The sequence below is a fragment of the Manis javanica genome, chromosome 7 (genome assembly GCF_040802235.1).
Source record: "Manis javanica isolate MJ-LG chromosome 7, MJ_LKY, whole genome shotgun sequence".
In the NCBI taxonomy this organism is placed as follows: Eukaryota; Metazoa; Chordata; class Mammalia; order Pholidota; family Manidae; genus Manis; species Manis javanica.
In genome coordinates this window covers 50,981-177,124 of record NC_133162.1, presented here as the reverse complement: position 1 = coordinate 177,124, position 126,144 = coordinate 50,981, and the positions used below count along the sequence as shown (strand labels likewise).

The 126,144-nt window shown below is 46.4% G+C and overlaps 3 protein-coding genes, 1 long non-coding RNA gene and 1 pseudogene across 8 annotated transcripts; 4 read left to right on the top strand and 1 right to left on the bottom strand.

The window, feature by feature from the left end:
* Positions 1-5,416: 5,416 nt before the first annotated feature.
* LOC140850538 (olfactory receptor 13A1-like) lies at positions 5,417-7,425 on the top strand. The gene has a single exon (XM_073241668.1). It carries the CDS (start codon positions 5,481-5,483, stop codon positions 6,144-6,146), a length of 666 nt encoding a protein of 221 aa, XP_073097769.1. The 5' UTR covers positions 5,417-5,480; the 3' UTR covers positions 6,147-7,425.
* A 5,153-nt stretch (positions 7,426-12,578) lies between these two features.
* Positions 12,579-17,187, top strand: LOC140850319 (olfactory receptor 13A1-like). 5 transcript variants are annotated; one of them, XM_073240064.1, is made up of 2 exons: positions 12,579-12,693; positions 15,318-17,187. In XM_073240064.1, the coding sequence occupies exon 2, from the start codon at positions 15,396-15,398 to the stop codon at positions 16,323-16,325; it is 930 nt and encodes a 309-aa protein (XP_073096165.1). In that variant the 5' UTR covers positions 12,579-12,693; positions 15,318-15,395; the 3' UTR covers positions 16,326-17,187. The 5 variants fall into 5 exon arrangements, with proteins under 5 accessions (XP_073096165.1, XP_073096167.1, XP_073096166.1 ...); XM_073240066.1 differs by lacking the exon at positions 12,579-12,693 and adding an exon at positions 13,158-13,840 and having other exon boundaries at positions 15,357-17,187; XM_073240065.1 differs by lacking the exon at positions 12,579-12,693 and adding an exon at positions 13,158-13,840 and having other exon boundaries at positions 15,326-17,187.
* Positions 17,188-29,600: 12,413 nt separating this feature from the next.
* Positions 29,601-36,778, top strand: LOC140850318 (uncharacterized). The gene is made up of 3 exons (XR_012132941.1): positions 29,601-29,733; positions 31,184-31,227; positions 36,659-36,778. It is a non-coding gene; the product is annotated as an uncharacterized lncRNA (long non-coding RNA).
* Positions 36,779-38,191: 1,413 nt separating this feature from the next.
* Positions 38,192-107,368, top strand: LOC140850534 (uncharacterized; annotated as a pseudogene).
* On the bottom strand, positions 46,364-58,407 carry SYCE1 (synaptonemal complex central element protein 1). Its single transcript, XM_017668484.3, has 13 exons — positions 56,028-58,407; positions 51,293-51,355; positions 50,647-50,706; positions 50,260-50,334; positions 49,563-49,610; positions 49,259-49,313; positions 48,514-48,603; positions 48,196-48,259; positions 47,334-47,400; positions 47,133-47,256; positions 46,960-47,070; positions 46,729-46,816; positions 46,364-46,520 (listed from the first exon to the last, which is right to left on the bottom strand). The coding sequence occupies exons 1-13, from the start codon at positions 56,095-56,097 to the stop codon at positions 46,443-46,445; spliced, it is 993 nt and encodes a 330-aa protein (XP_017523973.1). The 5' UTR covers positions 56,098-58,407; the 3' UTR covers positions 46,364-46,442.
* Positions 107,369-126,144: the final 18,776 nt, after the last annotated feature.

Below are 126,144 nucleotides of genomic sequence, written 5' to 3'. Positions count from 1 at the left end.
CTGTGAGACATTACTCATTGTGTTCAGGACAGTTAAAACCTTCGGAGCGAACACATTCTTCATGTAGATTGGGATAACAGACCCAAAATGGGCAGGGAATGGGGACTGGAGGTGGAGAGGTGTGAGCACCCAGGTAGCCGGAGAGCACATGTGCTGGGAATGAGGCGCCACTCTCTGGACCATGTATCGCGTGTGTTAAAGCATAAGACTTTCTCCTAATAATGTACTGGCTGACCCTTCCTGCCTTTTGACAAGGTGGAGGTAAAACAGACAGCTGCACTTGACAAGAATAGAGATCATGAGAGTGTCTCCAGTGTGAGGACACACCGCATTCCCCAGGATGTGGCTGAAGATCGATCACATGCCTGTGGGACTGCACCCCCGATGCAGTCAGCTGCCTCTGTGGGTCGCACTGAGTCTAGAATGCCACCAAGGAAGGAATCGCTGTCATGCTGGGCCACATGCTCCCCAGCCCTCCATCACACCTGCCACATGCCAGGTTTGAATGTTCTGAAGTTGTTACGTGTATGATTCAATTGTAAGCGTCCCATTTATCAGCAGGCAGCCATGCAGATCAGCCACCGCGGGTCACACTGTGTCAGTGGGGCGTCTCAGATATCTCACCCAGCAGACGCCCACACAGCACCTGCTGTTCCTCAGTCAGTGGACTGACCCTGAGCCCTGACCCCGTGGACACCCACTTGTGAACTGGCCTGCCATCATTGCCCTCAGCCTGTGGTGTCCCTGTGAGAGGCCGGGGGCACTTGCCACCCCAGAGGACCCCTGGTTTAACCTGGTTTAAAACTGGCCTGATGGGAGGCTAACAGGCTAGTCTCTGCCTGCCTTCCCTGCAATGGGGGCCTGGCTCCAGTTTTGGTGTTTCCTACTTATAAGCCTAACTGAGCCCCCTCCATCTGCCCCACACTTGGACAAGCTGATAAGAAGTCCTGGAGGCTCCCACCACGGCACCCATGGCAGAGTCAAGCCCCACAAGCCCCTGCCTGCATGGAGGAACCCTCATCTGCCCCATAACCTGGCACAGTGGCCCCGAGCCATGCCCCTTCCTGGCTCTCACCAGACCACCAGACATGGAGTCCGTGGTGCCTCAGTTTCAGGCATCCCTCCTCCAAGGCCGTGGCGAGTAAACGTCTGTTGTTGATAAGCCCCCAGTCTGTGGTGTTCTGTTTAGCAACCCGAATGTATTAAGGCAACATCTGAACCAAACATTGTGTGCGGGGTCCTCCTTTGCAGGGCGAGCACACTCTGTGACCATTGTAAACTGAACATGTGTTTCAGAATCAAGGGCCTCAGCCAAGACCGGCCCTGACAAGGCCTCCAGGAGGCGAGAGTGCCTCCCTGCTTGCAGCACTCCCCTCCTGCCAGAGAGTGGGGCACAGCCTGGATGAATGGGCTTGGGCAACCCCACAAGGCTCGCAGGACAGAGAGCTGCCCGCCTCCCCTCTGTTTGCACCAAGACACCCTCCATCCCACGGAGGCTTCAGTGAGCTCTGCCTGCGAGGGAAGTGTCAGCTTCTAGGAGAGCCAAGGAGGAGCCAGAATGGGTCCCGCACCAGGCGCCTTCTGCCTCTTGTTTCAGGTGGTAGAAATGGGAGTGAGAGGCAGACACGGGTGCCAGGCTCCTACCAGCCCCATGATGGATGCCAACCAGCTGGGCACAGCTGACCCCAGTTAACTTCTGGGAAAAAGAAAAAGAGATGCAGGGCAAGCCTGAGCCATGAGCACTGAACCTTCAGTCCACAAGGAAGCATGACCCAATGTGGGTCTGTAAGGGACAGGATGTCAAGCATGGAACAGAAGACAAACCTGACTCAGGAGAAGCCCAGGGAGGCTGGATGGTCATGCACTGAACGTGCTGGTATGACTGACAGGGAGTCAGGGGAGCCAGTGGAATCAACACAGCCAGGATCCGCTGTGCCAACAGGAAGCTGGCGGAGAGAAGGGCAGAGAGGGGCAATCCCCTCCCTTCCACAGACCAGCACTGGGCACATCGTAAAATCGCAGCTGCCTTTGCTTGACTTGGAGCTAACTTGCACAATGCTGGGGTTTTTTTGTCCTTTTTTTTTTGCTTTCATTAATGTACAATTACATAAACAATATTATGGTTACTAGACTCCCCCCCATTATCGAGTCCCCACTACACACCCCATTACAGTCACTGTCCATCAATGTAGTAACATGCTATAGAGTCACCACTTCTCTTCTCTGTATATACTGCCCTCCCCGTGTCCACCCCTGACATTATGTGTGCTAATCATAATGCCCCTTTTTCCCCCTTATCCCTCCCTTCCCACCCATCCTCCCCAGTCCCTTTCCCTTTGGTAACTGTTAGTCCATTCTTGGGTTCTGTGATTCTGCTGCTGTTTTGCTCCTTCAGTGTTTCATTTGTTCTTATACTCCACAGATGAGTGAAATCATTTGATACTTGTCTTTCTCCTCCTGGCTTATTTCACTGAGCATAATACCCTCTAGCTCCATCCATGTTGTTGCAAATGGTAGGATTTGTTTTCTTCTTATGGCTGAGTAGTATTCCATTGTGTATATGTACCACATCTTTATCCATTCATCTACTGATGGACACTTAGGTTGCTTCCATTTCTTGGCTATTGTAAATAGTGCTGCGGTAAACATAGGGGTGCAAATGTCTTTTTCAAACTGGGCGGCTGCATTCCTAGGGTAAATTCCTAGAAGTGGGATTCCTGGGTCAAATGGTATTTCTATTTTGAGTTTTTTGAGGAACCTCCATACTGCTTTCCAAAATGGTTGAACTAATTTACATTCCCACCAGCAGTGTAGGAGGGTTCCCCTTCCTCCACATCCTCGTCAACATTTGTTGTTGTTTGTCTTTTGGATGTTGGCCATCCTAATTGGTGTGAGGTGATATCTCATTGTGGTTTTAATTTGTATTTCTCTGATGATCAGAGATGTGGAGCATCTTTTCATGTGCCTGTTGGCCATCTGAATTTCTTATTTGGAGAAGTGTCTGTTCATCTTCTCTGCCCATTTTTTAATTTGATTTTTTGCTTTTTGTTTGTTGAGGTGCATGAGCTCTTTATATAATTTGTATGTCAACCCTTTATCGGATCTGTCATTTATGAATATATTCTCCCATACTGTAGGATGCCTTTTTGTTCTACTGATGGTGTCCTTTGATGTACAGAAGCTTTTCAGCTTGATATAGTCCCACTTGTTCATTTTTGCTTTTGTTTCCCTTGCGTGGGGAGGTATGTTCATGAAGAAGTCGCTCATGTTTATGTCCAAGAGATTTTTGCGTGTTTGTTTCTAAGAGTTTTATGGTTTCATGATTTACATTCAAATCTTTGATAGATTTCGAGTTTACTTTGGTGTTTGGGTTTAGACAATAATCCAGTTTCATGCTCTTACATGTAGCTGTCCAGTTTTGCCAACACCATCTGTTGAGGAGGCTGTCATTTCCACATTGTATATACCCATGGCTCCTTCATCATATATTAATTGACCATATACACTTGAGTTTATATCTGGGCTCTCTATTCTGTTCCACTGGTCTGTGGATCTGTTCTTGTGCCAGTATCAATTGTCTTGATTACTGTGGCTTTGTAGTAGAGCTTGAAATTAGCAACCAAGATACCCCCTGCTTTATTCTTCCTTCTCAGGATTGCTTTGGCTTCTTGGGTCTTTTGTGGCTCCATATGAATTTTAGAACTATTTGTTCCAGTTCATTGATGAACGCCATTGATATTTTGATAGGGATTGTGTTGAATTTGTAGATTGCTTTAGGTAGGATGGCCACTTTGACAGTATTAATTCTTCCTAGCCAAGAGCATGGGATGAGTTTCCATTTATTAGTGTCCTCTTTAATTTCTCTTAAGAGTGTCTTGTAGTTTTCAGGGTATAGGTCTTTCACTTCCTTGGTTAGGTTTATTCCTAGGTATTTTATTCTTTTTGATGCAATTGTGAATGGAATTGTTTTCCTGATTTCTCTTTCTGCTAGTTCATTGTTAGTGTATAGGAAAGCAACAGATTTCTGTGCATTAATTTTGTATCCTGCAACTTTGCTGAATTCAGATATTAGTTCTAGTAGTTTTGAAGTGGAGTCTTTAGGGTTTTTTATGTACAATATCATGTCATCTGCAAATAGTGAGTTTGACTTCTTCTTTACCAATCTGGATGCCTTGTATTTCTTTGTTTTGTCTGATTGCCATGGCTAGGACCTCCAGCACTATGTTAAATAACAGTGGGGAGAGTGGGCATCCCTGTCTTGTTCCCGATCTTTGAGAAAAGCTTTCAGCTTCTCGCTGTTAAGTATGATGTTGAGCCACTTGTCATTTACAAGCTCATTCTTGAGATGTTTCTTTGTGTTTATGTTCATGACAACAAACATGATTAAGAAATATGAAATACATCATATTTCATGCGGATATTACATATGAAATTGTGCTCACGCCTGAAGTGCCACACAGACTCAGCTGGGATAAGGGTCATGGGGAAGTTCACGCCTCTAGACTGATTTGGGAGTCCCAGGCAGGCTCCCTGATGGACCAGGCATCTCCCGGAGTGGGAACTGGTGGGGCAGAAAGAGGAGCACCGACCGCTGGGAGACCCCTGTGCTCTGCTCCCTTCCTGAGCGGCGGCCCTGGGCCTCAGCCTGTGGGTGCCTCCCTGCTTCCAGGACCTCCTGGATTGCCTCTGCTGGGTGTCATCACACCCTCCTATTCTGGTTCTGACTGCATCTCCCAGCCTGGTCCTCAGGTCTGTGTGCCTGCAGTGACTCAGCTCTCCCTCCTGCTGCCAGGCTCATCTACCTTGAACACTGGCCTCCTGCCCCCACAGGAACAGTCCCCAGGCCGCTAAGCAGATCACCCTCCTTGAATCTGAGGTTGCGATCCATTTCAGGGTCTGAGACCCATTGAGGAAGAAGCTAACGTGTGGGGCAGCAACCTAGGGGATGCAGAGGGGTTAGAGGAAGAGTCTGTTCCATGCAGAGGGAAAAGGATGGTAGGTCTGGGGGCAGAGGAGCAGGGGGTGAGGCTGGACATCCAGGCCAGGACGGAACATGTGGCTACTTTGAGGCCTCACTCTAGACACTAGACTTCATCTTACTGAAGAGCTGCAGCAGGGATGTGGCACACATCACATGTTGGAGATCATTACCCCTTGTGAGGAGGGGTGAGGTGGACACCATGCTGTGATGGGTCTGAGGGTGTCCATGGGGACGTGGCCCTGGGCCAGGCAGCAGGATGGAGAGGCTGTAAGCGCTCCTGCCTACTTCTCTGTGGGGAGCCTTTGAGTTGGTGACGCCTGAGTCTAGTGAAGTAAGAAACTATTTAAATTCTGGGAGATTCTGACATATGAAAGCATCCTGACCTACCTATACTGACCATTAACCTCAAACTCTTTTGCAGATCAGCTGCTGAGGAAGAGAGACTCTGAATAGACTAGTCAATGGCCGTGAGAAACCAGCTGTGGTGGCAGAGTTCACCATGCGCAGTTTCTCAGCAGCACCACAGCTCCGGGCTCTCTTCTTCATCCTCTTTCTCTCCCTGTACACCATGGCGCTCTCTGGAAATTCCCTCTCTATGGCAGCCACCACCTTTACCTCCAGGCTCCACATCCCCATGTACTTGTTCTTGGTCAGTTTGGCTGTTTTTGATGTCATCTGTGCCAGCACTGTGGTGCCCAAGCTGCTTGAGATGCTGGTGGCAGAGAAGAGAGGCATCTCTTACTGGGGCTGCGTGGTCCAGGTGTACTTCCTGACGTGGTCTCTAGCAGCAGAATTACTGCTCCTTCACGCCGTGGCTTATGACCGCTACCTGGCCATCTGCCATTCTCTGCACTACGGATCCATCATTAGCCCCAGGGTGTGTGTGGTGCTGGCTGGGGCTTTGTGGGGCATCAGCGTGCTTGGTGCTGGAGTCAATGCCTGCCTGATTTTATGGTTGACCTTCTGTGGGTCCAACGTGATCGATCACTTCTTCTGTGAGATCCCCCCTCTGCTGCTGCTGTCCTGTTCCTGCACGTATGTGAATGATATCATGGCAATTATGGCTGACATCTTTGCCATGCTGTATTTCCTACTTACCACGGTGTCCTGTGGCTTCATCATCTCCACCATGCTGAAGATGCGTACAGCCAAGGGGAAGAGGTGAGCCTTATCCACCTGCTCCTCCCACCTCATTGCTGTCACCATGTACTACTCCACCATCATCTACATGTACCAGAGCCCCAGATCCAGCTACTCCCCCGGGATGCGCAAGGTGGTGGCTGTGCTTTATTCCACTGTGAGCCCCACTCTGAACCTTCTCATGGACACTCTGAGGAACAAGGATGTCAAGGCAGCTCTCAAGAAAGTTTTTACACTTTTAGCAGAAAAACTGTAATTATTTTGTTTACAGGTAAGGGCTGGCTCAGGGAAGCTGAAAGTTCCAAGTCCTCACAAGCAGAGTGTGTTCATTAGGTACCATCCTGTATTGGGAACCCAATCTAGATTGACACGCAGTGTCTCCTGTTACAAATATGGGCTCTAGACATTCTTGAACCTACGCCAATACAGATAGGGGCCCTGGAAGTCTGCTTGATATCTAACAAGTGTAGAGCTTAAGTAAATGGATGTTTTCAGGAACTACTGGCAGTAAGATATGCACTTTGAGTCAAAGAGGAAAACATGGCACAAACATGATCCGACTGTGGGGACAGTCTCCCGAATCCCCAGCACCATCAAAGCCTCTGCACACAGCACTTTGCTGTAACACTTTCCCAGATGCCCCTGGCAGTCTGTGAGGCTCTTGGGAGACAGTGGCCATGTCCAGAAGTTCATGGATGCAGGTTGAGGTGAACGGAAACATGGAGGATGGAGGGGCCATGGTGATCATCAGGGGAGGGCAGAGAAGGGGCTGGGCATTAGAAATGGGGGCAGATGCAGCTGTGGGTTGCGGGTGACACAGGGAACTAGCTGTGTCCCCAACTAAGGGGCCCAGCCAAAGCTCCTGCCCAGAGGAGAACAGTGGTGACCTAAAGGACCACCAGGGGTTTTAATGTGCCCTGCAGGATGAGCAGCCCTGTATAGATGCCTTCCACAGGAATTGTTTCCACCAAAAGTCAGAGCAGCCCCTGGCCTCTCCCTGCTCCATAGCATGGTGCACATAAGGCAGCCACTCACAGTGCAGGTGTCCCCTCTGCAGGGGATGGAGCAGAGGGGCCTGGGCAAGGTGCCAGGCCACATGTGGCAGCTGCGGAGCATGGCCTCTTTCCTTGTGGTCCTGCAGGAAACACCGTGAGGAGTTGCTGCAAGGGGAGGCCAGTGAGGGGCAGGGGACAAACAGCACCACACGGGAGTGGAAGGACTCCCCCTTGGCCAGAGGTCTTGCCCAGTTGTTTACAGAAAAGAAATTACTGTCAGTTCCATGGTGGGAATTCTCAGTGCTTGTCAGTGTGTCTGTGTGTGCATGTGTGCAGCACATTTGGGGTCACTCAGAGTTCAGTGACTCTAAATTCACTTTATGTTCACCGTTCATCATGTGGATAATCACAAGTCAATATTTGGTGGGTATAGTGACATTCCAAATTAAAAATCCCTTGCTGATATAGTTAAGTTTAACTTTCCTGAAGCAAGGAACTCACCCCGATGCGTATTGTAGACACTTGACAGATGGATGGGTGGATGGATGGATGGGTGGATGGATGGATGGATGGATGGATGGAAGGATGGAGGGATAGATGGATGGATGGATGGAGAGATGATTGGATGGATGGAGCGATGGACATATGAATGGATGGATGCAGGGAAGGATGGATGGGTGGGTGGATGGACAGATGGACAGACAGACGGATGGATGGATGGGTGGATGGAGGGATGGATGAATGGAAGGATGTGGGAATGGATGGATGGATGGATGTTATGATGGATGGATGGACGGATGAACAGACAGATGGACAGATGGACGGGTGGATGGATGGATGGGTAGGTAGATGTAGACATATAGAGGGATGGATGGATGGGTGGGTGGGTGGGTAAATGGATGAGGGGTGAATGAATGGAAGGGAACAGAAAAGTATGTGGGAGGGCTCGTGGACGGTGGGTGGGCTAAGAGAATGTGGTAGGACAGATGGAGGCATTCACAGAGTGGATGAAAACTAGAGTGTGTACCTCTTCCCAGAACACAAACCACTCTCTCAAAGAGAAGATGCCCATCACATTGCCAGGTCTTGCCACAATGAACCATATGTCATGGGCTGGAAGTTGAGCACAGAAGCAATTGTCAATTGTCAGTATGGTGTTCACAGAAGCTTAAGCATGTTCTTGCAGGTTCTGATGAAATTTTGAAGATGGACTTCCTGTGGCCATGTAGAAGAACCATGGTCAGCTGCCTGTTTCTGAGGTGCTGCCAGCATGGCATTGGCTGTGAGTTCAGAGATAGGGCAGACTCTTGACCTGTGTGTCCTGAGCTTTCCTCTCCCATGTTTTGTCCAAAGGTTGTGAGGATCCCGCTCACCAGCCCTTAACTCCACAACACGTACATGCGCTCAGACCTCCAGGCCGCATCAGACTCACACGAATCACCTCTTGTCAAGAGCCCCGGAGCACTGATAGAATCTAAAGCAGAGGAGAAGGACTAGAAAGAGATATCGGAGGACTGGAGGCATCCAGGCAGCCACGTGGCCCGAATCCCCACAATGTACTTTTGCAGGTGGTGTTGTAGCGCCCACCTGGAGGCCCCTGAGTGGCACCTCTGGTCGGCATGATGGCTTTTCTCTGGTCCGCGGTCCTTCTTCCTTTGGATTCACTCCCAATAGTCTCCACGCGCCCTCATCCACCTGATGTTTCAAAGAGAACTAGGTACTAGACTTACAGTGTGCAGCATTGGTCAGTGGGGAGGAAAACAGCAAAGAAGGGGGCAAGGAGAGAGGAGACCTGCTCCTGGACAGACAGGAGCCTCCACACCTGGCCATGTACCCCCGTCCTGGCTGTGGCCTCCAGCCCTGGGCACCCACGCCTCCTCCCTCCTGCCCTGGTCTCAGCCTCTTCCACCACCAGCACATGCAGCAAGGACACAAGTGTGCCAGCACCTGAGTGTGCCCAACTCCATAAGGGAGTAAGCACTCATTCACACCAGGAGGCCCACACCCTGAAACAGCCATGGGCCATCACTGGGACCCCACTTCTCCAAAGCACAGGAAGGGCCCTAACAGCCACATTTTAGACAAGGAGAGGAGCAGGTTCATGGGATGGCACTTCTCACTGTTCTCTGAGATTCTGAGGGCTTCCACCCATCAGCCTGTGGCTTCCCATGGCCCAACATTCCCATCAAAGCACAGAAGCAAGGGCCTCCATGCCACAGAAGCAAGGTGTCATCAGCATGACTGTGTGTGACACTTGTGCATGAACTGCTGTGCAGATGCCAGTCCCCCGCAAACAAACACTCATGTCCTTCATTCATCCTGTAGATGTCTCTTCAGTGACACTGTGCAGCCAGTCCTGTGCCGAGGGCTCCAGAAGACACGGCCCCAGCATTTGGCACAGTGCCCGTTGCAGCTTAGCTAACAACTGACCAATGGGGTGAGGGAAAAGGAGCCTTCAGTTCCACAGGCTCACACTTGGTTTCAGATGTGACCCGAGCCTAAAACATTCAGACACGGCCTGCTGCGTTCCCAGTGGGTTAACAGAAGCACCTGCTGTGCCAGGGGGACCAAGGCTGGGTGACCTAGGAAGGTGACTTGGGCGACTCATCAGCCTAGCTTATGATTCCTAACAATGGGCAAAACCAAGTTTCTATCCTGGATATTTCAAGGAACTGCAATTCATTGCCTGCTGTAGGTTCTATGTTTCCACTTCAGAAATTCCTTAGCACTTACACAGCTAATTGGTCATTTATAAGTGAATAACATATTTATCTCTCTACTAATTAATTTTAAGTATCCAAATAGGGGATGATGAAGTATAGGTTTCCAGCAAAATACTTAGCAGTTACTCGGGTTCGTGGATGCTCTCTGAGGAGGGTGGAGGTCGGGAGGCCCTGGGGGTGACACAGTGACAGGGTGTCTCAGGTCTCCCACGCCCACTGACAGGATCCAGGCTCAGGGCTCCTTGGGGAGTGCCTGACCCCAGGGCTGGGCAGGGAAATGCCGATGAGCCTGGAGCACCTCGTATGCCAGAACACAAGCTCGGAGGAAGAAGGGAAGGATGAGTCAAGGTTAGAGAAGCCGGCCTGAAAGAGTTTCTGACTGAGAAAACAGGAACGTTTTGAGCAAAGAATAAGTAATGATTATGTTGAATCGTATCCCAAAGAATAAAACAAACATCGTGAATCCACGCTGATGTAGAGGCACAAATAAGTGGGCGAGGAGGCAGCACATCCCCACAGAAGAATTCCAATCGGTGCAGGAGGAATGAGGGAAACAGAACATCGCCACTAGAGAGTGACGGCCACGTGAGACCCACCAGTGGTGCCGAGATTTGTGAGAGGCAGTTGAAGGATGCACGGCATGTGGGCACAGTCTCTCTGTCTCTCCCAGAACACTTCGTGATTTCAAAGCTAAAATATTAGCTTCCTGGTGGGGAATCTGCAGCCGTGGTCAATGCCAAGATCATCGGAGGAGACACATGGACGTCGTGCCCCATCACAAAGCACGGAGAAGGGCACGTGGCCTGGGGAGCCCTTCCCAGTGACGCAGGACCTCCACCCAAGCACAAGAAGGCATCAGGCAAACCAGCCAGAGTCATTCTGCAAAATAAGTCATCAGTAAATGTCTCAAGCTCATGAACGTAAAGGAAGGGCAGGGAGCCCAAGGACGCGCGTCGGCAGGTGGGAAGAGGGGTCCTGGACTGCAAAGGGGCATTTATAGGAAACAGACGAGGCTCAGATAAGTTCTGTGACATAGTTAGATAATGTCGTAGCGAGGTTAGTATCCTAATGCTGACACATCCAGATGTTGCTAGGTAATGTGAGAGCTTAGCAAAACAGGAAGCTAGCAGAAGGTAACTGCTGTTTTTTCACCTCTTCTGTAAATCTGAAATCATCTCAAAATTAAAAATGATCCTTCCCAGTCCCATGATGCCACTCTCACTATTTTGTTTCCACTCCCAAAAGTTTTGCGTTGCTAACAGCATTTGCACAACCTGAAATCTTTGTCTTGGGGGAGGAATTATGAGACCAGAACTTGCTGGATGCGTCAAGTCCGCTCTAGAAAACATGATGTGTCAGTTTCCTGGGGCCCCTGTGGTCTGGCCTTGGGAAAGGTAGCCTAGACTACTACCACCAGGACCCCAGAGCCCTGAGGGTGGTCCTGGCACAAAGCACAGAAGCCTGAGTCCAGGGCCCCCTGGCCGGGCTCTCCCGCCTGCAGGGTCTGGAGAGGAGCAATCTCAGCTCCTTCACCAGGCACAACACCTCAGGTAGCCTGTTCCCTTGCCGTCAGAATTTTGCCACCAAGCATGGCTATCCTTCCTTTGAAAGGACACGAGGCTGGAGGAAGTTGGATCTGTTCCCCCTGAACGGCACCAGAAAGAGCGCCCTTGCCCCAACCCTGCACTGGGCGCATCTCCAGTGGAACCTGTGTGCTGAGAAGGGTCAGGCCTGGGTTCCTGGCTGCCAGCATGTGCGGCCACTGGACAAGTCACTCTGGGCTTTCCACGCTGCCATGGAGCGAAGCCCACCCACCGCGCTCCGACAAGGGCCCTAAGGAACTGCTCGCAGAGGATGTTTGGGGACATTATCTTTGGCAACCAGTCACAGCCAAGTGCTGACGCCATGTCAGCCAAGGGACTTGAAGCTGGACTCCCAAGGGACAGCAGCTTTCTTCAGTTACATCATACAGTTTAGGCTGTCCCCATTTAAACTGGGGCTACTGATGTCAGCAGCCACCTCTGGACGCTGAGCAGCAACACCGTGGCCACGCTGGAGCCTGCATGGTGTGATGAGATTCCCAGGAAGCCTCTGCCCCCTGCTAATGGCTGGATGCTTGGGCACCACTCAGGCAACTGCCATCCGGGTGTCAGAGTCCATCTGTTTAGGGACCTACCTGGAATGTTTCAGTAGTTAAAAAAAAGGCCTTTGAAAATGTTACCCACTTTTAAAATGATGGTGAACCTTTGTTTCTACCTTTTCAATTGTTAAAGCAGACACTCATTTCCTGGAGTCTGTGGGAGTCCTGAGACCCTGGGATCCTCCTGTGTTGGAAGGACGTTGGTGAATGTCTGGGAGCACTTCTGAGGTTGGGGAGGGGCTTACTTGTCTCTCACCATGTGTGCACCCCACGCATGAGGGAGGCTTGGTCCTTCTGTCCAGCAGGGTCTGCAGCTCAGGCCTGGCTAGTGGGGGAAAGGGCCACAGGCTCCATCTCTCTGTGTCAGGTTCCTCCCCAGGATCTCTGCAGGAAGCCAGCCTGCAGTGCCTAGGGAGGCACACGTAGGGGCATGGTGTTTACATTGCTTGTTCTAATCTTTTAGCAAATGGGCATTTTGTTTGTAACAAGAGTGAGTGTAAAGTCTTTCTCACAATTGCACAGAAACGGCAGTGACAGATTGCAGAAGTCATTCCCATTCCAGCCACGTAATCTGGAGCAGAGTAAGGGAGGGATCACCTTCCAGCTGCTTTTTGGAGGCTGACTCCCCCCCCACGACCTGGCGCCTGACCAAACTCTCCGGCCCTCTTACTGAGTCACCTGTGCCTGCATCCGCCTCTGCCCTGTGGATGGCATGTGAGTCTGGGAAGGAAGACCCTGCATGTCCCTGCTGACCTTGGGGGAGGCACCCACTTTCTGCTCACAGCTGCTGCCCCCGTAAGACCCTAGGCTGCTGCTTTGGGGGTGTGAGGCGCACCTGTGCCCCAGGGCACCCTGTCTGGGTCCCTGCAGGTGGGTGCTGGTAGCCAGGGCACTGGGTGTGAGCCTGGGCTCTAGTCGGGACATGGGTCTCAAGTCGGCCTCCGGGGGAGGGTCTCCGCCCCACACTGAACCTCTGAGCTAGGCATTCCTCCGGTTGCTACTGGCCCTGGTCGAGTCTGGGCTAGGGCTGCCAGAGGAAATATGGGTGCCCAGTTAAATCTGAATTTTGGATCAATAAGTACCGTTCACTATAAGAATTTCCCACGCAGTACTTCAGTCATGCACTAATAATTAACTCACTGTTTGCTTAAAATTCAAATTTAACTGAGTGCTCAGTATTTTTGCTGCTACTTGGCTACGCTGATCTGGGCACACATGGGGCTCAGGGGGTGCAAATAAATGACTCGGCCTCTGACCAGTAACCTAGCTGAGATCTGTGTGGAGACCAATTGGCTGTTTGTTGCGGGCAGTCTGCACGGCCTCTGTGGGAGCAGGAGGCAACTGGCCTGCGGCCCCTGTGGGCTTGGCAGGTGGAAAACAACTGAATGAAGGAGCCATTCCTGGAAGAGGCCCTGGTGTGGGCTGGACCTGGCTGCTTGTTTCTTCTGACACACTTTGTTTTTTGCTCTGACATGAGAGAGGAGAGCTGCAGAATGGCACGCTGAGGTTACAGTTGCACAATTATTTATTCGCAGCTCTTATGGAGAGGGAGCAACAGAGAAGGTTGAAGTGGCGTCTGAAGTCTGTTTATTTTGGGGGCATTTCTTGTTCCACATGCACCGACCCAGGATGTTCCCGGTTTGAGGGGGTGAATGTGGGAAGGCTGCTGGGAGCTCATGCGTATGTTCCAAATGCCCCCTGGCCCAGGGCAGTGAACCGTCTGCCACTCTCTGGCATCTGGGAGCAACCCTGCAGGAAGCAACCAGTGACTGCTCTCTCTGCACGGCCACTGCTGTCATTGCTCCCCATGGTGACTGAATTCACATTCACCAACTTCTGTTGCGCACCCCCCGTGTGACAGGTGAGGACCTCGTTGCTCTCACACTGAGGGTGGGCGTCACCCACCTGGCCCCTAGTACTAAGTCAGAGGACTTCCCAGCAGGCGTGCACACCCGCTTGGCTGCAGCTGCAATCCCGAGGCAGGCTGCCGGGACTCACCTGTCTATTTAAGTGGCCTGTGCTAAATGCATTCATTCTGGGAGGAGGCTCCCTGAGGCTGGGCCCTGCAGGACAGGGCGCTCAGCAAGCCAGGGATCCTCTCCCAGCATGCAGAGCTGTATGCCCTGGAGGCACTGTGGACAGTGCCTGGCATTCTGGTCGGGATGTTTGCCTGCATGCCCTGGGCCAGCTCCTGAGAAGGGCTTGTCCTTGGTGGGGTTGAGAATGGTGAGTGCAGAGCCCCTGGTAGCTCATATGGCTCTGGGGTCTGTGCCAGCTCCGTGTCCCAACAGCCCAAGGAGACCCCAGTCTGCAAATGAGCTCAGCACCTCTTACCTTCAGGATGGAAATTCCTCCTAAACCCCTGCTGGCCCTGGAAGTGGGTCTGGCCATGTCTTTCTAGGGCCTGGGCCTGACTCTCCTTTGAGCTCATCTTGCCACCATGGTCCCATCTCTCTTAGTGTCCCCTTCAGGCTGTGCCCATTGCAGGACAATCTTCCCGACATGAATGAGCCGGGCATCACCTTTCTCTGCCCCTTGTGTAGGGTGGGTGGAGGCTCCCGACCTGGGCCTGTTCACCTTGGGGCCTGGACTTACCTGGACACCCTGCTGGTCCAGAGCCTGTAACCTGGGGTTAAAATCAAATACCTTACAGGGCTCAGGAGTGTGAACCCCTCAATAGCAGCTCGTCACCCTCGTGCCCTTTTCTTGTGTTTTTTTGGGGGGGTTCTTAGAAACATCAATATTATCAGTGACCTAAGATGCTTCCCTGTATACCTGTGGGCAGGCTGTGATTCCTTTCACTGAAGCCTCTGCACAGGAACAGACACCATAACCAAAATATAAAGGCAGCCTGTGGGAGGGGAGAATAATTGGAAAACATATATCTGACAAGGGGATAATATATAAAATATATAAAGAACTCACACAACACAACAGCAAAACCTCCCAAATGTTCCAATTTAAAAATGGGCAAAGGACCTGAAAATACATTTTCTCAGAGAAGTCCTACAGGTGGCCATGATGCAAAGTGCTCCACATCACTAGTCATCAGGGAAATGCAGATCAAAGCCACAAGGAAATACCGCCTCACGCCTGTTAGAACAGCCGTCATCAAAAGGACAAGAGGTCATACGTGTTGGTGTGCATGTGGAGGATATGGGGCCCTCGTGCGCTGCTGGTGGGCATGTAAAGTGGTGAAGCCAGTTTGGTAAACAGTCTGGAGGTTGCTGTTTCTTTAAGTCAATGATCCAAGTACATTTTACTATAAATCAAAACATTAATGTCATTGTTTTCCTTTCCAGAGTGAATGCTCATTAAATGTAATCAATTATTTTTAGTTTTTCAGTTATAAATAAAATCCACTCATTCCTTACAAGGAAGAAGGGGGTCCCTGCAGACGCAATCCGCTGTTCCCCATGGCGTCTGGGAACCAGACCGCTGTGACCCTCTTCACCCTGCAGAGCTTCACCGACGACCCCTGGCTCCGGGCTGCCCTCTTCTGTCTCTTCTTGGCCCTGTTTGCCGTGGCCCTAGCTGGCAATGGGCTGATTATTGCCGCCATCCGCTGCAGCCCCAACCTCCACACCCCCATGTACTTCTTCCTGGTCAACCTGGCCATGCTGGACATGATCTGCACCCTGTCCATCCTCCCCAAGGTCCTGCAGAGCCTGGTCGGTGAGAGCACCATCACCTTCTGGGGCTGCCTCAGCCAGATGTTCTTCTTCACCTGGTCGCTGAGCTCGGAGCTGCTTCTCTTCACCGCCATGGCCTACGACCGCTACCTGGCCATCTGCCGCCCTCTGCATTATGGCGCCCTGATGAGCGGGAGGGTCTGCCTCTCCCTGGCCATCTTCGTGTGGACCACAGGGACACTCACTGCCTTAGTGCTCACGGGCCTGGTGCTGCGTCTGTCCTTCTGCGGCCCCCATATAATTGCACACTTCTTCTGTGAGATCCCACCGGTGCTGCTGCTCTCCTGCAGCCCGACTTTCATTAACAATGTGACGACCATGGTCGCTGACATATTCTGCTCTGGGATGAACTTCCTGCTCACCATGACTTCCTACGGCTTCATCATCGCCAGCATCCTGCGTATCCGCTCAGCAGAGGGCAAGCGGAGGGCCTTCTCCACCTGCTCCTCCCACCTCGTGGTGGTCTCCGTGTACTACTCCACCGTCCTCTACACCTACATCCGCCCGGGCCTGGGGTCTGCTGGGCTCCTGGACAAGGCTATTGCCGTTCTGTATACCATTGTGACTCCCAGTCTCAACCCCCTTATTTACACCCTGAGAAACAAGGAATTCAAAGCATCCCTTAGAAAACTCTTGCTGTTCTTCACCAAGTGACTCATGAAGAGGATGCAAAAGGCCTGAACTTCAGAAGCAATGGGACCGCAGCCTGAGAAATCCCCCTCATGGTTGTCCAAAGGGCTCCATATGTCAAAAGTGGTCACTCTTTGTACTTTATTTAAAAGTGATTCATCAACCTTAAACGTTTGCTAAGCCTTGAAGCAATGCTTGCACAGTAATAGAATAACCATTCGCACATTCATTTCTCTTCACTATTAAAATATTTCTTAGACTCATTTTATCAAATCCCACTGTTTGCTAAAGCACAAATACAGGTGCATTTAAATGTGTATGTTTAAGTGTCTCAGGCCACAGAAGCAATAAAACATGGGCAAATTGTCACAGTGATGACACACATGCTGCATCATACTTGAACCTGCTGTAAGATTCTTGGTTTCATAGGTATGGTTGCCTTTTCATCTTTTCCATTTTATTTCATATTTATCAGGGGCTTCATTCATTGAGTAGTCTTGAAAAGGAAAACTACCCTTAGCAACCAGAAGTGTCGCCATTCTGAGCTACCCACCGTCTGATTTTTCGGACCTGGGTCTGATGGCAATGCCCAGGACGTTCAGGCCCACGCACCCAGCCTATTCCTTGGGGAGCTTCTTGCCAGGGGCTCACTGTCTTCCTGGCCCTGGCAGGTGGTTTTGTGCTCCATGACTGCCCTGTGTGACAAGCTACATGTGATATGTGATGTCAGCACAACTCCTGCCCCCATCAGGTCTGGACGTCTTGGCCTCACTGCAGACACATAGACATAGTGTGGGTCACATTAGCTTTCCAGGTCTCTGTTTGGCACATCTGGCTGTGGAAAACTCTTGTATATCTAAATCCCTATGAAATAAAGCTACCTTAAAAGTCACACTTGTCTCGTTTCAGCCACCCTTTTATACTATAACTATCTTTTGCTTGCCGAATACAACATTTTGCTTCTTGAGTCTCATTATGAATATGAAAGGATTTCCGTAGACTGCATTTGTCCCAACACATTAAAGTTGAGATTCTTTCTGATATTCAAATGGTCACGGTCTGGCCAGCAAATCCAGCACTATAGTGGGAACTGCCACGTGAGTTTTAGAATCACTTGTCAGTTTCGCCCAAATAGCTTCCCAGGCATTTAGCCAGAGAGACCATAGGGCTCATGTCTTATTCTCTGCCGGAACTCAGGTTCACTGTCTCAAAATGTAAGAAAAAATACAGAATCAATATGAAAATATACTAGTGTGCTCAGTGCCTCACAAAACTGCTATTAGGCATTCAATCATTCACTTTTTCTGTGTTGATAAAGAAGGCATGCTGGTTTCTAGTTAAAATGGAGTAGTAGGAAATAGATTTACTCCACAGCCTTAAATAACAACACAAAGACAATATACATGAAAAAAACATGATTTCAAGATCTACTGAGGACGTCAAATGCACCATGAAGAGAAGACCGTGAGAGGCTCCTAGTGGCAAGGAGCAGCTCAGACACAGGCGTTGCCTTAACACCCCCGTCCCGCCCCAGTCATGTCCAAGTTGCTGGTCCTGGCGTCTATGTAGGTGTCTGAGGAGAGCTGTTCTGGAGGGGGCTGCACCCAGTGAGGCTGAGGTGCGGGTGGGCACCACATTCTGGGCTAGAACAGGCTTTTCCATCGAACCTTGTGAGGTACATGCCCACAAAGCTGAAGGCTGGGACCTCTTTCTTCTGTCCGTTCTTCCTCTCCTCTTCTAGTTTCCCATTGTGCACACCTTGATATGTTTAATGCTGTTGGTTCCATATATCTCTGGCGATCTGTTCATTTTTTGTCATTCTTTTCCTCTCTGTTCTACAGATTGCTTAATTTCTATCAGTCTGTGTGCAAGTTCACTAGTTGTTTCTCCTCTGGTTCATTTATATGGTTCAGTCCTTCTAGTGCCTTTCACATTTCAATTATTATATTTCTAATTACAACATTTCCATTTAGTTCTTTTAAAAATAATTTCTGTCTTTGATCTTCTGTATCTAATGTGACCTTGTCATGCCTTCCTTAATTCTTCCTACATGGTTTCCTTTTATTCTCTGAACATATTTATGCAGCTTCTTTGAAGTGTTTGTCTGCTAAGCCCAACAGCAGGACCTGCACAGTTTCTATTGTGTGCTTTTTTTTCCTGTGCATGGGTCACATTTTCCTGATCAGGGGAGAATTGACAAGAAGCTGCTTTAGTAATGTCATGGTAATTAGTGGTCTTTGCCCAAACAGGTCCAGTGGAGGGAAGGTGCAAGGCAGACCACAGTTGACTGAGGAAGACATGTAAGTGTGGAAACTGACAGAGCCCAGCTGGACTCCTCCTTCCCCAGGTCTTGGGAATAAAGCAAAAGGAAGCACTGGGGAATACATTTAACTGTCAAATACGACACAATCAGTATAGCAGCTACCTACTCTTTGTATATATGTGCATATAAAGAGAGAGGGGTCTCACTGACATGTGTCCTGAGAACACTCACCACCTCCACCAACACGTAAACAATGTAGTAAAGGAAAGAAAGTGCAACCCTTTTCTGTTGCACTTCACTGTATTGCACTTTCTGGATACTTCACTTTTTACAAATTGAAGGTTTTTCACAATGGTAGGTGGAGCAAATCTATTAGTGCCCCTTTTCCAAGAGCATTTGCTCACTTCATGTCTCTGTGTCACATTTTGGTAATTCTCACAATATTTCAAACTTTTTCATTGTTACAGTACTTTTCATGGTGATCTGTGATCATGCAATCCTTGATCTTACTATTGTAATTGTTTGGGGTGCCATGAACCTTGCCATATAAACAAGCAAACTTAATCAATAAATATTGGGTTTGTTCTGACTGCTCCACTGACTATCCATTTCCTCTCTCTCTTCTTCTCCTCAGGCATCTCTGAGACACAACAATACTGAAATCAGGCCACTTAATAGCACTGCAACAGCCTCTATGTGTCCACAGGAAAAGAAGAATCCCATTTCTCTCACTTTAAATCAAAAGCTAGAAATGCCTAGGCTTATCAAGGAAGGCTGAAAGCCAAGATAGGCCAAAAGCCAGGCCTTTTGCACTAAAGTTAGCCAAGTTGTGGATACAAAGGAGAAGCTCCTGATGGAAATTAAAAAGTGCTCCTCCAGTGAACACATGAATGATAAGAAAGTGAAACAACCTCGTGGCTGATAAGGAGAAAGTTTCGGTGGTCTGGGTAGAAGATCAAGCCAGCCCTACATTCCCTTGAACCACAGTCTCATCCAGAGCAAGGCCCTGATTCTCTTCAGTTCCCTGAAGGCCGAGAGAGGTGACAAGGCTGCAGAAGAAAAGTTGGAAGCTAGCAGAGGCTGGTTCATGAGGTTTAAGGAAATAAGCCATTTTATACAACACCAAAGTGCAGGGTGACTAGTAAGCACTGATGTAGAAGCCACAGCAAGTTATCCAGATGATCTGAGATCATTAATGAAGGTGGCTACACTAAACAACAGACATTTTTTATTTTGTTGTCATTAATCTACAATTACATGAAGAACTTATGTTTACTAGGGTCCCCCCTTCACCAAGTCCCCTGCACAAACCCCATTACAGTCACTGTCCATCAGCGTAGTAAGATGTTGTAGAATCACTACTTGTCTTCTCTGTGTTGCACAGCCCTCCCCGTGCCCCCCTACATTATACATGCTAATCGTAAGGCCCCCTTTCTTCTTCCCCACCCTTATCCCGCCCTTCCCACCCATCCTCCCCAGTCCCTTTCCCTTTGGTAACTGTTAGTCCATTCTTGGGTTCTGTGATTCTGCTGCTGTTTTGTTCCTTCAGTTTATTCTTTGTTCTTATACTCCACAGATGAGTGAAATCATTTGGTACTTGTCTTTCTCCACCTGGCTTATTTCACTGAGCACAATACCCTCTAGCTCCATCCATGTTGTTGCAAATGGTAGGGTTTGTTTTCTTCTTATGGCTGAATAATATTCCATTGTGTATATATATCACATCTTCTTTATCCATTCATCTACTGACAGACACTTAGGATGCTTCCATGTCTTGGCTATTGTAAATTGTGGCTTTTGGATTTATAGTTCTGTAAATGTCTATTAGGTCCACCTGTTCTAGTGTGTTGTTCAGTGCCTCTGTGTCCTTACTTATTTTCTGTCTGGTGGATCTATCCTTTGGAGTGAGTGGTGTGTTGAAGTCTCCTAAAATGAATGCATTGCATTCCATTTCCTCCTTTAGTTCTGTTAGTATTTGTTTCACATATGTCGGTGCTCCTGTGTTGGGTGCATATATATGTATAATGGTTATATCCTCTTGTTGGACTGAGCCCTTTATCATTATGTAATGTCCTTCTTTATCCCTTGTTACTTTCTTTGTTTTGAAGTCTATGTTGTCTGATACTAGTACTGCAACACCTGCTTTTCTCTCCCTGTTGTTTGCATGAAATATCTTTTTCCATCCCTTGACTTTTAGTCTATGGATGTCTTTGAGTTTGAGGTGAGTCTCTTGTAAGCAGCATATAGGTGGGTCTTGCTTTTTTATCCAGTCTGTTTCTCTGTGTCTTTTGATTGGTGGATTCAGTCCATTTACATTGAAAGATATGTACTTATTGCCATTGAAGGCTTTAGATTTGTGGTTACCAAAGGTTCAAGGTTATCTTCTTTAGTATCTTACTGTCTAACTTAACTCACTTATTGAGCTATTATAAACACTGTCTGGTGATTCTTTATTTCTCTCCCTTCTTATTCCTCCTTCTCTATTCTTTATACGTTGGTTGTTTTATTCTGTGCTCTTTTGTGTTTCCTTTAACTGCTTTTGTGGGTAGTTGATTATATTTTTTTGCCTTTAGTTAGTATTTTGTTGGTCTGCTTTCTTTGCTGTGATTTTATTTTCTCTGGTGACATTTATTTAGTCTTAGGAGTGCTCCCATCTAGAGCAGTCCCTCTAAAATACCCTGTAGGGGTGGTTTGTGGGAGGCAAATTCTCTCAACTTTTGCTTGTCTGGGAATTGTTTAATCCCTCCTTCATATTTAAATGATAATCATGCTGGATACAGTATTCTTGGTTCAAGGCCCTTCTGTTTCATTGCATTAAATATATCATGCCATTTCTCTTCTGGCTTTTAAGGTTTCTGTTGAGAAGTCTGATGACAGCCTGATGGGTTTTCCTTTGTAGGTGACCTTTTCCTCTCTCTAGCTGCCTTTGAAACTCTGTCCTTGTCCTTGATCTTTGCCATTTTAATTACTATGTGTCTTGGTGTTGTCCTCCTTGGGTCCCTTCTGTTGGGAGTTCTGTGTACTTCTGTGGTCTGATTGATTATTTTTTCCCCCAGTTTGGGGAAATTTATTTGAAGAAATAATTGCTGTACACTTTCTATCCCTTTTTCTCTCTCTTCTTCTTCTGGTATCCCTATAATGCAGATATTGTTCCTTTAGGATTGGTCACACAGTTCTAATATTCTTTTATTCCTGGAGATCCTTTTATCTCTCTCTCTGTGTCAGCTTCTATGCATTCCTGTTCTCTGGTTTCTATTCCATCAATGGCCTTTTGCATCTTATCCATTCTGCTTATAAGTCCTTCCAGAGATTGTTTCATTTCTGTAATCTCCTTCCGGACATCATCCCTTAGCTCTTGCATATTTCTCTGCAGTTCTATCAGCATGGTTATGACCTTTATTTTTAATTCTTTTTTAGGGAGATTGGTTAGGTCTATCTCCCCAGATTCCTTCTCAGGGGAGGATATCTGGGTTAGTCTGGTTTGTATTAAATTCTTCTGCCTTTTCATGATGATACAGGTAGTTGTGGGGAGCTGGCATATGTGTCGGCTGGGAGAATGTCCCTTCGTGCTGGTTTGTGGCCTTTCTCTCCTAGGAGAACAGCGACTCCTAGTGGCTTGTGCTGGGCAGCTGGGCACAGATGGGGTTTCTGATTCTTGCCCGGCCGCTGTGGAGCTCCGCAGTTGCTGTGGGCATGGCCAGCCTCAGGCTGCTGCTCCACTATGGTGGAGCCACATTGGAGGGGAAATGGGCAGGAGGCTGTTTATTGCCATGAGGAGCCTCCGAGCTACGCTGCTGCCCAGGGGGTTAGGGCACCCAGAGTTCCGTGGGATTCCAACTGCTGGGCTTACTGTCCCGTGATGCTTCTGTCCAGCTGTGGGGTCCCTGTCCCTTTAAGACTTTCAAAAAAGCACTTGCTTTTCTTTGTCCCAGGGGTGCCGGCTGCGGGGACCTGCTCACAGGTCTTAGTGTCCTGTTTCCCTAGTATCCAACACACCACACACTGTGTGTCTGCGCTCTGGTGCGGTGTGGATGGCTAGGGCTGGTTGTTTAGCAGTCTGGGCTCCCTCTCCCTTCCCCACTCTGACTCCTCTCCCACCAGGAGCTGGGGTGAGGGGTGCTGGGGTCCCGCTGGGCCGCATCTTGTATCTTACCCCCTTGGCAAGGCTGCTGGGTACTCACAAGTGTAGATGTAGTCTGGCTGTTGTCCTGAATCTTCTGGTCTCTCTTTTAGGGATAGCTGTATTTGTTGTATTTTCAAAAATATTTATGGTTTTGGGGGGAGATTTCTGCTGCTCTACTCACGCCGCCATCTTGGCTCCTCTCCTAAAAAACAGATTTTTAATGTAGATGAAACAGCCTTTTATTGGAAGAAGATGCCATCTAGGACTTTCATAACTACAGAGGGGAAGTCAGTTCTGGCTTCACGGCTTCAAAGGATGAGCCAACTCTCTTGTCAGGGCAAATGCAGCTGTTGAATTTCAGTTGAAGGCAATGGTCACTGACCATTCTGGAAATCCTAGGGCCCTTCAGAGTTGTGCTAAATGTACTCTGCCTGTGCTCTATAAATGGAACCACAAAGCCGGGATGACAGCACATCCATTCATAACTTGTTTTACTAGATATTTTAAGCCCACTGTTAAGACCTGTTCAGAAAAAATGTTCCTTTGGAAATATTACTGCTCATTGACAAGGCACCTGGTCACCCAGGAGCTCTGATGGAGATGTGTAATGAAATGAATGTTGTGTTCACACGTAACTTAATATCCACTCAACAGCCCATGGATCAAGAAGTCACTTTGACTTTAAAGTCTTACTATTTAGGAAATACCTTTAGTAAGGCTGTAGCTGCCATAGATGGTGGTTCCTCTGGTCTGGGAAAAGGAAACTGAAAACCTCCTGGAAAGAATTCACCATTCTGCATGCCATGAAGAACATTCATGATTCATGGGAAGAGGTCAAAATATCGACATGAACAAGCATTTAGAAGAAATTGATTCCAAACTTTGAAATTGATTCCAATTGACTTTGATGGTTCAAGACTTCAGAGGGGGGACATGACCACAGATGTGGTGGAAAGAGCAAGAGAACTAGATTTATAAGTGGAGCCTGAAGATGGGGCTGAATGGCTGCATCTCACGGTAAAACAGATAAGCAGCTGCCTCTTACGGATGAGCAAAGAAAGCGGTTTCTTGAAATAGAGTCTGTTCTTGGTGAAGATGCTGTGAGGATTGTTGAAAATACCACAAAGGATTTAGAATTTTCATAAACTTAGTTGATAAAGCAGTGGCAGGGTCTGAGAGGACTGCCTCTAATTTTGAAAGAAGTTCTACTGTGGGTAAAATGCTGTCAAATTGCATCACATGCTACAGAGAAATTATTTATGAAAGGAAGAGCCAATCTGTGCAGCAAACTTTAAGGTTGTCTTATTTTAAGGATTGTCACAGCCACCCCAATATTCAGTGCCCACCACTATGATCAGTCAGCAGCTATCAATTTCAAGGGCTAGATGCTCAATCAGCAAAAAGATTATGATTCATTGAAAGCTCAGTTTATGGTTAATATTTTTTAGCAATAAAAGACTTTAAAATTAAGGTATGTACATTGTTTTTTAGACATGCTATAGCACACTTAATAGACTACACATAATGTTAATGTAACTTTTATATGCACTTGGGAAACAAAAACTGTCATTTGACTCACTCTATGTGGCATTCACTTTATTGCAGTGGTCTGAAACCAAACTGGCAATGTCTCCAAGGTGTGCCTTTATGTAGATCACCTCCCATATTTCAGTAGCAATAGGTACACATCTTCTATATTCACAGCTTTGTATAGTATACATTCTTATTTCCAATTCAGAAATGGGAAACATGAAATCCCAAGAGCAGCTTTCTCCCCTGAGAACTTTTCATCTTTTGTGAAGACACTGGTCAGTGAGCAAGTATTGTATAAGAGGTGAAATACAAATACCTAATAAATGCTGAGAAGAAATGATCTCTCCAGCCAATATTAATTAACCATTAGTAGCCAATAAATGAGGGACAACAGAGAATCGCCTCCTAGGGCCTCAGAAATGTCTGCTCTCAGCACCAAATTTACAAATGGATCAAATTTGTTTATAGTGGAAGACTCACTCCCAGGGCTGTGTGATTAAACTGCCACAGAATTCAAGGCATCTGCTTTGAAAACAAAGTGAGACTTACTTATATGGGGATACATCTCAGAGGAAAATGTCACACTGCAAATCCCAATATATTCAAGAGTGGGGAAAGGCATGGTCCAACGACTCCTCAGTCCAGCACTTTGGGAGGCAGAGGTTGGGGATGCAGTGAAATACTTTGTTCCTCTAACACATTGTTTCTGAAATTGTGGCAGCATGGATTCTGAGGAGCATTCTGAGGATGAAGTGATGGTTTTAATTGAAATAGGATAGGAGAGAAAAGAAAATACCAGAGCATTATTACAATTAGTAAAGATAAGTGTTGCTTTGTGAAATTTTTGTTTCAATTGTTTGAGGATATATAAATGTTCACTGAGTTGGAATACAAAATGTATTTCTTACTATGGGTTGAACTGAAAAAAGTCTGAAAACCACGAGTTACTCATCTTGCCCCGAAAGTGTTCACAAAGTTGCCTCTTGTGTATAGTTTAGCTACCATACCCATCTGTGTACTTGAAGGAAAGGTGGTTCTAATTTGTCTCATTAAGTGGCTATGTGTATGTGTCTTGACAGTGTCTTGTGTATCATGTAATACAATTGCCCACCACTCCATGATCCCAGGACTGGAGTAAAGCACTCTGTCCACCTGCACCTGCACACAATCTTCAAGCAGAAATTGAGGAGTGAGGTTTCCATGAGTAAATTTTGACAATGAGGTGAAGGCAAGTAGAGCCTCAGGTGCCTGGGAGTGCAGGGGCCACTAGGACCAATTCAGATATCCCACAAAAACACTAGCTTCACCTTTTCAGCACTTTCTAGTCTCTCCTTTCCAGAACTTTCTCCTACCACCCTCACCCCAACTCCCCACAAAACCTAAACCCTTCTTCACTCTTTGTCTTGTCTTCGTGCATGTGTTTTAAATGAATTGAGGTTCCAGGAATTCCAGGCTATGATAGAAGCCCCTTCAAAGGCTTCCCTTGCCCCATTGCTGTCTCTTCCCCCTCTCTCTTGGTTCTTGTACCCTCTCCTCCCTGTCTCGGCCACAGATCAGCTACTCCAACTCCTCTTCATGACGCTCAGGCTGGTGCATGGAGAAAGGACTCAAAATCATCGACAGCAGAGTAGAGGGGTTACCAACCGGTTAGAAAGAAATGGTGATAAAGAAGAGCCTGGAATTGCCCCTTTTTCAAGTTTGGAGCAGGCATTTTTCTGGAAGAGCGTGCATGTATGTCTAAGAAAAGTGCTTTGCCGTCACTTTGAAAACATAGTATTTATACATTTTCTCCCATGGGTCTTCCTTTGTTTAGTAAAATGGACTGTTCGCTTGCTTTGGGAATACAGACGTGTCCTCTGTGGCCGTGTCCATCCTAAGTGTCCACTGGCCCCCACATGTTCTACTTCACTATCGTCAGGAAGGGCCAGCAGGCTAGTTTCCGCCAACGCGTCTCCCCAAGACCTGCACAGAAGCCTCGGCGTCGCTCCCGGAACGCGGTGCAGGGGCGCTCCACCCTCGCCTGGGCCGCGCTGGGCATGGGCGGGCGGGAAACAGGCTTCGCCGGCGGGTCGCTGAGGGAAGAAAGCACAACCCCCAGCTCGGCTGGGCCTACAGGTCGCCAGTCTTCTGGGCCAGGAAGGGGTTGTGCGGACGCGCAGTGGCCAGTGTTCCGAGGGGGAGGCGCGGGCGCGGCGGAGGCGGGGCGGACGGTACAGAGGCTTAGAGAGGAGACGCAGGGACGGTCCGGACGCCACCACGGCCGGGCCATCGCGACAGCGAAGCACGCTGCCTCCGCCTGCCTGCCTCCCAGCGCGGCGCGCGGGCCACACTAGGCGCTCTCAGTCCCTCCGCCCCTCCCCGCCTGCACTCGGCCGTCTCCGCCAGCACTCGGCTCGCTCTGCCTGCACTCGGCTGTTTCCGCGGAGCTCCCGCAGGGCTTCGCGACCATGTCCTCTGGAGTTCCCAAGGAGGAAAGTGGGGGCGCTCTCCTGTCTTCTCAGCCTCTCGGCTCTTCTCTGACACCTGCTCCAGTCTGCATCCCCGTGTTCCCTTCTCGTTCATTTTTTTTATTGGAGGCTTCTCAGTGTTTCTGTGTGTAGAGCTGTCTTTTCCCAAATCCTGGCAAACACTTCAGGTGAGAGAACCTCGCTGAGGGTGTCCAGGCTCAAACCCTGTCGGGGTGAAGGGGCTTCCTGCCGGGGATCCCACATCCTTTGTGGTTTGTCTGCCTTCTTATTTGTTGGGGCTCCGTTAACACACAGAAAACATGACCATGTGACCGTAGGGCAGGGCCTAATGTGGCCACAAGCCAACGAGTGCCGGCAGCACCTGATTCTGAAGAGGGCAAGAAATGGATTTTCCCTAGAGCCCCTGGAGGGAGCACACTGGCCGGTCTTTGATTTCAGCCCAGTGACACTGATCTTGAATCGCTCGCTGACCACCAGAAGTATGAGAAATTTTTTTTGTTGTTTTGGGACATTATTATTGTGGCAATTTCTTACAATAGCAGCAGGAAAACAAACTCCCTTGCAGTTTAGATCCTGTATGTGACTCAGATTTTATCAAGCAAATGTACCCAGCATTAACTGGTAGCTTTCAGTGAAGCAATCGGATCTCCTGAAAAACACAATAGAAGTACTACTGACTGCTGGTGGTAATACTGATTCTGCTGGGTGATTGGGCTGGGATTGCTGGTTTGAGAACCTGTCCACTCCTTAATGCTGGGGGCCAGGGCATCAGTTTTTTTTTTTAATGGAGCTCCTATATTTTCTTTGACTTGGTCAGAGTATGGGTTGTTGTTTTGTATTCCCCCAAAAGAGAACTGAGACATGAACTTGTGTAAGCAGTTTATTTGGGAAGTGATCACAGAAAACAATGAGGGAGTGTAGAAAATGAGACAGGAGAGGAGGAAAAACCTAGTTAAGGGTGTACTGAGCTGGTGACCACTGTGGACAAGCTGACATCTGTCCTGTTGTGGGCTGTGTAAGGAGCTGGATCACCGAGGCATGGGAAGCTGAGAACATTATCTGTGGCTTGACGGTTAGCTACTAACTCCCTGAACGCAAGAATGAGGTGAGTGAACTCCCTTAGCTTTGGAAAATTTCCGTTATTAGTTTATCTCCTTGTTCTCAGCGATTTTATTTTCTTCTTAATGGAATATAACCATGAGACCTATTTATACAGGGCACAATTGTTTCCATGGCCAGAGTCGGAAGTACCTAGGCATTATGCATGAATCTCCTCTCCCTGGGTCTGAGGATTTTAGATTCATTGTTGGAGGAAAGAGGTTGCATTCTTGGCTTGCCTATTATTAGAGACAGGCTAACAAATCCAAATTTGTGTTACTTTCTCTGTTTTTATGGATGATGCTAGAGAGACAAAATGACATTCCATATCCTAGAGGGATGAGTGTCAGCATTGATTTTTCTCCTCACATCCCTGCCAATCATTCTGGATTTAAAGTATTTCCAAATGGGTAAGAGAGGAGTGGGTAAAAAGTAAGTGGGGTAAGAGAAAAAAATTTTCTCTTATACTTCTGGTGGTCAGGCCAGGGGACTGAGCAAGGGAGATAGTCCACAGTCTCAAAGAAGAAGTGAATGGGAGGGTAAAGGCTGAAGTCCCTAGATCTGCATAATGCAGCCACTGAGGGGCAATTGCAGGATCAGAAAAGATACATGCATTTCAATATAGGAGGTCATACTTTAGGAAAAGGAAAAACCAGAGATAGGTCAGATAAGTCATGAGACAGATAGTCAATCCCCACCCCTCCCACTGAAGCCCGTGTCACAAAGCCTGTTCTACCACTGTTTGTAGAGTGCAACAGTGGCAGTGGGAACGTTTGAGAAAGCCGTGTGGTGAACTTATTTCATGTGCGACAGAAACCAAAGAAGGGGAGCCTATGAGTTCAAGTCCATCTATCAGAAAAATAACTAAGTAAAGATTTTCATAAGGAAATTTGTGAATGTAATGATCTTTGGAGTTTATGGGCAAGAAAGTACCATATACAGGAAGTGTAAATTTGTATGATTTTGGAGTGCACCCACCCTATGACCTATTTTTTTCCTGTATATACACTAGAGTAGGTTTTCCAACAATGGAATATCATCCATTCAAGATGAAACCTCTGACATGGCATCAGGAGGCCTGCAGGAGGAACTCTCATGCCTAACACTCCTCAACTGCAGATCCCACCAGAAAAGGGACACCTGTTTTATTTACTTTCCAACCCAGCAGAAGGACGGAAGATTTCCTCCTTTCCCAGCAGCAGCGCAGCGGTGAGAAGCTACACAGTGGAACTCCCAGTTTACTTCAGTGGACTTTTTTGGGGGAACAGATCGATCTGTAGTTTTGCCATAGCTTGTTTGTCCCCGGTTGTAATTTTCTGCTGTTTTAGAATAAAATCATTTTTGCTGGTAAAACAACTGAGTTTATTTTTAAGGTTAACAATGGTTTAGAAATTACTTTACTGGATGAGAACTAGCAACTTTTTAATGGGTTTGAAGAGAGCTGCTATCCAGAATTTGGATAAATTACTCTGCTTCTGCTCCTGCGTCTATTCTGCGCGGCCAAGGGACCCCCGGACACCCTCGCAAATAAACACAAGCGCAAACGCCGGGCGCCCTGCGTGACGCGTTCCCACTGGATTCTGGGACGTTTTCCGGGTTACTTCTGCGCACGAGTGGCTCTGCCCCTTCCGCCGGAAGTGCCGGGCTCTGCGGGCCGCCTGCTGCTCTTGCGCGAGAGCTCGGGCACCTGCAGGCTGGTTCTGCGCCCTTGGGGGTTGGCGCGGCGGCGGGGCGCGGGATGTCGCTCCACTTGCTGCGAGCGGAAAGGGCGGTGGTTGTCCGTCTGCGGGACCCGCCTTGCGGGGGCAAGCCGCGGACCTGGGCCGAGCGGGAGGCGGTCGTAGCCTCGGGCCGCTCGGGTCCGGGCTGGGAAGGGCCGGCTTTGGCTGCGCCTTCAGGGGTCACTTCGTCAGAAGCAGGCGCTGCGGAAGGCCGGGCGAACCGAAGGTAACAGCGAGGCCGGGGGTGGGTGGTGGACAGCTGGGGTCTGAGCTCGGCGTGCAGTTCCCAGCTCTACCACGGGAGCCTCCTGAGCGGTGTTATTAAGCCTTGTGACATTCAGTTTTTCATCGGTAACATGAGCGTATGCGTGACTAGTGAAATGTCCCTGTTCCGGGAGAAATCACCGTGGAGTGTATGCGGACCGAGTCTCCCCGGGTAGCAGTTGTATTTGTGGTGTATCTTGGAGTCTCTTCAGCAGTTGAAATGTCAGGTCCCCTTCTGCACTGTGTAGCTTGCCCACCACTCCTCGTTTGCTTTTACAGTTTATACAAGACCTAGTTTCCAGGGACTCTGAGTTGTGGGAGGGATGTTCGGGTTGTGGATGACGGTCTCGTTTTCATTGGAACAAGGTAGCGGTCTGGAAGCACGAAGGGAGGCGATAGGAATTCCACCTGAATTGATGGTAAATTCAAGAAAGACAACCCCTGTGACCTGAACCCTTTAGCGCTTCAGAGCAGAGACGAGTCACAGAAAGGAGATAATAGCTTTGCGGGGCCAAGCAGCTATTGCTTCTGCCAAGAGTGAAAAAGATAAGAGTGGTACCTCGTCCTCCAGAAGTTATCAAATACTGGAAGGTTTGGATAGACTTTGAGAAGGATTGGAGCAGGTGAAGGCCTAGGAAATGTTTATTGGTGCGATCTTGGGGGTGTGGTCTGAGGGGGAGGAATAATCTGTCACAGCCGAGAGCACCTGTCTATAGTGCTTCTTGAACACCCGCATTCCTTCACTCTCCCCTCGTTTCTGTTGTCTGAACTCTCCCAAACCTGTTGTTTGGAGATACAGTGATGTTCTTTCTGTCTTGTTCTTCCTGGTAGTTCAGGAACAGTTCAGGGTATCTCTGCCTTACAAGAAAGATGGGGAGAACATGGATTTGAGGACGTAAGTGATTTTCTAAGCTCTAATGACTTGTATGCATCAGGTACGCTGATTTTTGGCTAGTGTCTTCAACTTTGCTGCAGTGAAGCCAAAACATGTTTGTTTTGACGGCACTTTTGGGAAACTTAGTGTTTTCAACTTAATGTCAGTAATCTGTTCTTGAAAATAATAAATTCTGCAACACAATAATAGGAGCCTGTTTTCCGTTGAAAGTTTTATATTATAGTGGAGACATTAATCTATATATTGCTAAATCGGTAGGAAACAAACATTTTCAGTAACCTAATGATAAATTTTATTTTTAGTCTCTACCAATTATGGGTTTTGTGTGTTTCTTTACCCTGGCTTTCCTGCCCCTTCTAAAGCTGTAAAATACTGTTCTCATACAGGAAGGCTTTTTTTACCCTGGTCTTTTCTGGATAATGTGTAGAGAGTTTGGGGCTGGAAAATACAGTAGCAAGCCTCACCATTCCCTTCATGACTCAAGTCTAGTACCCTGTTTTCCCTGTTATCCTTCCAGAGTCTTCTGCGCATTTCCAACAACAGAAAATTAATGAATGTGTGGTGAGTCTTTTATTTATTTATTCCTCAGTTTTTTTTGCATTGTATTTTATGAGGTTTATGAGGGTTCATGAATTAAAACGGAGAAGTAGAAATAAGTAAAATTCAGCTTCAGGGAAATACACCTAAACAAGATAAAGGTGGCATGTAAACATTGTCCAGTTATATGACCTGAGAGTCATCCAGGGTGAGTGCAGATTGGTCCCTGGTCTTTGTGAGGCTATGTAAAAGAGACAGACACATTTGTTACCTGATCAGAATAGGCTCTTAGGAGGAAGTGTGCTGCATTCTCATGGGACAGGGAAACCCAAAGGCACAGAAGTCGGAAACAGTGTCCTCACTGGCCCACAGACAATGTAGTGGACAGTGTTTTACTACCAACCTGGAAATAAACTTTCATCATTTCATGGTGGCGATGGTCACCTAGGGCTAAAGCACAACTTATGTAAAAAGGTTTTTCTGGAGTTGCTAAAGTAGTGTGGTCCCAGACAGCCTTTGGAGGGCCCTGCCTGGTGCACGGATAAACAGGGGATGTCTGAAGGACTGAGTCGACTGCAGATCCTTTAAGCAACTCTCAGCTAGTCTGCATGCGGGGTGCCCATCAGACTGTTGAAAGTTGTATTTTCTGTAAATAGTTCAAGAGCTTCTCTGCACTTTAACCTATTCCATATGTCTTAACTCGCATCTTCTAAAGTGATAGCCTAAATTATAGTTAGATTTAATGACTATGCTGTAGTCTTTGCCTTACTTGATTCTTCTGCCATATTGGAACTACTGTCCAGGTTCTGCTCATTCCTGTCTGTTAGCTTCTGTCATGGCCTCTTTGAAGATTTCTTGTCTGTTTCCATGAATTCTTCTGCTTCTGAGCATAGCTTGCCCAGGTGTTCCGGTCCAGGTCCCATTCTTCACACTCTGCAGTTGACCTTGACCTGTTTGGCCCTCTGTGGTTTGGCAGTCTTAATGGTTCTCTCCAGCTTGGGCCTCTTCCCCAGAATTTAGATCGTAGGTTCAGTTACCTTTCGGAGGCCTCTTTGTAGCTATCCAGAAAGCACCTGAAGCTTTAACAAATGCAGAATGGAAACCACGTCCTTTCTTCCCTTTTATATAATATTACTTCCATCTACCTAGTGACTCAAACCACCAAAAGGAGATTTATTCTGGACTCCTTCCTTTCTCTCACATTTAATCTTATCTGGTATCAAGACCTGCTTCTTTTTTTCTTCCTTCCCTTGATTTTATTCTCATCCTTCTAAACCCTGTTAAAGACTAATTCTTCTGTTTTATCTAATCACTTAAAAACGAGTAGGGAAAACATCAGTGCATCAACCGTAAGTATAATTTTGGACTACAATTTGGTGAAAAGCTCATTATGTTTTTTACTACTTTGATAAAATATACATGATCTGAAAGTTGCTCTTTTAGCAATTTTCAAGAGTACAGGTTAATGGCATTAGTTATATTCCCATTGTTGTGTGACCGTGAGTATCATCCATCTCCAGGAACATTTCATCTTCCCCAAGTGAAACTCTGTGCTCATCAAACACTAGCTCCCTATTGCCTTCTAACTCAGTCCCTGCCAAACACTAATTTATTTTCTCTGTCCATGAATTTGACTACTCCAGAGCCTCATGTAAGTGGAATCATGCAGTATTCATACTTTTCTGATTGACTTAATTTACTTAGCATATTATCTTAACCGTTGAATCATGTTATAGCATATCACTGTCCTAACTTATATTTGTCACTTCCATGAAGTTGAGTTTAATTACTCTTGACTGAAAGCATTTCTCATGTCCTTTTTTCATAAAAACTGGAAGATGCAGTGTTTTCAGACTTAACAATAAAAGATAAGATGAGAAATGCTTTGAGAGTTGTACAAGACCCCAGTATCTTTTATCCTTGCTTGCAAACTGGATCTTTTTTTTTCTTCCTGAGATCATAACTTTCCTATAGTGGTTTACTAAAGGCAGTGAGTAGAAGCTGAGATTTATTACTAACATTGTTTTCCTGCCTCTTTTCCTAAAGCTTTAAACCCACGAGGTAAACACTGTTTGACTCAGTATCACTCACGTTACTTAAGTAACAGTGAGTATGTAAGTGCCCATCATCCCAAGTAACACAGTGATTGATTTTAGTCCGTGGGTAACAGATCATCATCCTGTTTTCTTTGCACTGTGGTGTTGCTCTTTGTATCTGTTTGATTATTGTGCCAGTTTGTCCTGACCTGCAGGACTATCAACGGGGGTCGACGACCTAGAGGAGAGAATGAAGGGGCAAGAGCCACAAAGAAGGCACAGCAAGACAGGATGTCTGATCAAGCTGACACAGTTTATTGTTTGCAGGCTCTATTTATACAGGTAGCAAGGAAGGGGTGGGTCAGAAGGTGATTGGGCCTTGGCTGGCGCCGGCGGGAGCGGAGAACCCGGAAGAGAAGCAGGGAGTTCGCCATCTTGTGGAGGGAGGTTTCAAGGGTGGGGCTTTCCCCTGGGGCAGAGGGTGTTTCTTGATTTATAAGATGTTGGCAATATTAATAGGCCAGTGGAAAGAACAGAAAAGCAGAGGTTGCTAGGTAACTTAACCACTAGTTCTGGCTTAGGAGTTTGCTAAATGCGTTTCTTGGTAATAGGGGAAAACTTGTTTCTAACGCGTGGATGGATTCATTGTTTCCGATTTTACAGGAGAGACTTTACTCAAAGGTTGCTGTTGTTTTAAGGCTTTCGTAACCGAGCCTGCCTAAAGGCCCACAGGTTTGCTCCCAACACCAGTTCATTGACTAGTTAGGTCCACAGCAAAGGTTTCTTTATCATTTTACTTCTGTAACTTGTTGGTCCTTGTGGCAGAGGGAGAACATGGTGATCTGTGTGTGGCTCCTACAGCTTGTACTAAAAAGTGACACATGTCACTTCCATTCACATGTTACTGGTCAAAGCAAAGCACATGGAGGATTACGTACCTGCTATGTAAGTGAGTTCCACTGCAAGGGGCTATATAATTCTGCAGAGAAGGGCACCACAGGGAGTGCTATGGATAGAATTGTATCACCTAAGAATTTATATGTTGAAGCCAACCCTAAGTGCTAATACAACTGTATTTGAAGATAGAGCTTTTAGAAGGTGATTATGCTTCAATGAGGCCCTAGTGGTGGGGTCCTAATCTGATAGGATTGGTGGCCTTGTGAGAGGAGGATGAAGAGAGATCTTCATCTCTCCACCATGAGAAGACCCAGCGAGAAGGTGGTCATCTGCAAGCCAGCAAGATGGTCTTCAGCTGGAACAGATTTGGCCCACACCTTGATCTCGAACTCCCAGCCTTCAGAACTCTGAGAAAAGAAGTTTCTGTTTTTTAAGCCATTCAGTTTGTGGTATTTTTATGACAGCCAGAGCTGACTAATATAGGGAGGGACACTAAATTTCACTGAAAAGAAATATAACCTACCTCTGTCAATTATAGCCTGATTTTTTACATGAACTTTTGAATGAGCTTGTCTGTATCTAAGAATGTGTTGCTTATTAGGATAATGTTATATTTATTTTCTGACTTAGGGAGATTTGGTATCTTTAGGATATGGATGCTTCCTTTGCTTGAATATGGTATGTTTTTTCATTTGTTTTGCTCTTTTTGTATCCTTCCTATTTCTCCCCTCACATACTCTTGTACATTTTTGTTCAGTGTACCAGTAGGTATTCTGCTTTCCATTGTAGTTGTTACAGTGAAAGTGTCTTTGTATACGTAAGGACTTTCATATGTTATTTTTATAGTCTGCCAGTTTATAGAATTTCCTTGTGTGGAATAGTTTTCACATGACTCTCTTGGGTTTTCTAGGTATGAATTATATGCAAGTCATCATTTTTACTACCATTTATCTCTTTCAATTGCATTCAGTATTACCATTTAAAAATTGTTTAATGACTATGGTGAGGGAGTATCCTTATCCAGTGTTTCCTTAGGAATTGTGATGCTGGCTTTTGGGGTAAGACTTAAACATTTTGTCATTTTAAAGAAGAATCCCCTAAATTCCCTTTTGTTGAAAGTTTTTATTACAAATGGGAGGATAGTTTGTAGATACCTTCTCAGTATCTGTGGGTGATCACAGGGCATTTCTCCTCAGAAATATGAATATGATGAAATATATTAATACATTTCTTAATATTTAGGATTTCTGTTCCTAGAATAATCTTTAAAAATTCCTTCATTGCCATGGTTCATTTCTTTCTCTGTCAGTAAATATGTTTCCAAAACCACTGTACTTGTTCCTTTTCTCCTTTCAATTTTTTGGGTTCTCCTTAACCCATTTCATTCTCTTTGATGGCTTCTGCTGCCACTAAAATTCTTCTGCTTTGCAGATGTTCATCTTCAGCTTTAGATCTCTCTCCTGAGCTCTGGATCATATATCCATTGCCAGTTGGACATCCCAGAAACTTACAACATATACTGTGTCCAAGGGCTGTGTCTCTTCTGCCTATCATATTCTTTGTCCTTTTATCCAATTTCAGTATACGACATCAGCATCTTCCTAGCTGGTCATGTTGACTGCCTGGTGGTAAAACTCCCCCTTTACCCTTCTCAGAGCAAATCAGTACCAAATTTTGTTCTTGCTTTTTCTTTTTCTCTGTTTTAGGATAGTTCCCTGTTCTGTATTTGTACTGTTCTGTGACCTCAGTGTTGTTGATATCTCTCCCTTGGTTTCTTCTCTGAGTCTCCCTAACCCTTCCCCATTGTCCTTCTAGGGCACGAATGTTACAAAGTGCAAATCTGGTTATGTGATAACATTTATTGGCCCTTCATTATTTATACCCTGTGGTTCAGAAAGCAGGTGTTCACTCTAGGTGGACATAAGCAATATTTTAAGTAATGGGAATGAAATACTAGGGTGTTTGTTACTTTTAAAAAAATGTGGTGAGCATGTAAGATATTTTTATTGATGGGTAGGTAGTACATTTAAATGTAGAATAACTTCATAATGAGTTCCTAGAATACGTTTATCATCTTTACCTCTCATTGCAACCCAGGAGTACTCAGCTGGGTATAGCATTAATGTGGCATCTGTTCTTTATGCCCTCTGAACTTGACTTCTCCTATTGCCTCATGTTAATGAGAACTTGTGGTTTATGTGGAAGAGCTAAAATCTTTGGCTTTTCAGAGAAGTGCAAGTTGATAGTACAAAGACAGCTCTCTTTCTTTTTTTTTTTAACCACAGACCACATTAAGCATGTCTAACCTAGTTCATCTAGCACTTTATTTCAGGTTTGGTATGTGTTTTTACTTAAGCCTCCAGATCATGTACTCCTTTGAGGAACAGAATTTTATTCATCCTTTTATCCCTAGTAGTAAGGGTAGTTCCAGATTTATAAGGGAAACTATGATAGTATTTCTAGGAAATAATCGAATTAATGCAGAAGCAGGATTTCTCCTGTGATTTCTCTTTATCCCACAGTTTAGAGTACACAGCATGGTGTATCTTATACAAGATAAAACACACACAAAAGAATGGACTCCCAAACTTCTTGTTCTGATCCTCCTTGGTGCCTTGATTTGAGGAGAAATGTGCCATTATAGGGGTTGGTGCCATCTGAGGGTGTGGCTGTGAACTTCACATGTGAGGAGTGGCAGGCCCTGGATGATGCCCAGAGGACCCTTCTCAGGGCTGTGGTGCTGGAGACCTACAGGAGCCTGGTGTCACTGGGTGAGTGAGACTCTCCTAGTAACTGCCAAGTGCAGGCGCTATTTTTATTCACTGGGAAATGTACAACTGTTTATAAAAGTAAATGCTACTTAGGTTAAGATTCCAGTCCAAGAAGAATCTGTGTTTGCATTGGCCCTTCAATGCACATGCCCTTGAAGCTATATACAATTGTCCTTCAAGGCTGTGGAACAGTTTGACAGAATCATACCTTTTTTCACATCAACAGGGCACTGCATTACCAAACCTGAGTTGATAGTCCAGTTGGAGCAAGGAGCAGAGCCATAACTGTAGAACTCCCAAAGCCGAGCCTCCCAGGTCAGTCACTGGGCACGTAGGCTGGAAGAGGTAAGCACACCAGATGCTGAGCTGCCTCTCCCCAGTGGTTCCCCCAGGTCCAGACCTTATAACAGTCTGGATGTATGAGACTCACCATCCTCAGAGCTGAGTGATCAGAAAAGGAACAGTTCATGTTAACCATGCTTACCATAAGGAAAAAGTAGAGAAAAAGAACAGGGGAAACAAATGGTAGATGGAAGGCTTTTAGATAAAATTACATCTAGAGAGTAGGTGAATATTTGACCACATATTTCCTCATGAACTAGAAAAGGAGAAAAACTTAAAAGAAAAACCCACTGTGATTTGACAGCAGAAAATCCATTAATGTGATTTGTTACATAAATTCATTAGGGAGGAAAATCACAAGCTTATAAAATTAATACCAAATACTGAGTTTTTTCAAGATCTTATCCCACTAGGATAGAAAAAAACTTCTTTACCTTTGTATGAGCATTACATAAAAAATGCTTAGATGTAGTCGTAGATACAGTTATTTTCTGTCTCATTTTAGATGTCCAGACTGTGGATGACCTGATTGAGATAGTCAGGAAAATCAGGATAGGCATTTGTGGCAAGTTATAGTCAACAATGAAACATCAACAGAAGAGAAAACTAACCTAAGAAAAATACTACATTTCAGCTCAAACCATATTTCAAAACTAATTATAAATAGTGGAAACTATAAAGGAATGAAACCAGAGGAGTTTCATGCATGTAAGAACACATTTCTCCCTAGTGAGGCTGATGAGATGTGTTCTGGAGAGGATCCTGAGGGCCATAATGTAACTGGGAAAGTCCTCAAATATGCTGAGCATCCTGGTCATTGTCATCAGAATCAAACTTTGCAGCAGGTTTTTGAATTTAGTGGACAACAGAAAGACTTCAGTAAGGAGGCAGTAGTCTTTACACATAGGAGGGCTCCTGTGGGAGGGACTGCCTATAAATGCCATGGACATTGGGAAGGCTGTGATAATTCAGCCCTCACTGCCCAGAGAGAACTCACATAGAGGAGACTGACTCTGGATGTAATCAGTGTGGTGAAACCTTTTCTGAGAAACCAACACAGCTGAATCTTCAGAGAGTTCATTTTTCAGAGCAACACTAGAAATGTAATCAAAGTGGGAATAATTTTAGCAAGAAATTACACTGCACCTGCCTTCAGAGAACTCAAATAGGAGAGAAAACTTTTGAATATAGTGTGTGTGGTAAAACATTCTATAAAAAGTCCAGTCTTGCTAAACATCAGAAAATACATACAGGAGAGAAGTCCTATAAATGTAGTGAATGTGAGAAAACCCTTGTTAGCAAAACAATCCTTAGAATACATAATAGAACTCATCTAAAGGAGAAACCTTATGCATATGATGAATGTGAGAAATCCTTCTTTTGAAAGTCATACCTAAGTGTTCATCAGAGAATCCACACAGGGGAAAAGCCTTATGATTGTCATGAGTGTGGAAAATCCTATCAGAAGTCAGCCCTTACTGTACGTCAGAGAGTTCATAATAGGGAGACACCTTATGAATGTAATAGTTGTGGTAAAACCTTCCATAAGAAGTCAGTTCTCGCTGCACATCGGAGAACTCACACAGGAGAGAGACGTTATGAATGTAAAGAATGTGGGAAATCTTTTGGCCATCGGCCAGCCCTTACTGTACATCAGAGAACTCACCTGAGGGACAAACCTTATAAATGTAATGAATGTGGAAAATCATTCTGTGTGAAGCCAAAACTTACTGTTCATCTGAGACTTCACACAGATGAGAGACTATGAATGTAAACAATGTGGGAAAACTTTCTATCAGAAGTCAAAACTTACTGTACACCAGAGAATTCACCCTGGTGAGAAACTACATAAATGTAATGAGTGTTGGAAAACATTTTGTGAGAAGTCAGCTTTGAAAAGACATCAGAGAACTCACACAGGAGAGAGACCCTATTAATGTAAAGAAAGTAGGAAAACATTTTATCAGAAGTCAGCCCTCACTATACATCAGAGAACTCACACAGGAGAGAAACCCTATGAATGTAATGAATGTGGGAAAACCTTTTATCAGAAATCACACCTCAGCAAACATCTAAGAACTCACACAGGAAAGCATGTATGGCACAGACCAGCTGTATGTACACTGAAACCCACTTTCTTTTTCTATTGAGCACACAGCCTGCATATCTCAGCTCCCTTTAATATAGGTGGGACCACATAACAGCTCTGGCCAGGAGAATGAATAGGGGTGAACATTACTTCCAAGCCACAAGAAGACTTCCATGCATTCCTTTCTGTTTTTCATGTCTGTGTCCTGAAGTGAGGATTACCCCCAGGTTTGCGTTCGGAGCTATAGGATGAAGATGGCAACCGAGACTTAAGACAGAAGGGACTGATGGGGGAAGGTAACTTCACCTACAGCTCTACCTAAAAATTGGCCATTTGTACTTTATCTGAGTGAGAAATGAATGTTCACTTCGGGGCCCTTCCATGTGTGGTGTATTTACAACATTGCCAGTCTGTTGTAGCTGGGTCGCTTTATGAATTTGGGAAAGACATCTATGAGAAGCTGCAAGTCCTTGTGTAGAAAATTCACTCAGGTGTGAACCTATGTTATTTTTCATTCCCAAGTCAAATGATAGAAAAATCAAATCATAGGAAGAAACAATACAACAAATGTAGGCATGAGATTTGTTCATTGGATGCTAAGAATAAAGTAAAACTTTATAAACATCTCATTTGTCAAAGCTTTCAACAAAACTTCAACCTACATGTGTATTAGAATGTTTAATGAAGAGAGAACTACCAGTGTAGGTAATGTGGGTGATCATTTTCAGATGGAAATTACCAATATTGTATTGAAAGAAAAATTTTAAGTCCTGAAACAGTGGTTCTCTACTGGGGGTGATTTTGCCTCCAAGGGGACATTTGTCAGTGCTGCCTCTGGTACTAGAACACTGTCACTTCTGCCTTTTTCTATTCAGAGTGGTTGTAGAGCTCATAAAGATTCTAAGGGTTGGAGAAATAGACTGCTTCTTGTTGGAAATATTGCAAGGCCGCATTGCAGAAGAGTATGTGGGATGGGACATATTAGTGTCACTGTTTTTGGAAGATAGAGTATGACACTGTCCACTTTGTAGCTACAGAGTTCATATTGCTTCCCCATACAAACTATGTTCACATGCTACCAAGCATCCCAAAGATCTCATTTTATAAAGCTGTTGGCTCAAAATCTAGGATCTTGTCATCTGTGTCAGCTCCTTGTGTGTGGTTGCTTTTCTGAGGGCATGTGACCTGATGTGACCAGTAACCTGCCCTGCACAAACTTAACCTACGGTGGTAGAACAGAGATGGGATACTAACAGTCCGTTCAAAGGGGAGGGAGATTAGGAGGCACTCAGCCATCACTGGTCTGTAGAATTTCTGAAATTTAGCAGGGCACACCATCAGTTCTTTTATTAGGGTGCAGTGGTTCTGGGATTGATTTCCAGTGCTCCCGATTCTGTGCTCTGAGTCATCCTCCCTTTCCTGAGAGACAGCTTGATTTTGTAATTAGTTTTCTTCAGTCCTGCTTCCTGCCCAGAGGGCTCTTCTCATTTGAACAGTTACTAAACCTTTTAATTCAAATCGGTTAAATTCCTATAAAAGCTTTTTGGAATTATGGTATATTTAATTTTAATCCACTAAGATAAATGAAAGTTACCCCCACATTTCTTCTGGAACAGGATCCACTCCCCCTTGAACTGAGGGGGATGTGGGGATAACGCCCTTGAGATTTGCAGAAGCCCTAGTTATCACTTGAGGATTTACAGGGCACACTCTGGAGCCTCAAGAAAGGGTCTTCCAGCAACTCCTTGGTCTGAGATTTACTCTGAGGCTACATTTTACTGGTAGCATCCTGAATTTGATCATTAACCTGAAGTCATTTCATACTTGGAGAATCTTCTGACTGGAGATGCTGGGAAGGAGGAACAATTTTATTTTCAAAACTAGCTCATCCTGACCCTTGGCATTTTGTTTAGATTGTTCTTTGATTTCTCTTTTATGGCTCATCTCCCTCTGCACAACTTATGGCATGTGACTGCCAGTCGTGAATGTTTTTCTCAGCTGGAAACCCACCCTTAGTTACTCTACTTTGTTACGCTGGGGCTTTAGTTCTCCTTTTCTAGGTGACAGAATTAGTGGGGTAGAAGCCACTTGCTGCAGTTGCTGCCCCTAGACACCTCAGAATTTTCATTTACTCCTTTTCATAGTATCCTCTCCTAGTTCTTTCATTCTTTTAAAATTCCCCAGTTTAAATTACTGATGTGGTTTCTGTACCTTGAGTGCACCCTCACAAAAGAAACATTTGGTACTTTGAAACCCTGGAAAACTTTGTCCCAAGCCCTAACCCTAGATGAGACATATCCCCCTTGGAAATACTGGAAAGGTGTTCAGAACTGGTGTTAAGTGTGAGTTATCCAAGGGGACTTAAGAGAGATTAAGATCTGGTGCAAGATACCCATTTACAGGTCCATTTGCTGGACTGTATTTTGAAAAACAGTTGAGACTCATGTCTTTCAGTTAAACTGGCTATGGGGACTTATCAAGGAGGTAAAAGTGCTATTAGATGCCTTTTTTAGATAAACTGTGTATTTTGAGAAGTGAAATGTGTGCCTTGGTTAACATCAGTAATGACTGCACCTTTAGATAGGGTAGGATAGGGGTAAGTGTGGGTATGGATTTGTCTACGCTGCACACAATGCTTTTGCAAAATCTGCCATCTGTGGACTTAACAGAAAGCCTGTATACCCCCAAGGCACTCAGACAGCATTGCTTCAGATCCAGGAATCCTCTCAACGAAAGTACTGCAGTGAGCCCACGCTTATGGAATTCTCTGGTCTTACCATGCTCCGACCATATTGAAGATGCTTGCTGGATAGAAGATTGAGTTACAATGCCAGCTAGGTGTCAATACCTTGCACAGCTGGGGAAAGGTTCTCCAGATATGCGCTGAGTCAGCATCCAATTAAGTGGTGTTATCTCCCATAGCCAGAATTAAAGGGCCTGAAAATCAAGGGATGGGAATGGGAGTAACAGTGCTCACTACTGCCCAGAGGGACCTGTTGGCAATATTTTTGCTTCCTGTTCCTGAAACCTGATGCTCCCCTGGCCTAGAGTTTCAGTCTCAGAAGGAGGAATGCTTCCACTAGGAGACACAATAATGATCCCACTGACTTGGAAGTTAAGACTGCCCCCCAGCCACCTTGAGCTCCTCATATCTCTGTATCAGCAGGGAAAGAACACAGTTACTGTGCTGGCTGGTGTGACTGATCCTGACTACCATGTGAAACTTGGACTATACCCCACCACAGAGGTCAGGAAAGTATGTCTGTGATACAGGAGATCCCTTAGGGCTTCTTTTATTAATAGTTTCCTGTGATTAAGATCAATGAAAAACTGCAACAGCCCAATCCAGGCAAGACTGCTAATGGCCCAGACACTTCAGGAATGAAAATCTGGGTCATTCTACCAGGTGAAAAAGCACAACTACTGAATTGCTTGCTGGGGGCAGAGGGAATACAGAATAGGTACTGAAAGACAGTGAGTGTAGCTTTAAATATCAGTTAATACTCCATGACCAGTTACAGAAATGATATTCATGAGTATTTCCTCCTTATTTTCCTATGTTTGTATTTGTGTGTGTATGTCTGGTAAATAATTTATTCCCTCATTCTCTTATCATGTAACATAAGATGTATTGACTTTTATTACATTACTTATAAGTATTGCTAATTTTACATCAAGTATATAAGTTATGGGCATCAAGGAGTAAACTCAAGGACATGGTTGTATGCAGCATAGATATATCATGTTCCATGGAATTATGACCTTTTTATTTGGAGATTAAGTATAATTATGGGCAATGCATTTGGTAGGCAAAATGACAAGGGATCTACTTATAATGGTTAATTTTCTGTCAATATGAGTGTGCCATAGGGGACCTAGACATTTGGTCAAACGTTATCCTCGGTGTTTCTTCTAGGGTGTTTCTGAATGAGATTAACATTTGAATTGATAGACTGATTAAATCAGACCCCCTACCCAATGTGGGTGGGCCTCATCCAATCAACTGAAAACACTTGAATAGAAAAAAATGTCTGCATAGAAAGGAAAACCTCTCCTGGCTGAACGTTGAGCTCGGACTTCTGCTCAAAGACTGGAACTTACACCATCGTCTCTCCTAGTTCTCAGGCCTTCAGACCTGGGCCCGAACTCCACCACTGAGCTTGCCAACTGCAGATCTTAGAAATTTTCAGCCTCCATATTTGCATGAGCAATTCCTTATTATATACATATGTACCTGACCCTATTGGTTCTGTTTATGTGGAGAACTGTTACACACTCCACAACAAAGTCATGAGTTTTTCTCAAAAATTGCTTTGTACATTTACGTCTATTGATCTTTTGGTTACAACATAGGGACCAAATGTTATTACTTTTTTTCTAACAGTATTTGGTCCAACAACAATTTACTGAGAAATTGAAGTGGCTCTGCAGGGTCACCTTGGCCCTTCACCAGCCACGCACCTGTGCAGCAGGCTCTGCCTTGCCTCTGTGCCATCTGTTGTCTTCCATCAGTGCCACAAGGTCTTACTCACTGGAGCTCTGTAAAATATTTTCACATCCTGTAGAGACATCCTCTCACCTTGTTTTTTTTTCAGTAGCATGTTGGATACATGGACCTTTGCATTTCTATATTCATTTAGATTTGGTTTTGCATTTACGCAACACACCTGAAAAATTTTTATTGAAAATATAATGGATTCATGTATCACTGTAGGCAGAAATGGCATCTTTACAATGTTTCCAATTCATGAACATGACCTATCTCTATGTTTTTCAAAATTTCTGTAAACTGTAGTTTTGGGAGTTGTACACAAGTCATTATATTTAGTGCTAGACACAGAGTACTTTTTATGCTATCCTATTTTAAAATTTCACTTTGCTCTTTGTTGCTGCCTATTTCCAGCATGCCTGCAACTAGCTGAGTGTTTTCTGAAGGAGCAAAGATGGCACTGATCCCTGACCCAGGCTTAAATGTACCCAATAATAGCATGAGCTGAGCTTGGGTGTGGTTCGTGTTGCCAACTTGTTATCACTGTCTGTTGAACACACTGAAATTCATGACTGACCAGGTTCTCATCCAGTGTTGGTGCAAACACGGGAGGGCTCTTCTCTTGGACCAGTCTGCAACGAGAGCATGACTGTTACCAGCAGCGGTAAGAAGCTGTGGGTAAAACTGCAGTATTTCCAGTCTCTTGCCTGGCCTTCATTCATTTCCGTATCAATAGGTGTTTCCAAAGGGTGGAGAGAAGTAGTCCATCTCCGTATCAACATATAATTACAAGGGGGAGTGAGGGCGTATCTGGACCAGAGAGGCTTTGTGCTGCAGGGTTGCGAGAGACACGGGCAGGAAGTGGACTGCTTGTAGGCAATAAATGGTTTCTCCCAGTTTCTCCCTTTGATTTTGGTTGCAAAGATATTTTGACCCAGGCTGGGAAAACATTTCCCCCCCTGGAGTTACAGAAGCTGTCTACCTTCCATTTGGGGCTCCCTGTTTCTGAGGTGTTCTGTGCCAGCTCATGTGACAAAGTGCAGCCTGGCACAACCCTGCAGAGAGGAAAGCTGGAACCTGTGCCTAGCTTCTCCCAAGCAGCTGGGAGGCAGCTTTTGCCTGATAATCTTATCTTTACCTAGTACATGTCCTTACTTTAACGTTAATTGTATTTTATCACTTTCCTGCAACAAACTTCAGATTCCTAAGCATTGTCATTTGTGTCCTGTGCCCTGGTATACGCACATACATTTGATTTTTAATGTTGATCTGTACTAAGCAAACTTTTACTTTTAGCCATTCTGTAATTTACCTGTAGATTCTTTCCCACTTCTAAAATACTTAATAATAAATTATCATGCCCTCATTTGTTTCACTGTCTAGAACTTCCAGTACTGGTGAATAGTATTTGAGTTTACCTGAAATGCTTTAAACATTTCACCAATAAGTATAAAGGAAGCTACCACCTATTCCTAGCTTTTTATACATTCAATTCATAAATGTATTGAATTTTGTCAGAGGCCTTTTATTCATCATGTGAAGTCATTGTTCTTTTAAAATTGTGAAACTAAAAAATTAGTTCTAATCATGGGCTTGGCTGAACTGCAGTTTTAAAATGTGGTGTTTCCACCATCACTCAGGTGAATATAGTCTAATTTTCATGAGATGCATGAGCTATTTTGATAGGGTATTGCCAGTTCACTTATAACACATGTATGATCAACTCCATCTCATAGCTAGAAAACTGAGAGGCTGAGTTTGAGGGTTGGTACCTAAGGTCTCTGACTGAAGAATTTCCCACTATGTCATGTTCTTCCACTTTTCCTTGGAAACAGTGCTCTTCGGTTGGGGGGTCCTATTTGGGTCTCTCTCCAACCCCACCATATCACTCTCCTCCCTGGATGTGGGATCAAGAGAAGGAATCTTTTGCACTTACTGTATTTTGACCCAGGAGCACACACTTTGACTCTCACTGTTGCCCTTAACTGGGCCGATGCATTTCAGTGGACATGAAACATGCCTCACAAGCATACAGTAGCCCTCGATGAGTGACTCCCAGCACACTGAGGATTTATAACATACTGTGATCCTGTAACAAGTGTCTGTTATGTATTTTGTGCTTATAATAGCCTAAACTACACTTAGCCTCCAATCACATTACTTTTTTCTCAGCTAATGAGCAGGGACTGTGAGCAGGGAAACGACTGTGTGAGGGTCCCAGCACCTTGGTCCTCACTGCTGGTATTCTCTGTAGTCCAGGCCTGAGTAAGGAATTGAAGAAACAATCACAGGGTGGGCTTGAAGAACCCCTGAGCCTATTGCGAGGGTCTCAGACCTGCATCCTTCTGCTTGGGACCCAGAATAGCAATGTTAAGCCCTAGGGATGAGCAGACCAGAGACCATGAGGTTCGGGAAGCATTCACTGAATGCCTGCAGAGGGACTCTGGATGAGGTCAAGAGGTAGTGTGGACAAGGCCTCACCCAGTCTCAGGGGCCAGAGGTCTTGAGCCAGGCAAACCCCAACCCCCAGCACAGACTCAGTTGAGGCCATTATACTGAAATAATGCCTTTATTTCCTAAAGTCCATGGAATAAGCTGTAGGCAGGTAGGTCCTCCTAGGAGGGCAGAGAACCCTGCTTGGTATGCAGCTCTGTGTTTTTCTCCTCACTGACTCCAAGAGGCTTGGGATTGGCCTGTGGGAGGTCAAAGTCTGAGGTGGGAGTCTCCACACGTCCCTGAGTCCACATCCTCCCTGGGGTCTCTGCTCTTTCCAACCCTGCAACTTTCGGCATCTGCACCTTTGCCAAAAACCATCCTTTGTGGACTCTGCAGAACCCCTCCTTGCCCTCCCACCCCCAGCTACTTTCATGAGCTGTCTCTGCTCCCTACTCCAGGACTCACAGCTTCTCCTGGGCCAGACCTTTCCTCATGTGCGCTCTGGGCTTGAGCAGGGACCTGCAACCCAAGCTTTTCCACCTCCTCCTTGAGCCTGGACAGAAAGGGATGGGGAAGAAGGTGGGAAGGGGAAAAGGGAAGGATAAGAGGGTGTGAAGAGACCAGAGACAGAGGCTGGGAGTGGAGCAGAGATTCCCTTCAGCTGCCCTGCTGAGACCTGGGGAGGGGCCCACGCACCTCTGCTTCTTCTGCTGCAGCTGCTGGCATTTCTGCTGCAGCTGTTTATGGAGCTGGGCAGCAGCCTCCAGGAGGTCCTGGGCCTTCTTGTTCTCCTCCTCAAACAGATGCCTAGGGGTGGGCCGTCAGCACTGGCAGCTCCCTCCCTCTGCCCCAACCACCCTCCGCCTTACACTGCAGCTGCTGCCTCCTGGCTTCGGAGAAAGAGCCCCTCCCTGATGGCTGAGCAGCCCTTGGCCCCAAACTGGGAGCACAGACGATGCTTCACATCCTCCAGCTTTGCCTCTACCAGCTTCTCTGTAGCAGGAAGGGAGAGATGAGCAGGGCAGGGCACCACAGGGCAGATCAGGGCCTCCCCATTCTCCATGCCTCACCTTCCTTGAGCAACTGTTCCTTGCTGCTGTCCAGGGCACCAATCTCCTGGGCCAACTGCTCTGGCCTCTGGTGGGATAGAAAGGAAACCTATCTACATCTCCTGCCCTCCTTGCACACACCTCAGAGGAGCCTCCATGGATCTAGTCTTTACTTAGCATGCCTTGCTTCCTGATACTCTGGCCATCAGTGCCCATCAGACACGGTCCAGCCTTAGGGCGTTTGCAGTGGCCATTCTCTCTCCCTGGAACTGTTTCAGCCCAGACACCTGCAATAGTGTGCTGGAGAGGCTCATGAGGTGGTTAATGTTCAGAGATTTTGCAAGCTTTGAAATCAGCTTTGGTCAACTATTTATTACATGGCATTCTGTAAACATAACAGATCGAGGCTGTTCTCTGCATAATCAGTTACCTGCCCAGCACTGTGGCTCCTCCCCCCTCTGTTCCAGCCCAACATTTCTATTTTCTTATTTGGTGCCTGGGATCTCCAGGTAGCAAACATTGGTTTGGTTCCTCACTGTGTGCCCTGTGCCTGTGATGGCCCCAAATACATCCATGGGGTCTCCTCGATAGATGACCCCTCCTTTGTTCATCAGAGTCCCTCCTGACCACTGAAGGGCCCTGGGAGGGCATCAGAGATGGAGATGGATGCGCAGGACCAGTGAAGAGGACAACATTGAGTGGTTAGTGAAAGTGGTAATGAGGGACTTGGACTGAGGTCAATTTTGATCTATAGCTACCAGGACTTGCTCAGAACCTGGTGTGGCAGATGAGAGGAAGGAGGCCGGAGGATGACCCTGAGTTTTGGGCCTGCTGCTGCCAGGCTAAATACGGCAGATGGGAAGAGTGGCTTTGAGTGACTCACGTGAAATTCCCAGAGGTCCTTGTGCTGGCCCATCAGATCCTCCAGCTGTTCCTCAAAATCCAACCTAGAGGCACCACACAAGATGTGGTGCTGTGGTTTGAGACAGCCCTCCCAGCCTGGCCCAGGCTAGGGGGTCTTCACCACAGATCTGGGTTGGGGTTCGGGTGCTGCCCATGCTCTTTGCTCCAATGGTAGCACCTTTGCCACCTTGACCCTCTAGCCTCAGCTCAGCCAGCTTTCTTCTACTCCCCATCTTTGATATCAACCCCACCTACAACCCATCCCACTCCCAACCAGGCCCTGGGCACCGGGCTTTACCTCAGTTGCCTCTGTTTCTTCTTCTCTTCCTCAATCTGGGAATTCAGGGCAGAAATGCGCTCCTTGCACTCCTGCAGCATGGTCTGCCTCCTGGAAAGAGGCAAGGCAGTGAATGATCAGCCATGTTCTTTGCGTGTCTTCCCAGAAGGATGCTGGGGTGGGGCTTTGGTCTCCTCCTCAGGTCTGTTCTAGCCTTCTAGATTGAGGTCCTTCTATAACTTCACCAGGTGGGACATGAACACATACCTGATGGAAATATCCCTGACAAGACTGGGACATCAACATGGCCATGGTCAAATGCACGAGCGCACAGACACATTCTCATTTAAATTTCCCAAACAGCTCCAATCTTGGTATGCCAGGTCTTGGGGCCTCTGATTACAGAAGGAGCTAAATAAGGACGAGGTGGAGAGATCAATGCACAAGTAGGATAATGGATGAAAGGAAAAAGGCTGGGTGGAAAGGTGGTCAGCTCGATGCCTAAACGAAGGGACAGGTGAGTGAACAGATGGCCAAGGAGCCTGTGGGGAGATTAAAGGCATAGAATAAAACCATCTTAAGGAACTGAATTGATACTCTAGCAACTGGAGGAGTATCCTGGGGAATGAGAGAGCGCCCTTAACCCTGGGGCTACTGCTGGAGCCGGGGCGGGAAGACACTCACTGGGTCTCTCCCTTTTAAAGAGGAGAAGCTGAGAGCTGTGGACCTGACTCACCTCCCCCATTTTGGCAGAGAAAGCACTTACCTCTGTGCCTGACTCTCCTTCTCCTGGCAATGGAGCCGCAGGATCCTTAGGGTCTCTGCAGGGAGAGGAACCAAGGGTCCTATGAGAGCCCTTCAAGGCATAAGGTTTGGGAGGAGGTATTAGGGCCAGATCATGTGGGGTCTTGTGGACATGTGATGGGACTTTGTCATTTACTGTAAGTCTGGTTAGGGTCATAGGAGGGATGCATGTGGACTCAGGTTTCAATAGGCTTCGGCTGCTATGGAGAGTGGCCTTCTGCAAGGCGGCAGAGGCAAAAGCCTGCAAATGGAATAGCTGCAATTACCTTGCTTTTTGCTCAAGATTTCTTTCAGGCGTACTTTCTCTCCACTCACTGGAAAACACAGTAACACATTCAGACATCAGGGACCACCCACTACCCCCTCAGTGACTGGACTTGCCTACAGTCACATTGGTGGTTTGCCATAGCCCTATCCCCAACCCCAAATGTGGACCCTTCTGGGTGAGTCCCCTTCCAGCTTGTGCCCACACCCCCTGCAAGCACCCAAGGCCTTGAGGTTGATAAAGGGTGACTGTGAGGACCCTATGGAATGCCAGTGACTTTATACCAAGGGGAAAGAAAAATACATCACATGAATTGGAATGAAGGCTCTGAAGAAACACATCAAGCTGGAAGGGGCACAGGACCAGGTGAGGGCAGGGTGCTGTCTTTAGACAGGATGAGTGGATAAGGCCTTTCTGATTAGGGAACATATGAGCTGAGAGCTGAATGATGGGAAGCAGTAGGAGCTTGTATTATTTGGGGGGAATGGCTTAGCAAAAGCCCTGAGGTGGGAGTATGCTTGGAGGGTGTTTTGGGAACATTCCTACCCACAGAGTAGGAGAGGAGGAGACTGGTAGGACTTGAGGCCAGAGATGGGGCAGCAGCCCTTGGCCACATCAAGGATGCCTAGTATCTGGAATGTTAGGTTTAGGGAGGCATGACACTGTGGGGACCTCTGGGTGACACCAGACATATTTACATGAGTCGAGTTCTTTGTGTAGGGCCTCCCAGACAGTCCGGGCCTCTCCCAGATCCTCACTGGCTTTCTTTTTTGCTGTGTCAAAGAGCAGAATAAATGTTTAAGTGCAGCCTCCAGCAGCACTTTTCTTTGTATTTCACTGGGGTTTCACATTTGTCTTTAAGCAAACCTAGAGGGTCTCAGATTTTACAGAGCAGGAAAGAAAGCTTCAAGAACCACAGCCTTCTTCTGGCAGCAGGGTCATGTTACTGGACATGCGACTATAGCAGCTGCATTTAGAAGGCTCTTGGTTTAAATGCTGCCTTGAAATATCAGTACTGTTTTAACAAGGGGCACTGCAAACCATGGAACTGGCGCTAGGTGACAAGCCAAGGTCCTTGAGCTCACCTTGTTGAACCTCGTTAATCCGGTTAATCAGGACTTCAACCCTGGGCTCTAGGCTTCCCGCTGCAGGGAGGAAAGGAGGTTGAGTGGAGATGACAGGGCAGGCAGAGGTGGGTGGGTGGGGCCCTCCAGGGTAGGGGACACAAGGAACAGATAAATATCAAGTCAGGTTCTGTTAACTGCAGAAAGGGGAGTAGAATTTGCTTCTTCAGATATGGGCCTCCCGAGTGTCCAAAGTCAAGTAAGAGGGGCATCCCTGAAACTCCCTGGGGGTGTGGGTAGGAGGTAGTCAGTGCAGAAGTCTGCCCTGAAGTGTAAATATGGCTGTAAGGAGCCTGGTGAGCAAACAGAAAGTAGCAGAGGTAAGGTAGAAGGAAGGAAGGTGAAGGGGAACCTGGATTAAATGAGTGCAGTGGGTGCCAAATGGGTGGCTAGAAAGGGGGTTACTACTGGGTTTTGGGAAAATGTTTTGCCTCTGTCATATTCCCCTTTAATTTTGAATTATGGGGTCATATTATTTACATCAAAGAATTACGTTTTAAAAATAAGACAGCAAATGAGTAAATTTCCCAAGGTTGTGAACGTTAGGCCTAGAACTGAATCCACTTCTGCCTGATCCCAAACCTCAGTTAAAGAGGAAACATGTGACCTTTCTGCAACTTTTTCACCATTTCCATCAAGTCTTCAATTTTCTGTGATGACTTGGCCTGTCCTGTGAAGACAAAAACAAGCATTTCAGAATCCTGTAGGAGAGGCCCAAGAAAGGATCTGACAACTTTGGGCTGGCACCGAGGTGGGCTGAGGGCAGGTCTCCTCAGTGGTGCCCCTGCTCCTTGTTTTGAGGTAGACACTGCATGAGAGATGAAGCAGGCCCCTAATGGTCAGCTTTTCCTAAAGGATAAAAGGACACCACAGATGCCCTCTCAAAAAAAAAAAAAAAAAAAAAGGGACACCACAGGCTTCCTTTTAATAAAAACTGAGAGCAAGGGAAGGAGTGCACACTCTCCCTGCTGATATCGTTCAGGCTGGGTCAAAGCTCCTGGTGTAATAATGAAAGCAAAAAAGGAGATGTATGAAAACTGGAAGCAAGGAGTCATAAATCACTGTAACTGGTGGACAGCATAATCCGCTAGAGTCCTAGAGAATCTCATAAAAAAACCCAAAAGGCATAAAAGGAAAACTTAATAAGATACCTTGTTTTATATAAAGACAAATAGCTTTTCTACATACAACCAATTGTACTCTGAAGCCTCCCAGTGAAATGTTTCATATTAACTTGTTTATAATCAATATAGGCATTTATCTTTAATCCCCAATGAATTAGAGGATCTAAGCAATTATTTTTAATGGAACTAATGTAACAAAGATAACCAGACATTATGATCCACTTGATATAAAAATACAACATAGGACTTTTGTCAAAAAAAAATGACACTAATACTTATTAAGCCTCTTAATATACATACAGAAAATAAAGGGATAGAGGAACATGTTAAGTGGCATATAGGGATGCACTTAGCAACACCCAGATTGGGAAACTTCACAGGAAAAACGGCCCAGTTTTCTTTAAAAAAGAAATTTCTGGGGAAAAGGGAGAAAGGAAACACTTATATAATAAAAGGTATTAAAGATTATGTCAACCAGTCTCAATAAATGGACTGTACCTGGGTCTTGATTAAAACAAACATTTAAAAAATAATGACACAATCAGAAAAATTTGAGTATTGAAGAGATAATTTGAAGACAGAAAGGAAGTGTTATAGCTATTATTCACATATAACAATGCTTTGTGGCTAATTTTCTGCAGTTATCTTTTGGATATATGTTACAGATATACATGGATGTATTTATGGATGATATGCTATGATGCCCAGGATGCTTCAAAATGAAAGAACAGAGTGGGTAGGGAGTGGGTGAGGACAGAAAGGAAACAAGATTGGCTAAAAGCTGGTAATTGTTAAAGCTGAAAGATGGGTTCATGGGGTATGACTTGTTCTTGACTTTTATGTAAGCTTACATTTTTCCATAATAAAATTTAAAAAAAAGCAACCACTCAATTAATATAGAGAAGGTGAAAATCCTTTTTACAAAAGAGTAAAGAAAGGGAGAGTACAGTTAACCAAATTACACAAATGGCCAACAAATATTTGAAAAGATGTACAACTTCACTTATAATTAAAGATGTGAAAATAACATATTGTACCTAGCCAGATGGTAAAGATTAGTGACTCTGATAATGCCCACTGTAAGGATGTGGTAAAATAGGCACATATATACACTGACAGACTATGGAAACTGAAGCAAACTTTTGGAGGGTAGTTTGGCTACATCAACATTTTGAAGATGTAATTTCAGTTTTAGGAATTTATCCATTATATACACTTGGTTAAACATGCAAAAGGCATACAAAATGACATTGAAACTATTTGTTATGTCAGTGGTGCCCATTAGTGGAGACATTATGATTCATCACCACAACAGAATACTGTGCAGCCATTGAAAAGGAGGTAGGTTGATACGTATTAACATGAGAAGTTACTAGATAGATTAAAAGGAAAAAAGTGCAAAAAGGTGGTGTAAAACAGAATCCCATATGGTTGTGAAAGGAGATGAATAATACACTGTCAGTCTGCAAATGTACGTATCCCATGTCTAGGCCATTTCTGACTGGACTCGCATACAAAGAAGTTCAACAGTAGTTATCTTTGGAGGGTAGGGCATGAAACGACAGAGAAGAGGATGTTTACTTCTCACCACATACACTTCTGCATATTTTTAAAAGTTAGTAAATTTCCTTGAGTGACCACAAAATTATTTTACAGTTGTTTGGGCAACCATTTTTCTGGGTATTACTGTTAATAGCCTGGGGAGTGAGCTGGCCTGTTTCTGTTCTTTACTGCATGCCTAGTGCTTTTCCTAAGACACAGAGTGAGAAAGCAGTAAATATCTGCTGGATGAGCCAACTGTTATTAATAAAACATCCAGGGTACAAAACAGCCTGTGCAGTATGAGCCCCCTCCTTTTTACTTAAAATAATTTCAAATTTACCTAGAAGTTACAGAAATAAGACACACAGCTACTATATGCACTTCTTCCTGATATCCCATTTGCTAACATTTCTGGACTTTGGGAATGCATTGCAGAATGCTTCATTGCCCCATAATACCCCAGTGTGAAGTTCTCAAGGGTAAGAACACTCTCCTATGTAGTAACAAATATAATGGAGAGATTAACAGTCATATGTCAGCATCTGATCCTCAAATGGCATTTAAAAAATCTCTCCTCCTGTTACATTTTAAAGCTCCAGCAAGTAGCAAATACACCTAGTAGAAAAAAACCATAACATTAAAAAAATTCCTTCACCTCTGCACTCCCCTCAAATCTAAACTCCTTTCCCTAAGCCCTTATTAGGAAAACAGCCTCCAGACATCTTTCTGTGCCACCTATACAGTGCTATAATTACAATTTTTCCATCTTACTTTCCTCCCATAAAAACATCTCTTTTGAAGATCATGCTGTATCAGGATAAATATATCTAGTAATTTAAAAGTTGATTTAGTCAACCTGAGTTTTTATCACATTTTATCTACTGTACAGTTATTTCCCAGTGTGCATGGGTACACCTGGATTTAGCCATATACTCCTCATGATGTTCTATGACTGTCTAGACCCTAGCAACTAGTCTGTCTGTACATCTACGTGTTTTGTGTGATCCCCCAGTAAGGTGACTGAAAAAGGAACAAAGAAATCTAAATTCTAAAAATCTTGTCAGAGGAGCTCTTGCAAAGCCTTTACTCACTAGCCTTCCTATCAACTCAGTATGGGAAGGCCTGTGTCTCCACAGTGTGACTAATACTAGAAGGCACCCTGCCCCATTTTTTAAAACAAGCTGAGAGACTGAAAATGGAAGCCTATTTATCCTTTAAATTTATTCCACTGTTGGTTGCTCCAGAGGGAATGGCTGTGTACCCCCTAGTTTCATATGTTGAAATCCTACTGCCTGACGGCATCACACTAAGAGGTGGGGCCTTTGGGAGGTGATTAAGTCAAGAGGGTGGAGCCTCACGAATGGGATTAGGGCCGTTGTGAGAGACCTCAGAGGCTCCCTTGCTCCTGCCATGTGAAGACAGCGAGAGGACCATCGTCTGGGAACCAGGGAGCTAGTCCTCCCCAAAACCTGAATCTGCTGGTGCTTCTTACTTGGGCTTTCAGCCTCCAGAACCGTGAGAGATAAAACTCTGTAGTTCATGAACCACCCGGCTGTGCTCTTTCTGATACAGTGGCCCAAACTAAGACTGGGTGAAGCTGATTGAACCTTCACCTACATATGCTGCCTCATATGAGGAAATGGAACCGGTGACACGAAAAGGCTTCTTTAGCACAGCGGGGGCACGGGTGCCTTATCAAGGGGATGTATACGCCCCTGTCCTGGGTCGCTCTGTCCTTGGCTTAGCGCTGTTTCCAGGGGCCACACCCTGCTCCAAACAAGTGCTCTTGCTGCACCTATTTCTTCAGTCAACCCTTTATTTTGTAAAAACAGTGCGGCACACCTCCTGTGTACCAAGTCTACACTGTAGGCAGGTCTGAAGGGAATCACAGACATGTGCTCATGACAGTTTTGAGGAGGGTGACAGACGGCCAACGGGAGCCGAGTCAATGGGGGGACGGGTGGGGGTGCCGCACTTCTTCCACTTTTGTGCGAGTCCAAGTATTCCCGTAAAATACCCAGGGGCACATTCAAATGGTGGATTTGGCTGATGGGGAGGGGTTTTTTTTCAGTTAATTTTTTTTACTAAGGTATTATTGATATACACTCTAATGAAGGTTTCACATGAAAAAAAAATGTGGTTACTACCTTCACCCATTATTATCGTGTCCCCCCATACCACACTGCAGTCACTGCCCATCAGTATAGTAAGATGCCACAGAGTCACTATTTGCGGCTGAAGGGGAGTTTTATATTTTTCTTCTCCATGCTGGGCTGTAATTTTTGAACTTGTAAAACTGAAACGAGCGGCCGTGTACACCCTTCCCCGGCGTGGTGGGAGCCGCAGCAGGTCAGTGTCAGGAAGAGAACAAATGGAATGTCGTGGGGACCCTCGGTCTGTACCCCCACGGTAAGCACTACTGCGGGGCAACAGGGAAACGGAGCCCTGCACCGGTTGCGAGGCGGGCGTGAGGGCTGTGTTCGCTGCCTCAGGAGGGCTGGGCCCAGGGGAGCGCTCCTTGGTGTAAGGACGCCTGTGGAGACTCTCGGGGCCCAGCCGCAAGGCCGCCCTGACCGCCTGAAGCTGCTCCGATTTTAAGGGGCCACCCGCGCGCGCTCCCAGCCCCACTCCATTCCGGCTCCCGACCGCGGTCCTCGACGGTCCCCCCAGCACTACCTCCGGCCTTCCCAGCGGCGTCCAGGGCTCCAGCGGGCTCCGCGCTCGAGGGTACCGGCCGCCCTGCCATCTCCTCCCGGGGCGCGCGCCTCCGGCGTTGGGCGTCTCCGCTGGGATTGGCTTAAATCCGCGCCGGGGGCGGGGCGGCTACAAAACACGCCTGCGCAGTGCGCTCCGAGACGTATTCCTTCCACTGTGGGGAGCCCTGGTAACGGCTCTGGGCAAGCACTAACGCGCATGCTTAAAGCGGCTCCGAATCCAGGCTAGATAAGAGGAGGGCTACGTGCGGTCTCCCAGGTTTGCCATTGGCCAGTTGAGAGTCCGTGATGCGCGCATGTGTAGAGGCCTCCCAAGCGACCGCCCACTTTTTGCTGCTAAGAGTAGTTCCAAGTACAACAGTGCGGCGCAGTGAGGAATCTGAGGAATCCAGTCTGATACCCGGTCTCTGCAGTTGGTCCTGACCGCAGTGAGGAGCTGTCCGGTTCATCGACAACTCCGCTTAGGCATTCTGGAGCAATGCCAAGTGTGTTGGCTTCGCCTGACTAATCATATCAGCTCTTTTCAGCTGTACGCTGAGGAGAGGACCGGGGAAAGCAAGGTCCTTGTTCCTCCCAGCTTGATCCCTAGGCTGGCCCCGCCTCCCAGTTGACACGTCCCTGCTAGAGGCGTGGCCCAAGGGGATGGGTGGTGTCTGGGTCTGCAGGACAGGCAGGGGGCGCCCTGGCATTACTCAGGCAGCCTTGGTGGGCCATGGGGAAGTCGGCTCCTGCAGCAGGTAGTGGACAAGGGTGCCCTGCCCAAGGTTGCACTCTTTGTCACTGGGGGCCGATGAACGTGGTCACCAGCCCCTCCAAGGGTGATGTGATGACTCCGTCAAGGGCAAGGCTACAGGGTTGGGAAGGTCTGTTGCAACTGGGTGCAGATGGTGTAGGTCAAAGTTCCTGACCTCAGCCTGTGAAGCTGGTGGTTCACTGTGTAGGAAGCTAGTTCTTGTATGCTGACATCCCGTCGCGATGATGATAACCAACTGTAAATCTGGGGAAAGGAAATCCTGGGGCAAAATACCTCTAAAATCAAAATCAGTCAGTGGGAGAAATAAAGTTTAAAACCCGTTTATTGCTTACAAACTGCAGTCCGGGGCCATCTCTCTTTCCTGCTCCTGCAGAAAGAAAACCAGCCCTCCCCCTCACCTCTCAGGTTCCGATAAGCCCTAGTTGCCCAGGAATTACCCATTGATATGGAGATGAACTTTTACCCACCCCTGAGGAATGCCTCCTTATATACAGATGCACTAAAGCCAGGGGAGATACTCTGGATATACTACAATTTTACCCACACCAGCCTAAGGTGCAATTTTGATCACCACATATGCATAGCCCTGCACTAAGAGCTAACTCCAGTGTTTCTCACTCATAGCATGGAAATACTAAAAATAGGAACTAACAATTAGTGTTTCCTGTGCAACAGTTACTAGTCTTGCATGGTATGGGTTTATTTCCTTAAATCATTTCCCCAGCTTGACAATGCCCAACCCGACTGGACTCCCCTCATTCACTCTGCTCTAGTCACCAGCCTCGTTCCTTAAAACATATAGGCTCAAGCCCATCTCAAGACTTCAAAAGGCTGTTCCCTCTTCCAAGTGTACCCTTCCAAAGGACCAAAGCTTGAATTTTCACCTCAAGGCTTCTACAAATCCCTGCATCCTATGATATGGATAAGGTTATGAAAAAGTCACAGAATCAATGTTAGGATTAAAGGTCAAGGTAACCATCAGGAATAGGGTCAGGGAAAGGGTCAAGCCATCACCTTCAAAATCATCTTCAGCTGAAACCGAAGGAAGTTGTGTCCGGGAGCCAGTTAATGGAGGTTTTCAGACAAAGCACAGTAAACAAGGTTATGGTGGTCGTGCAGATTGAAGTCCAGGCTTCTCCCATTGATAAAAGTTTCTAAAGACTCAGTCATCCTATCCCCTCCACCCCCCTCACCCCACCCCGCGCAAAGAGGGACACACCTTTACGGATGGAGATTTCCCTAATAATATAGATTTCCTTCACAAAGGGCAACTTCTACTACTTTTTTTTTAGAGATTCTCCTGTCTTCCATTTAAAAAAGTTAGCCAACCGTAAATAATTCTTACACCAAAGATGCATATTTTGGGGCGGCATATTCTGCTCCCCTTCACGTGAATGTACCAAAGTTTGCTTATGCATTCATCTACTGAAGACATTCTGAATTCTTTAAGTTTTTAGCCATTATGAATAGAGCTGCTGTGCATAATTGCATGCTGGATTTTGCTGGGACATAGTTTTTCAAAACAGTTGTCCAAATATTGGAGATGTGATTGTTGAATCCTTACATTAGACTCGTTTTGAAAGAAACTGCCAAACTCTTCTTTCAGAGGGGCTGTATGTGCATCCCAGTAGAAATGAAGGAGTGTTCCTGGTGTTCCTCACCCACTTGCTGTTGGGGGACTAAGGTCTGGACCTGGAGCAAACCACTGGTGAGAAGCAGTTCAGCATCTGCTATGCTCACCTCTTCCCAGCCTCCATGCCCAGTGACTGACCTGAGAGGCTCAGCTTTGGGAGTTCTACAGTCCCAAACAGTTCTGGTTAGGAAGTAAGATTCCTAACCAGGGAGTTAAGAGGTAAGATTCCTAACATATTTTTGGTAATTAGGCAACAGCTGACCGTAGCTTAAGGCAGGGCGAGCTGTCCTAAATGGTATGTCTCCAATGCTTGAGGGTAACCACTGTTTTGGAGAAAAACAAGATCAATAAATTCCTTGTGTTGTTTATCTTGCAGAATATCTAGAGGACTGACTGTGAATGGTGAAATAACACCTCTCACCAAAGACATCGTGAGGCCACATGTGAAGCCTACCCTGCCCCCCTCTGCCCTTTGCCCCATTTCTGAAAGCCTTAAAAGACAGAATCCTAAGCCCTTGAGTGTGCCTCCTCTCCGAGGTTTCCTGCATTCCCCTTTCTTTGTGTACTTTTTGCCTTAAATAAAGCCCTCTCGCTACTCAACTTACTGTGTTTGGTCTCTGTGCTCCTCCAGTGGTAAGTATCTTTGTTGCTTTGCTATTTCCTTCTATTTTCTAGACTTAAGCACAAGTCTTGACTCTGTCCTACTTCAGACAAGTATGGAGGGGCTACTGAGAGCTCTGATTTGGGCTTGCAAGTTCCCCTCAGTTGGGTGACACAGACAGGACTGCAGCTGTATGATCATGCTCTTTAGTAGCCTGCCCCCAAATTTCCTTCCTTTGCTTTGGGAAGTTCTCAGAACATGATCTCACTCCATCCAGTGTTCTGTGGCTTCCCCAAGTCCTGGGGTGATAGGAGCTTAGTTCCCATGCTGTGCAGATTCAAGCAGACACAATACCAGGTGACCCTGGCTTTAGGAGTTGGCAAGGGATCTGCCCCATGCCAAGAAGGAGTTCAATGAGCTTCCCTTCCCTCCCTCTGTTCTCCCTTGCTCTCCCCTGTCTGCAAAGCTGCTGCCATCCACTACTACTCCCACCTTAAGGAATTCCTTTCTTAACAACACTCAGCTGACCTGTTAGAGCATTATTTATTGTTCAGAGTCAAGAACCCTTCCCCGTCCTTCCCCGTCCAGGTTGATGTTTCATCTAGTGCTCAGGGAGAGATCTCCCCAGACCCAGCTGCCCAGCAACACTATGTTGTAATTCCCCAATGACAGGTGATGTTGAGCATATTTTTAATGCTTATTTGCTGTCTGCATATCTTTTTTGGTGAGGTGTCTGTTCATATATTTACCCATTTTTAAAGGGGATTTTTGTTTTAGATTTCTTTGTTATATTTTGAATACAAATCTTTTAATTTTATGTTTTGCAAATATTTTCTCCTAGTTTGTGGCTTATGTTTTTGGTTCTCTGAACAAGACCTTTCACAGAGCAGAACATTTAAATTTTATAAAGTTCACTTTATTAACTCTTGTTTTTTTGCGTATAGGCTTTTGGTGTTGGATGTTACGACATCACCATACCCAAGGTCATGAAGATTTTCGTCTTCATTTCCTTGTAGAACTTGGCGCCAGCTTTTTAGATGTCCAGTTTCATCATTCAGCTAGATCGCCAGGAGGGGGCGCCGCCTCCTAAACTGTGAGCACACATCCTGCATTCACAGTGAAGGCCCGCAGGGGGCGCCAGTGTGCACCTCGCTGACCCGGGGGGCCCCTGCGCATTCAGTCCGCAGACTGGGCGACACGCCCAGCTGACAGGAGCCCTGGTCTCCTCAGCGCCCGTGGAGCAGATGCCGTGGAGGGAGAAGCTGAGACCTGAAGAGAAGCTTCCTGCATGCCAACAGCTGCTGCTCATCTTCGGAGGACGAGAAGGGTGGAGAATTGCATCTTCTGTGAGTCTGGGCATGGGGTGAGGCCGGTGAGTTAGGAGCTCAGGGTGAAGCGGGATCAGTCTGGGGTGCGGGGTGAGGTGGGGTGAGTGGTTAGGGGCACAAGGTGAGGCAGGGTCAGTCTGGGGCGTGGAGTGAGGCCCGTGCCTTGTGGGGCGTAAACCGCGCCCCAGCGCCGCCCCGAGGAGTCTCTGCGCCTCGCGCCCCGGGCCCCGGGCCGCAGATCAATCAGCTGCACTTGCTGGGTTGACGCCAGACTCCGGGCTTCTGGATATGCATGAATAAGTCTCTGAAATGGGACTGGAATTGAGGGAACTTTGTTTCTGAGAAGGAGTTTGCAAAACAGACAGCACAGCCTTGGGCTGAGAGCCAGGAATAAAGAAGAGGCTGTTTTTACTGAAAAAGTCCCGAGCTTAACAATAGGGTTTAGGTTTAGGTTTATGAGTAAGGGTTGGATGTTAAGGGTAGGGGTTAGGGTTGGGGTTGTTAGGCTTAGGAGTGATGGTCAGTGTTTTGAGTTAAGGCTTGGGGTTAGGGTATGGGTTAGGGTATGGATAAAGGTTAGGGTTAGATTTAACTGTAGTGTGAGGATATGGTTACAGTTTTAGTTAGGTTTAGGGTTAGGATTAGGTTAGGCTTACATTTAGGAGTGGGTAAATGTGAGGGTGAGGGGTTAGGGGTAGGATTTGGGTTAATGTGAGGTGTAGGGCGAGGATATGGTTACAGTTAGTGATAGGTTTAGGGTTTAGGGTGAAGGTTAGCATTACAGTTAGGTTTAGAATTACAGTTATGTGTGAGTGAGGGTGAAGCTGAGGGTTCAGGGTTAGGCATAGGGTAAGGGTTTATGGTTAGGCTTAAGGTTAGTGTTAGGTGTAGGGTGAGGTTAGAGTTTTGGTTGGAGTTAGGTTTAGGGTTCAGTGTTAGGGGTAGGGGTATGTTTAGGTTTAAGATCACCATTGGTTGTGAGTGAAGGTGAGGGTAAGGGTTAGGAGCCAGGATTAGGGCTATGTTTATGGTTAAGTATAGGGTGAGGATATAGTCATGACTAGAGTTAATGGGAAGGCTTAAATGTTGGTTTAGGTTCAGGGTTATAGTTAGGTGTGAGCAAAGCTGAGGGTGAGAGGGTAGGGATAGGGGTAAGGGCAGTTTAGTTGTAGGGTGCAGGTATAATCATGCTTAGAGGTAGGATTGGGTTTGGCTTATGGTTATAGTTACAGTGAGGTTGAGCGTGAGGGTTAGAGTTAGAAAAACTGCAACTGCTAATGCCAAAGCAGCTCAGTTCACTGGGCTTCTAGTCCAGTCCTGTAGGAACAGAGATTCATTCAACAAGAAATATTTCCTTTCTGTGCATACCAGTGTCCCACGAGGAAATCATGTTCATAAAGTTGGGACTAACAAGAGAGCTATGCACCTAAAGAGCAGCTCTACGGAACCAAATGATGAATCTGCTGCAGTCCTTGAGGATATGCAACCGGGGCTTGAAAAGAACATGGTTGTTTCTTTAGGTTCCTAGCATCCAGGTCAGGGTGAGAGTCCACAGTTAGGATTCAGGGTTAGGTTTTGTATTCAAGTTCAAGGATTCAGGTTGGGGTTCAGGAGTTTGGGCTCAGGGCTAGGGTTGGAGTTGGGATTCAGGTGTAAAGGCTTAGTTTTGGGTTCAGGGGTTAGGGTTCAGGTTCAGAGCTTTGGGGTTTCAGGTCCAGGGATTCAGGTTCATGGCCCAGGTTACAGGTATGGATGAAGGGTACAGTTATGGTTAGGTTTAGATTGTAGTTATGGTTTTGCTTTGGTTTGGTGAGGGATCAGGGTTACGTCTAGGGTTAAGTTTAGATTTAGGTTACCATTGAGGTGAGAGTGAGGGTGAGGGTGAGGGTAAGGGTGAGGGCCTATGGTTAGGGTTAGTCTTAGGTTTAGGGTTTGGTGTAGGATGAAGATATGGTGATGGTGAGAGTTAGAGATAGGGTTTAATGTTAGGGTTAGGGCTAAGTTGAGGTTTAAGGTTACGGTTATGTGTAGGTGAAGATGAAGGCAAAGGTTTAGGGGTGTGGGTTAGGGTTAGAGTCAGGAAGGAGTTACGGTTAGTATTAGAATTTTTTTTTGTTTAGGGTGAAGGTTAGCACTAGCATTAGATTTAGGTTTAGGATTATGGTTCCGTGTCAGTGAGGGTGAGGCTGAGGGTTAGGTGTAAGGTGTAGGGTTAGGGTTCAGGTTAGTGTTAGGTATAGGGTGAGGATATGGTTATGATAAGAGTTAGGTTTAATTTTCAATGTTTGGGTTATGGTTACATTTAGGTTTAGAGTCATCGTTAGGTGTGAATGAAGGAGATGGTGAGAGGTCACAGTTACTGGCAACATTAGGATTACAGTTTCCTTTTGGTAAGTGTAGGGTGCAGATATAGTTATGGTGAGAGTTAAGGTTAGGTTTATGGTTCCATGTGAGTGAGGTGAGGCTGAATGTTAGGGGTCAGGCATAGGGTTAGGGTTTAGGATTAGGCTTTAGGTTAATAGAGTTAGCTGTAGGGTGAGGTTAGGGTTCTAGTTGGAGTTAGGTCTAGGGTTCAATATTGTGGTTAGGGTATGGTTTAGATTTAGGCTCATCATTATCTGTGAGTGAAGTTGAGGGGGCAGGGCATGGATATGTGAGGCTCACATAGGATCTGGTGGGTCTGCCTTTGAGAGAGAGGCTGTGAAGGTCCGTGGCCAGACCGTGGGGTGTTTGCAGTGCTGAGGCGTTTAGACAATTTTCTGGAGGTGGTAGGGAACCAGTGCAGGATTTTAAGTCAGCGTGTCTTACTTAGAACCGTCACGTTGGCAACAGTGTGAGGTTGCATGGAAGGAGACCAGCTGGGCAGCTGTTGTGGGGTCCCTAAGGAAGGTGAGTGCAGTGCTGGCCCTGGTGTCTGGCTCAGCTACTGGGTGCTGTGCATGAGATGAACAAATGTGGCCTGGGGGCAGAGTGTATGCTGTGCATGGCCATGACCAGGAGGCAGTGGCTCTGTAGCAGGGATCTCCTGGGAGACATGGACCTGGGAGTACTCAGCTGGTAGGTGACGTTCGCATCCTAAATGTGGGATGAGAACTGTATGCAGAGAGTGGCCAGTGTCCTGACCTCTGAGGAGGGCAGAGTGGAAGGAGCCGCTGTGGGTCTTCTGTTCAGATACATCCCTGTGTGATGTGAAAGCCTTCAGTACACTAAGTATGGCTTTTAGAAGGAATTGAGGAACATGCCAGAACAAGGATGGAACTTCGTTTAGTGTGCGAGCTTTCGGGTGCTGTGGGACTGGGCTGTCAGGTGGCTGTGTTGAGCTCAAGCCCTGCAGCCCCACTGCTGTGTCAGGCTTGCCTGGGACAGGGAGCAAGAATGAGACTCTGCCCCGGACTCCAGATTCACTGCCTCTCAGGGAGAGAGACTCAGAAAGCCCACCCCCAGCCCAGCAGAGCTGGGAGCACGGGAGACTTGAAATCTGAGCTCTGGTGTGGGTGTGATCCACACGCTGGTCTCAGGCCCGTGACCCTGGCTTGCCTCAAAACACAGGGTGGCCACAGGGAGTAGCTCAGAAGGAAGACCACTAAATGCCCAGCAGGAGGAGACATCACTGTGAGTGAGTAGGATTAACACCCCAAGACCTTGAGATTATTGTGCAATCCAAAGAACATTTCTAGAAATGGAGGCATTGTCTCAAACTTAAAAGTTAGTGGGTGATTCAGGTGAGAAATTGGGGGTCAACAGTGGTGAGGCTTAGAACCTCACCCCCCCCCCCTGTTTTGAGAGAAATCTTCTGCATCCGTGGATGTTTTAATGCCTTTGTCTAACTTGGATTAACACATAGTCTACAGGCACACACCTGATCATCTACAATTGCTGTCTTACAACACTAAACTATGTTTTCTACCTTTATCTTGCATCTACCTACCACTTCAGCATTTTATTAAAAATAAAAATAATAATAGTAATAATAATAAAGGGAGAAATGTGGGATCCACATATAAATCAAGTATAAAAATCAAACGAATATTCATATTTGACCTGATTGTTCATAATTCATAATGCGTGATCAAAACCGAAAGTTTCTGTGATGACTGCCCTTGTACTGTTCACCATGTAAGAACTTATTCACTATGTAAGAATTCGTTCACCATGTAAGAACTTGTTTGTCATGCTTCAGAAGATTGGAGACTGACAAGAATTAGGCTTGAGATGGATTAATGATTGTGCATCGAGCATTGACCCCCATATACAGAATTTTATTGTTGTTAACAACCATTTGATCAATAAATATGAGAGATGCCTCCTCAAAAAAAAAATTTAGTGGGTGAGGAAGAAAGCTGGTTAGCCAGAGATGGGTAAGATTCCTCAAGGGAGGAACAACCTAAGACAGGCACAGTCGCAGGGGGGCTATCAGGTTAGAAATTGGGGATCAACAGAGGTGAGGCTTAGAACCTCACTCCCCTTGTTTTGAGAGAAATCTTCTGCATCTGTGGATGTTTTGTTGCCCTTGTCTAGCTTGTATTAATACTTAGTCTATAGGCACAGACATGATCATCTACACTTGCCCTCTTATAGCACTGAATTATGCTTTCTGTCTTTATATTGCATCTACCTACCACCTCAGCATTTTATTTAAAAAATTAGGGAGAAATGTGGGATTCACATATAAATCAAGTATAAAAATCAAATGAACAATCATATCTGACTTGATTGTTTATAGTTCATGATGTGTGATCAAAACCAAAAGTTTCTGTGATATGACTGCCCTTGCACTGTTCACTATGTAAGAACTTATTCCCTATGTAAGAACTTGTTCACCATGTAAGAACTTGTTCATTATGCTTCAGATGATTGGAGACTGTTGAGAATTAGGCTTTGGCTTGATTAATGATTGTGCATTGAGTCCCCTATACAGAATTTTATTGTTGTTAACAACCATTTGATCAATAAATATGAGATGCCCTGTCAAAAAAAAAGTTAGTGGGTGATTAAGTAGCAGTTTAGGCACAGCTGAAGAATTAGTAAATGGGAAGATAGAGCTTGAGAAATTATCAAGAGCTCAGTAATATAAAAAGAAACATAAAATGGAGCCAGGACCTCAGAGGGAATGTGAAAGGCCTGTTGTGATGTATCTCACATGAAAAGTGATAAACATGTTAAGTGTCTTTAACCTTATGGTTTTAAAAATGTCTGTTGATCTGCTATTTTTTCAGCCTTTCTCATGAAGATGATGAGTTTTGGAGGACCACACAAACACTGAATGTTAAATTCCTGTCTTCAGATCCTAATCACTTTGTTGTTGGCACAGATATGGTGAGTGCCATGTCTTTTAAATATTTAAAATTTAAAAATTCTACTCTGTAGATATTTTAAATTCTACTCTTTACCTCATTCTTTGAGTTGCCTGGCAAATATCTTCACTAAAGGTTAACCTACTCTTTACTTTTATTATAATATTGTTTAAATTGCATCAGGAATAATAGCTTTATCCAGCCTCACACCTAACCTTTTCCTTAGTCACCTTTGCATCTCTCACCCCTAGGGCCTTGTAAGGCATGGCACCTGTCCGAGGGTGTCTCCCAGACTGTTTGCACCCAAGCAGCGTGGTGTGAGACCAGTGAAGGTGAATGTGATGGACTTTTTGCCATTTGGAGAACCAGTATTCCTGGTAAGAAAGTCTGTTTTAAAACACCAGTTCTATTGGGGCAGCACAACACCTGGCCATCTGCTGGGATTTTAGAAGTCAGTCATCAGCAGTGTGTGGGGGGCACGCCTGCACCTCTCGCTCCTCTGAGGCCCACCCGTGTGGTTGGTGCAGGTCCTTCACACAACTATGGGATGGGTCAGATGTTAGAACATTTTATTTTGACACGATTTCAGGCTAATAAGAAAACTACAGCAGTCCAGTTCTCTGCCTGCCCTCCATGCAGGCTCCCCACATGCCACATGTTTGCCACCTGGCTCCATACTGTCCCTCTGTGGGTTTGTTTACAGGTCCACCCTGAACAGATTGGTGTCAGTGTCCTCAGAGCAGAACCACCCTCTGCAGCTGTGGTCCTGTCCCCCATGGGTCTGACAGGGGTGACGTCCTTTGTGAGCAGAGCGCTGTCCCATCAGGAGCTCCTGCTGTGCCTCCTCAGGACCCTCTGACCTGGGCACCTCCCTCAGGCTCTCCCGCCTTGGCACTGCTGATGGGCATAGGCTGTACCTCTGAATGCACATGCTGGCCCGCATTGCTAGATCCGGGTCTGTGCCCTGGCCCGTGCCCGCTGGCGCTGTGCTGTGGGTCCCACCCTTGAGTTTCTCACGTGGGTCCTGTGGGGACAGATGGGCATGTTGGTAGTCCTGCTGCTCATGGGGCCACTGGTGGCCTCGCCCACCATTGGTGGTGGTGTCCAGCCCCCGCTGAGGCTCCGTGTGGAGCCAGCTGTTCCCTGGGCTCCTAAGGCATACATGCCTGCCTTTATTACATGAATGGGCATGTGGCCTTTGACTCTTATCTGGGTCCCAATCACTTATTCTGGTGCTCACACTGTCACGGGGGGTGTCCTCTGCCATCACTCACAAGCCCTTCTTTGCCATCTGGTACAGTAGGCCCTGGAGTCAGCTGCTTCTCCGGGGAGTCCTGGCTCCTGGTGGGAGAACAATACCTGGAAACCAAGCTCTGGGCAGTAGACATGGTTGCTGTGCAGGCACTTTGATACCTACTTTGATCTCTGTCTGTCAGATGTCTCTGATCCAGGTGACTTGGGCCCCCTGCCTCCCCAGCTGGAAAACCTGCTCCAGGTGTCCTGGCACACTTCACCTCACATGCTCCATCCCGAGTACACAGATGACTCATGATTGTGCCTAATGCTTCTGCGGCTTTTGAGTGTGTGAAGGATTAAATATATTGAGGAAAAAGGCATCAAGTGTCTCTTTCTTAGCTAAAAAGTTTTTCTTTGTGGAAATTTCAATCCAAGGAGACAGTAGTAACGACATTACTGGTACCCATGTATGTAATTTTTCTAAAAAGGTGGCTTGTTTACTTCCATGGAGCCTGTGTTAATGGCATATGATCACATCAGCAATATTCAAGTTTGTTGAGAATAAATACTGTTTATGTATTCACTGAATTAATTAATTATCAGCCATTTGGGGAAGGGGAGGGGTGCAAGTGTATCGAATCTCCAAGAGGACCACCTTTGTGTGGTGAGGGCACAGGTAAGGCTCTCAGAGATTCCCCTGGCTGCTGAGATGAGGACGAAAGGAAAGCGAGCCGGGATCAGCAGCCCCTCCCTGCTTGGCCTGGTTGTCTAACACACCACATGCTTCTACCTGCAGGGTTTTATTGACATCTCTTGGTGCTGCCCCTTCAAATGTCTTGACTGTCATTTTGGGATTTGGAAGCAGAAGAGAGAAGCTCATACATTCCTGATTGGCTCTCCTCTGTGCTGAGACTCAGCCCACACACAGATGCCTCTTCCCCATTCCAGGCCCTGCAGGCGGCTGGACTGGGCATGAAGCTCAGTTAATGGCAAGGCCTGCGCCTTTGTGAGCATGTCCTCTGTGGCTTCTGCATGTGTTCAGTAAGTGAGCAAATAAAGGGAAGGGGTGCAGTCAGAGGCCTCTGGGCACCTGAGCCAAACCCTACCACGACGTGAGGGGTCCGGAAGTGAGCACACAGCTTTAACACCTATTGAGCTTTCATCATCAAAGCAGAAATTCGGCCTTTTTTGGTGACAGTAGTTGACCCTTAATCAATACCTAGCAGTCAGAAAGTGCTACCTTATCACCGACTCACTCACGTTGCAATCAGAGGGCTCATGGCCTCCATGAGACCCCTCACTGCTTACTGCCTGGCCTTGAAAAAACAACTTGAACTTGAAAAAAGAGTCAGACCTCTCTGTGGCATCTCACTACGCTGATGGACAGTGACTGCAACTGGGGAGGTGAGGACTTGATAATATGGGTGAATGTTGAAACCACAAGGTTGTTCATGTGAAACCTTCATAAGATTGTATATCAATGATACTTTAATCCAAAAAAACCCCCCAGAGTCAGACCTTTGTACCCCTGTGTCCTCCCACCATGGGATCCAGGCTGCCTCCAGGAGGAGAGGCTCACTTGGGAAGAGCAGCTCCTTTCAGCAGAGAGCTGTGAGCTCAGCTGCTGGAGAAATGAAGGCTCCATCTAGTGAACTCAAAGATGGACAAGTGTAATCACCCAGAAAGTCAGCATCTAGGTGTACGCCTTACAGAAATATGCCAGCACTGCACAAGGGGACATGTGCTAGGGTACGCACAGCGGCAGTGACAGTCAAAGCAAAAACAACCTAAAATGTTCATCAGTAGGACAATGGATAAATAAGTTGCGATACATTGCAAGGATACAATACTTTACAACAGTTGCAATGATTAGACTAAATTTACACACATCAATGTATATAAGTCTCAAATATAACAATGTTAAGGGTTTTTTTAAAGTAAATTTTAGGAAGAAACTATAGGGCCACTGAGGTGACATCCTTCTGGATGGCTAAGGAAGAAAGTGGTTTCCATTTAGAAATTTCTTCCCAGCATTTCTTTGAAAATTTATGTTTTTCCAATCCTGAGGATAATTCTGAATTCTGAGGATAAAATCAGACAAGAAGTTGGGAAAATGGCAAAAACAATGATAATTCTTATTTGAGAATTAAAGTGTAACTTTTTAAAAATTAAAGTATCATTTATATACAATCTTATGAAGGTTTCACATGAGCAACATTGTGGTTTCAACATTTACCCATATTATCAAGTCCCTCCCACCCCCATTACAGTCACTGGCTATCATCGTAGTAATATACTATAGAGTCACTATGAGACAGGGACTGTGGGTGTAGTCAGAGTAGGGTGAGGGCCTCCGGGAAAAACCAGAGCAAGATAATTACAGTCAGAACAATATAACAATATGCAAATAAGTCCCTGTCAAAACTCTGTGTTAAGCATTATGCAAAGTCAGAGTCACACTAATTCTCTAGGGTAAAGATTTGTATACATGACTAGGAATATAGACATTCTTCAGTGAAATTGCTTAAAGCTCAAAAGGCCAGGAGCAACTTGGCCTGGAATGTTTGAGTGTTCTGCAGATAAAGAAAAGTATCTCAGCATAAACCATCACTTTATTGTATCGATTACATCATGACAATGTAAAATTTACCTTATCCTGCTAAAAGGTCCAGTTTATTTTAATCGTAATGATGTGCTATTTTCCCTTCTCTAATCATAATCAAATAATCTACAATCTAGGAAAAAGACTACTTTGGTAAGCAATGTCAACTATAAATAACCCAAGCAAACAGACAACAACCCAGCCCACCTTGGGGGCAGAGCAGGTGGTCTTACAAGTCTGCACCCCTAACCCTTTACCCTCATTCCTGAAAATCCTCAACCATGCATAAAACCCCTAGACAATGAGCCAACCACGGACTCTCTTGCCCCCTCCTGGTGTGAGCTGGGAGCCCTGTCCTCTCACTTTTTCTCTAAATAAAAGCCTGTACCCTGCTCTCCTACCTTGAGTGTTTGTGAAGCTCATTCTTTGGCTTCATGAACAAGAACCCCAAGAACCCCAGCATCAGCTACTTGTCTTCTCCGGGCTATACTGCCTTCCCCATGACCTACCTGTATTGTGAGTGCTAATTACAATGCCCCTTAATCCCCTTGTCCCTCTCTACCCATCACTCTCCCTAACCTTTTCCCTTTGGTAACCACTAGTCCCTTTTTGGAGTCTGTGAGTCTGCTGCAGTTTTGTTCCTTCACTGTTATAAAGTGTAACATTGATTAATGAGGAGACAAGACTGCTCATGAGTCCACTGATGTCTTGAAAGCAAGAGCATGAAGCAATGCGAAGCTGAGCCAGTGGATAAGGTTGACATTCTGGAAACTAGGACAGGAGCACTTAGGAGAGACGCAGCTACAACCTACTCAGTCAGTCTCACACAAATAGCTGCTGTGTGTGTATGTGTGTTCATGGCCCATTTCCTGCTAACAGTGAACTATTTTTGCAGAAAAGGAAGTATTAGTAATTTCATTTGCATAGTGCACTCTATACAAATGCTTTGAGTGCGGTTATAAAAACAGTAAGCTTGGAAGCAAAATATACCCTGAAACAGCAATTTTGACATGTGAGTGCAGTGCTGTTAACTTTGCTGGGAGATCTGAATGTTACATTATACAAATACCACTCTATGGTATTTGTTCGGATTTTCCAGTGTTTGAATATTTGCTGTAGGTTACAGTTTTTTGTAAAACAAACAATATTTTCATTGGATAAATAAGGAAATCAGCCTATGTTTCCTAAAAAAAATATATATAGAAGCTTATGATTTTAGGAATTTCTGAGAATTACTATTTCTCATTCCTGAATCCCAAAGATTAATATCTGTTGAGAATTTTGGAACACTCAAGAAGCTTTGTCAGTTAGAAATGGGGACCCCTAAGATATGGAAAATGCACCAAGAAGGAAGCAGATGTGCTGGGCAGAGCCAGGAAATAGTAACGATGTCACAGGTGGCACGGTTAAAGTCACGGTAACCTAAGGCCCTGATGGTCTTCATACAGATTAGCCTGGGGGATCGTCAAAAGAAAACCAGATTTGTACTGGATGTTTTCAGGAATTCAGGAGAAAACTGTCCCAGCACTGCTGGGGGAGCTGAGAGGCAGAGCTGGACTGAATGGCACTGTTTGGATCACCCAGGGAAACACTTGGGTGACCTGGGGTCAGGCCTGCGCCTCCCTCCGCAGAGCCAGCAGGAGCTGGCATGAACGAGGAAGTGTTCGTGTGAGGTACACGAAGGGACTGGATGAAAGGGCTTTCTCCTTCAGAGAGGAGCAGAGTGTGCTGAGAGGGCACGCTGGCTGTGAGGCTTGAAAGGGAGTGAGGTGACTTGAACTGCTGGGATGAACTCCGTCTGTCTGGCAGTGTGAATGGTGAGGCCTTGTGCTGACCTTCCAGGGTTCGAGAGGGAGAGCTGCACTCAGCGGTCCCGCTGCAGAGCTGTGACAGACCCCTTCCAGGCTGGGATCAGAATTAAAGTGTTCGATGGAAGGAAGTGCTGCCCATAAGTTATATTTGTATTTCCCACTTGTGTCAGATGCTAAGATCCTATTCTTGGCGAAATACATCAGCCTTTTCAGAGGCATGGGAAATGCCTTTGAGGAAACCCCCTCACTCAAGCCTCTGTGCCCTTCTCAGAGTCCTGGGAAAGAGGAAAGACAGAAAGCCGCAGTCTCATGGAAGACGTAATGCTATTACCAACCAGGGCGCAGAGGAACGTGCTTCAGAGCGAGACAACGGCCAGTTCACACAGGCTCAGTGAAGTCAGCTCGTGCCTGACTTTAGTCAGTGAGCCAAACTCTCAGAAAGACGCAGCTGCTCCCTCTGTCCCCAGACTGCAGGTGCTGTGACAGCCCGGGCTCTCGGAGAGAAGGCAGTGTGACGCAGAGCTGAGGGCCCAGCGATTGCAGCCAGACAGCACCAAGAGCGAGTCCCAGCTCTGCCCTCACGGCTTTATGTGGCCCCTCCCTTTGGTCACCTCGTGGGGTCACCTCCACAGGTGGCAGTAGGCTGGCCTGAGGTAGCATATTCTGCTTCTTGGTCCACCCTGAGTGCCTGGTAGCTTTTACACTTAAATGAAGGATGGGTTTTGAGGTTTAATCTCTTCCTTTAATTTGATCCACATCAGTGGGTCACATTGCTGTGGTCGTATCAGGGTAGAGTGAAGAACTGCCTCTGGTTGGAGACAGGCTACATGTTCTTAGATATTAAAGCAGTTGATAAGCTGTGAAAAATAGGTGAGATTTCAATGGCTTCCAGCGATAGCTTATCTGTAAAGCTCAATAACCAGCTGTGATTGGAAATGCTTACTTCTAATACTTCTCCCAGGAGCATTTGAGGCTCTCTGTCCCTGGTCAGTCCTCACTGGTCTACTAGCCCGACTTCCTTCTGTGGCCTACACCCCCCAGGTGCCTCCTGGCCACCCAGCAACTGGTTCATCTGTGCCCCATCTCCACATCCAGAGAGCCTCCATGATGATCTAGCTCCCATCCTGTTCTTCAAAACTTTGTTCCCCACCCCTCCAGGAATCAGTTAGATAATCTGCCAAGCCAGGGTGGGCCTCAGACACAGCACACTGGCTTTCTGATATCAGTTCACCTTGGGGCACCACAACAGCCCTGAGGGGGGAAGGGCCACTGGGAACCAGCTCTGCCAAGAGTCAGCCCTCAGCTGACCTACCTGCCATGTGCCACAAACTGGAAATTCATTTGTGTTTATCAATTTTATTTTAAAATGAAACACCTCCAGGGAAGATTGACCCTATATATACACTGTTATTAGTTTAGCATCTATGATTATTATGATGTGGAATTATTGATCAGAAATGAAACTCCCAACTCCAATGTTACTGTTATGGGGAAGTTCCATCTACCTTACAATATTCTTCATATGTGGTTTCCAGAAAAACATTGTTGGCAAAGGGGAAGGCTATTTTTTCTCTAAAACAATCTTCACTTCTCTTAATGACCTACAATGGATTCATCGTCCCTGAATTTCAATGCACATACTAATCCTATGCATTTTTGTTTACCCTGATTATCATTAACATGTAACACATTTTCTTATCTACACGCTGGTTTCTGAGTTGGCCATCACTGTAACTGATGGTGTTCTGGGTTTAAGGGCATCTCTGATGGGAGCAGGGGAAGCACACACATGGTCTGATTTGAGAGGCCGCCTCTCCTAAATCATGTTCCTCCACTGGACCTGTGCATATCCCTGAGTAGCCAGTGTTCAGCCATTAGTCCAGGCCTTTCAGAGAGACCTCAGAGGGGCTTTAGTGGTCATCTAGTTCCATGCCTTCACCAATCCTCACAGAGGGGAACCCTGAGGTCCTCTGTGGCTGGCATCGCAGCTGAGCTCACGGGGAGCAGCCCTGGGTCTCTACAGCTCCAGGCTCCTCACTGGGGAACAGTGCATTTCCCACCTTGGATGGGCAAGGACTGGGCACTTCCAATGGCCACAGTCACCAGACAAATGCCACCTGGAAGGAGTAATGCCTAAAACTGATACCACCCTCTCTTTGGCAGTCGTTATTAATGTAGAAGAGGAAAAGGAAAATCAAAAGTAGGACGAGTCTACTGGATGTGGAGCAGCCCCGGGCAAGAGAAATGCAGTGCGAGCCACACGTGTGATTGCAAGTTTCCTAGTAGCCTCATGAGCAAGTAAAAGAATCTAAATATATTTTAATTCTAGTTATGTCTTAATTAGCTAATTAATTCTAATAAATATCATTTATTTAACCTGACACACACAAAGCATAATTTCAATATAATAATTATTAACAAGATATTTCACATTATTTTTGTACTAAGCTTTGAAATCTGGAAGGCATGTTACACATCTGGCACACCTCAGGACTGGCCACATATCAACTACTCAATAGCCACATGTGGACAGCATATTGGAGAGCATGAGCCTAGTGTACTCTCTGCTGAGTCTGTTTTCTGTTTGCTGGATTAGTGTGGGGGGCTTAGAGGTCAGGGCCATCACCCTGATTCTTCATACCCTATAAATAAGAGGATCATATACTTTATTAAGCAATCTAAGACGCCATTGAGGGTAAAAGGAATGGGTGCTCTTAAAAATAGTGGCGGACAACAGACATGCATCAATGAACAGCAGCCCAGGACATGTGGTCTCTTTGGTTATAAAGTCACTCCCATCAGAGGTGGGAGTCCTCAGGGAGCCCTGCGTGGTCAGTGTGCAGCACAAGAGATGGCAGACACCTGAATTGAGGCATCACAGCTACAGGGCACTCTATGCTGAGTCACCCTATCTGGCCTCCCCTTCAGTATTCCCTGGAGCCCCAGGTAGGGCTCAGGTATCAGAAGGGGCATCAACAGACACCTGTGCGAAGTACTTGCAATCTAATCAAGGATGAAAGAGGCCCTTATCAACTAAAGAAGTGCTGAAAAGAGGAAATGAGCTTAAACTGCTCATCTAAGATTTATGTCAGACCCAGGAAGGATTGCCTGGTGCTGAAAAACTCCAGCCAGGCTGCTCCTCTATCCAGAAACTGCTCCCTTGCAGCACACTGTTGTTTTCCATGGCTGTGCTAACAAAGTACCACAAACTGAAAGGCTTGGACTGCACATGTGTATTATCTCACAGTTCTAGAGGCCACCAGACTGTCTGAAAGCCTGTGCACCTTCCTTAGCCTCTACAGGAGGATCCTCTTCTGCTTGTCCAGCTTCTGGTAGCCTCAGGTGTTCCTTGGTTTACTGCAGCATCATCTCCATCTCTGCCTTCAGCTCCATGCGATCTTTTCCCCTCTTTGAGAGTCTGTGACCAGATTTCCTTCTTCTTATAAGGACATCAGCCATACTGGATCAGGGCCCACCCTATTGACCTTCATCCTAACTTGATTACATCTGGAAAAACCCTATTTCCAAATGAGGCCAGATTTATAGGTACCAGAGGTTAGGACGTCCACATAGCTTTTAGGGGGACATAATTCAACCCTTAATACACACATAGCTACAGGACCAGACAGGGCTGGAGGATACCAAGGGATGTTTTCAAGGGTCAAGTCTGGAAGTGGTTTCTTTCACTTTCGTCCATCTCCCCTTGACCAAAACCTGGTCAATGTACACTGAGATTTTCTTCTCAGAGAGCTGACCCATTCCAGGTATGTAATCATATATTTGTGTTGTTCTTTATTTAATGTCTTTGCACCAGTGTCTGTATATCATGAGGTTGTGTCAATGATTTATTTTTCCCACTACTGTATCTCCAGGATTTTCTAGAAAGATTGCCTTAATTACTTGCTTTAAATTGTCACTGGAAAATTTAGCTATGTACCTTTCATGTACCTTTTTGTTTATAATTACCCATCCATTCACTCAGCAAGTATTTATTATCTACCAGGTGCCTGGGGAAGGGCAGGAAGAACAAAGCTGGAGGAGTTGTGTACATCTTCTACTTCACAACTTCCCCCTCAGGGCTTGGGAGCAGGCACATGCTTAACCTGTGGGACTTGAGAGAGCAGCCACTGTCACTATACTGGGAGATGCAAGTCAGCCTCACCTCAGCAGAGACATGTGAAGAGGGGATACCCGCCACTTCCACATTCCCTGGATAGCACGCAGTAGCATCTACTTCCAGGAGTGGCTAGGGTCTCCCATGAGCCCAGGTAGGGATTTCACATGCTCCAAACAGATCTGGTGCATTTGTCTTTCTGGCCCTCACTTTCCCAGAGTCCAAATTTCCTCATCACTTGATTTAAGTGGCACTAAATCCTTTCTGAGAGAAGGTTGGTTGTAAGGAAGTAAAGCACCTCTCTAAGGCAGCAGAGCTGGTTTGCCTACCTCACCCACACCACTGTTTATTTATTAACAGGCTGAATGTCACCCAAACTCAGAGCTCAAGAGGTTGATCCCCAAAACTAGCTGACATAAACAGACAGGAAACCTAACTTAATATTGAAGTTACTCTATGCTACTCTGAAGGAGCTTTTCTGTTACCATTTTGCTCATGATGATTCATATCAACTATCAGTTTATTTTCCTCAACCAGAGTAGGTGGCAGCCTCAGTGATTATTATGGAGGCCTTAAGTTCCTTAACCACGAAATGTCTTTCACACATCAACTAGAGAAAAGTTTCAAATGCAGTCCCCCTCAGGCAATGACTTAGCTTTACAGTAAGTATAAATTATTAGTAACTCACACTGAGAAAGAAGGGGAAAAGAGAGAAATTCTAGCACCTGCAATGGGTGGGTAGAGAGAATCCCCTATCTGACAATTAAATTCTTGAGTAATTTATTAAAACTACTCTATTATTAAATATAGGCCCAATAAAAAGTTTCTGAGTAAATGCAAATTGGGAGAAAGGTAAGGGGAGAAGGGAAATTTTGGAAAATGGAAACTGATTCTACTTTACAAAGTTGTTAAAAAGTACTTTGGCAACAAACTAGGAGGGAATACAAAAGAATTTCCACCAGATAAAAAGAGAATCTACTGAAAACCCACAACTAGCATCATATTTAATGTAGACAAACTGAAAGCTTTCCCCCTGAGTTCCATCCTCACCATTTTATTCCACTGTATTAAAAGTTCTAGCCAGAGCATCTAGTCAAGAAAAACAAAGGCATCTAGATTGGAAAGGAAGAAGTAAAACAACTTTTTTTTTGCAGATGACCCGATCTTACATACACAAAATCCAAAATAAGCCACTGAAAAACAATTAGAACTAATAAGTTCAGCAGAATGTCAAGATACAGAATCAACATACAAAAAAATCAATCGCATTTTTGTACACTAGCAAAAAACAATCCAAAAATAAAGAAAACAATTCTGTCTATAATAAATGAAAAATAGAATATTTGGGAATCCATTTAACAAAAGAGGTGTAACACTTATGCTCTGAAAGCTACAAAAAGCTCTCTTCTGAAAGAATTTTAAAATATCAAAATAATGAAAGACATCCTTTACTTGTGAATCAAAAGACAATACAGTTAAGATGGAGATACTTCTGAAACTGATCACTAGATTCAATGCAATCCCTATCAAAATCCCACGTGGATTTTTTTCAGAAATGGACAAAACGATCATACAATTTATACAGAAATGCAAGGGATCCAGAATAGACAAACAATTTTGAAAAAGCAAAACGCTGGGGAATGCACACTTCCCAGTTTGAAAGCTTACAAAGTATCTACAATAATCAAGACACTGTGGGACTGGCATAAGAATTGGCATAAGAATCAATAGACTAGAACTGAGGAAAACCAGAAAGAAAACCTTACACTTATGGTCAATTTTTAACAAGGATTCCAAGACCATTCAATGGGGAAAGGATAGCCTGTTCAATAAATGGTTCTGGTACAGCTGGGTATTCACATGTGAAACAATAAAGTTGAACCCCTACCTGTCATCACATATGAAAATTAATTCAAAATTAATTGTAGGCCTAAATGTAAGAGCTAAAACTATAACACTCCTAAAAGAAATTATAGAAGTAAATTTTTATGACCTTGGATTAGGCAATGATTTCATATATACAAACCAAAATCATAGCAATAAAAGAAAGAGTAGATAAATTAGACTATATCAAAACTAAAATGTTTTGTGCTTCAATAAACACTGTCAAGAAGTGAAAAGACAAGCTACAGAATGGGAGAAAATATTTTCAAATCATGTATCTGACATGGGACTTATATGAAAATACATAAGGAATGCTTATAAATTCACAACAAAAGGACATAAACAATTTAAAAGTGGACAAAGAATTGAATGGACATTTATTCAGGGAAAATACACAAAAGGCCAAACAAGTGCTTGAAAAGATGCTCAATATCATTAGTTATAAGGGAATTAATCAAACCTCAATTAGATACCTGTTTACATCCACTGTGATGGCTAAAGTAAAAAAGATGACAATAACAAGTATCCATAAATATGTGTTCATAAATATTGGAACTCACATTCATTGCTAGTGGGAATGTAAAATGGTACAGCTGCTTTGGAAAATAGTTTGGCAATCCCTTAAAATACTAAACATAGACTTCCCATGTGACTCAGCAATTCCATTTCTAAGTATTTACCCAAGGGAATAGAAAACATATGTTCATGCCAAAACTTGCATACAAATGCTTATACCAGGATTGTTCATAATGGCCAAAAAGTGATAGCAAAGCAGATGGCCATCTACTGCTGAATGGGTTTTTTTTTGAGAGGGCATCTCTCATATTTATTGATCAAATGGTTGTTAACAACAATAAAATTCTGTACAGGGGACTCAATGCTCAATGTACAATCATTAATCAACCCCAAGCCTAATTCTTGTCAGTCTCCAATCTTCTGAAGCATAACAAACAAGTTCTTACATGGTGAACGAATTCTTACATAGTGAATAAGTTCTTACATGGTGAACAGTACAAGGGCAGTCATCACAGAAACTTTCGGTTTTGATCACATATTATGAACTATAAACAATCAGGTCAAATATGAATATTCGTTTGATTTTTATACTTGATTTATATGTGAATCCCACATTTCTCCCTTATTATTATTTTTTTTAATAAAATGCTGAAGTGGTAGGTAGATGTAAGATAAAGGTAGAAAACATAGTTTAGTGCTTTAAGAGAACAAATTTAGATGATCAGGTGTGTGCCTGTAGACTAAGTGTTAATCCAAGCTAGACAAGGGCAACAAAACATCCACGGATGCAGAAGATTTCTCTCAAAACAGGGGTGAGGGGTGAGGTTCTAAGCCTCACCTCTGTTGGTCCCCAATTTCTCACCTAATGGCCCCCCTGTGACTGTGCCTGTCTTAGGTTGTTCCTCCCTTGAGGAATGTTACCCGTCTCTGGCTAACCAGTCATCTTCCGGGGCCATACAGGGAAATGTAAAGTTGGTAAGTGAGAGAGAAGCCATATTGTTTGAAAAGGTTAGGTTTTTACTTCTTTGCAGATTTATGCCCTGTGGCTTTTATGCCCAGTATTTGTCTTGAGGTATCTTTACCACTTGGAAGAATTATGATACTCGGTAAATTTGATATGAGGCATGAATTCTATTTAAGGGTTGTAATTAGGAAGGAAGAAGAAAAGCTATAGGAGTAGCAGACATAAGATAACATGGGAAGATTATTTCTTTGACATATCTTCTTGTAGAGTAACTTAAGCATGTATAGGTTTTAAACTACTAATTAAATTGCATACACACATTAACATAATAGGAATACAGTTACATAACCAAAGCAGACCTATAATTACCAGCCATCTCCAGTGAAACCAAGAAAACCAGTTAGGCATCCTAGGCATTTGTGAAAATTTATCTATGATATGGTGGATATTGTCCAACTGAACTTGAACAGTCTGAGAGAAATCAGACAAATTTAAACAACCCATTTCTGGGGAGTATTCACATCCCATATGTTCTTTTAACAGTAGATAGTCTGTAGTCATAAGATTTTGGAGTGCTACAACTTGCACTTCTCCTATTTTTTGGTTGAGTTCCAACAGTATAGATCCAGTCAAAGTTGTTGTTTTACTGTATGCACAGGTCAGCTTATATATCTCCTTCTTTATTCCAATGGCAAGTCCAGGAACTGGTGGGATGAATGCAGCTACAGCTGCAGCATCGCCTGGATCTTTGTTGATGTTTTCTAATGCTCATCTTCTGGTATGACTCTTCCAGAGAGTGCTGATGTTGGAAGTTCTTCTTCATATCGTATCTTAGTTCATTTTCTGGGTAGCCAAATTTGGCTTTGATCCTCTGTATAAACACAAACAGACCCTTTGACCACACTTTGATATGCCCTTTATACCATTGTGTAGAACTCATTGGAGGTCACCACACAGGAACTGCTTTTTTTTTAAGAGAAAGGAATATTATCAGAAAAGTGTACCTCCATAGCAGATCATCTGACACCCTTTAAGTGATCAAAAGTAAGGATATTTAAAGCATGCATTAATCATTGATTTACAGTTAGTTTTATCCTATCAAGGAGTAATCCCCCCCTTTTTAAATCTTAATTCTACACTTACATGAAGAATATTATGTTTACTAGGCTCTCCCCTATACCAGGTTCCCCCTATAAACCACTTTACAGTCACTGTCCATCAGCATAGCAAAATGTTGTAGAATCACCACTTGTCCTCTCTGTGCTGTACAGCCCTCCCCTTTCTCCCTCCCCCCATGCATGCTAATCTTAATATCCCCTTTTTCTCCCCCCCCTTATCCCTCCCTACCCACCCATCCTCCCCAGTCCCTTTCCCTTTGGTACCCGTTAGTCCATTCTTGGGTTCTGTGATTCCACTGTTGTTTTGTTTCTTCAGTTTTTCCTTTGTTCTTATACTCCACAGGTGAGTGAAATCATGTTCATTGTCTTTCTCCGCCTGGCTTATTTCACTGAGCATAATACCCTCCAGCTCCATCCATGTTGCTGCAAATGGGGTAGGATTTGTTTTCTTCTTATGGCTGAGTAGTATTCCATTGTGTATATGTACCACATCTTCTTTATCCATTCATCTACCGATGGACATTTAGGTTGCTTCCAATTCTTGGCTATTGTAAATAGTGCTGCGATAAACAGCACTTCTGTCTTTCTCAAACTTGATTGCTGCATTCTTAGGGTAAATTTCTAGGAGTGGAATTCCTGGGTCAAATGGTAAGTCTGTTTTGAGCATTTTGATGTACCTCCATACTGCTTTCCACAATGGTTGAACTAATTTACATTCCCACCAGCAGTGTAGGAGGGTTCCCCTTTCTCCAGAGCCTCACCAACATTTGTTGTTTGTCTTTTGGATGGCAGCCATCCTTACTGGCAGCCATTGTAGTTTTAATTTGCATTTCTCTGATAATTAGCAATGTGGAGCATCTTTTTATGTGTCTATTGGCCATCTGTATTTCTTTTTTGGAGAACTGTCTGTTCAGTTTGATGAATGGATTTTAAAAAGTGGGTTTATTTAAAATGGAATATTGTTTGGCAATAAAAAAAGAATGAAGTACTGATACATGCTCCAATATGAACAAACCTCCAAGCCATTATGCTAAGTGAAAGAAGTCTGTCACACATGATTACAAATTACATGATTCCATTTATGTGAAATGTCCAGAATTGACGAATTCATAGAAACAGAAAGTAGGTAGGGGTTGCCCAGTGCTGAGTCAGGGAGAGAGTGGGGAATTACTGCTAATATGTATGGGGTTTGTTTTTAGGGTGATGGAAATGTTCTAAATTAAGCTGTGATGTTTGCATGGCTGTGAATACACTAAAAACCACTGTACACTTTAAGTGGGTAAATTTTATGTGTATGAAGTATATCTCAAATCTTATAAAAGCATACTTTGTCATAGGATCTATGAGGAAAAAAAGATCAATTTATTATAGTGCTTGATTTTCAAATTTGGATTAAGATATTTTGGTAGAGTCTGTGAGCTGACTAACCAACAGCTATTCTGTTCTTGTTCTTGGGGGTAGAATCCCAATTTTGTCTAGTTAAGAGACATTGTGCCTGATTCCCCATGAGTATTGATTGGCTTAACTTCTACTCCATCATGATAACCTCATTTACCTTTAACAGTGAGTTCAGAGGTGACAGGTGGCCCAGTCCTGGCCATTGACACAAAAGAGGAATCTTCTTCTGTGTCTTAACGGGATAAAAGGTTCTGGATACAAAGAAAGTTCCCTCCATTCCCTGCCTTTTAGCTACATTTAGTAAGGATGTAATACTTGTGCATACATATTCACAAGGACAGAAGCTGCTCCAAAGCTGCTGTGTTAACTGTCTCTGCAATTACCTACCTCCAGAGTTCTCAAAAAATGAGATTTATTAATAAACCCCACTGTTTAAGCCACATTATGGCCCATATACTATTCATTGTGGCCAAGAGCCTACTAACTGGTATGTTTCCTCGTAAGTGGGCTTATTTGTGAGTCTCATACAGTTACATTTTTTCAGTCCTACATCAATGTTCTTCTTTAGAATATGAGAAAATAGTTGATCTGGATTTTATCAGAAGACAGGCTAGTCAATGAAAGGTATAAGAAGGGAGCATTTTTCTCAATAGGAGAAACAGCCTTCCGAACATGAAATTGGTCTGAGGATTGGTTAGGGTTTGTTAGAATGCAAAAGGGCTCCTGAGGGTCAACTGTCACAGATGTTAATGTGCATCATCTGGGGCCTGGGCTCAATTAGAGTGTTCATAAGATTCTAAATTCTATGCGCTTTAATTTTCACATGGCAGCCTCTAGGATCACAGACATTTTCATATAAAGATGAAATCAAGCAACTCTTCTTCCAGATATGTTAATATTTTATAACTTTGTTAGCTTCAGCTCAGACTAACAACCAGAAGCCAGCTCTTAATTGCTTGTCTAATTATTTATGAAAATTTAAATATCTTAGCATTCACCATTTAAAATAATTTCATAAATCATTTTAGAAGTGAGCAAGAAATAAATCATAATAGAAAAGCAGGTATTTTAATAATTCTGAGGAAAAAATAACATTTTTCTTTAAATTTTTTATCTTAATAGAAAGTAGGAAATGTATGAAAATATCTACAATTGTTAATGCCGTGATGGAATTTATAAACCTGTAAGCATGGGATTTACATGTATCTCATATGTGATTTAATTCTTTATGTACAAACTCTTTAAGCAATATGATTTGACCTACACCAATGCAAAATTATGCAATACTGAGGCAATCTCAAATTTTATTTAATGATAGAATTAATCCACAGAAGCCAGTGTAACTATTTTTTTTAATATTCAAGTTTTATGGTAAAAAGACAATTGGATAATCCTCTTCCCAAGCACCTAACAGCTGGATATGATGCCAACAGGGGCACATAGCTGAAGTGCGCGATGAGAGAGAAGGGCAGTCAGAGGCCAGATAAAACTATCATCCCAGGGTGACTATGTACATGCGCAGTGCTGTGCGCTCTACATTAGAGGCTTAATACTGCAGAGAAAGTAAGACTTCACTGTAAGTGTCCAACCAAGAAACTCAGTAAATAAACAGGCAAACTACAAAAACATGCCCTGGAGTTGGGAGAAGTCAAGCACAGCGCGGGCCCAGAACTTGGTGGGTCCATCAACATCTGGTCTCCGACGGGCCGCTGCGCAAACGGGACGGCGGGGCGAAAGAGCCCAGACAGGTCTGCAGACCAGCACGGAAGGCGCCAGGGAGACTGGCTCTCCCGGCGGCGCTCGCGTTCCTATTGGCTGTTGAATAAGGCAGTGCCGCCGCCGCCTGCAGCTACTGCGCACCCGCCGGACTTACCTGTTCTGCGCGCCCGCCCAATGGCTACCTGCGCTGCGGCGCCGCTCGCTCATTGGCCGCGAGGGCCGCCAGTCGGGGGCGGGCAGCCTTTGGGCGCGCGCGCAGATCACGTAAGTTCAGCGGCTGCGTATAAGCTGCAGGTGCCGCCGCCCGCCATATTCAAGTCAGTAGCATCGCGAGCACCTTGAGGAGTCACAACCGTCGCGGCTCCTTCCGTGCTTCGGTCCGTCGGCCCTGCCCGGGCGCATCTGACCTGCAGTTCCATTCGCTCAGGGGACCCCGCGGAGACCAGATGTTGATGGATCGTGAAGTTCTGGGCCCGCGCTTGCTTGGCTGCGCTGTCCTGCGGCGCGCATGTGGGGGCGGCACCAACCTCGCACCCCCTCCCACCCCCCACCCCCGGCTTGGGATCGCCTCTTGGCGCCTGCTGGGCTCTCTGCGCCGCACTCGCCCCTTCTTGGCTCTCTGGCGGAGGGCGGCGATCGGCCCGGACTTGGAGCCACTGGCCCGGCTGGACTTAAGACACCTCGGCTGAGAAGCGGCTCCCGCTCCCGCGTATCTGCGTTGGAGGGTCCAGAGCGGGCCCCGCTTCAGGGGTGAAGCCGACAGCGACGGCTCTGTGGTCTGGAAGGTACGTGGCCGCGGGGCACAGGGACCTCTGTCCTCGCCTGAGGGCGCGGGGCGGCCGGACGAGGGGGCGGCCGTGCGAGTGGCTCGGCGGGCATCACGTGGCCTGCGGGGCCGGGAAGCGGCCTACGCGGGTGGTGGGCTCGCGGGGCCTGGCCGGGGGTCGGGAGTCAGCGCGCTCCGCCAGAAGGGCCTCCCGGGAAGGGAGGGAGCGGAGCGGGTGCGCCTGGCGCGGGCTTCCGAACGGTCGGTGAAGTTCGCCGGGGCAGGTGGGGGAGGGTCCCGCCGTAGCCGCTGCTTCTCCGTCCGGCCCTGGTGGTGAGGGCGGCTGCTCTCCGCCCCTCGGCCCGGGGCCGCCCCGCCGACCTGCTTCCGCCGCTCTGGCTGGGGCCGCGGGCGGAGGGGACGGGACGGTCCGCGCAGACGGGGAGGCCGGTGGGCGTTTTGCCGTGTGTGGATTTTCTTAGCGGGGGCCTCGAGGGCGAGGGCCAGGCGGGCTGAGGTTCAAGTGTGACCCGCGGCGGGGCGGCGGGCGAGAGGCCGCCTGGAGGCAGCGCCTTTGAAATAAAAATTTTTTTCATGAGGTAATTTGTGAATGAAGTTTCTTTACTTTGATTTGGGGACTGACAGTGCATTTTCTTGTATTTTGAAATTCACCTTTCTGTCTTTTCTGTTTGTAATCTGCAGCTGAGTAATTTATGACTAGCCACAGAGATTCTGAGACGGGGACCGTGGGTAGTCAGAGTAGGGTGGGGGCCTCTGGAAAAAGACCCCCCGCCAGAACTCCGTATTAAACAATTCAGCAAAGTCAGTCACATTAATTCTCTAAAGTAGAATATCAAAGTGGGAGTATAAGCATTCTTCAGTGAAGATTGGTTAAAACTGAAAAGCCAGGAGTAACCTGGCCTGGAATGTTTAAACATCCCCTAGATAAGAAAATACCTCAGCATAGCCGGTGTCTTCATTGTGTCAATTAAATGAGGTTGTGAAATTTACTTTAGCGGGCTAAAAGGCCCCGTTTATCTTTAACTTTGCCCAGATGCTGCTTTTCCTCCTCCAGCCCCTAATCAAGTAATGTACAACCTGGGCAATTAGTATGGCAAGTGAGCCCAGCCACGAACAATATAGTGAAAGGCAGGAAGGATCCCATCTTAAAGATAAGATTGCATTTTAACACCCAGGACCCTAAGAAGTGAGATTCTTAACTTACTCTTTAGCAAACAGACAATACCTCAGCCCACCTTGGGAGAACCGTCCGGAGTGGTGGAGGAGGGGGAGAGGGGTGGGTGGGGAGGGGGCTGAGCAGCGTTCAGAGGGGTCGTGCGATCAGGGTTTAGAAGGCCGGGTGCTGTCTTTACAGGTGACTCCTGCTTAGGGCAGCCCGCGCGTGTGTGTCTGTCCCTCAGTCCCAGGACTGAGTCACCTGTGTGCAAAACCAGTTTTCATACTAGAGTCTTTACTTACGTACTTACTTACGTATCATTAATCTAGTTACATGAGGAACATTATGTTTACTAGACTCCCCCCTTCACCAAGTCCCCCCCCCATACCCCATTGGTCACTGTTCCATCAGCATAGTAAGATGCTGTAAAATCACTTCTTGTCATACCTGTGTTGCACAGCCCTCTCCTCGCCCCAACTACATTATGTCTGCTAATAGTAATGCCCCCCCCCCCTTTTCCCCTTATCCCTAGCTTCCCACCCATCCTCCCCAGTCCCTTTCCCTTTGGTAACTGTTAAGTCCATTCTTGGGTTCTGTGAGTACTGTCTTTTATTTTACATGGATGCTGCACAGAAAGGGGAGTGTGGTATTGATGCGCACGCGCTCCGTCGTTGGGGATTTGGGGGCAGCGCTGGAGGGTGGCGGGGTCCGCCCGCAACTGACACTGCGCACGCTTGTCCAACCGGCCAGTGCCACCCACTTCCGGAGCTCACCGCGCATGCTTATCCTGCCAGCCAATACCGCCCACTTCTGGTGCCGACAGCGCATGCTCGTCCCATCGGCCTGCACCGCCCACTTCCGGTGCCCGACATCTTTCCTTCCCACTGCGCAGTCACCCCCCCGCAGAGAAAGAAGCTTCCCGCTTGAGCCTCCCCGCCGCTCGACTGTTCCTCCTGCTCACACCGCCCCCGGCGGGTGCTGCCCCGCCGCCGTCAAGGCCTCCTCCCGCTGATGTCGCCGGTCCCCGCCAAAGCCCTGTGCTGCCAGCCGGAGGTCTCCAATAGCGGCCGCCTCCCGCCGGCTCCAGGTGCCCACCTCGCCAGTGGCACTGCGCCCTCTTTCTCACGCAGGCCTGTCCTCGCAGCGGCAGCTCACAGTAAACAGCCACCCTGTGGGAGCAGGCGGTGTTGGCTGGGGGAGGAATCGGGCGGGGAAGGAGTCCGCTGCGGGCTCGGGCGCCTGGGCGGCGGGGTCTGCGGCTGGGGGCGGAGTCCAACCTGCCCTCTACAGGTGCGCCCTGTGAGGTGGTAGAGGCAGCGGCAGGCGGCGGGGAGTGGGGTCTGCAGTGGGCGGCAGCGTGGACGGGCTGCGCTCCAAGGTGGGCCGTGGTGTCCGCAGCGGCGGGAGGCGCGGGTGTCTGTGCCCGAGGCCGACCTTCGAAGCTGCCGTCGGCAGGTGCGCAGCCAGAGGCGAGGGCAAGGCATCAGCGGCGTTGGTAGTGGGAGGGCAGCGTGCATGGCTGGCGATGGCGTCGTTTGGGGGCGGTGGCTGGAGGTGGTGAGCCACAGTTGGTAGTGGCTGGCTGTGTCGGTTCCAGGGGCGGAGGGGCAGTAGCGTAATGGGTGGAGTCTGCCCGCCGCCGATGCCCAGCATGCTCCCCCCACCAGGCAAAGCCAAGGGCCTCCAACGCCTCTTTCCTCCACCAAAGCGCAGCCACTTGTCCTAAAGCCCGCTGCTCTCCTGTCCTGCCTGCCAGTGCCTCCCGCTGACACCTGCCCTAGATGCCTGCTGCCACCACCGCCCTCCAATGCCTTCTCCCGCTGACGCCGAAGTCGCTGCCTTCGCTGATGACGCTCACGGCCCTATGCTGCTAGATGCCCTAAGACTCGTACCACCGCCAACGGGGACCCCTTTGCCAGGAACCCAGGTCCCTGGTTCCCACGCAGGCCTCTCCGCCTTACAGCAGCCTCAGGGCATAGTAAGTAGCTGCCCCCATGTTGGCTTCTTTATCAGGGAGTTTGGGGGTGTTGCATGGGCCCCGGGAGGAAAGTGGAAAGCTGTGGGTGGACAATGGAAAGCCATGGGCAGTGCACACACCTACCCACCCAGGAAGGTGACTGGATCTCAGCTGGGAGCTCCCCAGGCCCACCAGCCTCTCTGACTGTGGGTAATGGTTCGGATGTCTGGTTGGTGTGCACATGGGCATGGCTGCTGCAAGGGTGCATCCTCGGGGGCTGGGGGTCCTCCTGTGCTTCCAAACGGGTCAGCGTGGGAGTCCAGGGAGTGTGTCAAGGTCCCTGTGGCTGCGTGGTGGCAGCTTGGCCCACTTGTGAGTGCGTCGCTGTGGTATCAGCTGCCCTCCTTCATGTGTGTGTGCGTGTGGTAGCTCTTGCACATGTGGTGGTGTGTGTGTGTTAGAGCACTGTGCGGTCTGGGACAGTGTGTCTGGGTGCCTGTGCACTAGGAGAGCTTGAGGAAGGCAGATGGCTTTCCATAACTGCCAAGTGGAGAAGTCAGGTGGGGAGACTGGGGAGGGCTGCTGGGGAGATTGACCTCAGCAGGGAGGGAGGCCCCTGGAGCATGCATAGTCATAAGTGAGAGCATCCTTCCCCACCCCCTTCCACTTGGCAGGTTGCCTGCAAACCAGGGCTTCCCCTATGACCCACTCTCTCTGCCTCCAAAAAGCCGTCTGCTAGTGGACTGTCCCTTCTTAGTAGGGAAGCCCAGTGGGTCAGGTTCATCCTCTTACTGACATTTTTGTATTTCCTATAAAGTCTCCACAGGGAACAACTTCATCTCTCTGAAGTCAATTCATGAAAGTTCTACTTGATCCATTTCTGCAAACATCTGCTGTTCCCTACCACCAGGGTCACATGAGGCAGGTAGGTAATTCCTTTTAGCATCTTTAGAAAGCCACCATTCAGTGCCTTTCCTCATCCCAAAGCATGACAGAGAGAGCACAGCTGTTCTCTGAGAAACCTCCCTCCTGCTTTCCACAGTGGCTGCATCAACTTGGAGCCATTGTCCCACCAGCATTCCGTTGTCTCCACATCCTTGCCAACACCTGTTATTTTTTTTGTCTCTTGTATTTTGGACATTTTGACTGATGGGACGTGACATCTCATAGGGCTTAGTCGTGCATTTCCCTGATGGTGAGTGATATTGAGCATCTGTATGCCTCCTTGGCAAAAATGTCTTTGAAGTAGGTGAGGGGTGAGAAAATGAGAATATTTGATATCTTGATCTAGGTGATGGTGATGTGTGTACCTATGTCAGAATTCATTGAACTTATTGATTTGTGCATTTTACTGTATGTATTTTGGTGCAAACTTTCTTAAGTATCTTGATCTAGGTGATGGTGATCTGTGTACCTATGTCAGAATTCATTGAACTTATTGATTTGTGCATTTTACTGTATGTATTTTGGTGCAGAGTTTCTTAAGAGCAAAAATTGTGGTCCTTAGACACAAGGGTCAGTGTTGGAGAAACACACCGTGTATTCTGGCACTCTGTGGAGGTAAACTCGGGCTGCTCTAATATACATGCATCTGTGGGTGTAGGAATGGGTAGTTTCTGTCTTGCAGCCATCTAGGCAGGCTACTTAGTGAAGTGGTCCTTCCTGCTTGCTGATGCAACTCAATCTGGTGCATGCTATTAGAAAATAAATAATGAAGTACAGTATAAGAGGTAACATTTTGTTCCATGGTGCCATCAAAACAGAGGGTAGCGTTGGGACAGAGAAGGTGAGGAGGCCTGCAGCACATGAACCCCTGGCCCTCCTCTCCTTGGTGTTACTTACAGACCCTGATGCCCGTGAAGCCCAGCCAGAGGGTCAGTTTCCTGGGGTAAATGTCAGGTAGCATCGAGTTCATTCTCCCTCTAGGCTTGTGGCTCCCAAGGCCTTAGCCTGAGTTGAAAGGGGCATGCCATGGATGTATAAAGGACTTAAGACCTATAATTTAACTTTGACAAAGTTATGCAAATTTTACTAATACTTCAATAATTGAGAAAGAGGTTATGATACTGGCTTGAAACCATCTTTTGGGGGTTTGATTCCTTCCTTGTTTGCTTAAGTTTACAAAGGCAGGCTCCTCAAAAGTATATTTAAGTGGGGAGCAGCTGTGTAATCATTCAAGGTCAGTATTAGTTCTATGTGCACCTCATTTAGAAGCAAAAGCTCAGATTATAAAAATTATAATGGCACTTAGTGAAATAAAGGATCCTATGGATGACACAGTATTTCATGTTATGTAAGCATCTGGGTAATCAGAGTAATGTTGTGGTATTCCTGAAAGTCTGAGAAATTGTTGAGGGAAAAATTATATTAACACCCACAAATATAATTGTAAAGTGAATCTTTGCTCATGTAGGGTTGAGGGTATATCCTGAAAATAGAGGAAATCAATGTACAAATCCCCCCCATAATAGCAAAAACTGCACCCGTGGAGACCACATAATAAAATGGGCTCTACTACATAGTATCATGAAGAACAATATCTAATGATGAATTAATTAGTACAATACCAGTTAAGCCCCCTACTGTAAACAAGAAAATAAAGCTCAGGGCCCATTATATGGCCAGGGATCATTTTACATTTCTGCTGTGCAGAGTTGCTAATCAACTGAATTCTTTCACACCTGTTGGAATTGAAATAATTATAGTGGCAGATGTAAAACAGGCTTGTGTATCAATGTCTATGCCTACTGTAAATATATATGTTCATATAATGAAGCCTAGAAAGCCAATTGACATATTGCTTAGACTATGCCCATGTACCCAAAAGGTTCTTTTTTCCCAGAAATAGTAGGTTACAATATGAGAGATGATTCCAAAGCCAGGAAGGATTAAAATAAATACTTCGGGGTGACCGGAAATCAGAATAAGTGTTAATATAAAATTGGATCCCCTCCCCCAGCAGAATCAAAAAATGTATTTAGGTTGCAATCTGTTAAAAGCATAGTAATGCCATTAGCTAGAACAGGGTAGAGACAGTAGTAGGAGTATGGCTGTAACTCCTAGAACTGATCACAAAAATAGTGAAGTTTGATATTGGCTTATAGTGGGAGGTTTTATGTTGTTAATAGTTGTGATGAAGTTAATAGCCCCTATAATTGATAAGACACCTGCCAAGTGAGGAGAAAAAATAGTTAAATCCACTGAGGCCCCTCCATGTGCTAAATTACCTGCTAAGTAATTTATATGGTTCAACCCATTCCAGCTCCTGCTTTGACTGTAGAGGATGCTAGGAGAAGAAGAAAGGAGGGAGGAAGGATTCAAAAGCTTGTGTTATTTATATGGAGAAATGCTATGTCTGGGGCACTAATTATTAAAGGCACTAGTCAGTTTCCAAAGCCCCCCAATTATAATACTGTCACCATAAAGAAAATTATTAAAAAGTTGTGTGCTGTTACACTTATATGATAGATGTGATCACCACCTAAGAGGGTCCCAGGCTGGCCTAGTTCAGCACCATAAGGAGGCTTAGAGCAGGTCCCACCATTACAGCTCAAGCGCCAAAAAAGGTATAATGTGCTGATGTCTTTGTGATTAGTTGAAAATCATCAACGATTGATGAACATGGGTAAGAATTGATATGGTTGGAACTAGTGGAAGTATTATTGTACATAGAATAATTAGGGGTGGGGTAATTTTATGTGTTTTGTAGTTTTAAATTGTCACTTTTATATTGTTGGTTATTGGGAATATTTTTAGTGTTGTGGAGTAAGTCAGTACATATAAAAATATAAGTTTAGTAGAGCTATCACTGCTATTATTGATAATATGTTGTTTCTGCTAAGTTCTTGAATTATCATTCATTTAGGTAAAAATCTGACTAATGGTGGAAGGCCTCCAAGTATAGTTAGGATTGTGAGCATAATGGTTGTAATTAGCAGTGTCTTGTTTGATAGGTGAGACAAAGATAAGGTTGTTGTTGAGTTGTATACTAGCATTATGAATATTGATAGGGTCATTATAATATAAATTAGGAGATTTAGAATAATAATATTTGGATTATATGCTGTCATTCAACCTATGTGGGCAATTGGGGAGTAAGCTATAATTTTTTGTAATTGTGTTTGGTTTAGACCTGCTCCAGTTAAAATTGAGAGTGTTGCTCTAGGTATTATCAAGTTTATGTTAACTGTGGGTGAAATTTGACATAGAACTGAGATGGGTGTGATTTTTTTGTCCAGTTAATAGTAGTATGCCCTATGACAGCAGGGTTCCTTGTGCTACTTCTGGAACTCAGAAGTGGAATGGGGCTATTCCCAGTTTTATGGCTATGGCTGTGGTAATGATGACAGATGCCATCACCTTGCATCTGGTGTCCACTTGATCTGCACGGCGTGAGAATTATATCCCTACAATCCCAGAATTTGGGGAGCCATGGAGCCCTGAATGGAGTGAGATTATGTTCTAAGAACTACTCCTTCCCCACTGGCCTTAAGTAAAACGGAGAGAGAAAAGGCTTGTAAAACTAGAAAGCTGAATAAAGTAGCAAAGTGACAGAGACGTTTACCTCTGGAGGTTGAGGTCACAGGGCTTTTGTCTTGATTAGGGTAAAGAGTAGATAAGACAAGTCCAGTTGGCTTGTGCAACAAGAAGGTTCATTTACTGTCAGACAGTACACACCCAGACAGGAGTGCAGGTGACCTGAGAGAGGAGGTCCAGTTAAGGACCTTTTGGGTAGCTGTGGGGGTAAGGCATGCTGCATACAGGTGATTCCTAATTCCTTTGAAGTTTTGTCTTCAGAGTAGGGTTATTCAGGGGACTGTCTTGATCCAGATCTCAGCATTTTTTTATCCCCCTAGGTTCACTTACACTTCGGAGGTCTATCTCCGTCCTGGTTACAAGGTTCCTTAATTGATAGGGGGGCTGGAAGAAGCAGAACAGCATGTAGATGAAGTTAAAGTATAAAGTGGGCTTTTTCTAGGCTGGGTATATTTCACAGTGGCATGGCCCTCGTCCCATTTCTCTGCTCTGTCTCACTGCGAATGCAGAGAGTGGATTGAGAGGGTGTCTCAAAAACTTGGACTTTTGTTTGACAGTCAAAACTTCCTAGTAACATCCAGCTAGTTCTCATCTTGGTCACCAGAGGCAGCAGTGAATGGTTAAGGTGGGTGCTGTCACTCAGAAGTGGAACCTGCTGCTTAGACATTCTTTGTGCTCCAGTGTAGTCATAGCAGCAGAAAGTCTACTCATACTCAGGAAATTAAAATTCTAGATTTGGAAAATTTCCCCCTTAACTACACCCTATCGTGCTGCCTTGCAAGTGCTCAGACAGCCAGGAAGCATCTCTGGCGGAAGTGGAGCTTGTACTGCCCTGTTCGACATGGCAATGGGGAGTCGCTGGGCCACTTCCTCTTCCCTGTCGGGTTTTTCCAATCTGAACCCCGAGAGGAGTGGAACCCCTCGCATTGCAAAGCTGAGTGCAGACGACAGCTATTCAGCTGCTCGGACTCCAGGATTTTGTTCTTCGCAGGCCCCTGTGTGTCAGGCTGGGTGGTGAGGTGACAGCTGAGGCTGGGGGAGTGGAGAGTGGCTTTCAGGAAAACAGACTCCTGAGGCCATTTCTCCCATCTCTCTGCCCCATGTCCCTGGGGAGGAGGGCCTCCTCAGCCTTGGCATTATGTCGGAAGCCTTGACTGTATCCTCCTGAAAGGGATCGTCTTTGGTACAGATCAATGTCATGAGTAGGAAGGAAATTATGGTGGAAGTGGGGAGCTCTGTGCCTCCTCCTGCAGGCATTTTGAGTATGTGGGGACACCTGTTGTGATATAATGGTTGATGAAGGAAATATTTGGTAATTCAGACAACCAAAATACATTTCCTAGGTATTTTTGCTCCTCATCCACAGTTCCTGAAAATCCTTCTGAGCCATAACTGTCCAATGGGTGTCTTGTTAGGTTAATGCAGAGGCTTTGGGGCCCTATCCCAGGGTAGAGGCTGGCACCACGCTTGTGATTAGAGGATGGGAGCTCTCAGTCCTCAGCCCCCAGGGAAGAGGAAAGGGATGAGGGCTGGAGGTTGAATCAATAATGGCCAGTGATTTAGTCAGTCATGGCTCTGGAGTGAAGCCCTCACAAAACCCTATGAGAAGAGCACATCTCTTTCTCTCATCTCCTGTTTCTCTGTCAGAGCTTCCATGCTAGGGGAACCAGGTCGCCTGCACATGCCACCATGCCAGGCCTCAAGCACCCCAGGAGGATAGAAGCTCTTTTATTTGGGACTTTGCCATATGTGTGTGTTCATCCGGATGTTGTGTCCTTTATGGTACTCTTTGTTAAATTAGTAAACGTGAGTGTTCTCCTGAGCTTCTGAGGCACCCTAGCAACTTGGGCAGACCTAAGGGGGAGGTTGTTGGAACCCCCAATCTTAGCCTGCAGGTGGGAAGCACAGGGTAATTGCATGGGGCTTGCAACCAGGCTCTGGAGCTGGGGTGGAGGGCAGTCTTGAGGATAGAAATCTTACCCTGTGGAATCTGGTGTTGTCTCCAGGCAGATAGCCTCAGAATTGAGTTCTCAGACACCCTGCTGGTGTTTGAGAATTGCTTGGTGTTGTATGCATTGGAAACAGGTCCGGTATCCTGAAAGGAGTTACACTGCTGTGTATGAAAAACAACGCTGGGTCATATCATACCACTATTAATATTTTTAGGAACCTCCACACTGTTTTCCATAGTAGCTGCACCAATTTACATGGTCATCAATAGTGCGTGACTGTTCCCTTTTGTCCACATCCTCATAAACGCTTGTTATTTCTTGTTTTTTGGGTACTAGGCATTCTGACTGGTGTGAGGTCATAGCTTGTGAGTTTTTTTTTGTTGTTACCATTAGTGTACAATTACATGAGCAACCCTGTGGTTACTAGACTCCCCCCCCCATTATCAAGTCCCCACCCCATATCCCATTACAGTCACTGTCCATCAGTGTAGTAAGATGCTGTAGAATAACCAATTGTCTTCTCTGTGTTGTACTGCCTTTCCTGTGCTGCCACCCCACACCCAACACACACACATTATATGTGCTAATCATAATGCCCCCTTTTCCCCCTTCTCCCTCCCTTCCCACACATCTTCCCCAGTCCTTTCCCTTTGGTAACTGTTAGTCCATTCTTGGGTTCTGTGAGTCTGCTGCTGTTTTGTTCCTTCCGTTTTTGCTTTGTTCTTATACTCCACAGAGGAGTAAAATCATTCAATACTTGTCTTTCTCCACCTGGCTTATTTCACTGAGCATAACACCCTCTAGCTCCATCCATGTTGTTGCAAATGGTAGGATTTGTTTTCTTCTTATGGCTGAATGATACTAGATTGTGTATATGTACCACCTTTTTATCCATTCATCTACTGATGGACACTTAAGTTGCTTCCATTTCTTGATAAACATAGGGGTACATATGTCTCTTTCAAACTGGGCTCCTGCATTCTTAAGAGTAAATTCCTAGGAGAGGAATTCCTGGGTCAAATGGTATTTCAGTTTTTTGGTTTTCTGGGGAACCTCCATACTGCTTTCCACAATGGTTGAACTATTTGGCATTCCCATCAGCAGTGTAGGAGGGTTCCCTTTTCTCCACACCCTTGCCAACATCTGTTGTTGCTGGTCTTTTGAATGTTGGCCATCCTAACTGGTGTGAGGTGATAACTCATTGTGGTTTTAATATGCAGTTCTCAGATGATTAGCGATGTGGAGGATCTTTCCATTTGCCTGTCGGCCACAGGCTTCTTTGGAGAAGTGTCTGTTCAGATCCTCTGCCCATTTTGTAATTGGATTATTTGCTTTTTGTGTGTTGAAGTGCGTGAGCTCTTAATACATATTTTGGATGGCAACCCCTTATCGGATATGTCATCTATGAATATATTCTCCCATCCATAGGATGTGGTTTTCTTCTACTAATGGTGTTCAAACAGAATCTTATACCCCAGGCCATTTCATTCCAATTCTGACTAATTTTTTTTTTCCAGAACACCAACCAACGGAGGAAACTGGAATGAAGAGGAGAAGATGTGATACGGGAACATCGAGCCTAAGCTGAGAAGTGAGATGGTGTGGAGACTGGTGGGTGGTATCTTTCCATGTGCTGCTTTCAAGGGTCATAGGGAAAAAGGTTGCCAAGGAGATAAAGCCCGGGGTGTTGACGTCACCTGGTATTGGTGGAGCTACGTAGCCACTAGCCATTAATGGGAAGGCTAGCATGCGGCACTATTGTCTTTCCTGTGGAGTTAGACGTGCGGCGTCCCCCTTTTGCAGTTCATTCAGAGCCCGTGTGGGACTGTCCTGGCACCAGCCAGGGTGGACCTGAGAGCTCTGCCATTCCTGCTGGGCTGTCCCAGTATCTCTCTCAGAACAGAGCCTCAGCAGTGCTCCTGGTAGAGAGAGAGAGAATTGTGCTCAAGAGATGGGCAAGTTTTTTCTGTAGCTCCATGAGCATGTTCCTGATATTTATTTTGAGATCTCTTTCAGGAAGATTGATTTGAGTCCAGTTACTAGGTTCCTTTGACATTTCATATTTGTAGGTGGTGCCCTCTAGCTCCCAGCAGCTTTACTCTCTGGAGCTGCTCCGCCCTTGGGATGGCAGGGATCACAGGGGGATCAGCGCTGGTGCCCTCCCCCGCCTGGAGGATTGAGGTCTTTCCTGCTTCCTGGCCGCAGTGCCCGTCTCCACTGCCAGGGCCAGTTTGCGGAGCACACAGGGAGAAGCTGCCGTAGGTGGGGCCGTCCTCTTGCTGGCCTGGCGTGATGGTGGGAGCTGCTGGTTTGTAAGCCGGTGCTGGCGGGGAGGCAGGCTGTGTATCAGTCACAGCATGGCAGGGGGCTTCAGAGCTGCAAGGCCAGATGGGGGGTTGGAGCACCCGGAGCTCCTAAAAGTTCCCCTGCCTGCTGGGCAGAGTGCATCCAGGCAGTTTGGCGCACCTGTCCTTTCTCCTGAGTGGCAAGCTCTGTGGAAGCCTTGTCCCTTTAGCAGCTCTCTCGCTGTTAGGAAGTCTCTCAGAATGCCCCCCTTCCTTTTGTCCAACAGTGGCCGGATGTGGATCCCTGTGTTGTCCCACAAGTGGCTGGAATCTCAAGTCTCTCGAAGTCTTCTGCCTGCCTTCACTTTCCGACCCCACCGATCCTCCAGAGCGCACCATGTGTACGGTAGGTTTGTGCTCCCAGAGCACATCTCCAGGGCTGGGTGTTCGGCAGTCCTAGGCCTCCACCCCCCTCCTCGGTTCCATTTCTTGTCCTCCCCCCCATGAGCTTGGGTGTGGGAAGGGCTTTGGGGTCCCTCTGTATCGCGTCCCGCCACCTAGGGCGACGGCAGGATAACGATCACCGAAGGCCTGGTTCGTTAGGAATCTTTATTATGGGCCTCCGAGGATCCATCTAGGGAAAGGCAAAAGCAAAAAAACAACAACCACACCCACTTCCTCCAGGGCAGCAGCTTATATAGCATATCCCAACCAATCAGCTGACTGATCACGTGCCAGGTTCAGTCTTATTGGAAACATGTGAAAAGCATGCTATGAGCACAAGCATGGAAATGGGGACAAGCCAATCATGGAGACTTCCTTATGCGCTGAGCTGTAGGGCCAGGAAGGGTGGTGTCTAGGAAGCAGGCGCCATCTTTAGGGCGTTGTCCAGCTAGAGTGGGGCTCAGCCTCGGCCATAGGCCGGGCCCCTACACCTCTGGATCATGGCTTTGGTATGTCACCCTTCTCCTTGAGGTGACAGATAGCCCGCCGCAGCAGCCTTCTTCCCTGCTGCTCTTCCAGGATTTGGTGTAGTTGTTACATTTCCATATTGTACGTATGTATGTGGTCTTGGGAGGAGGTTTCTGCCTCGCCTGTCACGTGAGCTGCTGTCTTTAATCCCATCAACCCATCTTTTTTTTTTTTTTTAGTTTCACTTGTGTAGGGTACCTGCGCCCACCACTTCGGCTTGTAGTTTGTCTGTGTCCTTGGATCTCAAGTGACTCTCCTGTAAGGGAACACGTAGGTGGTCTTGAGTTTTCATCCCTTCTTTTAACCCTGTGTCTTTTGATTGGAGCATTTAAAGCCTGTCCTTTTATTCTGATAATTGAGAGCTGTGTCCTTATTGCACTTAAAAAATTTTTTTTTGTTATCATTAATCTACAATTACATGTACTGGGCTTCCCCCTTCACCAAGTCCCCCCCACAAACCCCGTTACAGTCGCTGTCCATCAGCATAGTAAGATGCTGTAGATTCACTACTTGTCTTTGTGTTGTACAGGCCTCCCCATGCCCCCCACCACACACATTACACATGGTAATCGTAATGCCCCCTTTCTTTTTCCCCGCCCTTATCCCTCCCTTGCCACCCACCCTCCCCAGTCCTTTTCCCTTTGGTAACTGTTAGTCCATTCTTGGGTTCTGTGAGTCTGCTGCTGTTTTGTTCCTTCAGTTTTCTTTTGTTCTTATGCTCCACATATAAGTGAAATCATTTGGTACTTGTCTTTCTCCACCTGGCTTATTTCACTGAGCATAATACTCTGTAGCTCTATCCATGTTGTTGCAAATGGTAGGATTTGTTTTCTTATGGCTGCTTATTGTACTTTTTAAACTGGATTTCATTCTTCCTTTTTGTTTGTAGTTTCACTCTGTGCTTTTATCATTGCTCTCCTGGTTATGAGCAATAGCTTTGTTTTAATCGATATGTATCTATATCTGTCTATCTATCTATCATCTATTATCTATTTAATCATCTGTCATCTTTATATCATCTATCCTTCTATCTATCTGTCTATCATCTATCTGTCTATCATCTATCCATCCATCCATCCATCTATGCATCTATCTGTCATCATCTTTTTGTCTGCCCATCTATCCTTATGTACAGAACAGTTAACAACATAGCTTATATGTCACTTCCCTACATTATGCTTCCAAAAATCTTGCAAGGTAACTAGGCCGTAGAGAGAGCACTGGGTTCACTGAGGCACTTGCAGGTCGTGTCAGCCATCAAAACCAGTAAATGGTGGTGCACGACTTCAACCCATATCTCTGTCCTCTGTCCTCTTTTACCTCCTCCTCACTTGCTGTCTGTATTTAGCCGCATTCGCTGACTAAGTGTCCCTGAAGACCACAAGTATCCTTCCTCTGGGCCTGTTGTAGACAGAAAAGTAAACTTGGTGCTTTGCTCACCACCATGTTTGAGGGACATCGGCGTCACTGCTGATAGGAGGAGGGTAAAAGGAAAGGAGCAACACACAGCAGCAATTCACCGGAGAATTCCGCTTTATTAGGGAAAGGTGCTGGGTTATATAGGAAGGGGCATGAGCTGATTGAGGTGTCACTTCTACGGGGCTGGTGGCTATTGGCTAGGTGCTGGGATTAGGGGAGGCGAGGGGTGAGTTTGTTATCTTATGGGTGGGGGCCCTTCATTCCCCCCTTTCTCCTCTATGGGGTTGTGGACGTTGCTTTCTCCCTGACTGCTTCCTGCTGAATGGGAGCGGAGAAGGGAGTGAGGGCTTGAGGACTGGGAGGAAAGGGTTGATAGGACTCCACACACTAAGGACGAGTAGATGTGGACTTCTTCAGGTTGGAAATCAATGAAGGTTCCCTGTAACCATAGGTCGAGGACTTGTTGACTCTAATGGTGCCAAGAGGATAAAGGTGCCAGAAGCCAGGCTTCTGCAGCCATTGTTTCCAGGAACAATTTCCAGTGGAGAGAGGGGTCCATCTCAGTGTGTGGTGAGGAGGTTACATGAGGGTGAGGGATCTTCTGTGGCTAAAAGCTGGTAGTTTCTGAGTAAAAGCTGGTTGAAAGTTTGATTAGAGATTTTTCCAACTTGGGATTTGATGAACTTTATTATACAGGGTAAGAAGAGACAGGCGAGAAGAATGATTATTATGGGGCCTGCAATGGGCCAGAGCCAGGTAAGGAGGGGGTTTGTTAGTATTGAAGAGAATGGGTTGGAATTGGAAGCAGAGTGGAGGCTGGAGTTAAGGTTGGTGAGTTTGGTAATGTCAGTTTCTACAATGCCGGATTCGTTGATGTAATAGCAGCACTCTTCTCGAAGGAAGACGCAGGTGCCGCCTGCCCTTTTCGGCTTTACGCAGATCTAAGGCCCGCCGGTTTTGAAGGGTGACCTTGGCTAGCAAAGTGACCTGTCTTTGGAGAGAGGCTAGGGAATCGGCGGTGGATGTCAGGGCCCCCTCAAGTTTGGCGTTGAGATCTCTAATTGCCCATAGAGAGTGACTCAAGGCTCCCGCTGAAAATCCTGCTCCAATGGCTGAGGTGGCTAGGGAAATACTGACCATAATGGGAAGGAAAGCAGCCCTTCTTGTGCGCAAGGGCAAGGGAGGTTGGAGCTCAAGGAATTCTGCCATGCTGTAAAGTGTAAGCTGTGGGATTAGGGTGGCGAGAATGCAGGGTGTGCTGGAGTTGGGAGGCAGTGAGTTGAAAAGACTGCCATTACACCAAAAGAAGTGTCCCGGTTGTGTAAAAGTCTTAGAGCCGGAGGTAGGGGTGTAGATAGAGAGGCAGTGAAGTGCGCTGGAGGGGGGGGTGGAGTTGGGCTTACACAGTGGTAGATGGTGGGATTATCTGCGTATTCTGGTTCCCATAGGGGTATGTCTGCCAGGGGGCGGAGGGGTTGTCCTTCTGCTTGGAAGGAGTAGTTGGAAATATTAAGGGGCACAACGGCCAACAGTGGGCGCTGTAGTGATACGCACAAGAAACAATTGGCGGTGTTGAGGGTGTGGTTGAGAAAGATGGTGGTGTCTTGAATGAGCTGTAACCAAGAGTAGGAGGAATAAGATGATGAAGAGGCGCTGTCAAGAGTTTGGATAATGACTATTTCAGAATGTCCGATATCTGATGCAACTTGAGAGATCTGGGAATGAGAGGGAACGTACTCTTAAGAGATATGAAGGGTACCGTGGGGGGTCAAGGACCGCCCGTAGTAAACTGAGGCTGTGACTCTGGCGGCCCATCGAGAGTCTCAGGGATCTGGGATTGATTAGGACAATAAGCTGTTGGGATATTTTATGAAACGGTTGGAGGAGTAATACTGTGGGTACTGGGAGTTACTCATGTAGTGAATGAGGCAAGACCAGTAGGGACATCCCCCGTAGGTGTCTGGCCATCGCCTGCAATAGGCTTGTTTTTGGTCATAGAGGAAGCAGAGGAAGGGAGAATAAAGGTAGCTGCTAGTGAACACTTCGGTGGAGGGAGGAAAGTGGAGGTATAAAGGCTCGGAGCAGCCTTTCAGAGGGCAGTCTGATGTGGCAATGAGGGCAGTAATTTTTGTTTGATGCTGTGTGTAAGTCTGTCTGACTGAATCGCCATACAAAGGAGGCTGGGGTGGCGGGGAAGACAATAGAAATGAGGAAAAAAAGAGCGGGGGAGCAGTAAAGGAGGAAAAAGTCATGATTCGGGTATTGATGGCAAAGGGGGTGAACGGGATTTTGGAGGTAAGAGGACAGTAAGGTCAGGAGTCTGGAGGTATGGAGAGTCTGTAAACTTGTAGGTTAAGAGGTCCTTTAGGTGAGGTGGGGACAGAATGGTAAGGGGCGCCCTGAATGTTAGTTTATGAGCTTCTTTCTGCAAGAGCTGCCCAGCGGCTAATGCCCGTAGCAGGGGGCCCATCCCCAAACTGTGGGGTCTAATTGCTTGGAGAGATAAGCTACTGGGGCAAAGGATGGGCCATAATATTGACCTAGGACTCCTAGAGCTTGACTGGACCTCTCATGAATGTATAATGAGAAGGGCTTCGACAAATCAGGAAGATGGAGAGCTGGGGCTTCCACAAGGGCTTGACGGAGCTTAATGAAGGGGTGTCGGGGTGAGGATGATAATGGTTCTTCAGGGGGGCCATTGCTGAGGTTGTATAGGGGTCTTGCCAACAGGGAGAAGTTAGGGATCCACGCTCTAAAATACCTAGCCAGGCCTAGAAAGGAAAGGATTTCTGTCTTGGTTTTTGGGAACGGGCAGGTCAGAGAGGAGCCGTTTTCTCTCTAAGGTAATGGACTTTCTTTGTTGAGATAGAAGGAATCCGAGGTAAGTGACAGAAGGGGAAGAGATTTGAGCTTTGATGGGGGATACCTGGTAAACTATGGAAACTAGAAGGTTAAATAGGGAGGCAGTGTCAAGTTGAGACTGTTCCCACGAGGGACTGCAGAGTAGAAGATCGTCCATGTATTGTAATAAGGTGGACTCGGAGTGATCATGATGAAACTGTTTGAGGTCCTGAGACAGAACCTGTCCAAAAATATGGGGACTATCTCGGAAGCCTTGTGGCAAAACTGTCTAAGTGAGTTGTTCAGAATGTCTTGTGTATGGGTCCGTCCAGGTGAAGGTGAAAAAATCTTGGGAGGAGGGGTCCAGAGGGATAGAAAAAAATGCATCCTTGAGATCTAGTACTGAGAAGTGGGAGGCCTAGGCAGGGATCTGCGATAAAAGGGTGTATGGATTTGGAACTAAGGGATGGATAGGGATGACGGCCATGTTGATGAGGCGAAGGTCTTGGACAAGGCGGGAATATCCGTTGGTTTTTTTAAAGCTAATATGGGGGTGTTAGATGAGGAGTGAGTGGGTCTGAGGTAATTTTTGTTTGAGATCTTGAATGATGGGTTGGAGGCCTATGAGGGCTGAAGTGGTTAGGGGGTATTGGGCCTGACAGATATACTGAGAGGGGTCACGTCATTTGATAGAGGCAGGAGGACATAGAGCCACGGAGGGGCTGGTAATGTCCCAAACTTTGGGATTTACAGGGTGTATGAGGGTGGAACCAGAGCTTTCATTGGGTAGAGGGCGGTCGTCGGCTATGAGGGCCATCAAAAAGGGAGTACTGGGGGCTGTGGGAGTGGATATAGTTATGGAAACGTGGAGGAGGGAAAGGATGTCCCGTCCTAGTGAAGGGATGGGACACTGGGGCATAACCAGGAAGGAGTGGGAGAAAGGTATGGGATTGTCTTGGATTGTGCATAAAAGGTGGGGGGGGGGGTTTAATGGGAAAATCTGTTTACCTCCTACCCCGACTATAGGAGTAATGGCAGGTGTGGTAGGGCCCCGGTATTCTCGCAAGACTAGAAGGTGGCTCCTGTATCTAGGAGGAAGGAGATGGGGTGACCGTCTACTATTAAAGTAACCCTGGACTCCTGTTTGGTGATGGAAATGGTCGGGTGAGAAGCCCCTGGGCTCCGTCAATCTTCTTCTGCCATCCCCACTATGGCGGGCTTAGGATGGGGGTTGTTTGTCCAGCCTCCCCTTTGGGTGACTGGGCAATCAGACCCCCAGTGGCCCTTTTTGTGGCATCTGGGGCATAGGGTGGTAGGAGATCTCGGGGAGGGGCATGCCCTTGACCAATGTTGTTCTTGTCCGCACTTGAAACAAGCTCCTGGGGGGCGCTTGTTTGTAGAGGGGTGCCCAGGTTGTGGTTTTATCAGCTGGGCCAACATTTGGAAATTGGCCTGATCAGCCTTTTGTTTACGGCGTTCTTTCTCCTCCTCCCGGTTATGGAAGACTTTAAAGGCCACTGTTAGGATCTCAGTCTGTGGGGTAGTGGGGCCCTGTTCTAACTTTTTGAGTTCAGCTTTAATGTCGGGGTAGCTTTAAGCTAGGAAGTATGTCATAAGGACATGTCTTCCGACAGGCATTTCTGGGTCCAGGCTGGTATACTGTAATAGGGCTTGAGTGAGTCTAAACTCAGATGGAGTTTCCTCCCTCCTTTGAATTATGTCTTGGAGCTTTTGAAAATTGACTACTTTACGAGCTGCCTTTTTCAGACCTGCTATTAGGCAGGAGGCGAAAATATCTCGAGAGCGGAGACCCACGGCGGTGATATAATCCCAGTGTGGGTCTTGTTCATGGACAGCAGTGGGGCCAGGGGGATAGGTGGGGTCAGTCCTGTGGGTTTCGGTAGCGTGCATTTGGCCAAAGTCCCAAACTCGTCTACGCTCTTCAGGGAGGAGGGTATTGGCCAGGAGCATGAAAATGTGATGATGTGTGAGGCTGTATGACTGGAGGGTCCATTGAAACTCCCTGATACATGTCGTGGGATCAGTGGAAAAGGAGCCTAGGCGTTTCTCAAGTTGGGCTAAATCTCTTAAGGAGAAAGGGACGTGAATGTGCACGATGCCTTTGGATACTGCTACCTCCTGGAGGGGGGGGGCGATAATTTTGGGAGGCCCTCAGGACCAAGTCTGAGGGGGGGGACTGAAGGGTTCTGGCTCAGTCTGTGGGGGAGAAACAGGTGATGAGGGCAAAGATGGAGGAGGCCCCCGGGGACCTAGTTAAAGGGGGGCTGAAAGGCTCAGGCTCAATCCACGGGGGAGGGGCAGGTGAGGGGGACGAAGGCGGAGGAGGGGAGGAAGGGAGAAGGGCTGTTGTAGGAGAAGGGGAAGGGAGTGACCGGGAGGCTTGGTGGTGGTGGTGGAGGAAAGGGGAGGGATGGGCGGGAGGCTTCTGCCAGGAGAGACGGCTTGCAGGCTATGAGAACTTGGTGGGAGGCGGGGTGGGGAGGAGGAGGCGGCAGCGGCGAGGGGGCGGGGGGAGGAGGCAGAAAGCTTCAATATAGGGAATCTCCTTCCATTTTTTCAGGCGCTGGCAGTAGTTAAAGAGATCACGAGTGATGTTAGGATCAAGAGTTCCCCCTGCGGGCCATTGGTTGTGATTGTCTAGGGGGTATGTCGGCCAGTCTTGGGAGCAGTATTTATGGAGAAGTTTTGGTTTTATATCAGGCGTCAGGGAGAGGGTAGCCAGATGCTTGAGCAGGCATTCAAGAGGTGAAGTTTCAGGGAGGGATGAGGAGGCTTCCAAGGCTAAAGGACAGAGAAGGAGACATGGGAAGACGATTGGAGATCCTCGGACTGGGGGCAGACTGCAGGGAGACAAAGGGCGTCCCCGATGATCCTTGGTGGTCTGCGGAAACTCGTATACGAGTTGGAGTTTCTTAGGAAGTGTGGGTCGTCACCCAGACTTCCCTAAGAAGGCAGAGTGCCGGAGTCAACGGGGACCTAGTACTAGGAATTTTCGGCAGAAGGAATGGAAGGAGGAGGCGGAAAAGTGAGCGTTCTCATCCGCAAAGGAGTCACCTCGTGTATGGCGGTTGGAGGAGAGGGGCCTGAGGGTCCACCGCAGCCGTGAAGGCCTGAGGCGGGGAGAGTTCCCTCCTTGTCCCCGAGCTTCAGGGCCTTTCCGGACGATCATGGTCAATGGCGCTGCGATAGCTCGGGGAAGAGCGGCCAGCTTCGGGGGAAAACTTACCCAAAGGCCAGAGAGGAGTGGTGAGTGTGAGGAGCCAGCACCGGAAAAAGAGGGCAAGGGCAAGCTGCTGCTGGTGTCGGTGGGGAAGACAGGGCCCAGTTGGGGTGTCCCGTCCCATCTCCCGGGTTTTGGCACCAGTGAAAGGAAGGAGCGACACAGCAGCAACTCACCAGAGAATTCCACTTTATTAGGGAAAGGTGCTGGGTTATATAGGAAGGGGCATGAGGTGATTGTGGTGTTACTTCTACGGGGCTGGTGGCTATTGGCTAGGTGCTGGGATTGGGAGGGGGGCGAGAGGTGATTGGGCTTCAGGTGGTGCCGGCGGGAACTGAGGACCCTCCCCCCCCTCCCCGAAGAGAAGCCGGAAGTTCACCATCTTATGGGTGGGGGCCCTTCAGAATCAACACAAATCAGCAGAATCAGATATGAGAATGGAAAAATCACGACAGACTCCACTGAAATACAAAGAATTAATAAAGACTACTATGAAAACCTATATGCCAACAAGCTGGAAAACCTAGAAGAAATGGACAACTTCTAGAAAAACACAACCTTCCAAGACTGACCAAGGAAGAAACACAAAAGTTAAACAAACCAATTACGAGCAAAGAAATTGAAATGGTAATCAAAAAACTACCCAAGAACAAAACCCCCGGGCCGGACGGATTTACCTCGGAATTTTATCAGACACACAGAGAAGACATAATACCCGTTCTCCTTAAAGTTTTCCAAAAAATAGTGTTTGCAACTCTTGACTTTATCTTCTGCGATTCTCCAGTTCCTGGATGAACTTCAGCCTCAAAATCCCCAAAACACACAGGTTCAAACATTAAAACAGAGCTTAGACATTAACAAAAATTGGAGCTCCCTTTTGAGAATGAGTCCTGGTGAATGGAGGAGGAACATAGCAGAGGGAGGCAGGTGGAGGGGAGCAGTTCTGTATGATCCTGTTCATGACGCCAGCTGTGTCGGAGGCAAAATTCAGTGGATTCAAGCTCCTCTACCTTCAAGTTGTTCGATTAAGCCCAAACTAATGAGCTGGAAACAAAACTCACAACAATATTTCAAATATTTATATCAGAAATTTATAGAACAGGGGAGGAGGTGCCTAGTTTAAAGAGTCTGGGTTCTGTCAGCTGCCCTGTCCTGTGAAGGGACGGCAGAGATGTGAGCACTGCACTCACCGCACCTAGAATCTCACCGAGAATTTTTTCCTGGATTCCGCTCTCCCTGGCATTAATCATTAACCTTTTCTTGTAGTAAGGAAGAGTCTAAAGAGCGAAATATTTCTCAAAGTAACATTAAAATATTTTATAAAAACTATTCTCATATGTTGTATGATTCTATTTTTATGAAATACTTGGAATAAGTTAATCCACAGAGACAGAAAAACAGATTAGTTGTTTCCAGGGACTGGGATAGGGAGGAATGGAGAGTAACTGTTTAATGGGTTGGGTATGAGGTTTCACTTTAGGGTAATGACAATGTTTTGAAACTACATAGAGGTGGTGGTAGTAGAATGTGTGGAATATGCAAAGTGCCACTGAATTATGTACCTTAAAATGGCCACTTTTGTTATGTGAATGTCATCTGAATAAAAATAATAATTCCCAGAAGAATAGGAAAATGGGTGAGGTTACGTAAGTACTGACTTAATTCTCTTATTATTGCATGTCATAATGAGAGAGTGAAAAAGAGTATACAAGGTATTTGATGAAAGAAATAGTTCCACTTTTACCAGGTCTCAGAGCTCCAGTGTGTACTTCATAGGTATTTCTAAAAGGTAAATTAGTGTTCAGCTTATACATCATATATTAGAATTAATTTAAGTTTGGATATCCAAAAGCCCTCCTTCAAAATGTACTGAGTTGGCTTGAAACAAGGCAGTCCTTTTATACCAAAAACTTAGGCAGGTGGCATTCACCATTCTGTCTTCTCTGCTCTTACAGAGAAAGAGAATCAGGTTTATCGCCCCAAAAAAGCACAGACACCACAGCGCTTCCAATGGAAGGGCAGATCCTTGTAGTGTTTCTCTGTGAAGGGATAACACGTGCTGTTTTGTTGGGTTCATCATAATCCATTGCTTGAGAAAAGAGCACGGTTGAAAAGAGAAGAGAAAGAGGAAATGGGGAAGATTTAACATTGAGTGGCATGTCCTGGGATGTATGTGAAGGCTCCAGGGCAGCTGTAATGTATATCGTGCATAGGAGGGCATTGACTTTATTTCTAATGAAACAGTTGTTTTGAATGTGGGTCATAGGGTACTACAAGTGTTACAATTGGTCAGAAAAGTTAAACTAGTCAAGTGGGATGAGTCCTGGGATGGAATTGTGATTCAAGTCAAACCAGAAATTGGATGGGGGAAGAAATGCTAGTTAGTTGAAATATATCTTGATCTTCTGAGAAATCTATTTTTTTCCATTTAACCTGTCTATATCCTTTATAGTCCAGAACACATGAAAGTTTTAAAATGTTCCATTTGTAAGAGGATATAAGGTGTTTTATTTCTGCTTAAATGCAATTATCTTTTTTTTCTTTTACCTTTTCAGTTTTACTTTTTATTTTACCTTTTATTATCATTTCATGTGTTTACAAAACAAAGCCACGCTACAAAAGAACCTCTAAATCATGTGTTTTCTTTCAGGTATCCAAACCTGGAAGCCTTTGCTGTCGATGTCAGGCTTGTTTTTGACAACTGTGAAGCATTTAATCAAGATGATTCTGATACAGGCAGAGGTGGCCACAGTATGAGGAAGTATTTTGAGAAAAAGTGGACACTCTCAAAGTGAGCCGAAGCTACAATAATGTCTTTTTTCCTTTTCAATAAGAATAAATAAGACCAGCAATGTCAACTATATTTCACATAAATGTGCAAGGCACACGCATAATGACTTTTTTCTTAGTAAAAGCGTCACACACAAAAGCAGTATCAGAAGAATGATACCATTTTAAAGGCTTCACTCCTACAATAACCAAGGCCCTTGGTTATTGGTTTGTGTGATTTATCAGCTAATTGAGGTAGAACAGGGAAGCACACCCGAAGAATTTTCAAAGGTAAGGGTGTTAGAGTAACAGCAATTAAAATATATCAAATCGCACTGAACATTCAACACCAGAGCTCTAATGTGGGAGATGGTTCTCCTTTCCCTCTCAATAAATATCTACTTTTCCTTTTTTTATTTTTTAGTGAATGTATTTAAGTTTATGAATTATTCATGATTAAACCACATTCAGAATCTTCGTTTTCTGTGTGAAAAGGAGGAACTAGAAAATTGCTTTAAATCTTGAAAATACAAGGAATCTTTTAGGAGGAGTGTCTCTGAGCAGGACGGACCCCTCGTGGCCAGGCCTTTTCCTCAGGTGTCCCGGCCCTCCTAGTGCTGAGTGGCCCTGGACCTGCCCTGGTGGTGGGCCCCACAGTGGGTGGGCGTGGATTCTCAGGGCAGGAGCGCGCACAGACCCAGGGGCACCAGGAGCCAGGCTGGCTGTTTCCCGCCTCCCTCCCAGTCTGCTCCCTGGGATGTCTGTGGGGCAACTAGCCCTGTCACTGTGCCCCCCATGCCTGCTGAGAGCCCCCCAGAACAGACAGGGTCCTTTGGGGTTGCCAGTGGGTTGAGGTCTCCACACCTCTCTGGGGCCTTGTCTCACTGTGGCTGCAGGAGTTCTGGGGTTGGCTGAGGTCACCACCACTCCTGCCCCACCCGCCATCTTCTTCTCTGCCCCCTCCACTTAGGCCCATCAGCTCCACACCTTCACCCCACCCAGTCCCCTTTTCCCTCCCCTCTCTGCCCTCCCCTCCCCCTTCCCTCCCTTCACCCTCCATTCCCCCTGTGCCCATGGGGGTCCTGTGCTCATGGGGAGTCCTGCCCATGGGCCTCTGTTCTCATGGGGGACCCTCTGCTCATGGGGCCCTGTGCTCATGGGCTGTATTTTCATGGGGGGTTCATGTGCCTCAGCAGCTCGTTTGGGGAATATGGCTTTTGTTTTTTGGTCAGGCTTTAATCCCCCCTGGTTGCCGGACCTGGGGTTGGGGAGGCATGTGTCCCACTCCAGTCCCCATCTGCAGCCCCACATCCCTGCGTTGTCCCTCTGTCCCAGGTCTGAGGCCTTGATTTGGGGAGCAGCTCTGGTGTGAACAGTGAGAAGACCTCTGGGCCCTTTTTACACCTCTGTGCGAGTTGGGGCCATTGCAGGCTCATCAGAGCCTGGTGGGGGTCCGCTGGTGTGCAGAGCCGTGGGGTCACCCATGTCAAGCAGCTGGTTCATTTCAGGGTTTTTAGCATCTCTTCCAGGTCGGGCCCCCTCCAACTCAGCCAAGCCCCTCTCCTGCATTTGCCTTCATTTGGGGCTGGATCACACATGACAGTGGGCTCCTGGCAAAGATACTCACTCCAGGTACACCTTCCACATGTCCTGCTCTCCCCACTCCAGGTGCTGGCATTTAGCAAAATCCACAGCCCTTTCCTCTGAAAGCCTTAGAGCTTCTGCCCCAGACAGTAAAGCCACGTTACAGTAAGGTTTGTTTCCACATTTACTAGGAAGAGAAAGTACAATGTGAACTTGGCCATAAAGAAAGAGTATTTTTAATTGTAGTAAAAAGCATAAAACAAAATGTACCCTCCCAGCAGTATTTAAGCACATTTTAGGACCATTGACACTATCCTACTGTTGGGGAACAGATCTCCAGAACATTGTCATCTAGTAGAGCTGAACTCTGGCCCCATGGAACTGCTCCCCACTCCCCTCCCCAGACCCTGGCAACCTGCCCCTGCTTTTGTTTCCATGATTTTGATGATGGCAGGTATCCCCTATGAATGAAATCATACAGGACTTGTCTCTCTGTGTCCAGCTTGTTACACTCAGCATCATGTCCTCATGTTGTGACATGTGATGGGATTTCTTTCTTTAAGGCTGAACAGTGTTCCACTGTGGTTGGGCTGTGTTTCCTTTGCCCATTTGCCAGCGGACACTTGTGTTGCTTCCACCGCTTGGCCACCACTGTGAATAATGCTGCAGTGAACATGGCTGTGCAGATGTCTCTGAGATCCCGCTTCCAGTTCTTTTGACATGTACCCAGAAGTCTCATTGCTCGGTGATGATGGTAATTGTATGCTCAGTGTTTTGAGGAATCGCCGTACTGTCTTCCACAGCAGCTGCACCATTTTACATTCCTGCCAGCAGTGCACACGGCCTCCAGTTTCTCCACCTACACTTGTCTTTTGGTTTTTGATAGTGGTTATCCTACTGGGTGGAAGACGCATCTCACTGTGGTTTTGGTTCGCTTTTCTTCATGATGACAGGTGTTAGCACCTTTTCATATGTCTGTTGGCCAACTGTGCTTCTCATTGGACAAATGTCTCTCTGGTCCTTTGTCCACATTACAGGTAGGCTGCCTGGGCTCCCTGTGTCTCCTGCGGGTCTCCTTCCCACTGAGCAACTTGTTTCCACTGTGCAGAGCTTCTCAGTTCGCTGTGACCTCCTTTGTCTAGTGTTACTGTTACTTGTGCTTAAATGTCCTTTTGATCACCTGAGATAAAGGCAGGTGTGACTGCACCAAGTTCATCACGTTCATCCCAAAGGAATCGACACCATTAAGTAAGAATGCCTTATCAAGCATGAACATACAATGTTTGCTGAGAATTTCTGTTGTTTATTTTGACATAATGATAGCCTTTTAGACGGGCAACAATAGGTCACCAACAGATCTTATGCATCGTCCATTCACAGTCCCCAAGTCTCAGCATTTTATGTTATCTTTTTACTGCATCAGAGCACAGAGGAGGGCATGCTGTCTCCCTGGCTATGTTTTCATGTCTGCAATAACACATTACATAATCCAGATGGCTTCTAACAGCAGACATTTATCTTCTTTTGGTTCTGGAGACCACACGTCCAAACTCAAGGTGTGGGCAGGGCCACGCTCCCTCTGCTGGCTCCAGGGGAGGCTCCTTCTGGCTTCTTCTAGCTCCTGGGGGACTCCGGGTGGCCCTGTGAGTGTGGCCACATCCCTCTCGTCTCTGCCTGTGTGTCCACATGGCTTCTCCTCTCTGGGTCTCTCCTCTTCTGACTCCTATAAGGGCACCAGTCGTAGATTACTGGCCACCCTCATCCAGGATGACCTCATCTCAGATTTTGCACTTAGTCCCATCTTCAAACACCCTTTTCCCAAATAAGGTCCCATTCACATGTTCTGGGGGAATATCTTTTGGGGCCCAGAAAATGATGCTTTATTTTAGGAGATGACCAGGACCCTATATTGACTGGCACTGCCAGCAACTGTGGGATGGTGGTGGGGGCAGAATGAGGACCCTGGCAGCACCTTTGATGGGAGGGATCAAGGCTGGGCTCAGTCAGAAAGTGACTTTCTAACTTGAGGCCCATGAAAGCACTTAGGCCACCCTTTCCCTCAGCAAAAGGGACCTAGCGCTGAGTCCAGAGTAGTTACCTCAGGAAGCATCTTATGGAATCTTGCCATTAATAGCATTATTGTACCAATAATTATAGGTATAGAAGAATCAGTCACTGGACAAAATGACAGCACTGTCACCTTAGGCTCAGCAAGGCTGAAGCAGGAGTGTTTGAAGCCAGAAAGCTTGGACAATTGAGAAAGATGGTTGTCAAGGAAAGGGAGCCCAGGCCTGTTAAGGTTGTCAAGGAAATTTCTCAGAGCAGAAGGCAGGAATTGGGGAGCTGGACTCCCTGTGGTCCTCCTAAAGGTGCCACTGCTTTTAAGCAACATTATCTGAATTATGATCTGAGAGTCATCTTTTCAGTGTGGGCTGTGGTTTCAGAACTGTGGGTTAAATCAAGCCTTATTTTCTGTTACAGTTGGAGACAGGCTTGCAAAGCACCTTTCTTTTCAGGGCCAAAGACTGCTACTGCAACAGAGCGTGCCAGCACAGGAGGGGCTGAGAGGTCAAGGACCACTCCCTCCACATGAGCGCCTGGGGCAGGTGGGTCTCAGAGTCCCGCTGCATCCATCTTGTTTTTCCTTCTTCCTCCAGGCTGGAGGGTTCCCCGCCAGCAAGGGGTATAGGGCTGCCAGGGTGACCATGTGTGAACCGCATCCTTCATCCTAAGACCTGGGCTGGCAGAGGCCCTCATCAAGCCCACCCACTTCCTCATAGGAAACCTAGAGACATGGTGCCCACCCTGCTGGTGGGGATGGGCTGGGAAGTGCAGTGTAGACACCAGCAGAAAAATGGAAACAGGCACTGGCCAGCAGCTGCAAGGCTCCCCCACAATGGGATCACCTGGATGCACATGCAGTCTTGGGGGCTGTGAGCTACACATTACTATGGACTCCAATGTTCACTGCTCTGGAAGTCCAGTTTTTCCAGGACGCTTCCAAAATAAAGTCGTGACTTTTTGGGTCTGTGCAGATCCAAGCAGACACTGGATGCCAGGTGGCACAGGCTTCAGGAGTTAGCAGGGGATGTTCCATATGCTGAGCAGCAGTTCAATGAGCTCCCCATTATGTCTCCGTTCTTCCTTACTCTCTGCTGCCTGCAAGGCAGCTGTCATTCCCTGATACTCAGGTTTTAATGAATTCCTTCCTCACCTGGAACTCTGACTTCCCTGCATCCGCAAACCAAATTCCTCCCCAACAGGAGTGACAGAGATAGCTTGCATTAGCATCGAGGAGTTGGTGTAACAAAGTACCACAAACATAGGAAATCAGTGCCTCACTAAAGCGTGAACTGGAGGCATTGGCAGGATGGGGCTTTCTAAGGGCTTGCAGGGAGAAGTGTGGGTGCCTCTGTGCTCCCTGTGGGACCACTGGGTGTTCCTGGGCCTATAGAGGGTCATCTCATTGAGTCCCCCCATTATCCTCCCCCTATATTTGCCCGTGTGTGATGGGTGGAGGCCAGACTGCAGCAAGGCTGGGACTAGAGCACCCAGGCTACGAGCACTTTGTTGCCATTCTCTGGAGGACCGGGAAGAGCACACTGGGGTGCACACTCTGGTGTGGTGTAACTGCAAAGACAGGGCTCTCGAGTAGCTTAAGCAAGGCGCTAATGTGCTGGAGGGGCCACGGACACCTGGAGAAGCAGGGAACCGTGCAGAGCCGAAAGGAAGGGCCGATCTAGGCCTGGAGCTGGGGGCACTGGCTGGGGCACCGGGCCGCCTCCGCCTGCTCCTTTTCTGCTTGGTCCTCAATGCAGAGCGTGTGTACACCGTTCGTGCAGCCGCTGCAGGGACTGCGCACCTGGGGCTGCCTTGCAGAACAGGGAGAGTTGTCGGGGCGGGGCCTCATCTTGCAGAGTCGGGTTTGGGGGATGGAGAGTGCGGGGCTGGCGGTGGGTGCAAAACGCGGAAAGTGCTTATGCCGCTGAACGGAGCCACTAGACACGGTCAGCAGGTTAGACGGTTAAATGTCAGCACCATAAGCAGAAATTGCTCCTTGCTCGCTCTGGAGAATGACGGTACCCTAATGTCAGGCTCAGGCGCGAAGTTTGAGGGGCGAGGACATGGCACCCCGACCCAGTAGGGGAGGCATCGGGTCCCCGGAGCCACGCCTGTGGGGTCGAGATGCGCTTGCGGGCCTGTGAGTGGACGAACGGGAACCTGCACGTCAGGTCTCTAGTGAGCCGCCAGCCCTTCTCCATCTTTTTCCGTTATTTCCCGTTTCTCTCCGCCATTCTCCGTCTCTTTCCGTCAGTCTTCGTCGTTCCTCGCCTCTCCCCGTCAATCTCCGCCTTTTTCCGTCAGTTTCCGTCCCTGTCCGTCATTCCCAGTCTTTGCTGTTCTCCGTCTCTTTCCGTCAGTCTTCGTCACTCCTCGGCTCTCCCCGTCAATCTCCGTCTCTCTCCGTCAATTTTCGCCCCTGTCCGTCATTCTCCGTCTCTCTCCGCCATTCTCCGTCTCTTTCCGTCAGTCTTCGTCGTCCTTCGCGTCTTCCCGTCAATCTCCGCCTCTCTCCGTCAATTTTCGCCCCTGTCCGTCATTCCCCGTCTTTCTTCGCTATTCTCCGTCTCTTTCCGTCAGTCTTCGTCATTCCTCGGGTCTCCCCGTCAATCTCCGTCTCTCTCCGTCAATTTCCGCCACTGTCCGTCATTCCCCGTCTCTCTCCGCCATTCTCCGTGTCTTTCCGTTAGTCTTCGTCATCCCCCGCCTCTCCTCGCCAATCTCCGTCTCCGTCAATTTCCGCCTCTGTCCGTGATTCCCCGCCTCTGTCCGTCTCTCCCCGCGCAGGTCCGCCGGTGGCCGTGGCTCTCCGTAGATTCCTGTGTTCACAGGCGCACGGTTCGCTCTGCTCCTGGCGCGTCCTGCCTCTGTGCTGAGGCGCAGCAGCTCGTAGCCGGGTCAGCCGCCCGTTGCTGTCTGCGTGTCTGTCCCTTGTGCCCTGCAGCCTCCCCCCGGGGGCTCCCTTCCGGTCCGTCCCCGCGCCGCGCGGGGCTCCGTTACCTGCCGGCCCCCCTGGAGGGGCTCGGCTCGCTCCCAGCCCCCGTCGCCCGCCTGTCGCCGGCGGGCCGTTCCCCGTCCTGTCGCTGTGCCGCCTCCCCGCCCACAGCGCCTGGACTCAGGACAACTCCTGCCTTCCTCCTGCGGCTCCCTCACCCTCAGCCCCGTGCTCTTCGCCGGGCTCCTGGGCTGCGGGCGCCGGCGGAGCTACCGTCACCAGGGCGGCGGGGAGGGAATTCTAGGGGTCAGGGTTAGGGTGCGGGTTTGGGAGGGGTGGTAGGGTTAGGGTGCGGGTCAGGGAACAGGCACTGGTTAGGGTACGGGTTAGGGTATCTGTGGGAGCTGCATGTGCTCAGTGGACCACGCAGGGTGTGTGTGTGTGTGTGTGTGTGTGTGTGTGTGTGTGTGTGTGTGTGTGTGTGTGTGTGTGTGTGTGTGTGTGTGTGTGTGTGTGTGTGTGTGTGTGTGTGTGTGGGTGTGTGTGTGTGTGTGTGTGTGGTGTGTGTGTGTGTGTGTGGTGTGGTGTGTGTGGTCAGTCACAGTCTGCAATCTGAAAAGAAACACCTGCAGAGAGGCAACCTAGAGTTTAGTCGGGATTACATAATTTCAGTTTGGAGAGCGCAGATTCAGGTAGGTACCCAAATAGTGTTCCCAGTTGTAGGGTGAAAACAAGGGGTTCTATGAGAAAAAGGAAGGCGGGCAGTTAGATGAACTAAAAACAGAAAATAACTTTCTATGGGTGTCTTAACAAGCCGATCTACTCTGGGTTACATATTGGCCACTGAGTCTATCTTGTGGAAGTCCACATCCATCACATTTTTTCATCAGATGCCTGTCCTCTTGCTGGCCACTCAAACGATGGCTGTTTTGTGCATTCCAAACGTTTTGGCCCAGTTCAGACAAAGGTGGGTGAGGCGGTTTCTCGCCAGCTGCCGCTTCACCTACACTCTGACACGGCTCCGGTAGTGTCCGTCTTTCACAATGTTCACGCGCCTAGCTATGAAGATTTGTGTGTGGAGCTTCCCACATCCACACCAAGCTGCAGGTCTCCAGCCTGATCTATGATCGCATAGATCTTGTAACCTTCTCCCCTTGCTTACCGGTAACTTCCGCCTCCAACAGGGAGAAACCTGGCTCCGACTGTCACTTACGTAATCCACTGCTCATCCCAGATTACAGATGTAGTATTTTCAGGGTTGTCAGCAAGGACCTGCATCGAAATAGCTGATAAAACACAGTCTCCTATCTGTGTACAGTACATTTTCCCTTTAGTCTACAGATTCTGTTCATTTCCCAGTTTCCTTAGGTCTCATCACCAACAGTGAGCTTTCCCCCAGACATTTCTAATACAGTTAGATTCTTTGTTAAATTTTGTATTCCACCCTTGGACACTCTCACATCCTAACTGACTTAATTTGAATAGATTATGATTTAATTGTTGGGCTCTAAGGATCTATGGGTTTAGACAAACACATAGTGGCCAGTGTCCCTCACTGGAGGGTCCCATGGGACACTCCAGACTCCCCACCATGGGCCGTTTACCACCTCCGTAGCTGTGCCTTGTCTAGAGTGTCATGTACACGGGGTCTCACAGTGTGTGGCCTCTTCAGGTTGGCTCCTGTCACTTAGCATCATGCAAGCAGATTCACCCACGTCTCTGCACGGGTTGGCGGTTCCTTCCTTTCTGTTGCTGAATAGTTTCCATTCCTTGTGTAAGGGAGGCAGAATATCCCCCCTGCCCTTCTCGGTTCCTGCCTGAGACAGCTGCTCCGCCTGCCCACAGTAAAGAATGCTCAACAGGAGAAAAGTAGACAGAAATGTAATGACATGTATACTTCCCGAGTGCATGGGAGATACCCAGGAACGCTGAGTAGCTCCCCAAAATGACCCAAGTTACCACCTAAAAAGCTATCTTCAGCTAAAAACCAGAAAGGTGTTAGGGAAGGAGGGAAGCTAGGTTACTGGGAGGTTATCAGACTAAACAGGATAAACACAAGTGCATGGTTGTCATGCAAATTTGAGCCGAGGCCAAACTCCACTGATGAAAGTTTCTAGAGATTTGGTTATCCTTCCATTCCTAGTACAGGGGGAGGCACCCTTACACATGTGGATTTCCTGCATAAAAGCAAATGCTCCTTATAACAGGGCAACTTTTCAATTTCCAGAGATTATCCTCTGTTTTTAAAAATAGTTAATCAGCCGAACATAATCCTGTGCCAAAGAAGCATAGTCTGCTCCCCTTCCCGTGGGTGTACCACAATTTGCATATCCGTTCATTTACTGGAGAACATTCTGACATCTCTAAGTTTTTAGCCATTGTGCTGCTGCATAAAATTGCATGATGGTTATGGTTGGGATAGTGGTTCAAAGCAGTTGTGTAAATATGGGAGGTGCACTTCTTGGATCCTAAGGTGAGAATCTTTTTCTAATGGTAAAATGTTTTTTAATGGTTCTTTTTTGTTTTATGGATTTCTGTATATCCTGAGTACTAATCCTTTATCAAATACGTATTTTGAAAATATTTTCTCCCAGTTTCCGTCTTGTCTTTGGCTTCTCCGAGCAAGGTCTTTTAGAGTAGAAAATTTTAATTATATAAAGCCCACGTGATTAGTTATTTTTCTTTGGTACACTTTTGGTGTTGACTGTTATAAGTCATCAGCAAGATTGTGTAGGTTTTCTAGCTTTTAACTAAGATTTTTATAATTTTCCATCTAAAATTTGTCTATGGACAATTCTGAGTGAGTTTTCGTGTAAGCTGTACAGCCTGTGTCTACCTTCATTTCATTCCGTATGGTCTCCAACGAATTGAAGACACGGAACAGTCCTGCCCATTGGGAGTTTGAATTAACAAAGATTTGTGGTTCATCCGTTTAACCACGAGGCGGCGCCTCTGCCCCTATTTTGGAAACGCGCAGCGCACGCGCAGTCAGGCCCCGGGACTTTGCCGCTCTCCTAACGGGAGCCGGGATTCCTTGGGCTCCGCTGCGGCCCCGGGACCCCGCCGGCCGCGTCCACAGTGACAGCTCGGTTTCCTCGGGAGCCGCGGGACAGAAAGGTGAGGAGAGGCTCCCCGTGCACTGCCTGCCAAGCGCTTCCCTACAGGGGCCGGGGGAGGAAAGGCCGGCAGCGGGGAACGGGATCTTCGCGGAGTTTGGGGGCGCGGCGGGCGCGGGTGATTTCGGGCTGCAGGCGTGGCGGGCGGTGCTCGGGGCGAGTTCGGGGCGCGGGTGAGTTCGGGCCGGGGCACGGCGGGGCCGAGGCAGGTGCGGGGCGTCCAGCGAGTCCCCGGGAGCCTGTGTCTCCGCGTCGCGCGCCCCGGGCCCCGTGCGGCGGGTAGATTGGCCGCACCTGCGGGACGCCCTCCTGCTCCAGGCGTCCTTCCTAACGAGGCTCTGAGACGGGAGTGGGGTCAGGGAACTTGGCTGCTGAGGCGGCCCGCTTACCGGGGGCGCAGCTCTTGCTGTGTGCCGAGCACACCAGGCGGTTTCCTGGGAAGGGCCCCCGGGGAGGGGGGCGCCTGGGAGTCCCCCGGGGCGCATTGAGGCGCTGACCCAGCCCGGCTCCCCAAGGGCGGCCCCTACCCACGGCCTGGGACCGGGGCTTCGTGGTCGGCTCCTCAGGAAGAGCAGGTTAGGGCACCCGGTGCCTGTTTCCACACCCACGTCTGCTTCGGCGCCACGCGGGGTCTCAGGTGCTGCAGCACCGCAGTGTACTGGGAAGTCTGGGCGCGACACCCCAGCTCTTCTTTCCAAGAACGGTTTTGGGATTGGGGTCCTGTGGGGTTCCATCCAGCCTGTAAGGTGTCTGCCTCTATGAGAAGTGTGATGGAATTTCGGTGGGGGTGGCACGGATTCTGCACGTTGCTGTGGGCAGAGGAGACTTGTCATAATCTAACTCTTCCCGTCCACGTCCGCAGCGTCCACAGTTTCCAGAGCTCAGGCCTCCCGCGTCCTTGGTTAAGTTTCTTCTTAGGTACTTGTAACTCCAGGGGAAATTTCGGGGACAAAGTACCTTTGTACCGAAATCAGTAAAAGGGAGAAATAAAGTGGGAGAAACCAGTTCATTACTTACTAGCAGCCATACACTTCTGCTCGCCAGTGTCTCTCACAACCTGGCTGCAGAAGAAGGGGCCCCACCCAACTTCTCCAGTCCAGATGTGCCCTCCCTCACCCTTGTAATTACCTGTTGATATAGAGACGGAGTACTTCTCTCCACCCCTTGGAAACACCGACTGATACGGAGATGCACTGAGGCCAGGCAAGAGATTCTGGAAATACTGCAATTTTACCCACAACACTTTATACTTTATGATGCAGTTTTAATCTCTCTGATGGTTGGTTATTAGTGAATACAAGCAACTGACTTTTTTTATGTTGGTTTCGTATCTTAGAAGTTTATTGAATTCATTTTTAGTTCTAATAAGGTCTTTGGTGGAGTGGTGTGGGAAACTGGAATTCTAAAATCCCACTGTTTGTACAGCAGGTCATCCCAATGCCTAAGGCCCAGTGGCTACAGGGTATCCTCTAATGACTCCTGGACCCCTGTAAGGTGAGTAGCGCCTCCTTCGGGTGAACTGAATGGGGAGGGCTTGTCCCCTGGTGACGCGGTGTGATGCTTTTCTCATGGTTGTTTTGCAAAGTAAATTAATTTCCAGCCATTTCAAGCATACAGAAAACTTGCAGTGTCAGTACAAATTCTCTTTATACTGAATTCCCCAGCGCCTCACTTTACCACAGTTGCCACTTCACACAAAATGCTGGAGCGCCTACCCCAAACAGGGACACATTCCCAGGGAACCACCACCTGACCCCAAGTGAGGGAAGTCTTAGGGTCTCCACATGATAATCCAGTGCACAGACCCACCTCAGCTGTCACCACGCGCCCCAGCTGTGTGCACACGTCTTTCTATCCTGAGGCAGTTTCCTTTTTCTGGAACTGTTCCCGAGACTTTACCTCAGTTGGGCTTTCCAGGACCTCACATAAGTGGGATCACATAATATTTGTTCTTCTTTGAGGGGTGCATTTCACTGAGCATAATGGTTTTAGGGTCCATCTGTGTAGCAGGTCCTAGGACTCCTTGTTTACTTTGTTGTGTAGAGACCACATTTTTTTCATGTGTCTCTGGACACCCAGGTCGTCTCCACCTTTTGGCTGTTGTGAATCATGCAGCTGTGAACATGGGTGTGCAAATATCTAAGTCCCTGCTTTCATGTTATTTGAGCAAATGCCCAGAAATGGAATTGCTAATCATATGCTAATTCTGTGCTCTAGTTTCTGGGGATGCCCCCCCACCACTGTTTTAATTAATTAATTAATTAATTAATTTTTATTAAGGCATGATTGATATACACTCTTATGGAGGCATGAAAAACCAATGTGGTTACTAACTACATTTACCCATATTATCAAGTCCCCACCCACACCCCAATGCAGTCACTGTCCATCAGTGTAGTAAGACGCCACAAGATCCACTATGTGCCTTCTCTGTGCTACATTGTTCTCCCCGTGATCCCCCCACACCATGTGTACTAAACATAATACCCCTCAACCCCGTTCTCCCTCTCCCTCCCCACCCACCCTCCCACACCCCTCCCCTTTGGTAAACACTAGTTTGTTCTTGGAGTCTCTGAGACTGCTGCTATTTTGTCCCTTCAGTTTTGCTTCATTGTTATACTCCATAAATGAGGGAAATCATTTGGCATTTGTCTTTCTCAGACTGACTTATTTCACTGAGCATAATGTCCTCCAGCTCGCATCCATGTTGTTGCAAATGGTACCCACACACTGTTTTTCAAAACAGCCTTGGACCATTTTTCTTTATGTCTATATTTCGGTGAAATAATGCAGTTTATGGATCAACCCTGTTTTGTTCATCCATTCACCCCTTGAAGGGCATTTGAGTTGTTTCTACCTTTTTGCTGTGATGAGCAGTGCTGCCAAGAACTCATGGGCCAGTTTCTGTTTGAACAGCTTTTTCATTTCTTTGGTATATGTATCTAGGAGTGGGTGTTTACCCACAATTAGGTAATTGTATTATATATTATCAGGAAATGCCAAGCTGTTGTACACAAGCTGCATGTTTTATATTTCCACAAGCAAAGGTTAGGGGCTCCAATTCCTCTACATCCTTGGCAACACGTGATTTTGAATTTTCCTGAGTGTGGCCACTGCTGTGTGCTTGCAGGGGGTGGTCACTGTGGTTTAATTTGCATTTCCATAGCAAGTAATGCTGTGTTCATGTGCTTGTTGAACATTTGTATGTCTTGCTTGGAATCTTTCATCCGCTTTAAACATTTGGGTGTTGTCTTGTTGCCTTGTACAAGTTTATGGTGTTTTCTGGGTTACAGGCTCTTGTCAGATGTACAATCTGGAGATATTTTCTTCCATTCTGTGGCTGTTTTTCACTTCCTGGTTGGTGACTTTTGATGCAGAAAAGTTTTTAATTTGGGGGAATCATGATTTATGCTTTCTTCTGTTGCTTGTCCTTTGGTGTCAGATCTGAGAAACCATGGCTAAATCCAAGGTCATGAATGTTTCTCCTCATGTTTTCTTCTAGAGTCTATAATTTTACCTATTATGTAAGCCCTTTGTCTGTTTTGAGTTAATTTTTGTATGTGATATGAGCTAAGGGTTCAGTTTCATTCCTCCATACATGGACAGTCATTTGCCCAGCACCATTTGCTGAAAAGACCATTCTTTCCCTAATTTAATGTTGTCCACTATTGTTAGAAAGCAATTGACTCTAGATGGTTGGGGTCACTTCTGGGCTTTCCACTCAGTTTTGTCGATGTATACATACAGTTGACCTTTGAGCAACACGGGGGTTTGTGTAGCTGACATCCCACAGAGTCAGAATCCACATAAAATATCTCACTCCCCCAAACTTAAGTATTATCCTAAATCTGATTGCCTATTTTGACTGAAAGACTTACCAATAATATAAAGTCAATTAATGCATATTTTGTACATTATACATGTTTTGTGCTGTATTCTAACAGTAAGGTAAGCTAGAAAAAAGCAAATGTTTCAAATCATCTTAAGCCTTTAAACATTTTTTCTATATATTTGTGGAAAATAATCCCCTCAAGTGGACCTGGGCAGTTCACACCCCTGCTGTCCATGGGCCAACTGTGTATGTTTATGCCAGTGTCACAGTGTTTTATTTACTGTTACTTTGTACTAAGATTAGAAATTGGGGGCTATGCGCCTTCAGCTTGATTTTCTTTGTCAAGATTGTTTTCAAGGGCTCTTTGGGTTCCCTTGAAATTCCACGTGTCAGGATCAGCTGGTACATTAAAGCCTGTGAATTTTCAAAGAAATCACGTTGACTCTATAGGTTGCATTTGTGTCATTGTCACCTTAACAGTGTTTAAGTCTTTCCATCAACATGAGTAGACTTTACATGTATTCAATCTTTCTTAGTTTTTAAATTATCAATGTTTTATAATTTTCAATGCACAAGATTTGCACCCAAGTCTATTCTTAGTATTTTATTAATGTTCACATTATTTAATGTGGAATTTTAAAAAAGACAGGCTTCTCCTCTGAGCACAAGGCTCTTTCCATCACCCTGGGGGAGGGGCCTTCACTCCCCACCCAGAGCTGCAAATGGACAGTTAGAGACACAGCCTGTCAGACCCTCAAATAGCCGTGGAAGCTGGTACTTGTCACTGTAGCTAAATTGGTCATTTATTTGGAATCTCAGTCTGTACATCTTGGGGTCACACATTATACATTATATTTTTTGTATAACTCAATTTAGTTTCTGTTTTGAATCCTCCTTCTCCTGGGATAGTGGAAGCACGACTTGCCAACCCTCTCCCTGGGATGTGCTACCGTGAACATGGAAGTACAGTAGAACACATGTATGTTGGTCTGTGCCTCAATCCTGACACTGGGCTCCTAAAGCTCTGGGGATTTCCTGAGTAATAGAGGTATCTTTTGTTCTAAGTAGGTGGTTCTGTGTGGGTTCTGCTGGGTGTCTGATAGGCAGAAGGCCCAAGCCATGATTAGAAGCTTGAGATTGTCAGCCTCAACCCTCCATTCTCCAGAGAAAGGGGAGGGGATCAAAATGGAGTTAGTAATACATCATACCAGTGTCTCAAAATATGGATTTTGGAGAGCTTCCAGGGTGGCGAACCCATCCATGTTGTGTACTGGGAAGGCGATGCGTTCCAACACCACAGGGAAGAATGAAGCCTTCTGCTGGCTGAAGGCCGATGCCTTCATAATCCCAAAGAAGCTGTTGGAAACCATTTCTCATGTGGGGTAGACCTGTAACCTCCAGCGATCAAGGCACCAGCTTCACTGGCCAAATCACTGTACATTTCACTGTACAAGTTGTAGTGAAATGTAATGGATGTACTTCAATTTGCCAAAGCATTCATCTGCTGAAACACATCCTGATTTCTTTAAGTTTTTAGCCTTTATGAATAGAGCTATTGTGTAAAATTGCATGATGGCTTTTTTTGGGGCATAGGTTTTCAAAGCAGTTGTCTAAATACTGGTGATGTAATTCTTGGATGTTAAGGTGAGACTTTTTTTTAAATCGTAAAATATTATTTTATTTTATTTTATTTATTATTTATATATTTTTTGAGGGGGCATCTCTCATATTTATTGATCAAATGGTTGTTAACAACAATAAAATTCTGTATAGGGGACTCAATGCACAATCATTAATCAACCCCAAGCCTAATTCTCAACAGTCTCCAATCTTCTGAAGCATAATGGACAAGTTCTTACATGGTGAACAAGTTCTGACATAGTGAATAAGTTCTTACATGGTGAACAGTACAAGGGCAGTCGTACCACAGAAACTTTCATTTTTGATCACGCATCATGAACTATAAACAATCAGGTCAAATATGATTATTCGTTTGATTTTTATACTTGATTTAAATGTGAATCCCACATTTCTCCCTTATTATTATTATTATTATTAATATTATTAATAAAATGCTGAAGTGGTAGGTAGATGCAAGATAAAGGTAGAAAACATAATTTAGTGCTGTAAGAGGGCAAATGTAGATGATCAGGTGTGTGCCTATGGACTAAGTATTAATCCAAGCTAGACAAGGACAACAAAACATCCACGGATGCAGAAGATTTCTCTCAAAATGGGGCGGGTGAGGTTCTAAGCCTCACCTCTGTTGATCCCCAATTTCTCACCTGATGGCCCCCCTGCGACTGTGCCTGTCTTAGGTTGTTCCTCCCTTGAGGAATCTTACCCGTCTCTGGCTAACCTGTCATCTTCTGGGGCCATACAGGGAAATGTAAAGTTGGTAAGTGAGAGAGAAGCAATATTGTTTGAAAAGGTTAGCTTTTAATTTCTTTGCAGATTTATGCTCTGTGGCTTCTATGCCCAGCATTTGTGTTGAGGTATCTTTACCACTTGGAAGAATTATGATACTCAGTAATTTTCAATATGAGGCATGAATTCTACTAAAGGGTTGTAATTAGAAAGGAAGAAGAAAAGCTATAGAAGTAGCAGACAGAAGAAAACATGGGAAGATTGATTATTTCTTTGACATATCTTCTTGTAGAGTAACATAAGCATGTATAGGTATTAAACTACTAATTAAATTGCATACACACATTAACATAATAGGAATACAGCTACATAACAAAAGCAGACCTACAATTACCAGCCATATCCAGTGAAACCAAGAAAACCAGTTAGGTACCCTAAGCATTTGTGAAAACTTATCAATGATATGGTGGATATTGTCTAACTGAATTTGAATAGTTTGAGAAAAGTCAGACAAATTTAAACAACACATTCCTGGGAACTGTTCACGTCCCATGTGTTCTTTTAACAGTAGATAGTCTATAGTCGCAAGATTTTGGAGCACTGCAACTTGCACTTCTCCTAATTCTTGGTTGAGTTCCAACAGTATAGATCCAGTCAAATTTGTTGTTTTACTGTATGCACAGGCCAGCTTAGATATCTCCTTCTTCATTCCAATGGCAAGTCCAGGAACCGGTGGGATGACTGCAGCTACAACTGCAGCAGCGCCAGGATCTTTGTTGAAGTTTTTTGATGTTCATCTTCTGGAATGACTCTTCCAGAGGATGTTGATGTTGGAAATTCTTCTTCATATCGTATCTTAATTCATTTAGGCTTTGATCCTTTGTATAAACACAAACAAACCCTTTGCCCACACTTTGATATGCCCTTTATACCATTGTGAAGAACCTATTGGAGATCACCGCACAGGAACTGCCTTTTTTTCTTTTTTTTTAGAAAAAGGAATATTATCAGAAAAATGTACTTCCATAGCTGATCATCTGACACCCTTTAAGTGATCATAATCAAGGATATTTAAAGCATGCATTAATCAGTGATTTGCAGTTAGTTTTATCCTATCAGGGAGTAATCCCCCTTTTCTTTCTTTTTTTTATCATTAATCTACAATTACATGAAGAACATTATGTTTACTAGGCTCTCCCCTATACCAGGTCCCCCCACAAACCCCCTTACAGTCACTGTCCATCAGCATAGCAAAATGTTGTAGAATCACTACTTGTCTTCTCTGTGTTGTACAGCCCTCCCCTTTCTCCCACCCCCCCATTATGCATGCTAATCATAATATCCCCTTTCTTCTCCCCCCGCTTATCCCTCCTTACCCACCCATCCTCCCCAGTCCCTTTGTCTTTGGTACCTGTTAGTCCATTCTTGGGTTCTGTGATTCTGCTGCTGTTTTGTTCCTTCAGTTTTCCTTTTGTTCTTATACTCCACAGATGAGTGAAATCATTTGGTATTTCTTTTTCTCCGCTTGGCTTATTTCACTGAGCATAATACCCTCTAGCTCCATCCATGTTGTTGCAAATGGTAGGATTTGTTTTCTTTTTATGGTCAAATAATATTCCATTGTGTATATGTACCACATCTTCTTTATCCATTCATCTACTGATGGACACTTAGGTTGTTTCCAATTCTTGGCTATTGTAAATAGTGCTGTGATAAACATAGAGGTGCATCTGTCTTTTTCAAACTGGAGTGCTGCATTCTTAGGGTAATTCCTAGGAGTGGAATTCCTGGGTCGAATGCTAAGTCTATTTTGAGCGTTTTGAGGAACCTCCATACTGCTTTCCACAATGGCTGAACTAATTTACATTCCCACCAGCAGTGTAGGAGGGTTCCCCTTTCTCCACAACCTCGCCAACATTTGTTGTTGTTTGTCTTTTGGATGGTAGTCATCCTTACTGGTGTGAGATGATACCTCATTGTGGTTTTAATTTGCATTTCTCTGATAAGTACCGATGTGGAGCATCTTTCATTGTGTCTGTTGGCCATCTGTATTTCTTATTTGGAGAACTGTCTGTTCAGTTCCTCTGCCCGTTTATTAATTGGATTATTTGTTTTTTGTCTGTTGAGGTGGGTAAGCTCTTTATATATTTTGGACATCAAGCCTTTATTGGATCTGTCATTTACAAATATATTCTCCCATACTGTAGGGTACCTTTTTGTTCTATTGATGGTGTCTTTTGATGTACAGAAGCTTTTCAACTTTATATAGTCCCACTTGTTCATTTTTGCTGTTGTTTTCTTTGCCCGGGGAGATATGTTCAAGAAGAGGTCACTCATGTTTATGTCTAAGAGGTTTTTGCCTATGTTTTTTTCTAAGAGTTCTATGGTTTCATGACTTACATTCAGGTCTTTGATCCATTTTGAATTTACTTTAGTGTATGGGGTTAGACAATGGTCCAGTTTCATTCTCCTACATGTAGGTGTCCAGTTTTGCCAGCACCATGTGTTGTTTCGCCATTGTATGTCCATGGCTCCTTTATCAAATATTAATTGACCATATATGTTTGGGTTAATGTCTGGAGTCTCTAATCTGTTCCACTGGTCTGTGGCTGTGTTCTTGTGCCAGTACCAAATTGTCTTGATTACTATGGCTTTGTAGTAGAGCTTGAAGTTGGGGAGTGAGATCCCCCCTACTTTATTCTTCTTTCTCAGGATTGCTTTGGCTATTCGGGGTCTTTGGTGTTTTCATATGAATTTTTGAACTATTTGTTTGAGTTCGTTGAAGAATGTTGCGGGTAATTTGATAGGGATTGCATCAAATCTGTATATTGCTTTGGGCAGGATGGCCATTTTGACGATATTAATTCTTCCTAGCCACGAGCATGGGATGAGTTTCCATTTGTTAGTGTCCCCTTTAATTTCTCTTAAGAGTGACTTGTAGTTTTCAGGGTATAGGTCTTTCACTTCTTTGGTTAGGTTTATTCCTAGGTATTTTATTCTTTTTGATGCAAGTGTGAATGGAGTTGTTTTCCTGATTTCTCTTTCTATTGGTTCATTGTTAGTGTATAGGAAAGCTACAGATTTCTGTGTGTTAATTTTGTATCCTGCAACTTTGCTGTATTCTGATGTCAGTTCTAGTAGTTTTGGAGTGGAGTCTTTAGGGTTTTTTATGTTTAATATCATGTCATTTGCAAATAGTGACAGTTTAACTTCTTCTTTACCAATCTGGATTCCTTATATCTCTTTGTTTTGTCTGATTGCCATGGCTAGGACCTCCAGTACTATGTTAAATAACAG

Bases quoted from the DNA above. Each gene is read 5' to 3' on its own strand.
- LOC140850538 (XM_073241668.1), top strand. From the start codon at position 5,481: ATGCGCAGTTTCTCAGCAGCACCACAGCTCCGGGCTCTCTTCTTCATC.
- LOC140850319 (XM_073240064.1), top strand. From the start codon at position 15,396: ATGGCGTCTGGGAACCAGACCGCTGTGACCCTCTTCACCCTGCAGAGC.
- SYCE1 (XM_017668484.3), bottom strand. From the start codon at position 56,097: ATGGCAGGGCGGCCGGTACCCTCGAGCGCGGAGCCCGCTGGAGCCCTG. The intron at 47,257-47,333 runs GTGAGGCATGGA...TTCCTGCTACAG, and splicing joins GGAACAGTTGCTCAAGGAAG to AGAAGCTGGTAGAGGCAAAG. The intron at 47,071-47,132 runs GTAAGGCGGAGG...GCCCACCCCTAG, and splicing joins CAGGAGGCAGCAGCTGCAGT to GCATCTGTTTGAGGAGGAGA.